This window comes from Siphateles boraxobius, unplaced genomic scaffold (assembly GCF_051911475.1).
Source record: "Siphateles boraxobius isolate OS27281-9 unplaced genomic scaffold, OSU_SipBor_1 30, whole genome shotgun sequence".
NCBI classification, from domain to species: domain Eukaryota; kingdom Metazoa; phylum Chordata; class Actinopteri; order Cypriniformes; family Leuciscidae; genus Siphateles; species Siphateles boraxobius.
Genome location: NW_027508920.1, coordinates 15,522,907 through 15,667,085, shown reverse-complemented (window position 1 = coordinate 15,667,085; position 144,179 = coordinate 15,522,907). Strand labels below are relative to the sequence as shown.

At 41.0% G+C, this 144,179-nt stretch overlaps 1 long non-coding RNA gene across 1 annotated transcript; it reads right to left on the bottom strand.

Moving 5' to 3' along the window:
* Positions 1–35,076: 35,076 nt before the first annotated feature.
* LOC143757309 (uncharacterized) lies at positions 35,077–137,817 on the bottom strand. Its single transcript, XR_013210478.1, has 3 exons — positions 137,485–137,817; positions 136,805–137,065; positions 35,077–35,089 (listed from the first exon to the last, which is right to left on the bottom strand). It is a non-coding gene; the product is annotated as an uncharacterized LOC143757309 (long non-coding RNA).
* Between the last annotated feature and the right edge of the window lie 6,362 nt (positions 137,818–144,179).

Below are 144,179 nucleotides of genomic sequence, written 5' to 3'. Positions count from 1 at the left end.
AACACACAAGTCCAGGGTGCAGTGAGCCAGGTGGAGATAGGTGACGCAGGGACTTCGATGGTCAATACCGGTGACGTGCAGACAAACGGTGAGACGATCCAAATCCACACGGAAGACGACGAACAGGAAACACCAGGCAGGAACACGAACCAGAAGACAGGGGAACATCAAACAACGATCTGACAAAGGTGAGAGAACAGCGGTGAGTTTAAGAAGCGTGGTGAGATGAACTGCAGCTGGTGATTGTAATGATGAACAGCTGGAGTGGATCAGGTAATGACATACAGACACGCCCCTTGCACACGTGCACTCATACAACAACATAAACACAAGACTAGAAGGAACCAGCGAATACATCTACCGTGACAGTACCCCTCCTCCTAAGAACGCCTCCTGGCGTTCTCAGACTCCCTTACCTGCCGATTGTAATCATCGATAAGGGAGTGATCCAGGATGTCCCTAGCAGGAACCCAACTTCTCTCCTCCGGACCGTAACCTTCCCAGTCCACCAAGTACTGAAATCCGCGTCCCCTCCGCCTAGAGTCCAGAATACGGTTGACCGAATATGTGGTCTCCCCATCTACGAGCCGCGGTGGGGGAGGAACCGGGACAGGCGGATTAATGTGAGAATGAAAAACGGGCTTGATTTTAGATACATGGAACACGGAATGAACCCTCCTGTACGCAGGAGGTAGTTTGAGGCGGACTGCCACCGGACTAATAATCTTGGTGACAGGAAACGGGCCAATAAATTTGGGAGCAAGTTTATTAGAAACGGTGCGAAGAGGAATGTTCTTAGTTGAGAGCCACACTTTTTGACCAACGACGTATACGGGAGGCTTTGACCGGTGGCGATCGGCCTTGGCCTTGGTGCGCGCCCCCACCTGGAGTAGAGTCTCCCGGGCTCTAGTCCAGGTGCGGTGACACCTCTGGACAAAGGCGTGAGCGGAGGGAACCGCAACCTCGGATTCCAGACTGGGAAAAATTGGTGGCTGGTAACCTACACTACACTCAAACGGAGATAGGCCCGTCGCTGACACTGGCAACGTGTTGTGTGCGTACTCCACCATAGACAGTTGTTGACTCCAAGACGAAGGATTTCTGGAAACCAAACATCGCAACATTCTCTCCAAATCTTGGTTGGCTCTCTCTGTTTGACCATTGCTCTGGGGATGAAACCCAGATGACAGACTAACCGTCGCCCCCAGTAATCTACAAAATTCTCGCCAAAATTTGGACACGAACTGGGGTCCCCGGTCGGAGACCACGTCTATCGGGAGGCCATGTAACCGAAAGACATGATCTACGACCGTAGCCGCTGTCTCCTTAGCTGAAGGTAATTTGGGTAAGGGAATGAAATGTGCTGCCTTCGAGAATCGGTCCACCACAGTTAAAACTACTGTGTTACCCTGGGAGGGTGGGAGGGCGGTAATAAAATCTAGAGCGATATGGGACCAAGGTCTCGAAGGCACCGGCAGCGGTTGAAGTAGCCCATCTGGAGGTCGATTGGAAGACTTACCCGTGGCACAAACAGAGCAAGCCAAAACAAAATCGCGAATGTCACGAGCCATAAGTGGCCACCAGAATCGTTGCTTGACTAGAAATCCAGTGCGATTAATTCCTGGATGACAAGCTACGTTGGAGCTGTGACCCCACTGGATAACGTCAGACCGTAAGCCCTCCGGCACAAATAATCGGTTCGGTGGACACCCGGGCGGAGGCGTTACCCCTTCCAAGGCCTCTTTGACCTTCGCTTCGACCTCCCATGTGAGTGTTGAAACAAATACGGTTTCGGGTAAAATACACTCGGGAGTGGACGGGCGACCGGAAAAATCAAATATACGAGAAAGTGAGTCGGGTTTGATGTTCTTAGAACCCGGACGATATTGGAGAGAAAAATCAAAACGACCGAAAAAAAGTGCCCACCGAGCCTGCCTGGAGTTCAATCTTTTAGCAGTTCTGATATATTCGAGGTTCTTATGATCAGTCCAGACGATAAAAGGTACCCCCGACCCTTCTAACCAGTGTCGCCACTCCTCCAACGCCAACTTGACTGCCAACAACTCTCTATTACCAATGTCGTAATTACGTTCGGCTGGAGATAAACGATGGGACAAAAACGCGCAAGGATGCATCTTGTCGTCTACAGGTGAACGCTGAGATAACACCGCCCCTACTCCCACCTCTGATGCGTCGACCTCCACCACGAACTGACGTGATGAATCAGGGGTAATTAGAATGGGGGCTGAAACAAAGCGGCCTTTGAGTTTCTTGAACACAGTCTCGGCTGTGTCGGACCACCTGAACGCAGTTCTGGGGGAGGTCAAGGCAGTCAGAGGCGCGACCAGCTGGCTGAAGTTGCGAATGAATCGCCGGTAGAAATTGGCGAACCCCAGAAACCTCTGCAGGGCCTTGCGGGAATCTGGACTTGGCCAATCCACCACAGCCTTAATCTTCTCAGGGTCCATCCGCATCCCCTCAGACGACACGATGTATCCTAAAAAAGGAACAGACTGTGCATGAAAATCGCATTTCTCCGCCTTGACAAAAAGCCCATTCTCTAGCAACCTCTGAAGCACTCGTCGGACGTGCTGCACATGCTCCTGGAGAGATGCAGAAAAAATCAATATGTCATCCAGGTAGACATATATGAATTGATCGATCATATCTCGCAACACGTCATTGACCAGTGCCTGGAAAACTGCTGGGGAGTTGGACAGCCCAAACGGCATGACCAAATATTCAAAGTGCCCCCTAGGGGTGTTAAACGCAGTCTTCCACTCATCACCCTCCCTGATGCGGACCAAATGATAAGCGTTACGTAAGTCCAATTTGGTGAAGATGGATGCTCCCTGCAACCTCTCGAAGGCTGAAGACATCAACGGCAAAGGATAAGTATTCTTTACCGTGATGTTATTCAGCCCTCGGTAATCAATGCAAGGTCGCAGAGAACCATCCTTTTTCCCCACAAAAAAAAACCCCGCCCCCGCTGGAGAAGAGGAAGGGCGAATGAACTTGGTTGCTAGAGAATCAGAAATATATTTCTCCATAGCCTCTCTTTCAGGAATCGAAAGCGAATATAACTTGCCCTTAGGCGGAGACTTACCTGGGAGTAAATCTATTGCACAGTCGTAGGGACGATGCGGAGGGAGAGAAGCAGCACGAGACTTACTGAACACTTCCTTCAGGTCCAGATACTCCGCGGGCACGTTAGACAAATCCCCTGCTTCCTCCTGAAACACAGAAACAGGTACAGACGAACAAGCAGAGACGAGACAAGACCTATGACATTCCTGACTCCACTCCAGCACAGATCTATGTATCCAGTCCACTCGGGGGTTGTGTTGAATGAGCCATGGGTGTCCTAGAACAACGGGTGCCAGGGGTGAATCCAGAATAAAAAATGAAATAGTTTCCGAGTGATTGCCAGAGGTGATGAGAGTGATTTCTTCAGTGGATAATGAGATGGTGGGAAGTTCTTGTCCGTTGAGTGCATGAACTGCAATCTGCTGTGGGAGGGGTTTGATGGGAATCTGAAATTTGCGTGCAAAATTATGGTCCATGAAATTACCTTCGGCCCCCGAATCCAACAGTGCTTGACAATCGTGCTGGTGGACTGACCATCTTAGTCTTACCGAGAGGAGGGTGGAGGTAGATCTTGTCGTGGATGAGGTCTTCCTGGCGGAGATCCCACCCGATAGTAGCCTCATGTTTACTATCGGGCTGGGCCTTTTACCGGACAGTTGTAGGCGTAGTGTCCGGCTCCTCCGCAGTACAGGCAAAGGCCCTGGGACCTCCGCCTCTCCCTCTCCTCCCGGGAAAGCCGAGCTCGACCCACCTGCATGGGCTCGTGATCGTAGACGGGGCTGACCACGTCCCTGCCGCTGGATCGTAGCCCGTTGGCTGCCTCAAGTGTGCGGGTGGGCGTGGCTCGACGCTCGACTCTGGACAGCCGAGCGTCCACCCGCAGGGCCAGATCAATGAGTCCGTTGAGGGTAGTGGGAAGATCCAGGGCGTAGATCTCCTTCTGGACGTGGTCAGCCAGCCCATGCAGGAACATGTCCCACTGCGCCTCCTCGTTCCATCCACACTCTGCCGCCAAGGTCCGGAACTCGATGGAAAACTCGGACACTGATCTTCTTCCCTGCCGTAGCTCGACCAATGTTCTGGCCGCCTCTCTTCCAGTGACCGCACGGTCAAAAACCAGTCTCATCTCGGCGGCGAGGGTCTGGAACGAGGCACAGCATGGATTTTGGTTTTCCCACACCGCCGTTCCCCAGAGTGCCGCTCTCCCAGTCAATAGCGTGAGCACAAACGCCACTTTGGCTTGCTCGGTCTGAAAAGTATGAGGTTGCAGGGCAAAGTGCATAGAACATCGAGTCAAAAAGGCTCTACAAAATGACGGTTCACCTGAGTATGCCTCTGGGGTGGGTAGCCGGGGTTCTGACTGGGAGGGGCTTCCTGATGATGCGGGAGGAACGGCCGGTGTGGGTGGCGCAGTGGGAGGTCGTAGGCGCTGGATCTGCTGGGTGAGCTCGGACACCTGCGTCACCAGGGCTTGAACTGCACGGCCCGTATCTCCAATCTCCTTCTCTTGCGAGTCCATTCTACGGATGCTGTGATGGATGAACTCTTCGAGTGAGGATGACGAGGCGCTCGCTGCTTCCATACCATGGTCAGATCGTTCTGTCATGTTAGGCAGAAACACAGGAAGCAATCGCGAGTATAATACAATATTTATTTAGCACAAAACACACAAGTCCAGGGTGCAGTGAGCCAGGTGGAGATAGGTGACGCAGGGACTTCGATGGTCAATACCGGTGACGTGCAGACAAACGGTGAGACGATCCAAATCCACACGGAAGACGACGAACAGGAAACACCAGGCAGGAACACGAACCAGAAGACAGGGGAACATCAAACAACGATCTGACAAAGGTGAGAGAACAGCGGTGAGTTTAAGAAGCGTGGTGAGATGAACTGCAGCTGGTGATTGTAATGATGAACAGCTGGAGTGGATCAGGTAATGACATACAGACACGCCCCTTGCACACGTGCACTCATACAACAACATAAACACAAGACTAGAAGGAACCAGCGAATACATCTACCGTGACAATAATATTATGTATTCATACTCAAACTCAAATAATTTATTGTTTCTTCCATTTTGCATGACCTCATCATACATATTCAGTGAGGGCCATCCAGCTCTAAAAAAAGAGAATATTTTGCTCTTTTTTTCATATCATTTCATTTTTTCATTACAATTTTGTGTAATATTGTCTTAGCATTTGGCAGTATGAGCAAATACTGATTCAAGGAAGAGACGCTAAATATCACAATTGATATTGCTGATATTCATATTCATCAGAGTGGAAACAGAAGGTCATATCAAGTCTATTCCATACATTGTGCTCTGGTTGTTTACTGTACAGTTACATTTTACCCAATATTATTTTGGTATTTTATGCATGCAGAAAAATTACATACTGTGCACAGTACACAAGAAAAGCATACTATTCTGAACATATCCATAGTCAGTCTAAGGAAATATTGATTATTTGTTTACTTTATCACTTCAGGAACTTATTATTTTTGTGATTGAAACTTAACATTTCCTTCTTGACATATTGGTTTTAAAACACATATGGCTGTCACATACATCACTAGTCCATCACAAATATACCTTTTCTAATTGTTGTAATTCTGTCTTATCTTCCTCCTGCTCTCTGTCTCTTCATGTACACACGCTCTAACACACTCTCAAACTTACTCCTCTGTGCAGGTGGTAGTCTTTACTATTGATTCCTAACATTCAGCTGTGTGGATCTGATTGATTGATTGATTGGTGGGATGCTCAACAGCTGCTGATTTACAGAGTCTGTAAAGGCCTCAGACCACGAGCTGATTCTTAGACAGTCCATCAGTAAACGTTTGAATTTGAGTGAGCTTTGAGTGAGGTTTAAGTAAGGGATAATGTACAGAAGAAGGGTTTTATATCAAAAGGTAATATTCATCAAAAAACAAACCTTTATGTCATAAAGGGTTTGTTTTTTGATGAACATTACCTTATGTTCAGGGAAAATAGAAGTTGCTATAGGAAAAGCCACTGTTGGTCTTTTTTCATATATAATGATTCACTTCGAAACTTGCTTTCGAAAGCAGATTTACAGCTAGCGTTTTTATTTTATTTTATGCAATATCCCAAAATGTGCATAAAAATAGGTGGATGGAAACATAGCTATAGTTCAAAACATAAAACAATTTGCATATTGCCTTTATCAGAGTGTCTATTTGCAGTAAGTGCAAATAGCCAATGTTGTTGGCAGAGACTAGACTAACTCCACAGGGCACTGATCAGGGAGTCTGCAATTATAAGGGCTTACTCAGTCACAAAATCCTTCCAGTGAACTGAAACATTCCCTGAAAAATTGCACAATGCTTCCTATGCTCCCTTATCGGAAATTACGTCACATTTCTTGAGTGCGAAACATAAAATAGACGAGCAAACGCAATAAATATAATGACACACAATAGAAGATTTGAAAAGACAAAACATTTTTTTTTATCGTATGTCAGTATAAACACATATTGCTAGACATGTAGTGAACCAATCTAAACTTTTTAATTAATATTCGGCTGCAATTTGGTAAGGATATGTAACAGAACAATTTGTTTAAACACCTAAAAAATAATATAAGAAAGATATGGGTCCTGCTCTTTGTTGATTAATACCACTGGTGACATTCAACAATGTTGTACATTTACGTTGTACGTATCATGCCGCTGGAAATTGAGTAATCACTTTCCCAATGTGTAGTGAACAATGGTCTTTACCAGTGCCCGGATTCGTGTACTCGATATACTGATTCGTGAGCTCTGGAGCTAGGGAGCTGATTAAAATGCACCCCATGGCTCCCTTCATGAACCTCAAAAAACACCTTTACTGATCAGCAGGTTCAATATGGTGGGATTAGGCGTCGGTGTAGGGGAGGGCTTAGGGATAAGGACAGTAATGTCCCAAAAAGGCAGTATCCATTTATAATTTTAATAATGATATACAATGAATATGTTAATGCATATTCACAGTGTACTACAATAAACAGAGGTGCAAATAGTATCTGCCACTAATTGCATTAAGTATAAATAGCATCTGACACTATCTACACTATAGAAAATATTGCTATTTTCAAAAAAACAGCCTATTATTAATCTGCAATTCAGGCTAACATGTTAGCTAATGTGCTGGAGTGTACATTTTTGGAGGACGTTAATAGCTCAAAATCAAATCTTAGAGTGCTAAGTTGTAACCAATAGCCTAAAATTACACTATGCACCATATTATTTTTTCTTCTTGAATATTAAAGAAGAAATGATCTATCTGTATATCTATGTATTTATGTATGTATGTATGTATGTATGTATCTATCTATCTATCTATCTATCTATCTTTTTTACATAAAAACATGCCACTTGAGGCTGCAACAGTGTTTACTGTAGTGTAATGCTTTATATGCTATATAAAGAATTGCATTCAAATTATATAGCTAAACTCACTCTTAGCATCACGTTGTTTCATGTTTAAGACTAGACAATGTTCACACTTTGACATAAATCAGTTCTATAAGAAATATAACACTCAAGAATAAAAATACGTATTGATACTGCAAGCCACATACATTTCTGAAAAACAGCAGAGAATACATCTAAAATGTTCTTTCAAATGTGCTGCAATTCACATCTCTTCCACAATATAAAGACCTTGGATGTCTGAAACCTCGACTCTTGAATAAGCACAGCCTTATAGTTATGCTTTGGTGGCCAGATACACACTGCAAAAATGTTTTTCTTACTTAGTATTTTTGTCTTGTTTCCAGTCCAAATATCAAAAAAAAAAAAAAAATTAAAAACAAAAATCAAGATGCATTTGCCAGAACAGTAAAATGCCATAAGATATTATGTCTTGTTTTCTGGGGGAATTAATCAAAATTAGGGTGAGTTGTTGCTTAAAAAAGTAAAATTATCTGCCAATGGGGTAAGAAAATGGGTTAATCTTAATTATTTTTCTTACCCCTTTTTTTTTTAAGCAACAACTCAATTTTGATTTATTTCCCCAGAAAACAAGACATTATATCTTGTGCATTTTTACTACTTTAGTAAATGCATCTTAATTTAAGAAATTTTAGACTGGAAGCAAGACAAAAATGGAAACAAGACAAAAATACTGAGTAAAAAAAAGCATTTTTGCAGTGCAATGGCTTAAAATGGTCTTTTTTCTTTTTTGCACTAACTGTTTCTCTTGTGTATATTATTTGTATACATATACATGGCAAAAAAGCTCATGTATCACCCACAAAAGTGGCACATCTTACTAGTACAAATGTAAAAACTAACAATGAATTGCACATACCTTAAATCCCCTATATGGGCTTTGTTATTAAGGTATAATTTTTTAACAGATTTTCACTAGCTTGGTTAATCACAGCACACAGTAAGTTACTGTGCTGTCTGTGTAAAAATAAGATATCTTTGAGGGCATATCATTTCCTGTTCGTCTCCTCTGTGGCCCCAAAAGCCTTTCATATGCATACCTTATCTCTATAAATTATATTTTTATGGATTACTTCAGTATTTCCGATGCACGGCCAATGCGATTCCAGTCCTTTGGGATGGATGAATTATTGCCTGTTTCTAACTCAGGTTTCTTCCCTGTCAGATGAAAAAGAAACAGTGGTTTGAAATGTAATTTGCATGCTGTCATGATAGTCTCTTGTGTTTTGCTGGAGTCTGGTCTCTGTTTCCAATGTGCACAAAATAAATTATTATTCTTTTATGGCTTTGATGTTGCTATTGCCATGTATGTTTAAGTGACATAACATCAAATTTGTGGAAAGTCACTTGTGGGGGTAAATAACAAGTTATTTATTTTTTTACTGCAATAGATGAAAAAGATCTCATTTAAATTCAGTTTAATCTCATTGGTTTTGTAAAACCAATTTTGTAAAGTTTGGATTGCCCTTTAATATTAAACTACTGCTGGATTTTTTGCCTCCTGTGTGTGTTCCGTGACAGAAGGACTCCGTCACACCTAATACAGCGGTATGTTTTGTAACATCTCTTACCCAGCCACCGAGTGGGAGAGAAGGGAGTTTTTTAAGGGGACCCGTCCCGTCTGCCCAGTCAGAGACTGTTCACGTCCCGTCTGCCCAGTTAGAGACTGTTCAGGTTCCGTCTGCCCATTCAGAGACTGTTCACGTCACGTCTGCTCAGCCAGAGACTGTCCACGCCACATCTACCCGGTCAGAGACGGATCAGCAGATGCCCATTCGCGTGGCCGCGAGGGCACGGATGGACTATTTGGAGCATCTGATACGGATCCTAGACATGCCTGTGCTCGCTGTTCAAGAGCCGGAGCCAGTGTCCGTTCCAGAGCCTGAGCCAGTGTCCACTGTTCCAGAGCCGGTGTCCGCTGTTCCTGAGCCGGTGTCTGCTGTTCCTGAGCCGGAACTGGTGTCTGCTGTTCCAGAGCTGGAGCCAGTGTCTGTTCCAGAGCCAGAGACAGATCAGGAGATACCCATTCTCGCAGCCGGGGGAATACCGAGCAATTATCTGGAGCGTCTGGCACGGATCCTGGAAGGACCCTTCAGACCTATTGCGTCCCTGGTTCCAGAGCCGGAACCAGTTTCTGTTCCTGAGCCAGAGCTCGTGTCTGCTGTTCCTGAGCCAGAGGCCGTGTCTGCTGTTCCTGAGACAGAGGCCGTGTCTGCTGTTCCTGAGCCGGAGCCAGAGCCAGTGCCTGTTCCAGAGCCGGAACCAGAGCCAGTGCCTGCTGTTCCAGAGCCGGAGCAAGTGCCTGCTGTTCCACAGGCGGAGCCAGTGCCTGCTGTTCCACAGGCGGAGCCAGTGCCTGCTGTTCCAGAGCCGGAGCCAGTGCCTGCTGTTCCAGAGCCGGAGCCAGTGTCTGCTGTTCCAGAGCCGGAGCCAGTGTCTGCTGTTCCAGAGCCGGAGCCAGTGTCTGCTGTTCAAGAGCCGGAGCCAGTGTCTGCTGTTCCAGAGCCGGAGCCAGTGTCTGCTGTTCCAGAGCCGGAGCCAGTGTCTGCTGTTCCAGAGCCGGAGCCAGTGTCTGCTGTTCCAGAGCCGGAGCCCGTGTCTGTTCCTGAGCCGGAGCCAGTGTCTGTTCCTGAGCCGGAGCCAATGTTTGTTTCTGTGTTTGTGTCTGTCTTTGTGGTTGTTACTGTTCTGGTGTCTGTTCCTGAGCCAGTGTCTGTTCCTGAGCCAGTGTCTGTTCCTGAGCCAGGTTCTGTTCCTGTGCCGTGGCCGCCCGAGGGGTCGTCTCCGCCCTGGCCGCCCGAGTGGTCTGCTTCGCCCTGGTCGTCACCGCCCTGGCCGCCCGAGGGTTCTTCACCGCCCTGGCCGGCCGAGGGTTCTTCACCGCCCTGGCAGCCCGAGGGTTCTTCACGGCCCTGGCCGCCCGAGGGGTCTTCACCGCCCTGGTCACCCGAGGGTTCTTCACCGCCCTGGCTGCCCGAGGGGTCTTCACCGCCCTGGCCAACCGATGGGTCGTCTGCTTCGCCCTGGCCGCCCAATGGGTCGTCTGCTTCGCCCTGGCCGCCCGATGGGTCGTCTGCTTCGCCCTGGCCGCCCGATGGGTCGTCTGCTTCGCCCTGGCCGCCCGATGGGTCGTCTGCTTCGCCCTGGCCGCCCGATGGGTCGTCTGCTTCGCCCTGGCCGCCCGATGGGTCGTCTGCTTCGCCCTGGCCGCCCGATGGGTCGTCTGCTTCGCCCTGGCCGCCCGATGGGTCGTCTGCTTCGCCCTGGCCGCCCGATGGGTCGTCTGCTTCGCCCTGGCCGCCCGATGGGTCGTCTGCTTCGCCCTGGCCGCCCGATGGGTCGTCTGCTTCGCCCTGGCCGCCCGATGGGTCGTCTGCTTCGCCCTGGCCGCCCGATGGGTCGTCTGCTTCGCCCTGGCCGCCCGATGGGTCGTCTGCTTCGCCCTGGCCGCCCGATGGGTCGTCTGCTTCGCCCTGGCCGCCCGATGGGTCGTCTGCTTCGCCCTGGCCGCCCGATGGGTCGTCTGCTTCGCCCTGGCCGCCCAATGGACTCTCTGCTTCGCCCTGGCCGCCCGATGGGTCGGCTGCTCCGCCCTGGCCGCCCGATGGGTCGTCTGCTTCGCCCTGGCCGCCCGATGGGTTGTCTGCTTCGCCCTGGCCGCCCGATGGACTGTCTGCTTCGCCCTGGTCGCCGGCTGAGCCATCACCCCCTGTTCATGTTCCCCTTCATGGTCCTGGCCCTCCCATCCCTCCCTTGGATTTCACACTTTCCACCTTCCTCTTGGACTCTTGTGTTGTCTTGTGTACTGTCACGGAGTGTCTGGTAGCCGCTCCGTAGAGGGGAGGTATTTTTCATTGTAAGTTCATGTTAACTAATGTTAGTTATCTAATGATAACAAATAAAAAAAAAATATATATATATATATATATATATATATATATTTTTTTTTTGATTAATACTTGTTTTAATTAATAGATTGTATGTCTGAATGTAAAAACCTGTACAGTATGTGAACGAATTAGCAGCTACTCTCAGTGGGGGGCTGGGACACGTTGGAAAGAGGCAGGGAACAGGCAAACCACGGTCAGATGGTTGGAGAGTTGAATCGGGTTGGAAGGAGGAGGACACAGACAGAGTTCAGCCAAATTCACCTCAAAGGGTGTATTTATTAAATTATCTTTTATCTTGTCTTCTTGGCTGGTATATGGGCGTATGGGTATGTGGGTGTGTGCTGTAACAAGAACAAAGAAACAATCAGCACACAACCAGCAATAACAGTTTAAATCAAACTCACCAAATCCAACTTTGGTAATTTGGCCCTAAAAGCCATCCACAATTACTGCTCATATTGCCATCAACAGAATATCAATATAAATAATCATAATATATCATATAATAATATATAATATAATTATATAACACAACGGTGTTATAGTAACACATTAAAGATAAAGAACAAACATGTACAAACATGACAAGGCATGGAGAATAATTAATTAGCTACCATAGCAGTGGGTTTACAACATCAGTCAATGTAAGGAATCAGAATAAACTCTACGTCTTCAATTACTTTCTACTTCCGGTTTAGGCTACTTCCGGTGGCATAGTACACGCGACACCGCTGTTTAGTAAACAAACACTCGCAGCCAACTCAATTGCACGCTAACAGCCCACAATGGATAGCAAAGGCAGCTGAGAGCATTAGGGGTTGGTGTGGCAAACGTAATACCACCGCAACCACCACCAAGGCAAACATTTGCAAGTGGAGAAAGGGAAGTAAACTCGCGTTTGGAAGACGCACACAGGAATAATCACGGGCTAGCAGGAGATCAGGAGATGCGAGTTCGGTCAGGGCACACCTGGATGCAAACAGGAGCACTGCTTGACCAGGTAAGTTATATCCCCTGCCTAATAATTAGTGACAGGTGTGTCTTCTGTGCAACACGTGAGGGAGTCGCAGCTGCAGGCAATTCGGGCCAATCATGGGGGATAGAGCGGGCGAGTGAGGCTTTTGTACAGCCGCCCCGGAATTTGTCACAAATTCCATACCGTAGAAAGAATCACGAGCTTCTGCCTCCCTCCTCCTCATCCTCATCTTTCAACTCGGGTAAGGGGATGAGCCTTGCAACAGGTCTGATGTACCTCTTCTCACCGACCCTCACCTCCACTGTCCGGACTCTCCCGTCCACTCCGGAGATGACTTGGGTGATCCGTCCCACTGGCCAGAGACCCCGAGGGAATTGAGGATCGACTATCAGGACGGACTGTCCAACGGTCATGTTGCTGGTATCCCTCCTCCATTTCCCTCGCGGCTGCAAGGTGGGTAAGTAATCTCGGATGAATCTCCACCAGAAGTGGTCAGCAAGAAGTTGACTGTGACGCCACCGGCGTGTCCCGACAAAGCTGGTTGATGCAAAGGTCGCTTGCGGAAGTGAGGAGTCACGACGGCCCATGAGGAGCAGATTGGGGGTGATCGGATCAGGATCTGAAGGGTCGGCTGAGATGTATCCTAGAGGCTTCGCATTCAAGATACCCTCCACCTCTATAAGTACGGTACGGAGAACGGTTTCCAGAATGGGCTGACTGCCAAGGACCACTTGGAGGGAAGTTTTGACCGATTTGATCTCCCTCTCCCATACACCACCAAAATGAGGTGCATGGGGAGGATTGAAGCGGAAGGTGATCTGCTGCTCAGCCAGTTGTTGCCTCAGATTGGGCTCCATAGCTTCAAACGATTTGCGGAGTAACACATCACCTCCCCTGAAGTTGGTTCCTCGGTCAGCCAAGATTTCGAATGGCTTCCCTCTTCGAGATATAAAACGTCGGAGGGCCATAAGGAATGCATCTGTATCCATACTCTCAAGTATATCCAAATGTATACATCGGGTAGTAAGGCACTTGAAGAGTATTCCCCAGCGTTTTTCACACCGGCGGCCCACTTTGACCTGGAATGGTCCAAAGCAGTCGACCCCCGTTGACCAGAAGGGAGGCTTGAACAGGCGAAGACGGGCAGTTGGTAAGTCCGCCATTCTTGGAATGTCTGGCTTGGCTTTCCACCTGCGGCACTCCGGACAGATGTTCTGGTGTCGCTTAATGGCTCTCCGGCCCCTCAACACCCAATACTTCCGCCGTATCTCACCATGAACTCGCTCTGGTCCAGGGTGCAGAAGCTGCTCATCATACCTCTTTATAATGAGTCTGGAAAGGGGATGATCACCGTCAAGGACAATCGGATGTAGGACATCAGGTTCCAACTCCGCCCGGCGCAGTCTTCCGCCTACCCGGATCACGTTCAATGCAGGGTCTAGCTCAGGGGAGAGGGAGATGAGTCGGCTATTCCTCGGTAAATCTCTATCCTTGAGTAGAGCTTGAAGCTCTTCTGGGAAACTCTCCGCCTGAGCTCTCTGGATTAGCAGTGTTTCCGCTGCAAGGTGAGAAGCAGCAGTAGCCGCCCCCATCAGAGGCCATCTTGGATACTGCTGCGATCAGCTCTCCTAACCTGCTGTATTGTGAAACATCAGGCAGCGGAAAGGCAGATGTCTTGTGAGTCAGGTAACAGCCAACAGACTTCCTGAGCTCATCCGTCTCACTCTCGGGCAGTGGAATGGATAACGGAGGGAAGACCGGCCACTGACTTTCAGGTTTCCACAAGAACGATGGTCCCTCATTCCATCTTTGACGTTGTGCTAGCTCTTGCAGTGTCTTTCCTCTGGTAATGTCGTCCGCAGGATTGCTCTGGCTATCCACATACCTCCAGCTGTTTACATCAGTGAGGTCTTGTATCTCAGCAATGCGTGTCCCTACAAAAACCTTATACCTGCAGGACTCTGACCTCAGCCAGGAGAGCACGGTAGTAGAGTCACTCCAGTAAACCACCTTGCGGATGGGCAAGGTAAGTTCAGTCTGCACGGTGGATGAGAGCTGGGCTCCGAGGAGGGCAGCACAGAGCTCAAGGCGGGGCACCGAGATCTGTCTCCTTGGTGCCACTCTCGACTTGGCCAAGACAAAGCAAACCTGAACCTCACCATCTGCAGGCTGTGCTCTGAGGTAAGCTACTGCCCCATAGACCCTCTCAGATGCATCACAACAGACGTGGAGATCCCATTCTGTTGCAGGGGAATCAACTGATGCAGGCACATAACACCGGGGCATCTGCACTCGATGAAGATCCACCAATTCACGCTCCCACTCAAGCCACCGATCCATCTGCTCAGCTGGGCGAATAGGATAATCCCAATCCTGCTTGGTCTTCCATAGGTCCTGAACAATCACCTTGGCCCTCGTCGTGTAAGGCAATATGTAACCTAACGGGTCATACTGACTGGCTAAGGTGCGGTAGACCACCCTCAAGGTGGGCGAAGCCGAGGTCAGTCCTGCCCTGTGTTTGTATCCGAGGGTGTCTGGGATACAAGCCCAACGGAGACCCAGGGCTGGCTCTTGAGGGCCCAAACCCATCTCGGAAAGCCACAGCTCGGTGCTGGTTGACCTTGCTTCTGGAGGGAGATGTTTTACCACCTCTACAGTGTTGCTCGCCCACTGCCTGATCTCAAATCCGCCTTTAGCAAGTTGGATACGCAGTTTCTCGAGCAAGGTCTTCGCTGCTACGGAAGAAGGCAGGCTCTGGAGGCAGTTATCGACGTAGAACGTGTTCTCCACCGAATCCACTACCTCTTGGTCACTATCATCACAACACCTGGTGTGATGCTGCAGCGCATAGATCGCACAGCATGGGCTGCAAGCGGCACCGAAGGGAAGCACTTGCCATTCATAGGTGGTTGGCTCCCTCTCTCTTTCTAGATTCCTCCAAAGAAAGCGAAGGAGAGCCTGGTCCTGTGGCAGCAGACGGACCTGATGGAACATGGCACGGATATCTCCGCTGATGGCTACTGAATGCTGTCTGAATCGGAGCAACACTCCCAAGAGGGATGGACCCAAGGTAGGTCCCGGAAGCAAGTTTTTATTCAGACATTGGCCCCTGAACGTGAATGAACAATTGAAGACTAACCTGTGCTTTCCACTAGCCTGCTTGATAACATGATGAGGTAAGTACCACGACTCAATAGGTTGACTCTCGCCCACATCCTCCACAATGGTCACATAACCAGCATCAAAAAGCTTCTGGATCTCATTGTGGTGTATGTTGGCGAGTTCAGGATCCCTGTCCAGTCGTCTTTCCGTTCCCCGCAACAAGGGCATGACGGAATACTTTGAGATCGAAAGCAAAGGGCAATTCGGGGCACGCAGCAAGGGTGTGGCATATCGTTGAATGCCATCAACGGTCACAACTCTTGGTCCGTAACAGCTCCAATGCATACTCATCATGCTTCGAGCGAGTCACATCCTTGATGCTTCGGTGGGGATAAGCGTCCAGCTTCCACAACAACTCGACATTCCTAAGGAGCTCCGCAGTGGCACAAGGCAACGGATTGGCGGTAGAGGTCATAAAGAGGCAGGACTCGAGGTGTACATTTGGGCGAGAGGTCACACTAACAGGTCCCTGCATGGCCCAGCCTAATGCTGTATGAACTGCCACTGGTCCACCCTTCGGACCCATCCGGACAGGCTCAGTCGGAACGATCAGTTCAGGGTAATCTGAGCCGATAAGCACAAGAGGTGCTATCCGGGAGAAGGACTGAAGTGGCAACTCTCTCAGGTGAGGATACTGCTTCTTAAGGGCCTCTGCAGGGCAGGTGTGTTCAGCCAGGCTGAGGCACAGAGAGGTGAAGGCATTCTGGATGGGATATTTTATCTCCGGTTGCCCTGCCGGGGATATAGAAAAGGACACAGTCATGCCCTCCACCGGGACTACCTGCTGCCGTATAGTCTGCAGATGAAGCACCTCTGGCTCCCCCTGGAGGTGAAGATGTTGACCAGCAGTGGGCAAGATGATTGTTCGACTAGAGGCATCGTCGAGAAGAGCAAATGTCTCCAGGCTATGGCCCCCAGCATGTAAGGTCACTTTTAAGACCTTAAGCAAGACCCTCGGTGAACGACTGGGCAGGTCAAGGTAGACCGCTTCCTCATGGGGAGATTGAACCATCAAGATTTGGGTCGTATTCTGACTGCTGATGTCATGGAGAATGGTCAAATGCAGCTGGTTACACAGGTTACAAGGTTTCCTCAGTGTGCATTTGTCTGGCGAATGACAGCGGGCACATTTGTGGCACCTTTTATTCTTCACAATCCAATCCCTTAGCTGAGCTGGAGTGAACTTCATCACCTCTGGGCATGATCCAAAGTAGTGATCACGGTTGTTGTGATAAGGGCAGTAAGGCTGGAACTTATGCTTATTTTTGAAGGGAGACGTCTTACCCTGTCCCTCTGCAGTAGTGCTGGCCATATGCCTCCGTTCAGGGTTGGAGGTAGTAGTGGCAATGGCATTCGACGAGGTACAGGCAGTGGTGAGATACAAGGTGGTTGGACTCTCTCTGCGCCTCACCTCTTTGCCAACAGGTTCTTTCCTTTCCCACTGGACAGAGGTCAGCTGCTGCACCACACTCTTGACCCTTGCCTTCCCTCGTAGCCAGGCCGACAGATGTTGAAGAGTGTATGTTCTCGTGGTCCCATCCTTCAAGTAGCCTTGAGCATAGCAGTGCTCAACAAACCCATCATGATATGAAGGGGGCAATTTACCCATAAGCTTGTCTACATGTGAGCCACACTTTAGTTCACTGCCATTCTTCCCCTCTACTGACTCTAACAGCCCAATAAGAGAACTAACAGCGAGAGCAAATTCTTGAAAGGCAGCGTTATCACCCATCTTGATAGGTGGGGTGTTCAAAATGCTGCTGATCTCATTTTGGACTAGCTGGCGAGGTTGTCCATATCTAGTTCTCAGAGCAGCCAGGGCGGAGGTATAGGGGTCTCTGGCATACATATGTGACTTAGCCAGTCTATAGGCGCTCGGGAGCTTCAAATGGTCAAGAAGGATTTGGAACTTAAAATGCTCTGAAAGATGGGTATGGATGCCCACCAGATTGCCCAAAGCCATATCCAGCAGAACAAAGTCGCTTTCTCTGCCACTGTCAAAGTAAGGCAACTTTGGTTTGGGAATTCCATATGCCGATGCAACTAACAGCTCCATCAAGTCAGTTCCTTTCTCAGGTAATGGTGATGGCCCGACATTGTTTGGAGCCGCTGGGCATGCGGGAGGTGCTGGAGATGGCTGCCGGGGCCCTGGAGGTGGATCATCCCCTCCAGGAGAGGGCACTGGAGCCTGTGGATCTGTCCCCTCACCATCAGAAGTCGCGGGCCTCCACGAAGATTCAGGACACGGCTCATGACCCCTGGGAGACTTTGGATACATTGGAGTCACAGGAAATGGCCCTTCATCAAGGGATGTTAGACGCCCCTGCGGCTCCATGACTGGTTCCCCACCGCGGGAAGACACCAAAGGCACGGGAGGCACATACGATCCTTCATCCCGTCGTGGGTATCCCGCCCTCGCTCCAGTCTGTGGAAGCTGACGGAAAGGTGATTGAGTAAGCGTTGGGCTCTGATTTTGCTCTGTCGCGCCAAGGGGGATGGTGTGGACATGACGAGATAGAGAAGGGTGGAGATCCTCAGCTGGGGATGAGCTGAGATGTAGGGCAGGGCCTAGTCTCAGTTGCGGCCCGCCCGGCTGCTGAATATCCCAGGAGGGGCAGATGCCCGCCTGCTGCTCTGTCTCACTCTCCTCCTTGATCAGAGCTGCAACCAGCCGAGCTTCTTCCAACTCGCGTCTCGCTTTACGCAGCCTCCTCTCCTCCTGCAGTCTCTTGGTAATCCCCTCTCTTTCTCGTAGGGCCTGGCGTGTTTGTTCATCCAGCTGCTGGTACCTCATATCCACTCCTCGCTCTTCCCTTATTTGCTCCTCCAACTCTTCCAGGGCCAGGAGCCTCTTCCTCTCCTCCAGTGTGGCTACTTGCTTGTCACTGAGAGAGACTCGAGAGACCGAGGTACCAGATTTACCTCCAGTACCATAAGTATAGGTGGAGAATGATTCGCTTTTACGTGCAGAAGGCTTCTTTCGTTCATCAGGGTGTACTGGGGCTGGACCATCTGGCTGGATCCCCACGACCCCAGGCGAAGCCTTCAGCAAGCTAACATGTGGCCTGGTAAGGCCTGCAGCATCAGAGGCGGAAGCTCTAGGAACACTGGATTGAAGAGGGACAGCTCGACCCTCTCCACTCCCTGGGGGCTCATGAAGCTCTGCCAAGGGCTCTGCAGGGACTGGAGGTGGGTCGGGTTTAGCTCCGTCCACTCTCTCTGGTGAAGAGGGGGAAATCAAGTTAATGGCTAAAGTAGCACGGGAGGTGCGGCTGGAGCTCGTTGGAACAGTGTGACGGTCTGGTGGTCTCCTCACTCTGCGAGGGCGTAGATCGGTCCCAGTAGCATCACCTGGCTCAGGTTTATGGCTGATCGCATCTGGTCGCTGGAGACCACGTTCTTCGTCTGGCCTCTCTGCCTCCAACCCATTACCTGACATTGTCTCTCTCCTCCGGCTCGAAGGACCATTGAACGAATTAGCAGCTACTCTCAGTGGGGGGCTGGGACACGTTGGAAAGAGGCAGGGAACAGGCAAACCACGGTCAGATGGTTGGAGAGTTGAATCGGGTTGGAAGGAGGAGGACACAGACAGAGTTCAGCCAAATTCACCTCAAAGGGTGTATTTATTAAATTATCTTTTATCTTGTCTTCTTGGCTGGTATATGTGCGTATGGGTATGTGGGTGTGTGCTGTAACAAGAACAAAGAAACAATCACCACACAACCAGCAATAACAGTTTAAATCAAACTCACCAAATCCAACTTTGGTAATTTGGCCCTAAAAGCCATCCACAATTACTGCTCATATTGCCATCAACAGAATATCAATATAAATAATCATAATATATCATATAATAATATATAATATAATTATATAACACAACTGTGTTATAGTAACACATTAAAGATAAAGAACAAACATGTACAAACATGACAAGGCATGGAGAATAATTAATTAGCTACCATAGCAGTGGGTTTACAACATCAGTCAATGAAAGGAATCAGAATAAACATTTACGTCTTCAATTACTGTCTACTTCCGGTTTAGGCTACTTCCGGTGGCATAGTACACGCGATACCGCTGTTTAGTAAACAAACACTCGCAGCCAACTCAATTGCACGCTAACAGCCCACAATGGATAGCAAAGGCAGCTGAGAGCATTAGGGGTTGGTGTGGCAAACGTAATACCACCGCAACCACCACCAAGTCAAACATTTGCAAGTGGAGAAAGGGAAGTAAACTCACGTTTGGAAGACGCACACAGGAAGATAATCACGGGCTAGCAGGAGATCAGGAGATGCGAGTTCGGTCAGGTCACACCTGGATGCAAACAGGAGCACTGCTTGACCAGGTAAGTTATATCCCCTGCCTAATAATTAGTGACAGGTGTGTCTTCTGTGCAACACGTGAGGGAGTCGCAGCTGCAGGCAATTCGGGCCAATCATGGGGGATAGAGCGGGCGAGTGAGGCTTTTGTACAGTATGTGTACTAGAACACTGTCTAGTGTTGTCGAAACACTGCATTGTTCGATATGCATGCTAATAAGATGCATGTATGAAATATTGAAAGATGTATCTTGAAATTACACTCCACGGACTTTAATAATGGCTAAATATCCTTGCATGAAATGCAAGAATTAGGGCCTTTAGTTAATTATGTATTGAAGTATAGAAATGAAACGGATGATTGCACACAGCATCAGAAATTCAGCTTTAAATTGAAAGGAATAGTGTAAAAAGCTTTTTACTGTAAGTGACCTTTGCTTTTAGAGGTAGAAGGCTGTGGACAAATAATCAGGAAGTGACAAGAAAGGATTATATGTGAAATGCCATCACTATAATGTCTTTATACAGTAGCTTCCTTCAGAGTGCTAATGGCTTCTTATTGACTTCCTGTCCATGAGGAGTATCACACCTCTCCAGCTGCTTTTTCTAATGCTTCTCTAATGAATGGCTGGAGGCAAGCTTGTAAGGACCCAAATGCAAAATTTAATTAAAAAAACACTAATCAAAAACAAAACAAAGGCAAAAACACTAATAAAAAAAAAAAAGGCATGGAACATAAAACTGAAAACAAGAACAAGAACCTTGACAAGTAACATTCACACATAACATACAATCCACGACAAAGACACAGGGCACACATGGGGGCTTAAATACACTGACTAATTACAAGATAAGGAACACCTGTGGACAATGATCAGACAATTAACAATTGACAAGACACATGGCAGGATCACATGACAAACAGGGGATCACGTGACAGACAAGAACAAGGAACAAGACACAAAACCCACACCGTGACATAGCCCCCCCTCTATGGGCGGCTACCAACGCCCATCAAAAAAAAAAAAAACAATAGTTCAGGAGGGTGGTGAAGCGGAGGCGGTCTTGGGAGAGGGAGGGAGGGCCAGGTCCGTGCGAACAAGACACAAAACCCACACCGTGACAGCTTCATCTTAAAGTCCCATAGAAAAGAAATAACCTGTGAGATTATGTACAAAACGGGATTAAACTGACACATTAGCCTTCAATTATAGATGGAAGTATCATTAGATTTAGCTTGCAGAACATACGTACAATAGGGTGTTTCTTTTTGGATATAACATGGAGAATGTGTATAACTAATGGGCTTAGTTTAAATAGAGTTAAATAGAGACTATTTTCCAAGACTTTTTTCAAAGAACACTATCTTGAATTTTGTCAGTGAAGGGACTGGATAAGCACAATTTTCCTCACTGCTTTGATGCATTTCCACTTGACACAAAAAGTCAAGGTTTTTCAATACAGCCCAGCAAAGCTACATTGTGTAAATATGCTTAAAATATTGTCATAAAGAAAATAGTAAATGAGTGAAAAAGTGACAGATTTTATACTTTTTTAAATTTAGAGTAAGGGAGGAGGGAATTCAAATTCTAGAGAGCATTTGATTGGAGAGAAAATCTAATGAGTAGATGAAGTGCAGATTGATTTCATCAAAATGCTTGTTTGGTGGAATGAGACAAAAAGAAATGGAAAAATCTATCTTATAGATTAAAGGCATGTTCACACCAAGAACTATTACTATAAAGATAACTATAACTATAACTATATTAGCGTCCACACCAGCGGAAAATTTTGTTCTCTGCAGTTGTGTTGTTTGCCGCTTTGAATACACAAGCTCTTTAAAACAGGATGAATTCTGATTGGTTGTCAGTGTTTTTTATCGTTCATCAGCTTCAAAAAAAAAAAAAATGTTCTGAAAGTGATTCCAACAAAATTGTTTCTCTGTACTGTTATTGTTATAGTTGTGGTATGGACTCTGCTATTCTTTTAAATTAAGAGCGATTTTTATAACCATATCTTCATTATTATCATTATTGTTATCATCCTTGGTGTAAACAGGTCATAAGGCCAAAATATAAAATCCACAAAACTTTAGAATTGCATGGGGACTTTAAAGCATAAATCGGTAACTTTATTTTGATAGTCCCTTTTGAACATTCAGTTGACTATAAGTAACTTTGCAACTACTTATCAACTAACTGTAGCCAAGCCACTAGGGGGCACTAGTGAGGATATCTATAGAGGGTGTAATTTCCCTTTTAATATGCTACTTCCTGTGAGGGGAATAGTTGCAGTACCTGAAGTGTTTGGCATGGTCGCTGGAAGAACAAGCTCTGGTAGGTTGATTTTAATGAAAAGTGTTTTTAATGCTTACTTATGATGTTTGGGATCTTTTTGGTGTGTTGGACAAGAGCCAGCGATTTTTAGTGAAAATGTTAGTTCAAATGGGCCAGCTGTACTTAATCCGTTCATTGTCTCGATGTAGTTGGTTTGTTTTAGAAGTGAGGCCCAGATGCCCCAATGCTGATAAAGTTTGGCTGGATGAGTGGTGGACACTGAATTGCCATTACAGCACGTGAGTGTTGACACTGTCAAAGCAAGTTATGTTTTTTTAAATGATCATTGACAACCCTGTGTTGTATGTATTGGGGCAAATTACTTCCTTTTGTAGAGAAGTTGCTTTAAAGGCTTTCACGTTGGCCATGTGGAGCTGGATGAGCGATGGATATTAACCGCTGCCGTACTTCCTGTGGCTTCTGAAGTTAGCCAAAAGGCGACTAAGGTATTTAGTTTTATTGATGTAATGTTGGAATAGCTAGCATATTTTAACCATGTTGATTGAAATAAATTTATGGACAGTGGTTTCTAGTTGGAACTAATGTTATGATGTGGTGCTACTATTCAATGTTATGTTTAGATATAATAATTACAGTTTAATGAGAATGTGGTTTTTGTATGGGTTGATTTGTGTATTTTTGTTTTTATTTACTATTGTTTTTCCTTTTGTAGAATTCAATTTGGCCTGTCCAACTGACCACTTTTTTTCCCTACCTTTATTTTTGGTTTTCATGGTTTGTGTGATTCTTTTCATTAATATTGTTTTGTTTGGTTGGCCTATGACTAAACCGTTGTACGTTTTGTATGGTTTATTCTGTGAACTATAACCAGGGCCCGTATCCCTAAAGAATCTTTGTGCAAAAACTGGCTCCTAGCGGCCAAATTCTAAGAAAATTATCAGAGTCATGACGTTTTCTTAGAATTTCCCCTAAAAGTGACACGAAAATCCAAGTTAATATAAAAGCTATTTCTCAAGATTCCAAGCGCTTAAAAGGGCTCCTAAGGCGAGATCTGCTAAGAGATCCTGCAAACACTGGATGACAGGGAATTATTGAGACGCTACAGACATTGATAAAAGCGGAGTCGTGTTACCCTCGTTAAGACCACACTGAGTTGTAACGTTGCAATTTCTACTTCATTAATGACAGCCCCTTGAGATAGGCCATCTTGTTTTCAATGGGGTCCATATGGGAGTGAAAGTACAAAATATGCCAGCTAGGATATTAATATGAGCAAATAAGACACGAATCATTATTTGAACAGGGTGTAATGAGCTTAAGTTTTTACATATTTTACATTCTAATGTTAGGCTATAACACCTACAGCTTGCTATTCATTTTCCAGATATTTTCTTGAATGTGAAATATTATTTACAATTACAGTCTGCATAAGATTAGAGTGTATAATTATGTTTATTGATTTGAGGGTATATCCTTTGCTCATTATCACCAAAAGTTAATTTTCATCAAACTTGTAGGATCAACCAATCACGGCTTTTGAAATGATGACTCATACCTAGCAACGGGGTCAACCACACCTCCTCACTAAGATGGGAGTTTCCATCCATTCCTTGCTCAGAGTTCACTGAAAATGTTCTGGAATCGCTTCTAAGCTAAAACTCCTGGCAAGGAATTTTTAGGTTAAGTTAGGAGCTCTCTGAGAGGATTCTCAGAATCTTTAGGGATACGGGCCCAGGTCATTATCTGTAGCTGTGAGAATAGTAACTAAAGGAGGGAAGATATTCGCTCTTGATTCATAAAAGTGTGGTGTGTAAAGAGTTTTTTTTGTGTATTTAGTGTGGCATGTAGAAACTTTGTGATTTCTTTTGGGGTTTATTGTATTTATTCATTTTGTTGTGTGCATTTTCTTTTGAAGTGTTATGTTACCTCCCATAGTTAACTGTACCACCACCTCTCACGCTTACTTTTGGCCAGCTTTGAGTGAAAGCAGATGAGACCAGAATCATCGTATTTAACTAAAGTGATGCTTTGATTTTTATAGTAATTTTCCCTTTATTCATTTAATTGGATAGCCGAGCGGGAAACCCTCTAGTGACTTGGGATCTCCTACCCAAACAAAATTGGAGTGGCGTAGTCCAGTGCAGTTAAACGCACACCTACAGCCTTAGAACATTTTTTTTTTTGCGTAGTCCAGTGCAGTTAAATGCGCCCCTATTGCCTCATTACATTACTCTCATTTGAGTATTAGTAGACTGTTATTTAATATCTGCTAACTCTTTATTGTGGTGATCCTCCAACCGACATTCTACTGACTAGAAGTGACTTTGCAACTACATGTCAACTTACACTCCAGTAACCTTCTAATGAGTGTTAGTAGATATGTAGGTGCAACGTTACTTAGTCACAGAATGAGTTAAAGTGACCATCAATCACTTTTTCAAGCCAACTTAAAGTTTGTCTATGAACTTTTTTTATGTAGTATATTTTATCTCCCAGCTATGTTAAAATCCATATAACATTTTGGGTTAAAGAAACCAAATGTGTTGGAATGGCTCTTTTTATGGTTGCCTGTGGACAAAAACTTGTTCCCACTGAAAACTACTTTCCAATTTCAAGCTACATTTAACTTAAAAATGGCTTAAAATGACTTAAAAATGGCTGTAGTTTTGTGAACTTGGTCCATATTGTTCTGTGCTTCCAAGATGCAATTTCTTTCATTCTGATTAGGCCATGTAGAGGTGTAAAAAACCTGTGTATACCAGTAGTTAAAGGCAGGAGAGCGAGACCAGAGGTTAGCTTAATTTAAAATGGTCCGAGCCACAGCTTTTGTATTCACCTTTCCCAACGACCTGTTTTTAGAAACCAATGCACTTCCTTATAATCCTGATAAAGGACAATATTTTCATTGGTATCACAATGTGAATGCAGTTGCAGAACTGGGAAATATCACAATTTTCTAAGCAAATTTTCCTGGTTTTATCCAGATTTTCTGGAAACATATATTTTAATTGGGTTGTACTGCAAATGCAAATTCAGTTGTTGATGAAATTCCTCACAGGGTTGGTGTTTTTTCTTTTATATGGCAGCACACAATAAATTAAACTGACATTGTAATTTATTTTTGCTTGTCATAAGCATTTTTCCAGGCAACACAAAAATAGTTTTTTTTTTTTCTCATGCAGCTTCTTCAGGAATATGCTTTTTGATGTGTGAAAACCAATAGATTGTTCCCCTAAAATAATTTTATACAAATAGAAAAAAATGTTTTCTTAATGAGGGGCATACGTTAAATAACAGTCATGCGTGGTGCCAGGTCATCCCACACAGTAGCTCTTAATGGTGTAGTCGCACACCTCCATGCTGTGAGCTGATCATTGCGCAAATCTGAGGTGTTGTTTGGTATTGTATGTCTAAATGTGGAACAATCAAACCTCCTCCACATTTCTTACATCACATCTCAATATCATTCTTACACAACAAAATAGTGTTTGATTTCATGAATATAGTGTAAAGTGGGCTATTTCTTCTGTAATTCTCACTTATCCTTGAAAATCATATTTCTATGCTGAATCAAGAAGGCCTAACACTCCAAAATTGGCTGTGACTCAAAACTTTTTAAGCTACTTTAAGTTTTTTTAGACGGCCGATCTCAAATTATACTACCTCCAGTAAGGTAGAAGTTATTTGGTGAATGTTCTCAAAACGTTAACATAAACACATTATTTATTTATACATTGTTCATGGAATGTGTTTTTCTGAAACGTTTTAGTTGGTCAATTGCCTAATTTTTTTTTTTTTTTTTTGAATGTTCAGAGAACACTCAAAGGTAAAATTTCCTTAATGTTTGCAACATAAAATAGAATGTTCAATCATTGTCTGAATAACCAAGAAAAATGTTTTTTTATGTGGAACTGGATGTTTTGAACGCTCAGAGATCATTCAGAAATTACGTTTTCATAACTTAATGGGAATGTTAACAGAACATTGTTAAAACAAATGTTTGTTAGCTGGGATAATGCATTGCGAGCACATGGCAGATGCAGCAAGAATCCACTGCAAGTAGCAGCATTTAGAAAGTGCAAAATATCTACCTTCACTTGCACCAGTCAGTGGCAACCTGGATTGTAATGATGCATGAGATATCTGGAGTGTCTCATTAATATCCCTCTCAAGAGGCAGAGGATCAACACAGATGGGACATTTAGATATTCACAATCAATACAACAATCAGTTTGCAGAGCAAGAACAGCTAAATTCACTATTGGTGCTGTATGGAAAGTGCTGCAGTATGGATTCAATCATATTAAGGCTGTTAAGGGCTCCTTATCCTCATCGCCTGCAGTATTGATCTTGGACTCACCTCAAGTCGGTCTGGATGTGATGGACAGTGGGGTATCTATAAAATCTATATATGGCTATAACAATAACAGAGATAAAAATGCAGTCAGAGTGATATTATGATTTTAGCAAGTTCAGTCTGAAGCCGAATAACTTCATACTTTTAGAGTTTGTTACAGTTTGATGATGACACACGTTGCTCTTAATTATGATGCAAGTTGCTTTTAATAATTTCAAAGACAATGATTTGCATAAGCCTAAACTGTCCCATTCTGGTTAATTAACCCACATGGTGACCTGATATTGTAGATGGCATGCATATGGGTGATAAAAAACAAACAAATGGAAAATACCATTCCACCTAAATAATGGTTATGATACAAGTAAATTGACATTTGTACCACATTTCAAAACACCATTCATTCTGTGGTAAAAATAAAATGTTAAATATTTTTTGGAATACAATATTTAAAAACAATGTTCTTGGTAACCAAGTACACTTAACAACAAGTAAAACTTTATTAGGAGGAATGTGTTGGTTGTGCTGGAAATGACACCACAATGGAGGGACAGACATAACTATGTATATAAATAATTTTCACACAGTAAATATTAAAATTGCTTGATTATTTAAAATTTTGCTAGAATATCATATTTTTAAACATAATACAAATTTTAAATAATATTTTAATGCATTTTCTTCAAGGATAAAAAACAAAGTATATATAAATAAAATGCATTTTAAAAGTATCACAAATAAATGATGGCAATTTAAAACAAAAAATCCAAGATTTTGAGTTTTAATGTCACCTGTAACAGTAAGCTATAGCCAAAAGACAATGCATGTAGAAGATTGAACAATCAATAATTACCTTAATAAACACAGATCCGAACACAACTACCAAAACTTTAACGTGGACAATGAACAGAAGAAACAGAGGGTTTAAATACACAGGAGAAGATCATTAATGGAACAGAGAACAGGTGCAGAAAAAGATGGATGAGGAACCTGGAAGGAGATTAAGGTGGGATGAGCCAGAACGGAGATGGGAGGTGCAGAAGAAGATGACCATTGGAGTGACCTTGGAGGAGATCAAGGTGGTAGGAGCTAGAGCAGAGATGGGAGGAGCCAGAGGATGACCCAGAGCCAAGACAGGATGAAGTTCCATTGTAGAATTGATGGAGTGAGGAGCCAGACTAAAGCCAGGTGGAGATGTGGGGGACCCAGGTAGAGCAGAGGGGAGACATAGACCCAAGGTGACCCTGAAGGCCTGGAAGGCCAAGGTGGAGACGTGGGCTTGGCAGACCAGGGCGGAGACGGTGGTAGTGAGGACAATGGAGGAATGTGAGAGAAGTAGTAGCCCATCAACGACAGAGGGGTGGATGGTCGAGACGCAGCTGATGAGTCGGAAGTCATCAGGGCCAAGGTGGAGCTGCAGACGCATGTGACCAATGTGGAGACAAAGGCTTGGCAGACCAGAGTTGAGCCAGTGAGATTGAGGATGATGGAGGAATTGGCGGAGCCAGAGCGACAATTGACCAAGGTGAAACCAGAGGGACGAGGGAGCCCTGTGGAGCCTGAGGGAACACAGACTATGGTGAAGCCAAGAGAGCGTTGAGCCAAGGTGGAGCCGATGGATTGGAGCGCCGTAGTGGAGTTTTGGAGGCGTGAGGTGGAGCTGAGGGATCCACAGGCCCAGGTGGAGCTGATGACAAGGAAGCCCCAGGTGGATCAGAGGATCTCGTTGGAACCACAGAAGGAGCGTGGGTGCTGAAGGGAGACTGTGGAGTCGAGGTCAAGTAACTGGCGGGATCATCCGTGACGAAGGAGACTTGGAGCTGTGCAGAGGCAATGTTGATGAAAGAAATTTTGTGCTGGACGAAAAAAGGAGACTTGGTGCTGGACAACAACGGAGACAGATGCTGGACGAAACCAGTGGCAAAGAGAAGACTTGAGGCTGGGCTTAACCAGCAGTGACGAAGATGACTTGGAAATGGGCGTAAACAGCGATGACGGAGACGACTTGGAACTTGGAATAACCAGTGATGACTGGAATGACTTAGAACTGGGCTTAACCATCAATAACTGTGACAACTTAGAAATGGGCTTAGCCAGCGATGACTGAGATGACTTGGGACGGGTCTTAAGTTCAAGTTTATTGTCAATTCTACTACATGTAAAGGACATACCGATGATTTAAATTCCGTTTCTCTCAGACCCATGGTGTAAAACACCAATGTAACACACACAAGTGTTAAAATAAATGTTATATTATCTATAAAATACAATACAAAACGATAAAAAACAATAAAAAACATCAGGATATGATGATTTAAATATGTTCACATCAAAAGTGCAAACAGTATTCAAAAAGAGAGAGCAGCAATTGTAAAAGTGTCTGGTGTGTTGTGTAATTTTGTGTGTGTGTGTGTGTGTGTGTCTGTTTGTTATGGGGGTGAAGAGTCACAGTTCAATGCATCTAAGGGCAGAGGGCTAAGAGCTAAGAAGGAGGAGAGTTCAACTTCCTGACAGCCTGGTGGATTAAGTTGTTCTTCAGTCTGGTAGTTCGGGCCTGCAGGCTCCAAAATCTCTCCCAGATGGCAGAAGACTAAAGAAGCCATGTGAGGGGTGGGTGGGATCACCCATCACCCACTATGCTGAGTGCTTTTCAGGTTAATCGGGTATAGTCATTGAGAGAAGGTAGTGTGGCACAGACGATCTTTCCTGCTGCATTCACTATGCGCTGCGGTACTTTCTGGTGATAAACCAGTGATGACAAAGAGGACTTGGAACTGGACGGAACCAGCAGAGGCTGTAGACCAAAAATATTTCCTCATCCAGCTCATAAAACAATTAACCCAGGAACCCAGCTCATTTAATGCACCTCATCGACGGGAGTGTGCACGGTGCTCAAATCTATTCAGACGTACTCCACTAATATGCCCTAAACGACAGACGCTAATGCAGGCTCACACACCTGGACAGACTCTGCATTGGGCTTGGGCTCTGGGACAAAAGTAGTCTCTAGTGATCGTCTCTTGCTTTGTGGTGGTCTCGGGGTCAGCGTCTGCAATGGGATCTGGCTGTTCTGCTGCGGGGATGGCTGAAGGCTGACCGGGCTCTGGGTCTGAAGTGGGGCTGGCGTTGTCCTCAAAGGTGTGGCAGATGGTAAAGGAGGACTCACATCTTACCAGCACCCACTCCACATATTCGCAAAACCTACCTCAAAGACCATCCATGGAAAGGCGTGCCTTTCGACAATTCACTGAGGCAGGGTAATGAGTTAGCCGCGCCAGATCTAGGAAGTCCCTCAACGATCCTTCAGGAAGCGATCCCCCTGTTCCAGCAGGAGCATACGCACAGTAGTATCCATTATTATAAATCCCTTTGCTGTTATAATCTTATTTAGGTCTCACATTTTGTAAAGGTGAGCTGTAGCTTAATCCGAAAATGAGGTGCGACAGAATTTAATAAACAAAGACGAGTACACAACTACCAAACTTTTAACATGAGAAAATTAACAGAAGGAACAGATGGCAGGGACATATTGTTAACGGGGGACAGGTGAGAACTAATTAGAAACCATGACAACTTATTAAGAACTAGACTCAGGCAAATGGTGACAATGAAATGAAAAGGAACATGGCAATGAAACTAAACAGAACATGACCTTAAAGAAGGTAGTAAAAAAAGACAAAAGTGCCTGTATATTGACCCATAAGTGGAAATGATCTTTATCAGATGTATTTCCCTTATCAAAAACTGTATTTTGATATTAGATATGAATTCTATTTCATTTAATTTTCATTTGTGCTGCATTACTCTTAGAACCCTGAACAAACGGGGGAAAGAGGAGTGTTACATTACATTACGGGCAGAGTCATTGATTTATTTGCTGTTTTCCACCAGACTCCAGCAAGCATGAGCTACCAAACTATGTACATATTTATATTTAACATGGATATTGATTTAGATGTCATATCAATGTATCTCATTAGGGTTTCACTATGGAGAGCACTCCTCCTAGAGTGGCCACAGAAGGTTTTCCGGCCTTTTGTCTGAGTGGTATCTAGAGGGAGGCTGTTATTGATCAAGTCCCATAATTGGTACAGGGCTTAATACAGGAAACGCTGGTTTGTTTGATTTCATTTGGCACAGATACTTAAAAGGGGAAAGGTTGGAGGAGAGACATCAATAAACTGATCATGAAAGGAACCACACTGGCCTATTAGGATGTGAATGTAAATACTGCGATTCTTTTCCGTAAAATGAAATGTCATATACTGATAAGATTCTGAGCGAAAGCTATGCAATTAATCAGTAATTGATCAGAGGTAAAAATAACAAAGAAAATGTCAGCAACACCATTTTTTTCCTGATACTGTTCTGCAACTGAATATTACAGTATTTTTCAGGTAGATAAACACATTTCACAGTTGCATTACCAGTTTCCCCAATTATATATACAAATACAAATGGCATTACCAAATATCACATTCTGAAAAACTTAAACACAGAGGGAAAAACTCCCATGCTCTCATAATTTATTTTTGCTACTTTTCAAATGTCTTTTATGCTTATACTTTGAGTCTTGTCCTTAACATATGAATTAAGTAAAATATTTATTAATACTATAATAATTTAAACTACATGAACATGTTCATGTTCCTCTGTGGAAAAAAATAAAATATTTCACATGGATTATATATATACATATATATATAGAAGGTGTAGTTACATTGTACTTAAATAACTACTGAGTAATATTAATTAACTACATGTACTTACTATAGAGTTACACTTAGGGATAGGGTTTGGTTTTAGGGTTAGTTACTTGTAATTATGCATAATTTACTGTTATCACTAGAGTAAGTACATGTAGTAACATGTAACTACGTCACCTTAAAATAAAGTGTTACCGAAATATTAAACATGCTTTTTCATATACGGATAGATACTCTGTTTATAATAAGAAATATGCAGAGAAATGAGAGTGTGTTGAAAAGTACACCACATCTGCAAATTGTGGGGAAGCAACAATTGTGTCTTACCAGTTTTAGACAAACTATATGGTTGTGGCAAATTAGCATTAGTAGTTGACTTGTGTATGTTATAATGTGTATCCAGTTGAACAAAAATACTTTAATGTTAATTTAGGTCTACTCATATTTACTTTCATATGTTTCTTGATTGTTTATTCCACATCCTAGCCTTGCTTTAATAATTTAATAATTTGAAATAGAATGACAAGACAAAACAAAGGTAATTATGAAATGCAAATTGCATGCTCATGTGCCAGGAAGTAACCCAGTACATATTTAGCAGGCACAGCTCAGCCATGCTAGTGAACAAAGTTAGCACAAAGAACATCTTTAAAACAAATTCAAAATGGACTTAAGTGTACTCAAACATTTTTGTTTTGCAATGTCGTTTTTGTATTGCAATGTTACTTAAATAATTTTGAATTAATTCTGAATGGAAAGAGACTCTTCAGTGCTCTATGTCTTTTGGAGTTGTTGTGATTTCTTGAGTCTGCCGGAACACATTATCATATCCAAATTTAACAGCTTTATTTGTGTCTCTGCCATCACAGTGTTACAGGTTAAAAATTACATTCTTGAGGTTCAGATGTGTTATGTCTAGCTGTTTCTAGAAGGCCAAGTTGTTGAAACTATTCACACTGACATTGATTGAATCTTTGGAGGAAGCTGTAATGTTGATTTCTAGGAGCTTTGGCTACTGAATTAAACTGTAGTTTAACTGTCTACTCTCCCACTGGTATAGTCGCTTGGATCAGTTGGATCACTGTGCAGCCAACATTTCATGGTGGGGTCAATCTGGGCATGATGAATGGGCTCAACATGGATTTTAGGTATGGGCATCTCATCCAAAATTTCATGGTGTGACCAAAGTAGGCACAATATGGGCTTGAGGTATGCATTGTTTCCATGTGGGCCCTATCTGAATTGCCCATTTTTGGCTTTTTCCTAAACCTGAAAAATTACTCCTTCACAATGCATATACAAATGTAGGAATGTACTAAGATGTGGAAAATAGGACGGTGGCGTGATTAATGATGAGCGACACCTGCGTGGCGAGCACACCTGCTCATATCTCTCACGGATGAGCGGAAGCATAAAAGGAGGAGTGACGGCAGTGAAGAGCGAGAGAGGAACAGGTCTGGACTTATGTTGGGTTATGTTTTCTTATGTGACAGCAGTTGTCCATGAGAGATACGAGACTGTGTGCAAAGTTCCTAAGTGCAATTTGTTTAAAAATGAAGGTATCAAATATTTTCTTTGAAACAGCTCTTTTTTTTCTAAAGACAATCACAAATCTGCATCACATTTTTAAAGTACTGTGTATTTCTAAAGAGCTTGTTTTAAGATGAAGTGGTCTGCTTGATTTTCTTTGCACTGTTTAATTTCTTTTCAGAAATTCAAATTCTTTTGAAAATGAGGAGACTGTAAAAACAATTGCAGTTAAGAGCATTTTTACTCTTAACAATGTTTCACAGCACTCACTCAGCACTAACACACCTGATGCAGATCATCGCAAGAAAATAGCACCATGAACTGAACTGAGTGTGTCACAACAAAATGTGCAGTGCTGTGGGGTCCCCATGACCAGGATTGAAAACCACTGGCATGTATCCTTTGCTGCACCAGAGGTGGAGAGACGTAGTGCAGTGGATGGCTTGTTAGTCCGCAGTGCAGGTAGGGTGATGACGGAGGGATGAGGGAGCCTCGTGGAGCTGCAAGGCTGAGGGTCTCTGGTGGAGCCGAGGGTGGTAGGAGCCAAGGCAGAGCAGACAGGTCGACAGGCCGAGGTAGAGCGAAACAATCAGAGGCTGTAGGCTGAGCCAAAGGATCCCCTCACTCAGGCTTCACGTCGCTGCAAAGAGGCACCGGGGAAGGCAAAGGGCTGCAGGCATCCAGTAGAGGCAGGGCTGGAGGACTGGCTGAGCTTTGCGGTGATGGTGACATTCTGATGACAAACCAGACGCTTCTGGGTTCTACGTCAGTATGAGCCAGCATAACACACGACCAGCGTCGACCAATAGTGAGCCGACGTTCTGACGTAAAACCCAGAAGCGCTGCACTGTTTACACTATGTCAACACTGTAAGAGAATGACGTGGAAAGGAAGAGATTGTTGAATAATGTTGTTATTTTGGGGGGTTTTTTGCGCACAAAAAGTATTCTCGTCACTTCATAATATTAAGGTTGAACCACTGTAGTTACATGGACCATTTTAACAATGTTTTTACCACCTTTCTGGGCCTTGAAAGTTGCAATGACGTTGCTGTCAATGGAGGGACAGAAAGCTCTCAGGTTTCAAACAATGAATATGCTAATTATCCTCGCCTCCACTCAGGCCAGCTCACTCACCCAACTTACTGAGGTAAACGCTGCACAATGGTATCGCTCTTAACAACGTCGGACACATAACAGTAATTAATATGATTAGCCTTTTGCTTGACTATGTTATCAAACAGCTAATAACATGTTACACAATGTTAAACAATATCTAATATCATGTTACACAAACCATGTTCCCGTTTGTATCTCAGAGTCAGGCAGCTGCCATCTAACAACCATCAGAAATGCTTTGAACAGAAGGCATATAGTTAATATTAACATTGTAATATATATCATACAACTGCTATTTTGCTAAATCTACCTGATTTTTCATATCAACAGAAAAATATAACGGGATAACCGTCTCTCAAGACTCCCCTGCTAGTTCGCGGTTAATGATATAGCCCGCCGGCAAGTTGACGTGGTTGGTTACAAGGTTGTTTGGGACGCCAGAAACACCAGCGTTTTTGAGACTGTCTTTGGTTCACTGCAGTTTTAAAGACAAAATACAAAAAACAAACAAAAAAAACAACGGTGTTGACTTATGAATATGCAAATGGTTTGTCTAAAAGCATATTAAAAACACCACATAGACATATAAACATGAAAAAATAGCTTTATTGGGCATACATTCTGTAGCAGTGATACTAGTCAGTAGAAAAGTGATTTGTACCACTTGAGTTGCAACACGCATTTGAAAAAGCGAGGCGCTAGAGAGCACTATTAGTTTGAAAGCAAAATACAATTTCACCGCTTGGGAGAAATTCCTACACAGTGTTACTTTAATACAGTCATCATTTAAACTTTAATATCATAATTTGCCCTCTGCAGCATTGTGACTATGTTAAAAAAAAAACTTTTTGACTATGTAAAAAAAAAAAAAAAAACTATATTAAGGCTGCTGTTATTCATGCATAAATCCATATGACTTCAGTTGTAGTTAAGGATGGATCTTCATTGGTTCATGATTACTTCATATCTTCACTAATCACAAGTTCATGTTGAAGTATTAAATCAGGTAGGCCCTTAGTACATGATTATTCATGTTGTAAGTGTTACCAAATGATTCCATACTTTGGATTCCTGGCCAGCTTAATTTCCACATGGACCAGTCATGTTAAAAATCTATCTGTTACGGTCTGTGTGACTTCACCACTTCTTGTGGAGAATTTTTTTTTTTTTTTAACTAATTAAAATTTGGTCTAGCAAGCCTCTTCTCATTGACAATAACCTACATATAGAAATCAATTCTGAAGTGAATGGTATAAAGGTAATAACTTAACTTTCACATTTTGCTGTATGTACTTGTGATTACCATGTAAATAACTGATTAAAATTATTAATTTTCATCATTTGAATTCAGATATAATAATTTGGGTTCATTGTTCACAATAGAATTGTGTTTTGGCTCTGTATTATGAATGTGACATTTTCAGCAATGTGGCAATTTCGAATGGCCGACTCGAAGGCATGAGCTTCCAGGCACTTTTAAGGCACCACTTCAATAGCAGCAACATCTAGCAAATTCTTCATAACAACATATTATAATGTTGTTAGTGGAAATGGAATGTCTTTGCAAATGCAATTTTAGTCTGGACCCTTTTTTTTCACTCCTAAAAGGATTATTTTCTTGCAGTGTCTTTGCAGGTGCACCAGTAAATCAGACTCTGTGATTTGGGTGTAGCTGCAGCAGCAGGTTGACAGGAGGGAGTGCTGCTGTAAATCAGGGATGTGTGAGAATAGCGTAATCATGGAGGGTGAAGAATGAAGGGAAAGAAAAATGCGCCTTGAGGGAGAAGTAGTTATGAAGGAGGTTTTGTTGTCGTCCATAGCATTGCTGAAATCATTGGAATGCTTAAGGGGAGCTTTCAGACTCTTAGTTAAGTGCCTTTGTTTAAACTGTAGGTAAAAAGATGATATTGGGTACAGTTTGCATGAATTTCAATATGGTTCACAATTGGTATAAAAGCAAAACAGATGTGAACTGCTATTGATGGCATGTAATTTGCATTTCAAATCAAACTTGTATATAATCAATCCAACTTTAAAAAACAAGAAAAGACCAATATATATATAGTAACTAAAACGATAATGAACCATTTAGATTTCAGTCATCAGTTAACTGTTATTTTCCACCTATTCTTTAACATTAGATAAGATGTTACTCTTTTTTTTGTAATTGACATTTTAGTAGACCTTTTTTCTCTCTCTCTCGTCAGGAAGTGGCTGATGGATGCTACCATTTAAATAAGTTATGAGGGTGCATGTGCATTTCCATGCATATATTGTTGACAAATGAATTATTCAAAGACGCTTCACTATAAAACTGAGTTTTATGACAGTTCCAAATGGGGCGTTGTATGATACGCTCAACAAGAGATGGACAGGAAGCACTCATCAATGTAATTTACTGTGTTCCACCATCTAAAAAACACCAACGCTTTTAGGACTTTTAAACAACAGCTGAATTTGCATATGCATTGCAACCCAATTAAACACAAATACAGTCTAAGGTGCTGCAAATATTTGCTGCAAGTAAGTGTTATCAGGAAGAAGAAAAAAAATCAGTACAATGTTGTAAAGTAATAGTTAATCTTAATCTTAATAATAATACTGGTGTGTGTATTACAAGTTTAATCATTTAAAGAGTTAAGCATTGTTCAAATGTTTAATTTTGTCAAGTATTTTCGGTTATATTAGGTGTCTTTAAAGGTGCCATGTGTAAGAATTGAGTTAAAAATATCCAAAAAATGAGCTACACGCATCAAAAGAATGAGAAGAAATAAGGGTGATGATGTCATTAAAAAAAATGAAAAGTTATAGTGCTGCAGAGATCTCAACCTGAATTAGCATGCTAAATTACTAGCCACGGCCCGACAGGTGTCATAATACCAGTTTTAGCCATGGGAGGCGGTATGCGGGCAACATAACCACCAGCCAAACTGCAATACACGAATAACTCGCACGGCTTGTGGGCGTACTTGAACCTGATGTGTTTGATAGTTAGCTCTACCCACAGATCCGATCCGGTTTTCACCTGTTATCTACCAGAGCCCGTCTCTACCAAGCTGATGATAAAATGTAACATAATTATGACCCAAATCTCACTCTTCGCGAGCTCAATGCATGATTCGCACAACGGCTTGTTCTGAAAGATGGTGCAGTTCCAACTTTAAAAACAGAAGCTTTTGTTTACGGGCCACAATCTTTAAGTATGATTTATTTTTTGTCGATGTGTTTTCCTGGAATAGTATTGTTAATTGTACGTTGTAGCAAGGAAGTAAACAAATGACAACGCTGTTTGTCTCTGCTGGTTTGTTAAATGCTCATTCATACTTAACGTTATCCGACAAACACCTAACGTTACAAACTTTTTTTTTAATCTCAACAGCAAACTTGGAATTAATGTAAATTATTCTTTGATTAGAGCTTTTGTATTTATCTACATGCTTGTTTATCTACAGGCATGCTAAACATGGTTCTGTGTTTGATTTGGCAGCCGATGTTTAGTGTTCGTTTTGGGTTGATAGTTCTTTCGACAGATATTTTTCTACAATCGTTCTAAAAATACAAAAGTAACGGTGGCGTATAGTCAGAAACGATCACTATAGATCCGCATTCTTTACTCAAAAAAAATCCCTTTGAGGACTGTAGTATAATTTGTTGGAACGATTATATGAAATTCTTGTTTATGAAGCTTATTTTCTTGTAATTCTATAATAATTAGTACAATTAAATAACAGCGTAACTAAAAAATAATGAGAGAACAACAAAAAAACAAACCTTTCTGAAACGTCGTTTAACAGCCGTTCTTGAACAGGTTCTGCTCGATCATCTTCACTAACGTTTCCCCGGGTCCGATTGGTTTTATTGATGCCATTGTTTATAATACACCAAACCACAAAGTACCGGTAAAGGTACGGGGTGTGACGTTTCCGGAAAACGTGCACTAGACGGTTAACGAATCACAACACACTGGGCCAGCTAACCAATCTGAGCCCATTGCGTAGTTTTGAGGGACTGGCTTCATCGAACCAGGAAACCATCAGACCGTTTTTACAAGGAGGGGCAGAGCAGTGTAGAATAAAGGTAAAATATATGAAAAATAGTGAAATTTTTTAAAAGCTAAGTATGAACACATGTTACAGTGCACCCCACAAACACAATCAAGCCTTCGAAAAAATGTGTTTTACCACCCCTTTAAAAGCACTAGAGACCTTACTATCGATCAAAAGTGATAGTGTTCAATTAAAATAATTAGGTTCCAGGTACGCAGTTAGGTTTAGGGAAAGATCTACAACAATACCATTAGTATATTTTTTGGTTACACTTTATTTTAAACCGTCAATGCATACCTCGGGTCTTTAGTGACCTGAGACGTCAAACATTGTATAGGGTCGCTAACGCCCCAAGGTTTGTAACAGTGTAAGTATATATTTTCTGCACAATAATTGAATATTTCATGACTGAATAAGTGCAATTTACCTTTAATCCACAAGGTGGCAATGTCTTATACACAATAATGAAGTGACGTTATACTCATAGTTATGCAGACAGAAAACTAAAGAATAGGAAGTATCATCAGCAAAACTTGAAATGGCTCAGCGATTTACAGCAGAGCAAGTACTGTACGCAATCAAATATTAGTGTCACCGTCACTTGGTGGATCTGGTGAAGAAGCTGTCAGCGATCAAAATATTGATTTTAAAGATGCTGAAAATAACAGTTTGGAGAATATGTTTGAGATTGTGAATATGAGCCAGATGCTGAATGTACAGGGAAATGAGCTCTGTGAGCACAGTGATGATGGGATAAAACATCTGCTCAAACTGAACTCTTCAAAGCTCCAAAAGGTAACACAATATGCTTTATTTTATTCTTCTTGTTACTCTAATATCAGGTGACAAATCGCCTTATTTTGCACATTTTGAAGAAATCAAACAATATTTGATCCAACATATCTGCTATTCTGGGAAGCACTACACAAGTAAAGTTAAGTAAATTATAACACTTTTATTTTTGGGGGTAAGTATTCCTTAAAAATGTTGTTTTTATGGCAAATACATGTCAATATAATTTATATTGCTACTATAAAAAACACCATAAGCAACATAATTTGCATATGCTTTGCAACCTGATTAAACCCAAATGCATTTAAATGTGTTCTGTGATTCTGCTTTGAGTAAGTGCTATCAGGAGGGCAGACTTGGCTTAAGTGTGTCTTCCAGACCGAGATAATTGCTAACATAAACAGTACAAAAAGGTACCTTTGTTGGACAGAGGCATTCAGAGCTGTAAAGTAAAGGTTCATTATGGCTTTGAATTTATTGTTTAATAAAAGACTTCATGATGAGACCGACTGGTGATTTTTCTCTATGGTTAGCAATTTACTGTAGTTTTTAATACTGTGTGTGTTTGTGTGTGTGTGTGTGTGTGTGTGTGTGTGTGTGTGTGTGTGTGTGTGTGTGTGTGTGTGTGTGTGTGTGTGTGTGTGTGTGTGTGTGTGTGTGTGTGTGTGTGTGTGTGTGTGTGTGTGTGTGTGTGTGTGTGTGTGTGTGTGCGTGCGCGCTGGTGTTAAAAGGAATTAATCACCTAAAACGATTCTGTCATTTATTTACTCACTCTAATGTTGTTCCAAACCTGTATGCTATATATATGAATGTTTTTGCCTTTGGATTTTATCCCCTGAAAATCAATATAACCATAAATATAATTTGAGAAAGCTAATAAGTTTGGCTGTAACAAATTAGTGGATATTTTTTTCAATTTTTTGATCTATATCAGAGACACACAACAAGACACACAATGTGTACAGAATTACTAGAGTGAATTAATGTGTATGCTATAAGATTAATATATACAGTCGTATTTGTTTTTTTATTGTCTGTCTAAAGCAGTCTTCGCTATTCTCTGGTATTGATTTCGATGACAAACAGGGAGCAATAAGATTTGAGATTTCCGCAGATCTGAGACAAAGTATGAGGCAACTCAAAAAACTTGCCCTTGTCTCTGCGATATCCCACTGCTCCACTTGCAAGGGCATGTACAGAGATACAAAGAAGTGCACAAACACTTCATCAAATGAAGCAAAGCTCACATACACAGCATCATTTTTGAAGACAAGAGGCAGGGCTGCTGTTTCTCATACGCTCTCCCGGCTTGCAGGGGATTGAACTTCAGCGCTTGCGTTTGCCGGGACAAGGAGCGCCCCACAGAGCATTCCCTTTGATGTCGGCCCGCAATTCAGAGCCACTGATACATGTATCGATCACCGCGGCAACTGAAGCCTCTCTCCCGCTGCTCTCTATTTCATTTGTTCCCTGTGGTTCCTTCCTCATATTGATCCCAGTGAGGGGTGGCGTTTGAGACTTACAGACATGAGAGAGCAGTTTACAACGGCGTACATCATTTTTATCTATCATTTCTAAGACTGTCACGCTTAATGTGTTTACGATTTTTCAGGCCCATGGTTTATTTTCTTTTGTCTGTGGCTCATTTAATACGTGTCAGTATAATTGTATACTTTTAGCACACATATTTTGGAAATTAATTATTCTGGTCTGTAATTCATCAAGGTAGGCTACAGTACATAATGCAATAGGAATGACAGGATCCTTACATCAGCCTTACATAGCTATGTTTAGAATTGCATTCTTACTCTTGCTATGTCTGCAGTGTGAATACTGTGCACCAGAGTCAGAAATGAACAGTTTTTGTATAAAGGAGCAGCAGCTGCCCTCTGGAATTGATTTTCAGGGATATTTTTTAACTTTATGAGGGTATATGTTTGCCACTACTATACTAACAATTACTGCTTTCCTACTAAACCAATAAGACCTATATTATGCAATAAATTGTCGTACAGTCGTAACCCAAACCGTTCCCTTTCGAGGGAACTCGCACTGCGTCGGAACGACACTTTGAGGAACGAATACCCACTATGCCACAACGAACCCTGCCTCTCCTAGTGTGAAGCTTTCACAGACACAACTTTGGGCGAGAGCACACGTGCACCAGGCGTAGAAGGGAGGTCCAGACTATAAAACCCTGTGAATGTGTGCAGTGTTGCTCAGCCAGCCGCATCACATACCTCCTGGATAGGAGCCCATGAAAGGAGAGCACTAGAGGACGCCATGCCTGTGGTTGAGTGAGCCCTCACGGCCAAATGGGAAAGGCAAACTGCGCACCTGATAGGCCAGGGAAATAGTCTGAACTATTTAGAAGCTGGTATATTGCCTGCAGGTCCCTCCTGATGGGTGTTACTCATGGAGGGCCATCCAGGAGCGATATAATGTCTGAGAACCATACTCGGGCCGGCCACAAAGGGGCTACTAGCAGTAGACTGACCTTGTTGCAACGGACCTGTCTTTCACCTTGATGCCCGACAGATTTTACGTGAGGTGCCTCTCAGAGATCACCATAGACAGAATGTTGCTCCTAGTTGGCCCTCCATGAGTAATACCCATCAGGAGGGACCTGCTTTCACATGCAGAGGGCACCATTATGAGGTCCCATCCCCCTCATAAATGTCTTTAAGAAGGTCGGCCTGGTTAGCAGACCAGACCTGCAGCCATATAAGCCCTGCCCACCAATGAAGATGTCGGCAGGGTTTGGTGGGCAGCACTGGGGTCTTTAGGGATGACGCAATGTCGGGGGAAAGATAACTCGCCCTTGGCACTTCCACCCAAGGCATCATGCCATAACCATTTTCTCTCGCCCCCACAATGTTACTGTAGGAAACTGGGGAGTTGGACAACCGAGGTGTGTGGCTTGCAGTGTTGGGAGTAACTCGTTACAAAAGTAATGCATTACAGTAACATATTACTTTTTGCTGTAACGCAGTAGTGCAAGGCATTACTAATCAATTTTCAGTACTACTTTACTATATTACATGTTCAGTTACGCTTGCTTTACAACACACTTTTAGTTTTAATTGTACAAAAAACAAGAACAAAAAAACAGCAAGACCGCGAGACATTAACGAATGAAAAATGCAAGGAGGCTAAGTTACCTGTTCGTGGTCAGTCAATAGCCGCGTGTGGTGTCCAAGTTTGTAAATAAAGACTGAATGGCAGCATCTGATATATTTTTTATAGCGATTTACTTTTTACAGGAGTGCCTTGAGGCATGATTTCGGCCTCTGTGCTCGCGCTGGCCAGTGGAAAAGCGGCTAATGGATGAAGAAGAAGACTGTACATTCGCGAGATGGACGTATGCGCATTAGGCTACTCCATTTGTTCTGTGTTTTCTTTCTAAACAGTTAGGCTATGTTTAGGTGGTATTTTTCTTGTTTTCATCACGCAATCATTTTTGATGCGGTGGTGACGCGTTCACGTAATGATGTAAGGAAAGCAACTAAAAGCTGTCACAAAGAACCGGCAAAAGCAATGATTTGAATATGTCAAATATAGCAAGGAGACATTTTAATTGTTATTAATAAAGATGAAGTTGACGTTGCTGACTCGCGATCTTCGCAGTAGTGAATGCGCCAGAGAGAAACACATTTCATACAGATAAGCAGAGAGCAGTTCGTTTTCTTTCGTTTTGAATTGTTCTGTTTACAAGTAGACATTTCAATATATATATATTTTTCAGGTCTTTGAAGTAGGCTAGGCTTCCTTATAGCCTACGCTGAGATTCGGTTAATTTATGAGACACGCTCCAGTTCATGCGCATGCGCCTCCGAGTCGTGATTATCTATTGTCTGCTATATTTACTTCTTATTTATTAAATCCAGGCAATTGGTTGATGAAACATTGATTAAAATTAAGATACAATTAGTACAAATCGAAATTCATTTTAAAGAAATTTGTGTCTTCTGTTTGAGGTCTCTGTGAAAGTTTCAAAACAGTCTTTTAGTGCTGCTTCAGAGCGGTCGTGTCCGTAACGGAGAACTGTCACGTAGGCCTACATTGTTTTTTCCTCATAAATGCGAACACGAAAAATAAAATAAAATGAAATTATGTTCTGTGGAGAGCCAACCCTTCTTCATCCGGTGGGTAGTATTACTTTTGATTTACACAGTGTAATTCACAGAATTACAAAAAAATATTTTGCCTCCTAAAAGTTAAATATTTTATTTGTCACGCATGAATACGTGTATTTCCCTCATATTAAATATAAAATGCATGTGTAGACTGATATTTTTCTAATGTCTGGACTCTTTTAAGGGGGTATCCTAAGGATAAACCGACGTTTCAATATATTGGTATTAAATGCATTTTCTGAGAATTTATATTTCAAGTTTTGACTGCAAATGTCACTTCCAAAACGCTGGAATTCCCCAATTTTAAATAATCCTCAACTAGTTTTGTGGTGTAGGTCTATGTATTTTATAATGTTAACTTCAAAATTCAAATAATACTAATAGTAATTTAAAGATGTGGTAGCATTGGATCTGGACGGGAAGGATAACTCTTGGAGTTGGAAGGGGTGTGTCGCGATTCTGCAGGTTCGTGGATCTGAGTGTCGCGATTTCGGTTTCATATCGCATATCTTTACAGCCTTAGAATGTTAAGTTCTATTACTGTATAGCTATTTTGGTGAAAGTAACTCAAAAGTAATACAGGAGTAATGTAACGCATTACAATTCTGAGACAGTAATTTTGTAAGGTAATAAATTACTTTTAAATTACAGTAACAAGTAATGTATAATGTATTACACTTTGGAAGTAACTTGCACAACACTGGTGGCTTGTTCCACGATTTACACAACTCGTTGTGTAATTCATGAAAAAACGGTTGATCCTGGCGACGAGGTTGCTTTGTGCTGCAGGAAGCGCAAACAAAAAGCAAGTTGGACGAGCGCAACGAGTTGTGTAAATCGTGGAACAAGCCACACACCTCGTTTGTTCCACCCCCCATTTTTAGACTACAGTAAGATTGTGGGGGCGAGAGAAAATGGTTATGGGATGATGCCTTGGGTGGAAGATGATGCTTATCACATGGCCAACTAATATCAACATGGAGTGGCGAGTCATCTCCAAAATCCCCACCTTCAATGCTGAGAACATCCACTTCCTCAGAAGCAGACAGCTCAAGCATCGGGTTCTCCACGAGGAGGGAGAACATCAGAACTGGCAGAGGAATCCTGAGAAAATGCCTCAGCAGTCTCAGGGTTCCCAGTCAGATCCATTTGCGAACCCCATGATTTGTGTCGACCAGCGCAAGCCTGTGTGAGCCAATCTAAAATTGCATTTTTTGCCTCACATTTTCAAAGTCACCATGAAATCAAACATGACATTATTTTTTGTATTTTTTTTATGGAGTATTGCATAATTTTACTCATAATCTTTAAAATACAACCCCTCCCTTTTGCAGCAACATTTGTCCTCTTCTCTGATGATGTGTTTACTGGCGCGAGGGCGGAATAACCTGTCACTCACATGACATCACATAAATAGCAAACCACAACGATCCAATAAATTTCAAATGGACACAATCAAGTCCCGTCCTACATTTGTTTCTTATTTGAAAAGCTGTATACAATAGGGAATATACTTGTCAATGGGGAAGAAAAGACTATGGCAACTTGTCTACCTAAAATAATAAATAGCTAGATACACAAATAAATAAATAAATAAATCAATAAAACAAATGAAAAATGTATATAAAAGCATGAATAGTAATGTTTATTTATTTAATTATTAATACCTGACAGGCCAGGTACCAAAATTCTTGACCAATAAGGTGACAAAAATACTTCATACTACTGTTTGAAATGTTAATGTATTGCTCAGTTTCACTTATTCATTTTAATAAACTTAATTTACTAAATAATGTATTCATTAATTAGCAAAGTAGCGTTCCATTCCAAACATACTATAATTTTAAAATCTCACATCAGGTGAGATAATTTCTAGCATTTTATTGTTTTATTTCATGTTAATGGTTAAAAAAAAAAAAAAAAAAAAAAACCTTTTGGAATTCTTTCTGAAACATACAGTATGTATTTTTGCAATGCAAATTTTCTTTATGCTTTAAATACCCAGATTAACTTCAAGAGAATATCCCATAATGCGATGTAACTTTTCCTGTATGATCTAGAAGTAAAATCGGCTGATATTTTCAACATTATCTTGATTTGAAAACCTTTTTACACAAAAAAACTTTGAACATCCATTGTTAAATTTAACATACAGTGAGGCCATGATAACAATGGTTAAAACATTTATAAATGCATTATGTGTGCTGCTTTACATATATTTTCAGCATAATGAATGCTGCACAGCTTGCATTAAGATTGTATTTCATCCGAAAAAAAAATAATTATTTAATCAGAATGCTTTGCTTATGAGTTTGTGTGTGCAGGGTATCATCCTTGTTTATTCGTGTGAGTACACTTTGTAGTTTGTTTAGCACTGAAATGCTGTCAGCTCCCCAGGTTTGGTCCGGCAGTGCAGAGTTTTAAAGTCAACCCGTCACTTTTTCTTTGCACAAAGGTGCTTTCAGCTCAAATTGTGAGCAGAGGAATGTTTAGAACTGGCAGGTCTCAGAAAAACATTCTGAAGGTTTCACAGCCCGTCTCTCCATTTTCAGCAGTGCTCTGAAATGTTAATACCTGTTATTCATAGTTTAGACCCTCCTGGAATTCATTACAATAGAGATTTCGCCTGAGCTATTCTGAATTTAGGTGCTTGATGTGTGCAAACCTTTTTTTGTTTTGCCTTCACGACTAGCTACAAGTACCAACATTCTTAAGTCGGCAAGAAACGGTAGTTTTGATAATTGTTTTCTTCGCAATTGTGACATATATTCAAGTGAAACAGCTTCTCGAAGAATAATAATTGTTGGGCAGTACTTTATTTTGAGATTATGAGGGCACATGAGAGAGAGAGAGAGAGAGAGAGAGAGAGAGAGAGAGAGAGAGAGAGAGAGAGAGAGAGAGAGAGAGAGAGAGAGAGAGAGAGAGAGAGAGAGAGAGAGAGAGAGAGAGAGAGAGAGAGAGAGAGAGAGAGAGAGAGAGAGAGAGAGAGAGAGAGAGAGAGAGAGAGAGAGAGAGAGAGAGAGAGAGAGAGAGAGAGAGAGAGAGAGAGAGAGAGAGAGAGAGAGAGAGAGAGAGAGAGAGAGAGAGAGAGAGAGAGAGAGAGAGAGAGAGATTTTTTAATATGCGTTTTATTCCTATAAATCACTCTTCATTAAGCACTTGTTTCAACAAATTACAAAGTTACCTTGTATCAAATAAGTACCAAAGAAAACATTAAAACAATATAAATAAATTACACCAAATATGAAAAAAAAACTTCAACAACAGAGCACAACGCTCCATTAGCACACTATTTCATTTCAAACGTTAATAGATCCTTTGTAGACTTTGTTAAACAAAAATCTATCAATACTCGTGATTTCATTAAATTCCAAAACAGCATTACTACATCTTCAACTGACAATCTTTCAACCATATTTTTTCTGCTCATGTAAATGGCCAGTTTTGCCTGACAAGAAAAAAAAAAAAAAAAATTTCAAAAGCTGACAAGTAAACCTTTTAGTTCGAACAAATTTAAAACCAAAAATAAAAATCCTCATGGAAAACAATTCACTAAAAGAAATAAAAACATTTTCCAAAATTGAAAATGGTCAGTTTTGATTTCATGGTAATTGATTGTTTTCTTTTCGTTTGAGTCTTGAGACAGTACGCAATGTTGAAAATGCTTCTTCTAAAATAGAATTAATTACATGAAGGTGAGTAAATAATGACTGAATTTATATTTATAATCTATTTCTTTAAGATGAATAACACAATATTATGACTACATGAGAGCAAAGTAGGTATTCCAATCAAATGAAAACCTCATGAATCATGTGTACTGTGGTTTTGTTCACTACTGTTAATAAAACATTCCCGTTACACTGGTCCAATCACATGATTCTACATTTGCCAGGGATTCAGTGTGAAACTTAATGATCGCCCCTTTTGCTCAGCTCGATGCTGCCTTAACCAAGGATTCCCTGTCATAAATCTCATTGGCTCAATATAGATTAGGCATGTCAGGGCTTTGCTGCCCGAGAAATCATCACCTTGGCCAAGACACTGCTTGTCAATCTTGATTAATCTTGTGGTCGTCTTGCCGACATCTCCCGTTGTGTGGCAGGAACAGGTGTATCGGGTTACCTCTGGGATTCTAATGAAATCTGCAGTGTACCCTTGTCCCAAAACCTAATTTACCTTCATTTTCATGCTGGGTCTGCCGATGACTTATTTAGTCCTTTGAAAAGGTTAAGAGAGGTAACTCAAGCACCCTTGGGAGTGCATTCTAGCATACATCCTCTCGGATGATTGACTGCAGTCGCTACGGATTAATTGATGAGGGTTCTTATGAATTGACACTCATGTCTGAGTTACATCAAGGAGAATATGGATTTTTGATGTCTGACTTACTGATTTAAGTCGGTTGCTGTCTGTGAGGAAAATTCCTTTTACCGGTTTTCACAGTTCACGTTTGCAATATTAGTGGTGCATCCGATTTTGTTTTAAGCTAATGGTCAGTGACATTATGCTTTTTTCTTTCTAAAGCTTTTATTTTATTTTACTTTATGCTATGTCAAATTTCCCACTGTGCCGGTAAAATACAGGTTTATATGTTCTTTCTGGAAAAAAATATAAACAAATATCATAGTGATTCAATTGTCCTGATATCATTAGCAGTGGTGTTTGAGTAAATGTAATCAGTTACTGTACTTAAGTATCTTTTTTTAGCTACCTTGTAGTTTGACTGAGATTCAAAGATATTAGCAACTTTTACTCTCTTCTTGACTTCATCTTTGAATATGTACTCTTTACTCCATTACATTTGTAATGAGTAATGTTATTACACATTACAAATGGCACCTAAATTGTTCTGCAGCAGTTAATATCTGCTACAAAATAAGTGCTATTGCCTTCTACAGGGCATTGAAGATACTATATCTTGTGCGTTTTGCCCTTTCTCACCTTGTCAACAAGGCTACTTTACACAAATCTGATTGAATTAGCTGATAGTTGCTGAATTACAGGTGCTTTATTTATGAAATGAGGACTGGTGATGAGGCCAAAACCAGCATGTCCAGTGCAAGTATGCTTTGATAATTTCATTTTACTTAACATTATTTTATTTATCAGAGAACTTTTTGAAATATATTGGTTTACTTATGCCCTTTTTAACACTTGAGCTTAACTGAGACTGATTTATTGCAATATTGAGGTTTTATTTCGATTTTAGAAAATAAATGTGTCATTGCTCTCCTCAAAAAAATAACTGTTTCTTGTTTCCAACTCTGTGTCTCTTAAGGCCTCATTATGCTTCTGCGTCAACTCCACGGCGTAGTGGCCGTTTTATGGTTCTGCGTCAGGTTGCGTTGCATTGTGTATAATCTGACCAATCACAGCCCTTGCGGTCTGCATTGCCTCGACGCGTAGTTATAATTTTTTGGAGGTGCACGTCGAGCTACGGAGGAGGGGTCGGAGAGGGGTTCACGGCGACGCAGAGGGGTCTGCGGGGGGTACGCCGTCGATTCGACGCAGAAGCATAAAACAGGCTTTAGCTGGTGAGGACTATGCACTAGTTCTCAACACATAAGAAACAAGAAAGCCTGCATTTAGTCATTTTCACCATGAAGTAAAACCACATTGAGAATGGTATTCTTGAAAATAACTTGATGTAGTTTAGCACAATCATCTTCAACTGATTCACTGCTTCATATTTGAAAACTTTGTGCGTCAAATCAAAGTCATGTGGTGAAACCAACATGTAGAAAACTAACAAAAATAGGATATTATATCATAGTAAGCACTCCTGCAGAGACCCAAAGATTATAATTTTGGTAAATGGAGTTTTCAAAAGCATATGAACCAACTTGATTCCGAAGATTACATTTCTACGAATTTGGCATGTTTTCACTCGTCTTTTTCAGTTCAAACAGTTGCCTTATTGTAGGTTGGAATACCAAGCGCAACGTAGAACCCTAAGGCAAAGAACAAAGAGAAAAAAGATCAGTAGACATCAAAGTGAACGACTTCCCTCGTTTTGAGGTCAGAAGATAGTTCATCATCCTTTGTAGTGGAACGCGATTGGAGGTAGGTCAATATGCACCAAGTCTGCAGCTCGCCCTCGCCAGTTGCCACAGAGCTTTCACATCACGACTGTGATTACATGCCTACTCATACGCCTCTTCCTACTTCAGCTTCGAGGAGAGTGAGCGCTGTAATCCAGGTGTCCACACCACCTGTGCGGTTTTGTTAGCACCTGCAGCATTGAAGATACTCCGCGTTCCTCTGTACCCATTTAATTTTCTCCAGCATCGCTGGCATGGCAGTAAAGTCTGTTGGGAACCTTAAGAAAAAAAGTTTGCAATTTGTTTCTGCCCAGCAGGCATGGTAAATACAGGCCCCCCCAGGGATGTCACACAGATGATTTTCCACACCACATTGTATGGGTCCCACGGGCTGTCATATCACCTTTTTTCCAGAATGCCTAAGGCACTGTGATAAGGCTTCTCCTGATGGGACTAATGCATAGCCGACAAGCCGCCCCTGCTCTGCAGGTGATGAGAAATCAAATTTGAACAGGAAACTGTACTCCTAATAGCTACAATCAGACAAACACGTGACTATGGCTTTGAAAGAAACAATCCTTTCTCTGCAATCTTCATGCTATCTTCTGTTTGCACATGGTAATAACAACAGATAATTAGGCCTTTCGGTTACTAAAATGCACCTGTTTTTGCTTCAATTTATAAAGGCGCTTAACAATCTGCTGTTGCAGTAAAAGTTTTATTTTTTCACAATCTTTTCAGGGCTTCACATACAAACGGGAGACATTCCTTATCCAATAAGCCGTTGTGCCAGAAACTCCACATGGAATCAATGCAGTTTCGCTCCGAGACATATCAGAAGACATAATCACAACTCTGCAGCTCTCCCTGTCCACGTGAGAGTTTATCCATGTAAACAGTTTTTGGTAAATGTCCTCGATTACGCTACCGGGTGACAAGGCGGTGGAAAGTGACCATGTCATCTCCTTCAATTAAAGTTGCTCCTTGGGTTGTGTGGACTTTATCAAAGGTTCAGTCTGAGCTTGTACATGCTGTCATGATAAATTAGAGCCGCTGACCAGAGAAGCATGTGGCAGCACTTAGGACACTTTTCAAGCTGGCTGCAGCCCGGCCGCAGGGGATTTAACCTGCAAATCAGTGGGCAGAGATCAGATCAGACTGAAACAAAGGCGCTGAGAGCCATAGATTTCTGCTCCATAGGGGATCATTCATAAATATGTCATTCCTTGTTATATGGTTCTTTTGAAAGCTAGTGAACATTAAAGGAGCTCAAATGATCATAGTTAGGTTTTCAGAGGTTTTCATATGCAAATGTACAACACACATATAGATTATAATCAATTTATAATACAGATTCATATTTGCGTAAATAAGGGGTCGGCAACCATTTTGTCATTAACATTTTACATATCAACTTTACATATTATATATGCATAAATGCCTACAGATATAATTGTATACATACATGTCATATTTATATTTTTATATATAACCATTTCTAATAGGAGAGAGCAAGGCACAACTTAACACATTTTGGTTTTGGCTCAATTATTAAAACAATAATTAACTTAGATGCATCTTTTTTTTTACACAAGCAACATACACATCTCTGCTACAAATGAACACTTAAAGTTCAGTGGAGTTCAACATGTAATTCAGTACTATTGTATCTGTATACTTTGATATTGTTTGTGCATCTGTAGAAAGATATCCATACATCCATCCCTCATCCAATCATCCTTCTATTATGGATCGATATCATGGATAGGGATATAGGAAAGGGCTGCACAGTTTTGCAATAAATAAATAAATAAAATAAAATATTGAAATTGCAATTGAATTATATTTGTGTGGCAGATGCATGCAAAATAATAATTATTAATAATAATAACAGTAATAATAATAAAAACAAGCTTAAAATCACATTTTAAAGTGTTTATTGCATGAAAAAACAGGTTATATTCTTAATAAATAAATCAATATATAGTGAACAAATGTGGAAAGAAATCATACTTTGACATTTAAATTCCAACATTGTTTGTTAAAGTCCAACAAAGTTAAATGTAGCAAAATAAATATATAAATAAATACTCAAACCTGAAAAGTTGCGTGGCTCCCATTTTTTCATTTCATTATCGTTGTACTCTTGGCGGCTTAGTTGTAACACTGTGCTACTAACTGACCCCGCTGTGTAAAAAAAATATTTTAAGCCTAGCTAACAGTTGCTAGGAGTTGCTGACATGTTTCAAAATGGTGCTATGTTTTAGTTGGTACACATCCAACTCAGAAACCGAAAAAAAAACGTAAGATAAAAAAATTTACTTGCATGGTGTCAAAACACTCTTTGTCCAGTATCTTCACGAAATCTTAGCAAAACTTTCCACAAATCAGCGGGAGACTGTCTTCCGGCAGTGAAAGAAAATAAGCGGAAACACAACTTGACCCTGACTAACTATGTAAAAGGTCTGTGTTACATTTAACCCCGCGTTAGGTTGTGTCCCGCGCTCCCCTAGTTCATACTGAATTAATGAACAAATTATAGTTGATTATTTCATTTGTAAAATAGAGCCGAATATATGTGTCATAAGTCATTTTTATACAATTACAATTTTTAATAGTTTCAATAGTTCAATAGTTTCTTGATTTTCAGGTTTAAATTAGACTTTGAGTAACAGATTTCCTATACCCTATACAGAATCCCGTCGTATTTGTGAGATCCTTTCCCTAATCCGTGTGCCTTGCATATCACAGACACTGTGTTTTATGTGTGTAATCTTAAGTATACAGAGAATACCAAAACATCAAAGTAATATCTTCTCATCTTCTCAACACAACAGACACTTCGATTTTATTTGATATTATTTAGCTTCTGTGCAAAGCTGAAATCTTTCATTTATCATGCAAAGAGGATTCACATGTATACTTGTCAATTAACTGATCTATATCAGTTCAGCGAAACCAGAATTTCTGCTAGTCTCAGTTAATTTGAAATATAATGGTCTTTTTGTAAAGATCAGAATTTTAATTTCACTGTGAGAGTGAATGTGTATTTTTCAGAGGCACTGCAGACACACTGAACAGCTGTGGGAGGCAACAGGTCAAAACTCCCAGATTTGGACTTGAGGTCTTGATGTTAAATGTCAAATTGCAGGATGCTGAGCATCCTGGTCATAATTTCCAAGAATATCTACTGCTCACAGCTGCCGTACACACACCTCCTGTATAATTAGAACATTTAAAATGCCAATATTCTCTCTGAAAATGGAGATCTAGACAAAGTGGGAGCGCTGCTTTCAGCAAGCAGATCAAGAGACAACACAGTGGGAAGAAATGAGGTTCAAACCATTAAATTAATAATTCACCCGGCCTAACTGATGTATTTGGAAGTGGATTAGGTTCATTTGACTGGTTTGTTTTCTTGAAGAACGGAAAATATGCGGATCATGTCTAAAGTCTCTTTTTTACCATCTGAATCCTCCAGATGTGATTGTCGGTATTCACCCCCTGATGGCAGCTGTAATGCACTTTCAATTTTAGTTATAGTCACTGCATGCTAGAGATGTGTCCCTTGAGATGTATTGAGACATCAAAAAATAAAATGTATGTTTTGAGCGATGTCTAGTAGTTGAAGAATTTCAAATTAAAAAAAAGTTACATGAGAGAAGCCAGTGCCTCCATGTCATAGTGTTTGGCTGATTATCTTGTAAAGTTTGCAAATGCTCTGCAAATTAATGGACAAACCGGTGGAAATGTGGGAACTAATTGCAAAGTAAACATCTCACCCACTCAGACATCATCATTTTCGATCATGTCTGAATGGAAATGAACTTGGAAAACAAAATCTGTGATGTGCTGATTTAAAACTGTTGCTGTCTGTGAGGAAAAAACAAACACTCTAATGAACACCGATTGGGTCTTTCAACACTGTGACACGAGCCAATCAGAAGTACTTCCAAATCCACGTACGTGTTTGTGTTTTGTGTTGTCTTAGAAACATATATGTACTGTGTGTGTATATATATATATATATATATATATATATATATATATATATATATATATATATATATATATATATATATATATAGAACCCTAGCCTGTATCGGCACGCTGTGCGATATGAAAGCTTCTGTTAACACTCCTCCCCAGCGCCACCTGTAGAGATCTGCTACAGGGGTTCTGTCATTTCTTGCAGCAGCCTTTCCTCTGTTTGTTATTTTTTACTAAGCTGAACAAATTATTGTATTTCCTCAGCAGCAGCGTAGCAGATCTCGTCCGCCAAAATTAAGCCTATGTATATCCCTTGCTCCTTGCCAACAAATGCTGTTGAAATGTATCCACTCCGAGAGTTGTCATGGCTTTTTAGTGATCACTTTGAGTAGACGTAGCCTACATAATATTTATGTAATTAATATTGATTGTTGAAACCTTGCAAACATCTAATGGCGCGTGGACTTTTATTTTATTTTGCATTAAAAAAAACTAAAGCAGAGCGGTTCACCACATGCCACTGGAAAATAATGGTGCTGTACAGGATAAAAGAGAGTGGAAACAGGAAGTGTAGGTTGTCTTGGGTGATGGTGTCTGTTTAGCCGTGAGATTTTCATCTCACTGCACTCCTCGAACAAGACAGAGAAAGAGAAAGGGAGAGGAGGAGATATTGATTTATAGCCTCCTACAATGCATATCTCTCATTCATCACCGTGTCCATGTGCACTGAGACAATTCACAATGGCTGGAAGTCCACACATAACCACAACAAATAAAACTCTACAAGAACTAACGCATGCACATACCATCAGTGGTCCCAAACGGTATGTAGCCACGTACAGTAGTGCCATTGAATTAATTATTTCTCTTCCATTGATGGAAATTAAATCTCTTTCCTTTATGAGACAACACTTCCCAGCCATTGAAGGAATTTTCTGTCTTTCTGTGTTTTCACTGTTATACAGAAGGGGGTGCTATGACACATCTGAATCTCCAAATTACAGAATCTCCAAATCAAAAAACACAATCGAAAAAGAAGCTGAAACAAGCGATAGCATATGTAAGCAGATGCATATGTAAAATAATGTGATCATCAACATCACAGCATCAAAACTGCCTCATGTTACAGAATGAAATGTCGACCCAGGACGAGCAATAGGTCTGTGAAACTTAGCTGAAAGACTCAATCTACTCCATCGTTTTATGAGTATCATTCTGAATCCAATCTGAACATAGTCTTTGACAAAAACACAATTTTCGCAGCTTTTAATGAAACTTACCAACATTCAAGTGTTGATTAAAAAAAACAACACTGCATTAGACTAGAGTAAAAAGGGTTTTATTTTTTAAGCAGAGGCTCTGTTCTTTCTTTCGATAACAGTGTAAAGCATGTTCAAATATTAATTTTAACTAGCTAGTGATGGCTGACAAAAAAAAAAAAAAGAACAAAAAAAAAAGAAACCGGGGAAACAGTTCAATGCAAAAATAGTAAACCTAGTGGCATTTATGTTAAAGAAAGATGGCACAAGCACACCTTTAAAGCAACTTATTTGTTGATATGCGTGAATGACAAATAAATAAAAATAAAAATAAATAAATAAATGATTTTAGGATTTGGTATTGTCTAAATGCCTTTTGTGGCCAATATGCAACATGTACAACATGTACATGTACATGTGCAAACAATCCCCTCAGAAAAAAAAAAAAAGTTGTCTGAAACAATAAAAGAAGACATTCCAGGGGCCGCAACTACATGTACGATCTGCTCCGAGTCATTACCCAGGCCATGTGTTACGTGGATCTATATATATATTGAACTACTGAGTGTATTAATTTTGTTATTTGAGTTCGTAGGTGGAGTTAGGGGTTTTCCCCTGATTTACGGAATGAGTGACGTCATGGGAATTCCTGCACTTAAGCCGGCCTGGTGTGGAGGGCGCGGTCTCTCTCCGCTTCTCTTGCTCCTCATTCTTCGCCGCCGTTCCTGATTGTTGTCAGCTGGGGTGGTTCGCCTGATGGCGAGAACGCTCATCGTCTCGTGTCGCACCTCCATGCTGAAGTCTTCGATGATAGTGAACTGAGTTTTTTATTATTTAAAGCCAGGTAGAGGTTATTTCCTTAGTTCACTTTTGTTATTTATTTAGATTGTAGCGTAGCGAAGCAGTGGCCCGGAAGACTCACCTGTTTGTTGTTTCTCTCGGGAGTTAGTTAAGATCTTTCCTGCTACGATAGGCTTAGTTAAGGGATTATGTTTTTTTCTGTTGCCCTACCTGTGTTGTTTATTTGTTTGTTGTTTATTATGGGGTGCTCTGTCCTTTGTCTGTTGTGGACTGGATTAAAAATTATGGCGTGATTAACGTCTGAATACCACTCAATCGTCTGTGATTATTAAATATGTTCGGTCCTTGTCTTATATGTGATTTAACGAGCCAAGCTAGATAAAGGGCCGTAACATATTTGGGGGCTCGTCCGGGATTGAATTGTGTGTGGCTTTGTTTGATCTTTCTTTGATCTGCTCACACTTTGTGTTACTTGAGTAACTTGGAGTAACTTTGTTTAATCACGGTCGATTGGTGGGTTTTGCCCGAGTAGTGCTCGTTGTTGTTTTTGTTTCCCCCCCCCTAATAACTAAACGTTGAATCTGATCATGTTTGAATTAGCAAGCTTTATTGAGAAGCCGACGCAAGTTGAGCTATTGAATATCAACAGAGCAGATCTGATGAAAATTGCTGCTTACTTTAAGGTCAGTTTTCGTAAGACTTCAACTAAACGTGAACTTCAGATGTTGCTTGTTGATTCATTGCATGAACAGGGCGTTTTTGGTGAGGAGGAAAAGATGACGGATTATCCTGAATTAGTTGAGGGTAGTTCCGAGGATCTTGCGATGCAGATTAGGAAATTGGAACTGCAAGCTATAGAGCACGAAAGAGTTTCGTTGAAGGAGAGAGAAGAATGGGAGCGTGAGAAAGAGAGACGAAGTGATCGTGAGAGACATGAACTTGAACTGAAAAGGCTTGAAATGGAACAAGCGTGTCGCCTAAAAGAAATGGAGTTGAAATCTCGCGAAAGGGGTGTGTTTGATGCTTCTGATTTCGACGTGAGTCGTAATATTCGCATGGTTCCTCCTTTCCGAGAGCAGGAGGTAGATAAGTTTTTTGCTCTTTTTGAACGCGTTGCTGTCAATATGAAATGGCCGCAAACATTTTGGCCCATGTTGTTGCAGTGTGTTTTTGTGGGTAAAGCCCAGGAAGCTTTTTCCTCTTTATCAATCGAGGAGTCTCTTGATTACGATCGAGTGAAGGCATCTGTTCTCAGAGTGTATGAATTGGTTCCCGAGGCTTATCGTCAAAAATTTCGTAATCTAAGGAAAAGTGATGAGGCTTACGTGGAGTTCGCTCGGGGGAAGGAGTCCCTGTTTGATCGTTGGTGTGCTTCCATGAAAGTGGAAACGTTTGAAGAGCTCCGAGAATTGATTATTTTAGAGGAGTTTAAAAACTGCCTACCAGAACGCGTTGTAACTTATCTAAATGAGCAAAAAGTTTCAAAATGTTCTGCTGCTGCTATATTGGCTGATGAATATGTGCTTACACACAAGAACGTGTTTAGCGTTGTGCCGAAGTTCTCATCCGGTAACAACAGTAATCGGTCTTTTCAGCGTAATTCTGAACGCCCCCTACCCGTTGACAGAGTGGCGGTGAGTTCTGATAAGTCTGTGTTCTCACCCATTTGTTTCTATTGTAAGAAACGTGGACACATTATTTCTGAGTGCAATGTGCTTAAAAAGAAGAACCGTGTTCCTAAACCTGTAGGCTTATTGATGACGTCCTCGCCACAAGTGGAAGGACTGGAGTCGTTGGCTTTGGAAGCTGACATGTGTGAAGATGAGGGGTATGTGCCGTTTATGATGGACGGATTTGTATCTTTGGCAGGTAATGCTTTACGAAAACCAATCAAGATACTTCGTGATACCGGCGCTGCTCAGAGTTTTATTCTGGAAGGAATATTGCCGTTGTCTGATGAGAGCTTTACTGGTTCAAGCGTCTTGGTGCAGGGTTTCGAAATGGGCTTCGTGAAGGTACCTTTACATGAGGTTGAAATTGAGTCTTCCCTTGTTGTTGGCCGCGTTGTGGTTGGAGTGCGACCGTGTCTTCCCGTTCGAGATGTTACATTTATTTTAGGGAATGACTTAGCGGGAGGAAAAGTTTTTGCTAGCCCCGAGGTAACTGATGTTCCTCTTTGTCCTATAGCTGATGTATTAGCTCAGAAATATCCTGAGATTTTTCCCTCATGTGCTGTTACTCGCGCTATGACTCAGAGGACAAAAGATAAAAGCCTTAGTGAATTGGAAAATGAGTTTAAGTTTGATCTGAGTGATACGTTCTTTTCTAATTCTGACCCTTGGGAAGTTAAGTGTTCAGACCTTGTTGACGGTTCAGATCCTGCCGTTAATAAATTTGATGAACATTTCATGCCTAATAAATTGTCCCTGTCTCGCGAGCAGCTTATTGTTGAACAGAGGAAAGATGAGAAATTGTCGTCCCTCTTTAAAGCTGTTGTTCCTGTCGAGCAACTCGAGCATGCATCGCAAGGATACTTTGTGGACGATGGGGTGTTGATGAGGAGGTGGAGACCACCTACTGCATCTGCTGATGATGAGTGGCAAATCGTTAGGCAGATAATAGTTCCCTCCTCGTATCGCTCCGAAATTTTGAGTCTTGCGCATGATAGTTCCTTTGCTGGTCACTTAGGAGTGAACAAAACGTACGATCGCATACTTCGAAATTTTTTTTGGCCAGGCTTGAAAACTGATGTTGCGAATTATTGCCGAAGTTGTCACGTGTGTCAAAGGACGGGAAAACCGAACCAGAACATTTCACCTGCTCCGCTACATCCAATTCCAGCTATTGGTGAACCATTTGAACGTGTGATGATTGATTGTGTCGGTCCCTTGCCTCGCACGAAGTCGGGAAATCAATACTTACTCACCATAATGTGTACGTCAACGCGTTTTCCGGAGGCAATTCCTCTGCGTAAAATTACTGCACCAGTGATTGTGAGATCACTTATCAAATTTTTTTCATTGTTTGGTCTTCCGCGTACTATTCAGTCCGACCAAGGTACGAATTTTATGTCCCGTGTGTTCAAGCAAGCTCTGAATCAATTGCATATCCAACACTGCACGTCCAGCTGTTACCATCCAGAAAGCCAGGGTGCACTCGAAAGGTTCCACCAGACTTTAAAGTCGATGCTGCGTGCGTTTTGTCTTGAGTTTCAAAAGGATTGGGACGAAGGGGTGCCTATGGTCATGTTCGCAGTGCGGGAGGTAGTGCAGGAGTCGTTGGGCTTTAGTCCGGCTGAGTTAGTGTTTGGGCATACTGTACGTGGCCCACTAAAATTGATTAAAGATCATTGGACTAATGATTCGACTTCAAACAACATTCTTGACCATGTCTCAGAGTTTCGTTTCAAGTTGCGCCGCGCATGTGAGTTGGCTAAAGCGAACTTGGAGATGTCACAACAACGAATGAAAAAACGTTTTGATCGTAAGGCTAGACTTCGTAGCTTTGCTCCTGGTGACAAGGTGTTAGTGCTGATGCCAGTGCCTGGGTCTGCATTGCAGGCTCGTTATTATGGTCCCTATCAAGTGAAAGAAAAGGTGAGTGAGCTTGACTATGTTGTTTTGACAACAGACAGAAGAAAAAAAACTCGTCTATGTCACATTAACATGCTTAAGCCGTACTTTGAGAGACCGCCAGATTCGTCTGGAAGGAAGTCGACTGTGTTAACTGTTTCACCCACAGACTTTCCGGTGACAGGAGAACAGGCGCTGTCCAGTGCTGATGTACCTGAAGTTGAAGTGCTGTCTGGACCTGAAGTTATCCGCACATTGAGTTCGGCTGTGTCAGACAGCAGTGATGATTCCACTGTTGAGGAGGATGTAGAGTTTCCTTCGACGGAATTGGTTGCGGGGAGATTGAAAAATTCTGAGATGATCCGAACCATAGACTCGCATCTTTCCCATTTGACCGTTGCTGAACGAGCTGACATAATTAACATTATTCGGACGTACAGTAATTTGTTCTCTGATGTTCCATCTCGTACTTCGTTAATAGAGCATGACATCGATATTGGTGACTCGTTGCCTATTAAGCAGCACGCATATCGGGTAAGTCCTGAAAAAAAATTCTGTTGCAAAATGAGGTGACTTTTATGCTTGAAAATGACATCGCAGAGCAAAGTTTTAGTCCTTGGAGTTCACCTTGTTTATTGGTTAAAAAGACTGACAGTACGTTTCGTTTTTGTACAGATTTTAGACGCGTTAATGCTGTGACCAAACCAGATAGTTATCCATTGCCTCGTATGGAAGATTGCGTGGATCATGTTGGAAATGCTGTGTTTGTTACGAAAATCGATCTGCTTAAGGGATACTGGCAGGTGCCCTTGACCGATCGCGCAAAGGAAATCAGTGCGTTCGTGACACCGGATCATTTCCTCCATTATAACGTAATGGCTTTCGGTTTACGAAACGCCCCGGCAACCTTTCAGAGGTTGGTGAATCGTGTCATCGAAGGCATGCATAACGTTGAAGCGTATTTGGATGATTTGGTCATTTATAGCGCATCTTGGTCAGAACATGTGGAACAACTCGATGCGCTGTTTAGTCGTTTGTCTCGAGCTAACCTTACGGTTAATTTAGCGAAGTGCGAATTCGGTCGAGCTACGGTCACTTATTTGGGAAAGATTGTTGGTGGCGGTCAGGTTAGACCTGTTGAGTCTAAAGTCGAGTCTATCACTTATTTTCCCGTGCCCAAGACACGCCGTGAGCTCCGTCGATTTTTGGGTATGGTAGGGTACTACAGAAATTTCTGTAAGAATTTTTCTGTTGTTGCTTCGCCCTTAACCGATCTTCTTAGTCCTAAGGTTCATTTTAAATGGTCTGAGGTTTGCCAATCGAGTTTCGAGAAAATCAAAGCACTTCTAGTTAATTCTCCTGTTTTATCTGCACCTGATTTTTCTACTCCGTTTTTTCTCGCTGTTGATGCAAGTGACACTGGTGCAGGAGCTGTTCTCCTCCAATTAGACCAGATCGGGGTGGAGCATCCTGTTTGCTATTTTTCACGAAAATTCAATAAACACCAGCGAGGTTACTCCACCATTGAGAAGGAGGCACTCGCCCTTGTCCTTGCTATTCAACATTTTGATGTGTATATTGGGTCTGTTTCACATCCACTGATCATCTATACGGACCACAATCCCTTGATCTTCATTAACCGAATGAAAAATAACAATCAACGCCTGATGCGTTGGAGTTTGTTTTTACAGACTTTTGAGCTTGACATTCGTCATATACGGGGTAAGGATAATGTGGTTGCTGATGCCTTATCCCGTGTCTGAATTAATTGTAGTTTTGAGGTAAGATTTCTCTTTCTTTCTCCCTCCAATTAATCATTTAAGGGTGAGGGTGTTACGTGGATCTATATATATATTGAACTACTGAGTGTATTAATTTTGTTATTTGAGTTCGTAGGTGGAGTTAGGGGTTTTCCCCTGATTTACGGAATGAGTGACGTCATGGGAATTCCTGCACTTAAGCCGGCCTGGTGTGGAGGGCGCGGTCTCTCTCCGCTTCTCTTGCTCCTCATTCTTCGCCGCCGTTCCTGATTGTTGTCAGCTGGGGTGGTTCGCCTGATGGCGAGAACGCTCATCGTCTCGTGTCGCACCTCCATGCTGAAGTCTTCGATGATAGTGAACTGAGTTTTTTATTATTTAAAGCCAGGTAGAGGTTATTTCCTTAGTTCACTTTTGTTATTTATTTAGATTGTAGCGTAGCGAAGCAGTGGCCCGGAAGACTCACCTGTTTGTTGTTTCTCTCGGGAGTTAGTTAAGATCTTTCCTGCTACGATAGGCTTAGTTAAGGGATTATGTTTTTTTCTGTTGCCCTACCTGTGTTGTTTATTTGTTTGTTGTTTATTATGGGGTGCTCTGTCCTTTGTCTGTTGTGGACTGGATTAAAAATTATGGCGTGATTAACGTCTGAATACCACTCAATCGTCTGTGATTATTAAATATGTTCGGTCCTTGTCTTATATGTGATTTAACGAGCCAAGCTAGATAAAGGGCCGTAACACCATGGCTCATAGACTACATTCACTCAAGAGTCCTCTTGTCATTATCGGCCACTAATTTTATTTGCTTGTTAATTTATTTTCATTAGCGTTGTTGCATCTTTCATAATCACGTGTTAATGACTGAGGTATTAAGTCTTGTTAGTAGAACTGATGAAGGCAAGACTGTTGGGGTCACCGTTCACACTTGCAGGTCACATTTTTCCTTTTATGGTTTCATGCTTTGATTTACTTCTAAAGCCCTCAAAATTAAGTAGCCTATCACTTGTCTTGTAAGACAAAAACTAAGTCCTTCTTGCTTAAGGTGATAAGATGATTGATCATGTCTTGGTTAATGACTGTCACACTGATTAGCACCTAGCATCCCTGTAGCAAATGGTTTTAATAATTGAATGGTTGTATTTTACATATGCAGTGCCATTTTTGTGAAGGAATTTATCATTCTGTCAAATTTTAATTGACCACCTTTAAAAGGCTGAATAACTTTATTGCAGTTTTACTGCAGCAGGGATTTTATGAAAAACAATTTGTGTCTTGTTGATGTGCTATCTAATGCTGATTTCCAGGTATGGAGGGTCGCTGGTGCTGATGAATACACATACAGGACAGAGTGAGAATTGCAGGAGGTGGAGCGGGGTGAAATGGTGAGATGGCACAGCAGGTAGGAAGGAAACATAAATTGGCAGGTTATTTTTAAATAGACTGTGGTTTCACAGAAAGCAGGTGTTGTTCCTAGTGTTTTTTTGTCTTTTGACTTGCTTAAAAGTAGTGTTTAAACAGATGGCAGCTTTAACTTGGATGCAACATGTCTGTAACTGTAGAACTTTGAAAGAGTTTTTCTCTGAAATATTTCGGTAACACTTTACAATATGGGTGCACTAATATGCATTAATTCATGTTAAACTAATGCACAGATAATCGTGACTTAATGTATGATTCATGAAGAACTAAACCATTAATTAATTATTACTGCATCAGCAACTAATAAAGAGTCTATATGATTAATAGATTAAGTAATACATGAATTGCTATTAATTCAATGTGTCATTGTGTATTAATTCCTTAATAACATATTGTATTAACTAATAGTGTAAATTAATGAGTTAATTACCACAATTAGTCAAAGCTATGCACTTCAACTACCAGTTGTCTGCTTTAATTAATCTCTAGCTAATGATTTGCAAAGGTATCATTATGTTATGACTTTACTTGTTGAGGCACATCATTATTAACTAGTCATTTAGTAATTGTAGTAATTTACACATGAATTTGCACTAACAATGAAGTAATTAATCATGTATTAATGTGTAGCTGTATTATCTGGAAGTTGAAATACAAGGCTTTGGCTCATTCTGGTAATTAACATATTAATTAACACTATTGGTAAAAAAATGAGTTATTAGGGAATTAATTCACAATTACATATTTAATTAATAACAATTCGTGTATGAACTAATACATTAACCATACAGACTCTTAATTAGTTCCTAATGTGGTGATCATTAATGAATAGCTTAGATAATCATTAGTTACACATTAATTCAGTATTATCTGTGCATTAGCTAAGCATGAATTAATGCTTATTAGTGCACCCATATTGTAAAGTGTTACCAATATTTCTCCCAAATAAACTTAAAGCTCCAGTAGGTAACTTTTGTAAACAAATATTTGTTAAAACTGTCATTATGTCCTGACAGTAGAATATGAGACAGATAATCTGTGAAAAAATCAAGCTCCTCTGGCTCCTCCCTGTGGTCCTATTGCCATTTGCAGAAATACACCGCTCCTGGTCAGAAACAACCAATCAGAGCCAGGAGGAATGTCTTAGCAGTGTCAATCACGCTCGTATACGCGCTGATCACCCCTCTCTTGCACAGCGCGAGCGCGTACCGTCGTTCGTGACTCTCCTGTTCGAACTTGTTCATCCAAATCAGGGGTAGGCAAGTTCGGTCCTAGAGAGCCGCTGTCCTGCAGAGTTTGGCTCCATCACTGAGAAAAACCTCACCTGCCTATAGCCTTAGTAATCCTGAATACACTGATTAGCTTGTTCAGGTGTGTTTGATTAGGGTTGGAAGTAAATTCTGCAGGACAGTGGCTCTCTAGGACCGAACTTGCCTACCCCTGAAATCATTTGAACCTGATCATTCAACGAACAAAATGACGCGAAAAAAGATTTGTTCATTTTGATGAACGCGTTCAAACAGGATCACGAACGTGCCTCACAGAACAGAGCTAGGCGAGCATTTGTGCTTATAAAACTTAAAGTTTTTAATTTATTTTTGAAATGACCAATCGTTTCGCTAGTTAAGACCCTTATTCATCGTCTGGTATCGTTTGAAGCCCTTTGAAGCTGCCCTGAAATTGTCATTTGGTCCTTGAAACGTTTGTGTCCTATTGAAGTCCATTTATATGGAGAAAAAGCCTGGAATGTTTTCATCAAAACCTTAATTTCTTTTCGACTGAAGAAAGAAAGACATGGACATCTTGGATGAAATGGGGGTGAGTAAATTATCAGCAAAAGTTTTTTTTAAAGTGAACTAATCCTTTAACGTTATCTTACTAGCTATTTATAACTTATAGAAAGAGTGCAACGTTATAAAGTTACACGTATTGCAAAGTACATAATGATCTGAGGACCAAGTTTGTAGTCAAAGTATGGGCAGGCCATAGTCAATGTAAAGCATATTGTTGATGTTTAGTCCCTATTAGTGAATGTTCCATAACTGTTTATAATCCGCCGTCATCGGTGGTCCTGCTTACTAGCCTGCGCGTTCACGGCAGGCTCCGCTGTGGGGGATGAGCTGTGGAGGGAGGGCTGTAGCGTAGCAGAGAGCAAGGGGGTTGGACCTGTAAGTTGTGCTTGTTCAAATTTTCAGCCTAGTCAACATTTTCTCAAAACTCCCTACAGCAGCTTTAAAGGTCTCAAAGTAATTGCTACTATTTTTAGCTGTGATGCCAAAAAAGCAAAAAAATAAAATTGAAACAGAAAAAAGTCAGGTAATTAAAAAAGGAACGGTTGTTATTTGTTTAAGTGAACTCTGTACAACATGGTACAATATAAAGCAAAAAATACGCTAAAAAAAATGGTGAAGAATTTATTATGGAACAATCTTCACTCCGAAATTGCTTGTAAATATTACAAATACTTTCTAAGAAATGCAAGTAACACATTTAATTAACAGTGACATTTTGAAGTAGAAATACTAAATTGGTATCTTCTTGTAAAAAAATATACTCCAATAATCTTTGTTTTATTTACAACTCCAAATTGTTTTTTTTTTGTTTTTTTTTTACAGTGTATAGGCCTAATGTATGTCATTGACTACAAGTATAGAATACAACATTAGATGTGAACGTATTTCTTAATATAAAATTAAACTATAAATCCACTTAAATAATTTGTGTAGCTGAAATTTAAGTATGGCCAAATGCACAACATAACGATAATAATAAGTTAACAACACCGTGGACTCAAAAGCCATAACACAATGTAAACAAGTCACAACACAACCTAATCGTCAAAACCAAACGGAAGAGCTACAAAACAACGGAAACAAACCACAACTCAACGGAACTTTAGGACTTTATACTAGAAGTAATGGTCTAATGAAATCCAAATTTGGGATTTTCTTTGGTAATGTAGAACCCATTTTTTTATAGACCCTTCAAATATTGCTTTTGAAATTAGCCAAGTCATTTACAGCTATGCAAATTTAAAGTGTCATTTAAAAAGCCTGGTACAGTAAAAGCTATTAAAAATTTGGATTTTGTTAAACCATTACATCTAGTACGAAGCCCAAATTCTAGCTTTAAGCATCCTTTACATGGCGAGAAACGGCTCTGTGAAATTAATTGAACAGTAATAATGTAGCGTCCAAAAAAAAACAAAAAAACATTGGTATGGTAAAAACTAACATACCTGACCGGGTGCTCCATTCCATCCTGCAACTGGGACAGCACGGCTACAATCCTTACCTCTGAGGTATCTGTTAGTAGAACAAACGGTCTGTGGAAGTTTGGAGCTTGCAGGATGGGTTCACAAAAGACAGAATGCTTCAGGTCAGTGAAGGCCTTCTCCGCTTTCTTGGTCCACCTCTCCTGTTTTGGGATTTACTTATGGGTCAGTTCGGGGGCTGCTTTTGGATTTTGGATTTTGAAATTCACAGTTGTCCATGTATATACCAGAGTATACACTTCCTAACATTTAGGCGCTGTAAAAACACTCCATTCTGCTGATTGATATTGCAAGCTCACAATGTGACATCCTATATTAACATTCATTAATGTTATCATGAACACGGTGGCTCAGAATGCAGAAGGCTTATCATTTACGGCATTAGCGGTAATGGCATGTGACATTGGAGCAGCAATGAATGAATGAAGAGGAGAGCATGACTCTGAACTTACATGCAACTGCCATAGCCTTTGTTTCAACTTTGAATGCACCATCGTGCAACTGTTTCATCTTGACAAACAGACACCTTATCCTCTCATTTCTTTATTTTTTCCCCTTAAATTTCAAACACATTCTTTATCACATAAGATATGTTTTTATTAATTGCATTGCAAATAAGCCTTAACTCCAAAATCATGAACACTTCTCAATAGTGCAGGTCTGCTCATTGCATACGAGAGCTAACTAATTCTTGCTGTGATAGAAGCGTTACACCATAAGATCGGCAGTCTTTCAGCTGCACATCTTATTCTTAATGTATATAGAGCACAAATGTATTCTTTATGTGTATAGAAACTTTACGACATAAGATTTCATTGCTGTCAATTTTTTGCTCTGTTTTGGTTTAGTTCTAATTCTTCTACCGGTTCTTTTTTTTAATTAGCTCACTCTGTGTATTTAACGCGTTAGGTTTTCTCAGTTCTTTGTTTAGTCTTGTTTATGTTACAGTATATAGGTTGTGAGTTTTTTCTTAGATCATCTCCTGCGTGTTTTTTTATTAAAGATAAAGTCACACGCTTCATTACAGCCACTCAGTGTTACAATTGTATTGCATTGCAAGCACAAACATGGTTTGCAAGAAACATTAAAGGCAGGATAAGTGATTTGTTCCTGTTTTGCTGGTTGAAAGTCTCTTCATACATCCTGATACCAAGCACTAGGTTATATATATATATATATATATATATATATATATATATATATATATATCTCGTCACCTACCTAAAATAATTGCCTAAGTCATTTTTGACAAAAAAAAATTTTTTTGCCGTAAGTCAAACTTAAGTCAACTTCTCCTCATGATGCCGGCCACCTCAGGTAAAATCGCTCACATCCTCACATCAACAGATCATGCAAATCTACCCCTGTAGTATGATGGCCTATGTCAAGAGTGTGACCATTTTATTTTGCCTAAGTCAAAATACAATGAGGCAATTTTACAAGCTTTTTAATATGGCAGCTGCATCAAGAAGAACGAAAACTTGAAGTTACTCAGCCTCTGAAGTTATTCCCATGATTCAGGGCTCACCCCCTATTGGTAAGTGGTGAGGTTTGCTATAATATAGGCTAGACTATAAATATCGCATAGTTTTTAGTCTTTTTATTGAGTCTTTTTAGTCAGCATTCTAGTCAGGAAAATAGCTAAGTCCATGAAGCTAGCATTAGGCTTTCTGTTAACTCTTTTCTGTCTTTTTAAACAATAAAAAATTAAAAAATTAAAAGCTTTTTTAAAAAATCTACAGTTTTTGTCAACATTTTCCACATTACATGATCTAATTATGAAAGATTTGATTAGGCTACTGTATTGTAATCAAACAGCTTGAAATGATGTGTATAACTAAAAAATAATGCCTTTTTCCGGGAAAATGGAAACAAAATGAATCCAAGGAGAAATTTCTCAAAGGAATACAAGAGCAAAGGTGGCTTAGAAATAAGTGCAAAGGTCCTCCCTGCAATGCGTAGTTCTGTCAGCAAGTCTCAACTTGAGACTGCCAAATCATTACAGAAGAGCAGCGGCAGTGGATATTTCAGAAGATTTTGGCATTGAACACCTGTGAAGATGACGGTTATACGTCACCACTTTGGTCACAAAGGTTAACATCAAGCAAAATAGTTGCAGAGGGATCCCGACGTAATTCATCATTGTCCTACCAACTGAAGCTATAAGATGGAACGATTCTCAAAGTGTGCAAGGCTCTTTTTCATCTACACTTGGTCTCCCTTAAAGAACCATTACAGACTGGCTGAACAAAGACACCATCGACCATGACGAACAAGCAGCAGGACCTCGGTCTAAATCTGGACCTATGAGTGACAAGCATGCAAAGCTTGAAGCTGATTTCAAGGATTTCCTTAAGGAATGGTTGAGGGACCTGCCCACTGTTGATTCACACTACTGCAGAAGCACAGAGACTTACAAACACAAGAAGTTCCTTCACCCAAGCACAACCTTCTCTCAACTACTGTACATCGGGAATTTCAACAGGCAGCTGACAACTACTGGAGTGAGGGCCGTTGGAATACAATATTTCACAGATGTATTCCATTATGATAACTATTCTGTATTCATTCTGCGAAAAGATCAGTGTGATGTTTGTGTTTCATTCAAGCATGGGAATATCATTAAGGCCGAATATGATGCACGTCACCCAGAAAGATGAAGCAAGGCAAGAGAAATCCTGTGTCAAGGATTCTGAGAATAATGAGAAGTCCATCTTTACAATGGACTTGCAATATTTGCTCCTGTGTCCAAAAACCCTAGCCAGCAGGCTGTACTACAAAACAAAATTGAAGGTCCATAACTTTACCCTCTTCGACTTCATATCAAAGGAAGGGTACTGCTACATGTGGGAAGAATCGGAGGGTGACCATAGTAGTGAGGTATTTGCACATCTTCAATATCGCCATTTTGAAAGTGTGATCAAAGACCATCCATAACTCAAGGAGATCATACTGTGGAGCGATGGTTGAGGTTGGGGTGCTCTGCCAATCAAGGAGAGAAAGTTCCAGGACCCCCAGTCAATGAAACACATCATGCCTGTTGAGTGTCATCACTACTTTGATAATTTGCCACATTAATAGGAATCAGGCAAGAACCCAGCAAAGAAGAGCTGGAGGGAGAAGTGAGGAGATGCACATGCCTCCTCAGAATGATGTTTAGTTTATTTGTTAGTGTTTTATTGTTGACAGAGTTGAACATTTAAAATTGCTTAAGTGACAAAGGCATGTTCAAAAATGTGCCTAAGTAATTTATTCCTGTTATGTTACATAATTTACAAACATTGTTATCAGTATGTCAATAGTCATCTTCTGTCATAACCTTTTCGAGTGACATTATCAATAAATATCATATATTCAATTATTGGTTCAGTTTTTTGTGTTATCTTAGAAACCTATATATACTATATATATATATATATATATATATATATATATATATATATATATATAGGTCCTTCTCAAAAAATTAGCATATTGTGATAAAGTTCATTATTTTCCATAATGTAATGATAAAAATTAATCTTTCATATATTTTAGATTCATTGCACACCAACTGAAATATTTCAGGTCTTTTATTGTTTTAATACTGATGATTTTGGCATACAGCTCATGAAAACCCAAAATTCCTGTCTCAAAAAATTAGCATATCATGAAAAGGGTCTCTAAACGAGCTATTAACCTAATCATCTGAATCAACTAATTAACTCTAAACACCTGCAAAAGATTCCTGAGGCTTTTAAAAACTCCCAGCCTGTTTCATTACTCAAAACCGCAATCATGGGTAAGACTGCCGACCTGACTGCTGTCCAGAAGGCCATCATTGACACCCTCAAGCAAGAGGGTAAGACACAAAGAAATTTCTGAACAAATAGGCTGTTCCCAGAGTCCTGTATCAAGGCACCTCAGTGGGAAGTCTGTGGGAAGGAAAAAGTGTGGCAAAAAACGCTGCACAACGAGAAGTGATAACGGGACCCTGAGGAAGATTGTGGAGAAGGGCCGATTCCAGACCTTGGGGGACCTGCAGAAGCAGTGGACTGAGTCTGGAGTAGAAACATCCAGAGCCACCGTGCACAGGCGTGTTCAGGAAATGGGCTACAGGTGCCGCATTCCCCAGGTCAAGCCACTTTTGAACCAGAAACAGCGGCAGAAGCGCCTGACCTGGGCTACAGAGAAGCAGGACTGGACTGTTGCTCAGTTTTGCATGTCATTCGGAAAATCAAGGTGCCAGAGTCTGGAGGAAGACTGGGGAGAAGGAAATGCCAAAATGCCTGAAGTCCAGTGTCAAGTACCCACAGTCAGTGATGGTCTGGGGTGCCATGTCAGCTGCTGATGTTGGTCCACTGTGTTTTATCAAGGGCAGGGTCAATGCAGCAAGCTATCAGGAGATTTTGGAGCACTTCATGCTTCCATCTGCTGAAAAGCTTTATGGAGATGAAGATTTCATTTTTCAGCATGACCTGGCACCTGCTCACAGTGCCAAAACCACTGGTAAATGGTTTACTGACCATGGTATTACTGTGCTCAATTGGCCTGCCAACTCTCCTGACCGGAACCCCATAGAGAATCTGTGGGATATTGAGAAGAGAAAGTTGAGAGACGCAAGACCCAACACTCTGGATGAGCTTAAGGCCGCTATCGAAGCATTCTGGGCCTCCATAACACCTCAGCAGTGCCACAGGCTGATTGCCTCCATGCCATGCCGCATTGAAGCAGTCATTTCTGCAAAAGGATTCCCGACCAAGTATTGACTATTGAGTGCATAACTGAACATAATTATTTGAAGGTTGACTTTTTTTTTTTGTATTAAAAACACTTATTTTATTGGTCGGATGAAATATGCTAATTTTTTGAGACAGGAATTTTGGGTTTTCATGAGCTGTATGCCAAAATCATCAGTATTAAAACAATAAAAGACCTGAAATATTTCAGTTGGTGTGCAATGAATCTAAAATATATGAAAGTTTAATTTTTATCATTACATTATGGAAAATAATGAACTTTATCACAATATGCTAATTTTTTGAGAAGGGCCTGTATATATATATATATATATATATATATATATATATATATATATATATATATATATATATATACACGTTTATATATGTCCCCAGTGATGGAAAGCTTTTCAAATATTAATGAGGGTTCTAAAGCTTTTGCCTGATCAGAAGGCTGGGGGTGGAGGGGACTGTCACGGATACACCAGCGTCGGCGGCAGACCTCTACACTCCATCCACTTGTTCCGCATCTCCTGAATTCTAGTCACCTGCACCTGTCAACTTCACCTGTCGTTAATCTTCAGTCACTTCACTCACTCAGTGTCAGGTCTCGTCGATTCACCATTTGACTTACTGACTCTCTCATACCAGGCCTAAACACCAACTTCCTTACCTGCTTCGAGTACTTACCTGCATGACCGACCTTCGCACCCTGCCATCCGGATCTCCAGTCTTCAACCTGTCTGCCTTCAACCTGGATCTCATCAAACTTCCTCTAACAGATAATAAACTGTCAAACCCATATCATCCGTTCATTCATACCATTATCCCACCAACTCTTCAACTTACCTGCCGTGTCTGTTCCTGAGTGCAAAATAAATGTCATTTCAAACTTTACCTGTTTGTGTTGTTCTAATTAATTACATTTGCATACCTGAAATACTATATAGAATTATATTATATAGAATATTTTAAAAAAAATATGCATGTGCAAATTAAATATACATTTATTAAAAGTTACAAAAGATATTAAAGCTACAAAAGTGCTTTAGTAAAGAGCAGTGAGAGATTTTTCTCTTTTTTGTTGTTTGATTAATAACTACAGCAGCAGTCACTTTAAGACAGACAGCACGGTTCCATCATCCTCGTGCATTGTTCTGAACTTCTCTCTTAATTTCTCAGTATTCTCAACCGGTAACTTTGACGTAAGACATACGTGACTGTTTACTTTCAAAGACATGTCACTTTGACACATAGGTATCTGCATTTAACAGTTCAAGCCCAATTAGGCGGCAAAAGCACTCAGTTCTGGTCTCATGCACTTTATGAGCAGTGGCTTCATGTTGCATGGCAGTTGAGTTTCCCGCTCAAAGCTCAACTTCTATAGGAATTAACAAAAAAAAAAGACAGAGGCTCCGAAGAAGAACAGATCACCTTTGCCATCGTTGATCCTGTTTAATGCGCGCTCCCTGAGGAATAGGATGGACGAACTTAAACTTTACACCAGAATCTGCCATGAGTATCGCGAGTCATATGTTATGGCTTTTACTGAAACTTGTCTGGATCCGGATATTTCTAGCTCACTAATCGAGTTGGACGGCTTTTCCCTGGTACGTTCTGGCAGGAGCCAGGAGTTGGGTAAGACAAAGGGGGGCGGACTATGTGGTTTTGTTAATGATAAGTGGTGTAGGCAATATACCACCCGGGAGACTATCTGTAACCCGGATGTTGAGCTATTATGCTTGAGTCTCAGGCCATTCTTTCTTCCGAGAGAGTTTGAGAACTTTTGTGTGTTGTCTATATGCCCCCAAGTGGAAACGCAGGGAGAGCGGCTGCCCAAGTGGTGGATTATGTACATAGACAGCTGCAATGTACACCAGATGCCCCCATGCTTATTTTGGGGGATTTCAATCATTGCAAACTTGAAATGTCTTTACCTGGGTTTGAACAGTACATTAAATGTGAAACTAGAAAAAGTAAAATCTTGATAAATTCTATGGAAACATCAAGAATGCATATACAGTCAGAGCCAAACCTCTGCTGTCCAATTCTGATTATAATACTGTTCAGCTCATCCCCATCTATCGCTCAGCCCTTAAGAGAAGCAAACCTCTTGTAAAAAATGTTAAAGTCTGGTCCACTGACAGTATTGAAAATTAGAAGGGGTGTTACTTGAGTAGACTGGGATATCTTCCATGAGTCAGATTTGAACAAATCCACAGAAGTCATTACAGCTTATATTAACTTCTCTAAGGACGCTGTGATACCCCAAAAAGACAATAAAGCTGTATCCCAACAACAAGTCCTACATTACTAAGGATGTAAAGGACTGCATTAAGTGCAAGAGGCTTGCCTTCAGGAATAAGGAACAAGTGCAACTAACATCGGCACAGAGGGAGCTAAAAGAGAAGCTCAACACAGCTACAAATCAATACAGGGAATCCATAGAAAAGGACTTCTGTGCACATAATTCAAAAAAAAAAATGATGGGGTCTCGGCTTTCCTTTTGAAGACATGTGCAGAGGAACTTACACCTGACTGGGTCCCTGTTTTTCAAAGGTATGTTGATTCACATACAGTTCCATCTCTCTGGAAAACAGCAATCAGTACTCATCTCTTCCAAAAAAATCTGTTCCTCAAGAAAATAATGATTATAGACCAGTAACCCTGAGTTCTATTATAATGAAGTGTCTGGAAAAGCTAATGTTGGGGGAAGCTAAAGTCAAACAAAAAGGGACAGCTAGATCCGTATCAGTTTGCCTATAAAGACAACCGGGGCACTGATGATGCTATACTAACTATAGTACACTTTATTTTGCAATATCTTGAAAACCCCAAGGCATACGCCAGACTACTATTTGTAGATTTCAGCTCTGCTTTTAATACTCAGCAGCCATACATCATTCTCAGTAAAGTCAGACAGATGTCTGATAACCCATACATCATCAGATGGTTTCACTCATTTCTGTCCAACAAGACTCAGCAGGTCCGAGTGAACCAGATATTATCTGAGTTGAAAGTCGTCAATACAGGTGTTCCTCAAGTATGTGTAAGTTCACCCATTTTTTTTGCATTATACAAAAACGATTATACAAGCAGTCATCCCAGCACTTTTATTGTTTAGTTTGGATGGCACTGCCATCTTGGGACTAATGGATACAGACACTGACATTTCTGTCTATTGTTTGGAGGTTAAAAAGTTTGTACAATGGTGTGAGGACCATCATCTCATTGTAAATACTAAGAAAACAGAATAAAATTAATTTTGATCCAGGATATCTGGGAGATCATTCTCCATTACTGGTCCACAACATTTGTATTACCCAGGTTTATTCTTACAAATACTTGGGTGTACATATTGACTGTAATATGTCTGGGAATGTGAGTTCTGTATGCACTACGATTCAACAGCAACTTTACTTTCTGCGAAGACTCAGGGTGTTTGGGGTTGGACCTAGGGTAATGATGTTATTTTATCATGCTGTGATAGAGAGTGTATTAGGTTACGGAATTGTAGCCTGGTTTGGTAACATATCAGTTAAGTTAAAATCACAAATACATAGACTGGTTCATACAGAAATTAAAGTGATGGGGGTGGGGAACATCCCTCCCTCCAAATTATTTTTGAGAAGACCATAGTTAAACAGGCTAGGAAATTTTTAGCAGACCCCTCCCCCATGTCCTGCATTCAGAGTATTAACTGCTCCCATCAGGTAGATGCTTTAGGGTTCCAATTAAAAACAGGAAAAGATAGCTGAATAGGTATAAAAATAACTTTATCCCTTTATCACTGAATCTTAAACTCAGGATATAAGGTGGGTGTGAAATGGGGCTGTGTTGAAGGTGCTGAATGCACTTACTGTATGTCCGTACTTGTTCTGTGTTTGTAAATGCTCTATAACTGTATGTATTTTTATGTGACAGCCTGTATGTCCAAGACACATTTCCCTAGGGACAAATAAATGAATCTTGAATCTTGAAATACCTGTAATGCTTGAGTAAAATGAACTTGTTTCATTTAGTACATTTGACGGTTAGGTTTTACAGTGAAGCATATACAATATAACACTTCAACAATCATGGGGCTCTTGTAAGTTATCGCAAAACATCACTTTTTCTATGGAGAGAGCTAATGGGATTTTTAGTGTCAAAACACTGCTGCTGCACTGTATTCCCAGCAGCTTATTACAGGTAGTTCTGCCACCAACTCATGCCATTGGGATAGAAGTTGCTATATTGTGGCGCTTAAACAAAGTAATGTTTTGAAAGCGCCACAGAGAAGTCTTACTTATAGTTGTCTCTGCACATTATCTGGGATAGAATATATAGACATAGATAATTTAATGTCAAATGACATGCATCACCTTTATATGAACTTAGTTATAAAGCATCCATCTGTTCTTTGGTGCTTCCATCAACTGTGAAGGTTCATTTCAGGTTAAAAGGGTATCTTTCCCTATTTCACAACATTACATGATAAACAGGCCTGATTGAAATGGTTTAAAAGCCATCATCTCAGAGGTCACTGGTGGAGAAAAACAGCATAGTAGAGAAATAAATCTGACAATTTCAGTGTTACTGTCGGGTGCTTTGGGTCAAATTTACCACCCCGACTACCAGATCAAGGACATCACAAGAAATTATTTCAACCACAACACCACAAAACACACTAAAATTTGTTATTATCTTTGCCTCCATCTACCCCTTTGGGAACTAAACAAATAATGAGTGGGACACTGTGTAAATGGTGTACCCTGAGAGACAGTGCCAAAATGAGATGCCGCCGCACACATCTTCTGCAGCCGAGGCATCAATGGTCATTCTCTTCTCCAGCACTGTGGATTCATTACATCTCTGCTCTGGGGCCCCTGTGATTGAACCATCCCTCCATTTCTCTTTCTCCCTGTGTGTCCTCCGAAGTACCTCACATAGCTTGTCAGCATTTCAAACGTACATTACTAGTGTGCCACACTCTCCCTGGATATGACCCTGCAGCAATGCAACCGCACTCTCCTGCCTCCATTTTCTCAAACATCGGTGGACATTCTCACACATGTGGAAGCTGACCTCACTGTGGTCTCATCAAAGCATGGAATCAGCCTCCATTTAGCTCCGTGACTAGGCTCATTCTTGCCACCTATTACTGCCTCTGTGTCATCGTGGGTTGGGAGATAACTAGGTCTCTTTCCTCACATGAACAGATTTTTTTCATCTCATTAAATATTCCTCTGTACGTTTTTTAACCTTACTGATATGCCATTAGACCCTTCGGATGCTAACAATTAATTTGGGACATGAGAATGTCAGAGATGTTCACCTAAAAATGAAAATTCTGGTATCATTTACTCACAATCATGTCGTTGCTAAACTGTATGTAAAAAAGGAAGGAAAAATTTGAAGAATATTCACGCAGCTTCATTATTATTACATGTATGCATTTGGCTGATGCTTTTATTCAAAGCGACTTAAGGTACATTGGATTCAAGGTATGTGTCTTTCATGCATTTCCTGGAAATCAAACACATGTCCATACTGTTGCTAGCACCATATAATTTCCATTCTATGGAGTGCATTAATAGCCATCCACTTATCAGCAGTCTTGGTTCCGGAACTATTTTTCCTAGAAATTTTTCCTCCAAGGATTTTAAAGTCTCTGTTAGAAAGTTATAAGCCATGAACTAAACCAACCAGCTATGAGGTTAATCACAACTTTACAAACTTTGATATGAAAAAATAAAATAAAATCTGATAAAAAGACACAATAATGTGTACATAACAGCTTTAATGAGGGAACAAACTACAATCCCATAAAGCACTGCGAATGGCATAACCAAATAAAAACATAATGTATAACTACTGATTTAAAGATGTTGACTATAAAAACAATAACATTTTCATATATTGCAATATATAGTCAGTCACATTTATTTTAAAATGGATGACTTTTGACCAAAGTGCTGTACAATATGTAAAATCACACGTCCAAACAACAGAATACAGATTTGTACCAAATCAAAAGTTAAACAAATAAGTATGTTTAAAATGTGATTTATATACGTAGTTTGAGAGCATAGGAAGCTGACTCGATCACATAATTCACAGGGCATCACACAAAAGATGTGCACGATTCTATGATTGGTGGAGTTTTCTCTGCTGAATCATGGGTCATGTAGTTTTTTTTTCAACAGAATTACTGCAGTTAAGCAATTATTTAAAAAATAAGTTCAAATAAAGTGGATTGGTGGCTTCCTCAAAAGCATAGACCATTGATTAACAACCTCAAAAAATGAATGGGATTTTTACTTCCAGAACTTGACTGTTGCACTCTATTGTATATATATAAAAAAATATTTTTTTGCAAATGATGACTTAAAGTTCAGCTTGTTAATCACGCAAAGCTATACTTTTACTTTAGAAGATTTGGAATGTAGAGTTTTTTTGTTCTTTTGGAGCCTGACAACAGTGTCACTATGAAATGTTGAATGGAAAAGGGCTGCTTAATGATTTCCAGTTTTCTCCATTAGTGCACTAAAATGACAGGATTTAATAATTTGAACTATCCCTTTGATCCATCTCTACCATATGAGTTTCATGACCCTTTGCAATGTCAAGTTGACCTTGACAAAAAATCTTTATCAATTGGACAAGCATTTAAAGCTGGAGAAAAATGTGCAGAAGCAAGTGTTTCAATCAATATCCAATTGTTTTGCTCACATTGATGGTTGTGACATACTACCTGTCATTTCCTTTTTGCTTTGCTGGGCAGCCATTCTTGAAAAAAAACGTCAAGTAGTTCAATCCAGAGTGTTTATTGATTAAAGCTGGAAGAAATCAGTTCATATGGAAACAAATGGCATTTAGTCATTTTCATGTAACTTCTGGGATTTTACTCTTATTTAGTTTGATTGGTAATTCTTTTTAAACCAGGTTGGTATAAAACATTTTATGATATTGATTGTCAGACAAACACAATCCAAATGAGAATTGAACTGAATTTCATTCCAACATTGCAAGCAGATATGATTTACCACTCGGTAGACAGAGAGGCACCAGGAATTGCATCCTCTTCAAAAGGGCAGGTGCAATACCAGTCCCATCACTGTTATTTGCAGAGCTAAATTACATCTGATAGTGTCCTGTGGCAATAACAGTGCCTGAAATAAGCTGAAAACAAATTCACAATCTTTTAATTGCTACATCATATGGAGAGAAAAAAATGACAATAGATATTGTAAATTGTATGCCTTCATGAGTTATGCATTATGTCACTCATACACTCCTGCAAACTATATAAACTGACCAATAATCATTTTAACTGATTTTCATGGTTGGACACAACTCAGCATTTGAATAAGAATGACAGGAATTTGCTACATTGTATTTAAAAGAAATTCAGCAGAATCACATAATAGAAGGGTTGAAGTCAAACACAACTTTAATTTCATCATTGATTAAATCCTACATACGTGTGTGCGTATGTATGCGTGTGTCTCATGTTAATGGACTTTCAGTTGGTTGTCATCTGTTTTCTTTATTCTTAGTTTGTCTGTCTTGACCTAGTTTCTCAGTTTGTTTGATTAGTCATTGCGTTTACTTCTTGTCATTTAATTAGCTAATTTCCCTGGTGTAAAAATACTTCCTGTTTGGTTAAGTTCAATGTCGGTCATTGTCAGTGTTAGTTGTGTTTATGTTACCTGCTACCTTCCTGAGTATTTGAGTTTCTTATTAAAGGACTATTTTGTGAGATTTCCTGTTTCAAGTCTCTTTGGATTCTTAGACTTGTGACAATATGTGTCCTGGGGTCCATTCTTTGTACCTCACTTAATACATCTGGGATAATTTGACAGATGCCAGGTCTTCTAATCGTGATAACTGTTCTATACATGATTTGAATCTTCAACGAATTTGCAGATTTGATTAAAATATCTGGAATAAGTTGTCTGAGGTTACTGCGCATTCCTGCATTCAGTGGAAAAGGCAGATATATTGATACTCGAATCCATGATCAGCAATGAAGCAAATGGCTGGTGGCAAGACAGCAATGCAATGACATTATATTAAAAATGAAGAACTGAGGAAACTAAGGTCCTAAAAAAACAGAAAGTAATGAGGTTACTCATGGAACCACAGGTGAAGGTAATCGTTAACAATAGAAACAAACAAGGATCAAGAACACAGGGAAACGGGCACAGGGAGAAACAAACTAAAACACACTGAAACTAAACAGAACCAAATCATACCCCTGACAATTCATTCATTCAAACCTTTATTTAACCAGGATAAAAAAAATCTCCTTGAGATTAAACATTTATTTTACAAGTGTCCTGGCAAGTGGCAGCAACGCGTGTAAAAATAGTTACAGAAACACTTACAGATAAATGCAAAGACACACTTTCACTCTTCATATTCAAACAACAATATCATCATATAAAAAACGTAAGTCCTCAATCAATTTAATTTAAGTACAGTGACAGACAAACTGCCTTTCTGCAAGATCCTTTAAAAAGCCTTTAAAAGAATATAATGAAATCAACTCCTTCAACTGTAGCTCATTCTGTATCTGATTCCATGCAGATGGTGCTGCAAAATTAAAAGCCTTTTAACCAAAAACAGTATAGGCTTTAGGGACTGTCAATAGGTGATATGTCCCTGTAGACCTTGGGATAATGTAAATATTCAGTTAAGAAGGAAGGAGTTCTAATACTGCCTTATAAATAAAAAGATGCCAATGCATCCAACGCCGGATGGAGAGGGAAAACCATCCTAACCGAGAATACAATAAACAGTGATGAGTGAGAGATTTTAAATTTGTGATGAATCTCAAGGCTCCATGAAACACAGTGTCCAAAGCATGAAGACATTGAGAGGTTGAATTCATGTATAAAATATCTCTATATTCCAAGACAAATAAGAATGTTGCATTTACTAGTTGTTGTTGTTTTTTTTTTTTGCTTCAAAATATAAACAGAACTTAATTCTAAAGAAGAAACCTAACTTCAATTTCATTTTTTTAACCAAATCTTGGACATGCATTGTAAAAGAAAGTGATTGATCAATAGTAATGCCCAACTATCTATGTGACACTTCTTCGATTTATATATACCAGAATGTGTACAAATATTTGGGACGTAGTTTTTAGTTGATTTTCCCAGAGTAAAGGTCAAAACTTTAGTTTTTTTTTGTTTAGTTTAAAACCAGTTTTAAAATAGCCAAATTATTTTGCAAAATGCTAAAAGCAGATTTTAAATTTGTGATTGCTTGACCTAATATGGACCCAGAACAATAAAGAACAGTATCATCAGCATAAAAATTATATTTTGTATTTGTTATATTATTGCAGAGACTATTTGTATAAATAATAAAAAAGAGGCCCAAGGATTGAACCTTGAGGCACCCCTTTAAAAATATTTAGGGAGGCAGAAGTAAGGCCGTCTACTTGCACACATTGTTTTCTCCCTGATAGATAACTATTGAACCATCCGACTGCTTGTTCTGATAGTCCAATTGAAATGAGTCTTTGAAGAAGTATTTTATGGTCCACGGTGTCAAAAGCTTTTGACAAATCAATGAACAGTGCTGCACAGTGCTGTTTATTGTCCAAGATATTAACCAGATCATTGACAACTTCCTAAAACCAGATTGAAATACATTAAGAATATTATTACTAATTAAATAATATTTTAATTGCATACTGATGAGTGATTCCATTAATTTAGCTAATACTGACAATTTAGAAATAGGCCCATAACTATTTATATTTACAGGATCACCACCTTTATGATGGGGGAGCACATTGGCAGATTTCCAAATACCCAGAACTTGCTTCGTAGCTAAGGAAAGGTTAATTAAATATATAACTGTTGGCTATCAAATCTGCAGCTATTTTAAAAGAAATACAACTCCAATTTGTCTGGACCAGATGATTTTTTCGGATCTAGATCTTTCAATGCCTTCCTTACTTCTGATACCGTTATTGTTTTGAAATAAAATGGTTGTGCTGACAGTAACTGATCAACAGGACATGCAATGGGAGAGCTGGAAATTGGATTGTGTAGTGTTTCATAAAGGGAGCTATAGCAGCAATAAAATGATTATTAAAACTATTGAGAAATTCATTTTTGTCAATGATTTTTTTGTCATCAACAACAATACAAGATGGTACTTCTGAATCTGTTTTTGCTTCCGCTAATAATTTAATTGTTTTCCAAAACTTAATAGGGTTTTTTAAATTCTTTGATGTTTCAGAAAGGAAAAAGGTTGATAACTTTAAAAAGAAATAAATGTTACCATCTAAATCTGGGGTAAATTAAAACTCTTAGTCAGTAAGAGTCATAATTATTTATGAGATGATTGACATATATGTATATACAGTATACATATATAAATTTTTACCTGACTTTCATGGCTGGACAAAACTCAGCATTGTACATACATTGTATTTGAAAATCAATCACATAATAGAAGAGTTGAATTAGTCAAACTTTAAACTATTCGAACTTTAATAATAGTACTCTAGAACAAGCTGCATGGGAAACAAACATAAACACGACAGAGTTCAGATGAAGACTGACATAAAGTGTGCATCTTATATAGCAAACAGAAATGAGATAATTAATCATACACAGCTGGGACAAATTAAATCAATGATAGTAACCATAGGAACAAAGGAGCAGCAGGACAAGAACAAAGGAAAACAGGAACCAATAAAAACAAAAAGTGAATGTCCAAATATGCATTGACATGTGACAATTTTCAAGTGATAATTATATTTTATTTAAAAAAAAACAGATCATGAGGAACAAAGCGGGGACGTGGGAAGTGTGTCACCCATTTTCCTTTGGCTATCAAGAAAATCATGTTTCATACAGGAAGTAATGCACTGGTCGAGTGAGTTTACAGATCCCATCCTATGGGCCGTGTCACCCATCTGATATTTCAAGCAGCACAGCAGCAGAATATGGATTCACTTCACTGCTTCTGTGATTTCCTCTGTGGCGGCACCCTGCTCCTCTCCCAGAATTCATTGCACTTGGTTTAGCTTTCCTCCCTCTCGCTGTTTCTTGTCCTTCATGTTCAATTTGCTTTGGCCTGCTAATGAAGTCAAGCTTGCTCCCAGGCAACTGTGCAGCTCAAACGACTCATGCCAAGCTGTTTGCAATTCTGAAGACTTGCACACACTTCAAGCAATAATAAATTGAAGACTTAATGAGGGTTTCTCATTGAGACTGTAAATGTGTAGATGTTCTTCAAAGCACTGAATCAACACTGATTATGCTATGCAAACAATTCTTTCTAATGATATTATTATTATGTTTCTATTCCAAAACGTTTTGGAAGATAGGGGAGCCCGGGGCACAATCTAACGCGGGGTTAAATGTAACGCGGACCTTTTACATAGTTAGTCAGGGTCAAGTTATTCTTTCGCGGAAATTTAGTGGAAAATTTTGATAAGATTTCATGAAGATACTGGACAAAGAGTGTTTTGACACCATGCAAGTACATTTTTTCATCATACGTTTTTTTTTCTTCGGTTTCGGAGGTCGGTGTGTACTTCACCAAATCTAACTTTATATTACATTAATCACTGTCTTGTTGCCTAAAACATAGCACCATTTTGAAACTTGTCAGCAACTCCTAGCAACTGTTAGCTAGGCTTAAAATGTGTTTTAGTTAGTAGCACAGTGTTACAACTAAGCCGCCAAGTGTACAATGATAATGAAATGAAAACAGGGAGCCACACAACTTTTCAGGTTTGAGTATTTATTTATGTTAATTTTGCCACTTATTTAAATGTTGGCTGTCATGAAAACTTGTTTTTGAGACAATATTCACAAAAGATTCAAAACAAGACAGAGATTTATTTAAATACATCACATTATTATTATTATTTTAATATGTTCCTTGAGGTTCACTTATGTTGATAAAATCTTGAAAAAAAAAAGTGCCATTGTTACGAATTTGCGTGGAAGCAAAGGCAGTAGGCGGATCTAAATGCAGCAGTAGACTTTAATTACAGAACAGACAAGATACTCGTGGTACGCACATTAAAACATACATTCAATAACTGACCACGAACAAAAGAGCAGACAGGATTTAAATACACAGACGGGATGAGGGAACAAGACACAGCTGGGGCAAATCAGAACACCGAGCGGGACCATACAACCTAACAAGACAACACACCTGAAACAAGGGACCTAATAATGACATGACTAGAATAACAGACTACAATTAACAAGGCACAAACTGAATAAAAGACCAAAGACAGAGAAACTACAAACCAGAAACATGACAAAATGAATAAACACCGTAACATTATCCCCCCCTTCCATAAGGCGCGACCCCGCGCCGAATGAACATCAAATAGGGGCGGGAGGGTGGGCGCCCTGGAGGCTGACGAGGGCGTGGCTTGCCCGGAACAGGAAGCCTCCAGGGCGGAGCAGGACGTGACGGCGGCCAGGGCGGAGCAGGATGAGGCGAAGGCCAGGGCGGAGCAGGACGAGGCGAAGGCCAGGGCAGAGCAGGACGAGGCGAAGGCCAGGGCGGAGCATGGCGTGGCAAAGGCCAGGGCGGAGCATGGCGTGGCAAAGGCCAGGGCGGAGCATGGCGTGGCAAAGGCCAGGGCGGAGCATGGCGTGGCAAAGGCCAGGGCGGAGCATGGCGTGGCAAAGGCCAGGGTGGAGCATGGCGTGGCAAAGGCCAGGGTGGAGCATGGCGTGGCAAAGGCCAGGGTGGAGCATGGCGTGGCAAAGGCCAGGGTGGAGCATGGCGTGGCAAAGGCCAGGCTGGAGCATGGCGTGGCAAAGGCCAGGCTGGAGCATGGCGTGGCAAAGGCCAGGGCGGAGCACGATGAGATGGTGGCCAGGTCGGAGCAGACTCAGACGAGGATGAGGACCATGTCGACGTCGTCTCCATGGCCCTCACGGAGTACCTTCTGCCCCCCCCCCAAAAAATACTTGGGGAAATCCTCGGGAGGAACCTCCAGGTGGTAGATGGGTTCCGGGCAGGCCTCCCGGAGCTTGAAGGGCGCAGGCAGGACGAGGCGCAGAGGCGGGGCCGGCAGGGCGAGGCGCAGAGGCGGGGCCGGCAGGGCGAGGCGCAGAGGCGGGGCCGGCAGGGCGAGGCGCAGAGGCGGGGCCGGCAGGGCGAGGAGTCTGGGAACGCCCTCCGTAGCCTGGCGAAGCAAACGAGTCCTCCTCCTCCTGCGACGACGCTTCACTGGGCTTGATTCACTACTGGACGTACTTGACTCGGCAGACTCACTTGACTCGGTAGTCGGTTCACTTGACTCGGTAGTCGGTTCACTTGACTCGGTAGTCGGTTCACTTGACTCGGTAGTCGGTTCACTTGACTCGGTAGTCGGTTCACTTGACTCGGTAGTCGGTTCACTTGACTCGGTAGTCGGTTCACTTGACTCGGCAGTCGGTTCACTTGACTCGGCAGTCGGTTCACTTGACTCGGCACTCGGTTCACTTGACTCGGCACTCGGTTCACTTGACTCGGCACTCGGTTTACTTGACTCGGCACTCGATTCACTTGACTCGGCACTTGATTCACTTGACTTGGCACTTGATTCACTTGACTTGGCACTTGATTCACTTGACTTGGCACTTGATTCACTTGACTTGGCACTTGATTCACTTGACTTAGCACTTGATTCACTTGACTTGGCACTTGATTTGGCACTTGATTCACTTGACTTGGCACTTGATTCACTTGACTTGGCACTTGATTCAATTGACTTGGCACTTGACTCACTTGACTCGGAACTTGACTCACTTGACTCGGAACTTGACTCACTTGACTCGGAACTTGACTCACTTGACTCGGAACTTGACTCACTTGACTCGGAACTTGACTCACTTGACTCGGAACTTGACTCACTTGACTCGGAACTTGACTCAGAACTTGATTCACTTGACTCGGAACTTGACTCGGAACTTGATTCACTTGACCCGGCGGCGCTTGACTCACTTGACTCGGCGGCGCTTGACTCACTTGACTCGGCGGCACTTGACTCGGCGGCAATTGACTCGCTTGACTCGGGAAGCGCGGTCTCACTTGACTCGGCGGCACTTGACTCACTTGACTCGAGTTCGTCGAGGCTGAAGCGACGTGCGGGTTCGGAAGACAGAAGCTCAGCCTCAGGCATGTCGATCTCGGCAGGAAGAAGCTCAGGCATGTCGGTCTCGGCAGGAAGAAGCTCAGGCATGTCGTGGAAAGCGGGCTCGACTCGGTTCACGTGAAGCGCAGGCTCGTGGAGCGTGGTCTCGGCTGAGCAGCTGAAGTGAAGCGCGGGCGCGACCGGGCTGACGTTAAGCGCAGGCTCTCGCAGCTTCTCCTCCACCCCCACAGTAAACGGGGAACCGCTCCACAACAGGGCCAGGTCAACGTACCATTCTAAAGATCCGAGAGGACCAGGTTCGGGCATCAGAGACCGGATTGGTTCCGATAATCCTCCGCGGAAGAAGATCTTCAAGCCGTGGGTGTTCATTTGCGCGAGATATGCCAGCTCGAGGAATTCTGCGACATAATCCTCGATGGCGCGATTCTCCTGGCGAAGACGGAGGATCTGGACATCAGGACTCCAGGTAGGCATGGCTGCTAGATCCTAGGGGGTCAGTTATTCTGTTACGAATTTGCGTGGAAGCAAAGGCAGTAGGCGGATCTAAATGCAGCAGTAGACTTTAATTACAGAACAGACAAGATACTCGTGGTACGCACATTAAAACATACATTCAATAACTGACCACGAACAAAAGAGCAGACAGGATTTAAATACACAGACGGGATGAGGGAACAAGACACAGCTGGGGCAAATCAGAACACCGAGCGGGACCATACAACCTAACAAGACAACACACCTGAAACAAGGGACCTAATAATGACATGACTAGAATAACAGACTACAATTAACAAGGCACAAACTGAATAAAAGACCAAAGACAGAGAAACCACAAACCAGAAACATGACAAAATGAATAAACACCGTAACAGCCATATGTTGACAAAAATAATTATTTTTAACTCTTGTAGAGTGCTGCAGGCATGATGTATTTTTGTTGAACGAGCTGGCATTTTAGCCCTTCCGGTTCCATTGTCTCAAAATCAATCGTTTTTTAAATGGATCTTTGGTTAAATGCCTGAAATATGGTCTGCAGTTAACCCAAGCTCAATATATTTGCACAGTTTATCCTGTGATATAAAATACATCAGTATTATACCCTCTTGTGATTTTTTAAAAGCTTTATTTGTCTTGAAAAAGGCAGTTGCTAACAAGTGGCTGAATAGGACTACAGAGGTTGTCGGGGACATCATCACGCTGAACAGGTAAACTCATCTACTCACTAGTTCACTTTCACAGCCTTATTGCATTTATAATCCTGCTCTTGCAAACTCTTCTAGATCTCATGGTCAGGGTAAATGTTTTTAAATAGAGACTTAAAGAGTTGTCGAAAGCTTAATAGTGGAGACGTTGAAATCTTGCAGCCATGGTGCAGTTCATTTACAGCCTGTGTTAAGCTTTTTATTTCTGCCAATTTAATTGATGCTTCAAAATTTCATAAAAATTGACAAATCAACAAAACATGTAAGAATCATAAACGTTTGTTGGTCACAAAGCTTATTTTCTGCAATAATCCAAAAGGAATGGAAATGGAAAGATCCTATTGGGTTTTTGTCGAGGGAACCAGAGAACCTCCGGGTTGGCCTTAAAAAGAAATAATCACTGCAATGCTCTATTCTGAACCTCTGGCTCTTTTAAAGGGTCATTAAACCCTAAATCAAATTTTCTGAGGTTTTGACAGAGAGTTATGTGTGTTGAACACCATTGAAGACAATGTTAGCATCTGTTAGATTTAATAGTATGGTGAAAATGGTTAAAATTTAGTTTTTTTTTTGCTATTTTCGTCTTCCAGGTTTAAAATCTTCACCGTGTCCACAGGCTGTGACGTGGCAGAGCACTGTAAGTGCATTGATGACTCATCAGTGTCTCATAATTTTTAATAAGACTGAGTTTTCATATCCTATGAGAAGACACTGTCTCTTAATTATTCATGACACCACGTGGATCTTTCCAATGACAGACATGTCAAACTGTGATATCGCGTAGTAAATGAGGGAGCCAATCATGTGACGCAAGTGTTTGTTTTTGTGTTGCAGAAGTTCAAGTGCGTTGAATATGTTTCCCCGCGATGTTGCCAAGGCTAGACTCTGGCTCCGGACAGTTGGTTGGCCATCAACCATGGACACATCTAAATTATATGTGTGCATCAAACTTTTTTCGAGAGAGAGCCTCGAGAACTGGAGAATGGTTGACTTTGTTGACCTTGTTGACGACCAATGCAAATTACGTCTTGCGAGTAATGCGGTACCAAGTCCCGAGGACTTTTCTTTCCCTTTAGAGGTGTGTGTGTGTAAAATGTAACCCTGATCGTTTTACTTGCCTTTTGTTAAATAATCACTCGTTATAAAAATTTTAGATATTTCGATAATACCTCAACTGTATGCTTAATTCGTGTAATTAAATATATATATATATGTCATTGGGGTTCAGGGGGCGCGTAGATCTAGGCTATGCAGGGAACGTTTTTTTTGTTTAGCAGAAAATTAATTATTTTCAAATATATGCATTTATAGCCTAGTGTGTATATAAACAACTATATATTTTATAATGACATTATAATTATACATGTACATATGTTTTAAATAGAATTACGATTACTGTACTAGGCTAATATATGTAGCAGGGCATTCAGTTACTTTTGAAAGGACAATAATAAAGTGTCAATGTATTTCATTAGACTTTAACTTTGCCAGCTATAAAAAAATCATTATGATTGTCTAACGTCATTGCATAGAAACAGTATCAACGCCCCTCCCACTCTTGAATATGAGTAATTGTTTGAAAACATTATCCATATAAAACTGTATTTTACAGACAAGACATAATGAAATTGTTTACTTACAGTTTGCGATGTAGCTGCAGTCAGATCCAATACAGTTGGCTGCTTAATTTTTCTACAAAAGTTCATTACACTGAGTATTGTTCACAAAACAATCTGCAGCCAAATGCTCCAAACAAACATATAATCCTCTGACACGATTATGGGCACCATTAAAAATAAGCCATCCACTGCTGTAACGTCTGGGTGAAATCCCAATGACTTATTCATTCTAAGCTTCAGAAAAGCTTTTCACCTGCTGGACTCATTCATGTAAATCACACGCTTAATGCCAAAGAGTCTGGATCAAATCGCCCCATTGACACTTTAGTGAGAGCTTCAAGAACATCTTAATCAACTCAACTCCCCTCCACGGCCGGCAAGAAGGCCAGGTAGCATGGATGGACATCTGAGAGACGCCCCAATACACATACACAAACATAAGAAGATCACACGGTCGGTCCGGTGGAATAACAGATTATTTGATGTGAAATTAATTCTGTTAAAGGTTATTCTGAAAATTGATCTACCCTATCTGTATATTCATAATTGATTATAATTCATTGTAATTAATTATCTATATATAGAGACACACATACATGGGCTATGTATTCCCTTTTAGGGCGATTTAAAATATGTATGCAATTCTTGATCATAACCATGATGAATTATTAATTAGATATTCCCTTTTTTGAGCTAATTCGCTACAACAGACACAAGCATGCTGTTTAAACCCGATACATAAAGTGAATGTTTCTTTACTCTTCCAACTGTCCTGTTGTCGGGAGTAGCTCAAGTGCGTGGAGTATGTCAGAAATTGAACAGGTATCTGCAAACTGTATTCAGTATACACAGTGTCAGTAATTATAATGCTTTCAGAAAAAAAAGTTGTTTAAATTTAAAAACAATCGATAGACTCACTGTTCCAGACTAGAGTATGTGAGTGGTTTGGCGGGGAACAGAGTTGCCTGAAGCTATGGGATTTGTTGAGTATGCTTCTTGCAAAGCTTGATGTTTTTTTGTTTTTTTTTCTCCCTTGGGTACTATATACGGTGGCAGAAACAAATAATCTGGACAGATTTTTTTCCCAGAAATGTAAGCTATTCAATACATACCTGGACATACCTGTGAGCCTGGCCCTGGGTGGTGTCTGGGTCACATAGATAGCATGAGCTTGTCTGTGTCTCTGTCTGTGCATGAGTTCCTGTTCGGCTCAGATGCTGTAGAGTTGACCTTCTCTCTCTTGCTGCTTAACCTAATCAATTATGGTTCAGAACAGAAGCCAGGAGTGTGTGCGCGTGTGGGGGGTGCAGCGAGCGACCTTGTCAAAGCCCTGAGGAGACTGTGAATAATTCCCTTTGAGCCCCATAAAGAAACCCACGCTGTAGTGTGATACAGAGGAAGTGAGCAAGGAAAAGAGGAAAAGTGAAAGATGGAATGAAAACGTAGATTTGAACATTTTTCCAAAGAAAATGTGAGTGGTACTTCACCGTGCAAAACTCACCGCCGGTATAGTAGATGGTTGCCAGGGCATTGCTTGGCGATTGTTTACTGGTCCAAGACTCTATTATATTCCCTATTAGATACCCTTGTGAAAAAGCATACTTTGTATACTTTAGAATACTTTTAAAAAGAGTAGACTTATTACACAAATAATATACTTTAAAATAATACACCTAATTGTGAATTTACTGTTTCATTTACAATTAAATGAAAAAGTATAATTTAAATGTATATTAAATGCATTTAGATTAACTTAAGAGTACTTTTTTGACCCTCTTAGAGGACTGAGTAAATAATTAATATGTAATTTCATAAATATTTCTGTTGTCTTTGAAATACGGTAAAGTGATGTCACAGTTATGTTCAATTAATTTGTGTTCATAAGTCACGTGTGTTCCTTTGTTTGCTTTTCCCGCAGTCATCAGTTGTCATGGACACTCATCTAATCATCACACCTGTTTGTTATCATTTCATTATCTCTGTGTATTTAGTTCCTTTGTTTTCAGTCTTTGGTTGTTGGTCGATGCTTGTGTGTTTTATCCACATGTTTTAAAACATGCACTGTTAAAACTTCTGTCTGTTCCTGTGTTGTTTGTAATATTAAAATCACTTCGTATTGGATCATGTGTATCTTCTTGGTCTGTACTGCCGAATGTACTGACATACATATATGATAAATCAAAATCTAGTTTAATGTAATTTCTATTTAAATGAAAGAGTACACAAGAGTGTATTCTTGTGTCTGTCTGTGATTTTGTTTGTTAGTTGGTTGTTTTATTTTATATAGCATGCTTTTTTTGTATTCTGTGATGCGTGTCCCTTTTTTCTTTCAATGTCTCATGCATTGCGTTAAAACATGTTAAAAGACATTTTTAAAAGCGTATCATGAGGCACCTTCATTTTTCTTGGTGTATTTGAATGCAAAAGCGGTTTGTTTTAATGGCTTCTGTGCACAGTCTATAGAACTTTTTTCATCTGTTTTATCAGACAGTACCTTTCCCCAACAAACCGCACCATTTGAAATATCTTTCATGATTTCACAAGCATTGCATAAATAATTTATTCATATGTTAAGAGTAAGTGTAATTGTACTAAGTGTTTAAATGTTTTCATTTTTAACAAGGTTCTGCTGTGGCCACTAAGTTTATTTAGCTATCATTGAAGTTCTCAATTTAAAATGTTTTATTTAAATGTTATATAGAGAACACCTGGAAGTGGCATGGGGCACTTTCCATAAGATCATCTCTCAATGCAAATCAAACCAGCTATTAGGCTAACTGAAATAAAACCATGGCAATCTCTAGGTAGCGTGAAGGCTATGTGATGATGTGGGGCTTTTTTAATTCCAAAGGCCAAGTGAACTTTATCAGGATGCATATCCTGGATCCATGAAATAACCCGGCCTTTAAAAATAAAAATCTGCCTGCCTTTATGGGAATTTAACATAGGGGTGTCCTGACTTATGCACACTGTATTTTAAGGAAGAACATTTATTTATGTGCGATACATTGTTCATTCTCAAAGAAAATTGGTGTCCTTAAAGTTTGGATTTTTCCTTATTTTGTTTAAATAAGGCGTTAAGATCAATTTCGAAAAGATGATTTTTTTATTCCTCATTTTAGTCAACTTTAGCATGGGTGTGTTCACTTTCGCTAAACACTGTAGTTCATGTCAGGTTTTGACTGTTTATTTTGCATGAGGCCATGCTGTGCTGGGCAATCTTCTCAAAGTCACCATCAGTCATGTCATGGCTTGGCTGAACTGAACCGGACTGACGGCCCCCTCCACGCTACCATGTAATTAAACTGTCTTGTAGCGAGATGACTGCACATTGGTGCGCACACAATGTGATGATTATGGTCTATGAGACTTTCTACACCAGAAGTATGGCTGTAATTTGGTCTATATCACAAACGCTTCCTTCACAGGACATTGAGTGAGATATAGCTGGTTACTGCTGTTCTGTGACATATACTGTCAAGGGGCAGTGAGATATATCATATGCCACATGAATTACTGTTCAGTCTTTATGATTTCGAATCTGTTTTGATGCTATTTATTCCCTTGTGGTGGTGGGGTTGCTATAACAACTGTGGGAAATAATCACCTCTTAATGAGAGTGACATTTCTGAGTATTAACCATGCATGGGTTTGCATTACAGTAAAATGTAACATTTGTGTTATGTTCCTATCTTGTTTCCCCGGATTTGTGTTGTGTGACTGTTCTGCTCTACTTGTTCCACTAGGTGTGTTCGACTTGATGTGGCACCCTACGGAGTGATCGGTGTATGAACTCAAAGAACCGCGAGAGCGAATCGAAAGCATGTGGCTTCATCTGCTCTCTCGTCACTCTCACGGTACTTTGATGTCATTTACCAATCGCTCTATGCAGCGTCACTTCAAGTCGAACACAGCTAGTGTTTCACTTCCTGTGATATGTTCCTGTTTCCCTTGCTTCCATTGCTGCCTGTTTTGTTTCCAGTGACTAGTGTATTGCCATAGTTACCTGTTTTTGTCTATGACTACTAATGACCTTCACCTGTCCCTTGTTAGCCCCTTGTTATATTGTGTATTTAAGGGGCTTTTTACACGAAACCCTTTTCAACTAAAAACTTTTATGTGTTTTGGCCATTCGTTTACCCGACAATGGCGTTTTGGGTGTCTGAAAACGCAAAGTTTTGAAAACGGGTTCAAAGTGCAAGTTTTTGAAAACAGTCTCTGTGTAAACGGGCATATACCATGATGGTAATTGAATATTTTAGGGTTACAGGATTAGTTTCAAGTTAACAAAAGCAAACCAATTTAATCAGGCTTTGTTGGTACCATGATGCTGATGATCTTTCTCTGTCAACTCAGGCTTTGATCCTGAATTCATACACAGGCACATGAAAGTGTGACATCAGTAGTGAACAGCAAAACAGTCTTGTAACATAGAGAAACTGCAATTCACTTCTCACAAGAGAATCAGAAAGATTCCTTTCCCTCTCCTGAGATTGAAGAATATAACCTTAAGTACATAAATTAATTTTCACAGCAAGAAGAAAATATCTTGCTATATCAGTGTAAATAAGTTGTGAATTAGCTTATATTGTAATAACTGTCAGTTATTCAGTAGAATGTGGGACTGACCAGAGCTAATCTACACTACTGCACTTTTACTAAGCTCATAGCTAACAAGATATGAGTACTCAAGTCTAGAGGTGGGCGGATTGATCCTGAAGTCGACACGTCAGTATCGATACTTTCGATACTGACGTGGTATCAGAAAGGATCGATCCTCACATAAAAATATCGATCAAAATGTGTTTTTTTACCAGTAATTTTTATTTTATTTAGAACGCAATTCAGTGCGTAAAAAAAGCTTCTAAGTTTAAAAATAAGCGAATAATTGTGTAGGGTAGAACTATTTCTCCTAGTCATCTGGATACAAGGCGAAACCAATCAATCACAGAGAGCGTTTGCTGCTGGTGCTTCTGTCTCAGTGCGTTTGGGAAACGAAGCCTTGCTTAGATGACATAGAAACAATCGGGAGTTATTTCTCAATAAACAAATTAAAAGTTTACATAACTGTTCAAAATTTTGACGTCAGTATGATTTGTTTAATGAAATTAATATTTTTATTCAACAAGGATCGATGCATTAAATTGATCCAAAGTGACAGTCAAGGGTTTTACACTGTTAAAAAAATATATATATTTTTCATATAAATGCTGTTCTTTCAACTTTGTTCATCATGATACATTTTATGCAAAATGATTTGGTTTCCACAAAAACATGAAACTGTTTTCAACATTGATAATAATAAGAAATGTTTCTTGAGCAGCAAATCAGCATATTAAAATGAATTCTCATCATGAAGGATCATGAAGACTGGAGTAATGATGCTGAAAATTCAGCTTTGATCATGTTGGGGAATCTCTTCTGTCTCATGTACAAGTCTAAGTGCTGTAATGCCAAGCAGAAAAACTAGGTCACAGGGCATGTAAGGACAGGGCATAAGAGGACAGGGATAAGAGAATGGAAAAGTATCCAAAAAACTTGTAGTAGAGATGCAGGTGTTAGGAAGCACTGGAAGAGAAACATATACAATGTAAGATGTTCCACCAATAGGAGAAGGTCTAGGGGGAGATGTTTTTAATGGTGGCGAGATTACGAGGAAGAAAACAGATAATAATACAGATGCCCATTGTGTAATAGGAGACTAATACAGATGCCCATTGTGTAAAAGGATAATAATACAGATGCTCATTGGGTACCAACGATAAGAAAAAGGTATAAGACCTGGATGTCGACCACTGTAAAATCAGAGGCCAGCTGGCATCTCACTTTGTTGAATTGCTCAATAAAGTTACTTCTTCTGATACCTGGAACTTCGACTCTGAAATATTTTCTCTGAAACCTGAATTAGAGAACTCTGAAATCTGCAGACCAGAACCAGAGCCCTTAAATCTGCCACAACAATCACAGGAATAAATGACAGAATAGCCCATGTTAAATTGTAATAATATTACAGTTGTTACTGTATTTTTGATCAAATAAATGGCTAGTGTACAATAGTGCATTTACTATAATTAGGGTACTTTGGTAAAAGTCACTGACTAATTACAGGCGAGTTGAGAGCACAAATCACAAAATATAAAGTCACTGACTAATTACAGGCGAGTTGAGAGCACAAATCACAAAATATTTAGTGGCCATGAAAACGTATTCAGATTTAGCATATTAATGATGCATTCATCTCATAAATCATGACACACTGCTCTAGCACAGGAAAGTGCATGTACGTTAGAGTGCATCCTTTTAAAATTGAAAAGTATTGGTATCGGTATCGATATCGGCGATACTGGCCCTGTATTAACTTGGTATCGGATCGATACCGAATTTTGCAGTATCACCCTCCTCTACCCAAGTCCCATACACCACTCGGCCAAGGGTGTCTCTGCATGTGGAGCGTCGTTAAGGTAAGCCAGCAGGAGGCAGTACTGTAAGGTAAACGCTCCCTTACACATCTCGCTCCATGACGGTGAGAGACACATTTTTTACATAACAAGGCAGTAAATGAACCAAGAACACCCAAACTAACTTGAACATAAATACACATAACTTTACTAACACAAAAACCCAACCATCTTGCTTTAATAACGCATAAATAAACTCCCAACAAACAATTACCCATAATGCACCCAGCTGTTAGCGCTGACTGCCGGGTCATTACAATATTGTTTATCATATACGTAGGTATACAGAAACTCTGTTATGTAAGCTCACCTGTAGTCATTTTTTAAAGCGTTATCTATGATTCCAAATCTTATTTGTATTACATATTATCTGTATATAATTGTTTATTAAACTACATGTTTAATAAAAATTGTTAAACTAAAATTGATCATGTGTAATGAATTAGGGGTAATATTATATAAATCATATATAAATCATATAAAATAATTATAATGAATAATCATAGCTAAAAGCCAAACAATTTTGTATTTAAAAATATTTGACCTTTAGTTTGGAGCAAGAGAAACTGAGAGAGTGACTTTATTGTGTCAGAAATAGGTCACTTTGCTGATTGGTCCAGTTTTGGTTTGAAATCTCCTACTGGGCCAGAGCAGGTTAGCCATAGAGCGTAAGTTACTTTGGCAATGAACACCACTAAAAGCTAAGCCACTGTGAAACATACCTGGCCATCCACGTAAACTGGCTTCGTGGTATAGGCCCCTGATCCTGTCCTACATGGCTGTTTTGTTGGTGTCCTTTATTCTTGTTTTCTCTGTTTCTACATGTTCTACTCCTTGTGTTTTTTGGTTATTTTGTTAATAAATATTATTATTGCAAATGGAAGCTCACCTTCATTACAAACCATTGCAAACCTTTCCGATTTATTAGTGCAGACATCACCCAACAAAAGTCTAATTGTGTTCATGTGTTCATGCAGTCTTTTTTGAATACTTTGAATATAAGCTAATGACTTGCACTTTGACTGTAGCCTTCAATTCATGTAAATGTGAAGAGAATGGTTAGCGCTGTATTTCATATTTCAATAACATTCTATGTTTTAGTGCTGTAGTGACGGCTTTTATTATATGAAACTGCATTTTTCTGTGCAATTGCATCTTTCTGGCCAGTAGTTATGAGAGCAGAGACTGTGTGGATCTGTTTTACAATTATACCACTCTTCTGGATAGATTGTGTCTCATTGTTACTTGTAACTAATACAAGATCGAAAGTTGTATCGGTTAATATTAACAACGGTTAATAAATGATGTAAAAATATATTGTTAGGTCATGTTAGTTAATGCATTAACTACTTTCAACAAATTAGACCGTATTGTAAATAGTTACATAAGACAAATAATTACTTTATTTTAGTTAGAATCAAATACTTTATTGATTTTTTTTGGAACTAAATCAATTACATTTTTAATCAACATTTCTGTTGCTTCATCTGTATGCCAGTGTAATAATAATTTTCAAAATTCTGTGCTGGAATGAAACTCACTATAGGTTTTTGAACAGAGGTTTCTTTCTTTCACCTTTTAACTCATTGTAGTTAAATGAATGAATAATCCTTACAAAGATTGTGACCTGAATTTAGCATGGTAGGACGTGTTCCTGAAATAAGATCTTTTGTTAGTCCTGGAACAACAATGCCATCAAACATACTTAATCCTAACCTCAACCCAAATATCTGATTGGTCGGAAAGAAGGTTGTTCCAGAACCTACAAGCTTGTTGATCCAGGGACATGCCTTTACTTGGTTGAACTCACTGTGACATCGCCAATATGTTATTATCCACAATGTGTTCTACTTTTACACTGTGCTCACAGTTTTTGTACATTTAAAACAAACGTATTTATTACTTACAGCAGACTTTATTGTTGTTGGCTCATTAGATGATGGCATCTGTATGTTCCCACTGTACAATTAATGGATAGCTGGCAAGGCTGTGTTTACTGCAAATGCTGTGAAAAATTACTTGACACACAGGAAAGATGTGAGAGCTGATTCAAGATCTAGAAATACAGATGAAAAGCCAAAAAATATGAAATTTGATTCCTACTCAGAGCATTATTCAAAAAAAGCAATGCACTTTTAGAATTGCTACTGAAGATAGACAAGGAAACAGTGCAAGTGATTGATGCTGCCATAGTGCTATGTTAATTTAATTTACATCGAATCATGTATGACTGTCATATGTGGGATGAGAAAGGGAAAAATGGAATCCACGTATTTACAACAAATTGCTTTAAAGCTTAAAAAGATGCAAAACACCATAAAAGGCAGCTTCTTGCTATATTCCATGTCTTCTGAAGTCATATGATAGAAAATGTTATCCGCCTACAGTGTTAAATGAATCATTATGATTCATAAAAAAAACATGAATTTAACTTAATCAAAATCCAACTCAAAATAATGATTCATTCTCAAATGAAAGTTTGAAACCACTAAACAGTTTGACAGCTTCAGTCGTGTTCATTTTAATTACATGGAAAAGCATTCCTGTATTCAAACATTAGAGCATGGCACTAACAATGCCCATGTCACGGGTTTGATTCCCAGGGAATCCTTGAACTGATAAAATATATACCTTGAATTCAAATTACATTGCTTTGGATAAAAGTGTCTGCCAAATGCATGAATGCAAAAGTGAAAAAAAAAAAAAAAATTCTAGGGAAGTTTCCGGAAATAAATAAAGTCATACACATTTAGAACAATATAAATATTAACAATGTGTTCATGGGTTTAACTATTCTTTTGATTGCTATTTTGAATTGAGCTTTTTTAAATGACCAGGACCCAATTTGTTGAGTGAGTGAGTGGAGTAGGTATTATTTCTGTAGAGCAGAAACATACACTCTGGTCCATTTAGCTCTAACCAGGTCAGTAGTGGTATTGTCCAAACCTGCTTTTTGGACTCTTCATATCTTTATGAACATTAAGAATTTCAAGAGAAACTGGAGGATGATCAAACATTTCGCTTTCCTCTTAATGGCTTTCAGAGTCAATAGAGTATAAAACCTAAAGTGTATATCTAGCTAAAAGCACAGCTAAGCAAATGTAAATGATGTTTAATGAGAGGGTAACACCACATGCCCATATCTTACGTTGTCTTGCTCCCAGAAGCTCAATTAAACATCTAAATAGGAGCAAGTTGTACCAAGAAAGCACTGTCGTATTGGCTCCATTCCAAAATCTAATGAGCTGCCTATATAGACAGCATTTTAAGGCATCACAGGGACTCCCCTGTGCCAAACAGCTGTCCTTACAAGATACTTAATTCTGGCAAAATTTTACGGCAGCACCAAATGTATCCTTCAATGAGAGAACAATCCCAGAAGGCACTGCAAAAAGGTCAATGTGAAAAATCTGTCCAAGATTGTGGATGAAGCGAACAAAACAGCCAATTGTTTATGCTACCATAAGAAACCATACACAGTATGTGACCCTGGACCACAAAACCAGTCACAAGTCGCACTGTATATTTGTGGCAATAGCCAACAATACATTGTCCAAAATCATTAGGATATTAAATAAATCATGTGCCATGAAGATATTTGTAAATTTCCTACCGTGAATATATAAAAAATATATATTTTTGTGAGTGGATGCAGCAAAATCAAGAACAAAAATGGACAACTTTAAAGGCGATTTTCTCAATGTTTAGATTTTTTTGCACCCTCAGATTCCAGATCTTCAAATAGTTGTATCTCGTCCAAATATTGTCCTATCCTAAGAAACAATACATCAATGGAAAGCTTATTTATTCGGATTATATTTATTCTTATTTATACAGATGATGTATACATCTCAATTTAAAAAAAAAATACCCTTGTGACTGGTTTTGTGGTCCAGGGTCACATATTGTATTGAATGTATATGATGCCATAAACGCAGCGGCTATTTGCACTAAGTGTAAATAGTGATATATGCTATTTACACTTAGTGAAAATAGCAGTATTTTCTTTGCACTAAGTGTAAATAGTTGTTTATACTTAGTGCATATAGTGGCAGATATTATTTGCACATCAGTGTTTTGTAGTTACAAAACAGTATGAAATAATAACAACATATTCAGTGTATGTGATTATATTCATATTCAGCAGCTATCACCCTGTAGCCCAAGACTGGTTACTCACTGAAGCTAAGCAGGGTTGAGCCTGGTTAGTACTTGGATGGGAAACGTCCTGGGAAAATGCCTCGGGATATGACTGTGACCCTTGTTCCCTGAAAAGGGAACGAGACGTTGCATCGTATGACGACACATTTAGGAACGCCCTCACTGTGTAAGCATCTGAAGCATGTGTAACACTAGTCACATCTTGATTGGCACTGCGTCATGATATAGCACGTGCCGGCGGAATGCGGAAGTTATAAAAGGACGGCGACACACAAAGAGAGTAGCTTCTAAAAGATTGTAGCAAGTCGCACTAAGGCATGCGGAGACGTGGCAAGGAGACGCAGCATCTTGTTACCTTCTCAGGGCACAAGGATTACAGTTGTAACCCAAGACTCGCACTGCATCTTGTGACGACACTTTGTAGAATGAATACCCGCTAAGCCACAATGATAAATGCCTGCCCTAGTGTCTAGGCTCAGCTAGGACGAGAGCAGCTGCACACCCGGCTCAGAAGGAAGGTGCAGAATATAAAATCTCATAAACGTATATGCGGGTAAGCCAAGCCCGCAGCATTACATATTTCTTGCAGGGAAACCCCGGAGAGAAGGGCCTTAGAAGACGCCTTTCTTCTAGTGAAGCGAGCCCTTATGGCCAGAGGTGAAGGCATATTGCGCACCTGGTAGGCCAGAGAGATATCGAGGATGGGGATCCCTTCCTGCGCAACACAAAGCACACTAACAGTTGGTCTGACTTCCTCCAATGAGAAGACTTTTCAACATAAATCTCTAACGCCCAAATGGGGCAGAGCAAATGAAGCTTCTCCTGTTCTACCAATACGTGCGGTGGAGGATGAAAGGCCTGGAGGATGGTAGACTGCGCCACATTAGAAGGTACAGTACTTTAGGCACGCAGCCCGGTCTAGGATGAAGGACAGCTTGCATACTCCCTGGAGCAAACTCTAAGCAGGGAGGAGAAATAGAAAGAGTTTGGAGGTTCCTGACTCTCTTGTGGGACGTAATTGCTAAAAGGTAGAAATCCTGGTAGGAGAGCGTTCACTCAGCCATGTCTGTACCATGGCATCAAGCCCCAGAGGAGCTGGGTGCATGAGGGAGAACCACAGCGGACAGTGGGTGGTCTGATGAGATGTGAATAGATCCACTTCCGCTGGGCCGAATTTCTCCCATATCGACTTCACCATCTCGAAGTAGAGTCTCCATTCCCTGGGCCTCAGCCCATGCCTCTACAGGACATCTGTTCCTAAATTCTGCCCAGAGTTCCAACCAGGGATCTGGAAGTGGTTCTTGATGCATTGTCTCTGAGGCTGCACACACCGTTTAAACTGCTTGTCTACCAAATAGATAGACAGTTTATATGGAGCGCTTGCTAAAGAACAGAATCTACTATCTTTGTGTGTACTTATATAACTTCTGTATTCCACTGGAGTCTGCTACGTCATGACACACCGCCAATCAAGACTGGACTAGTGTTACACGTGCCTCAGACGCTTACATGCTGAGGGTGTTCCCCAAAGTGTCGTCATTCGACGCAGCGCTAGTTGCCTCGAAATGGAACTAGGTTGGTGCTGGAGAAGGTGTTAGTGTGGCCAGCAGGGGGTGCCCCCCCTTTGGTCTGTGTGGGTCCTAATGCCCTAGTATAGTTATGGTATAGTGATCAAACAAAGCACAGTATTTCGGATGAGATGTTGAACCGAGGTCCTGACTCTCTGTGGTCATTAAAATGTCCTTCGAAAAAGAGTAGGGGTGTAACCTGTATCCTGGCCAACACATTGGCCTCTTTTCATCATCGTGGCCTCCTAATAATAAGCTGGTGTATAGTGGGTGTTCTAGATGCTGCACATTATTGGTGATTGAGGAGATTTCCCCCCTTCCATATGTAAAGCTTTTTTAGTGTTGAGAAAAGCGCTATGCTATAAATGTAACCAATTATTATTATAATTAATTAAAATTATGAATGGATGCCACCTTATTACTTATTACTCCCTTCTTGTCCTTTGGATGAGACATTAAACCGAGGTCCTGACTCTCTGTGGTCATTAAAAATCCCAGGATGTCCTTCGAAAAATAAGTAGGGGTGTAACCCCGGCATCCTGGCCAAATTTGCCCCTTGGCCTCCGTCCATCATGGCCTCCTAATCATCCCCATATACTGATTGGCTTCATCACTGTCTCCTCTCCACCAGTAAGCCGGTTTGTGGTGGGCGTTCTGGCGCAATATGGCTGCCGTCACATCATCCAGGGGGATGCTGCACATTGGTGCGTGTTGAGGAGATTCCCCCTTCCATGTAAAGCGCTTTGAGTACCCAGAAAAGCGCTATATAAATGTAAAATGTAAATGTAACAAAAAACTACTCCCTTACATCTACCTCTGACCCTACCTGTTAAACACGTATTTTGAGTGATTTTCTAACATTTAAATAAGGATATAATTGTAAAGTGACGTGATTGGCGGATGTTTTGCACAGACACGATTAATCGATAATCAAAGTAGTCGTTGATTATTTTTATTTGTTCATTGTTCAAGTCCTTATATTCAGTTCAGTTCAAGTTAGCTTAGCAGCATGTTAACATCAAGCTACTCTGTGTATGAATGTGTAGGAGACATGGAATTGCTGCCCATAAAGTTTTGAATCATTCACTTATGAGGTTTCATTTCAGGTAGAATCCTGATGTGGCAGAGCACAGAGGACTTAAAGATTGAATAGCAACTACACCACCCTGGAATTCAGCCTAGGGGCTTTTTACTAAATAGATCTTAGGCAACAAAGGTTTAATCACTGGGAATAGGCAGGGGACGTAGATAAAATATGCATATATTTTTTTAAAGATAAAAGTGCTACAAAAGCACCAAAAACAATTATTAAACACGACAAATTTGAAATACAAAAAGAGCAACTGGAATAGACAGGGACATCTCATTGGGTCTCATGATGGAGGAGCTGATGCTTAACAGCGGGGTATCAAGCCAAGTTTGGCACAATAAGGCATCCACAGCAACAATGCACCCACACAACACAAAAGCAAAATATGAAACACAGCACTCGTGAAGGAAGACCACCAACCGAAGTCCATCCCTGCCTTGCGCACTCAGCTCCTGCAACAAAACAGATTTAGGTCATACACTGCACACAGAGCTGTCACAATAACACTTAATTAACTCCAACACCAAAATCACAAAAAATAAATGAATATGAAGCAAATAATTAACAAAATTCTACGAAGCAAGATTTTTTTTTAACAGAATTTTTTTTTTTTTTTTACTCATGTGAACAAATATTCAATACCAAAAATAAACAAATATGAAGAAAATGAAGAAATCAACATTAACAAATATCCAATAATTCCCGAAATAACAAAAATAAAGCCAATGAGGAATGAAAAGAATGAAAATTTCTACAAAAAAATAATAAATTAACAAAAAAATTAACAAATATTCAATTATACAAATAAATAAATAAAAATTAAAAGCAAAATGAATGACAAAATTAGTCCAATAAAGAAAATGAATTTCATGAAAAAGGAACTCACATGAAAGGTGCTCTAAGCGATGTCACGCATTTATTTATTTTTTTGGCCAAAACATTTTTTGTCACATACAACAAACAAATAGACGTAACACTGCAAAATTTGAAATAAGCAACAAATACCAAATTTACCAGCAAAAATGTACAAAAAATAGAAAGCACAGATATTAACTAAATGAAGCACGAAGCGCAAATTAACTAAAGCAAGCACAGAATAAACAACTGTTAGTCAAACAAAGCAGTAGCCTATAATTCCCAAGCAGGCCCAGGACAAATCTCACATGTAACATTTCCAGGCTGTCTACTACAGATAAAGATTACACTTTCAACATGTAACGGTGGAATAGAAACGCAGTCAAATTACGATAATAATAAAAAATAAAAAATAAACATACTGTTAGGGCAAAAGAGGACCACACGTGCTGGTAGGCTGAAGGCTTGTTCAGTCTGCCTTGATCTGAGGAACATAATCATACTCTCATATTTCATACTAGAGGTCTACACAGGTCCAAAAATTCCTAACCGAACCCTAAGAGACCCGTAATGTCCTACACGGAACCGACCCGGACCCGTCTATTATTTCAAAAGCAGGACCCGGACCGTGCAGATCCGAGAAATGCCATTAATGTACTACCCAGAACCGACCTGGACCCGTCTAATATTTGAAAGCTGGACCCGAACACGGCGGGAAGACACAGACCCGACTGGACCCGATTGTCACATATTCCACACTTAATTGCTATTAACAAGTCAATAAACCAGTTGCAAAAAATATAACTTTTTGTCTTACCTAATTTTAGTAGCCATCATCTCCCTCCCCTAACTGACTGATTGTGATTCATTACAATCCTCAGACAAGAAAGTTCTATCCATGTTATTCCTCTCGTTATTCCAAGCTTAATCCACTCATTATTTCAGCTTCAAAAGTCCACTTGATGTCACGGTGACGGATGACAAAAACCAACCTTGCAACATGGGGACTAACGTCCCATTAAGTTGGAAATGGAAGTCTTGTGAGAAGCGAGAACGAGCAAGAAACACAAATTGCTTCACGGCAATTCTACATAAACACATGCCCCCCTGAATACTTTCCACATCGGTTAGCTATAAGAACGATAAAGTTGGCCGGCTCCGATAATAACAAATGCACATGAGCAGCGGTAGAAAGGAGGAGGAGAGTGCCGCAAGTGAGTTTTTCTTATGACAGTGTTGTGAAATATATGCCCCACAGCTGTAGGGGAAGCTCGTTGAGAAAACATGCGACAACAAAAGTGAAAATCAGAGAAGAAATGTCTAGAGTTGCCAAGTTCCCCTTTAAACAGACTCGGGACCCGAAGTCATAGATTGGGGCCTGACCCGGACCCGGCTGACCATTTAAAATATAGACCCGAACCCGTACGGGTCCCGGGTCTTCTGGTCTCGGGTGCTCCATGTAGACCTTTATGTCTTACTCTCTGCGCATGACAAAGAGACAGAGAAGCGTCCAATCTGTCAGTCAAACACCTATGCCAGCCGTGCACTAATTCATCAGACCCGAATCTCTGACTATAAAAATACAAAGAAACCTCCACAATATGGGCAAGTACTTGAGTGACAAACGCATAGCGAATGACATACACTCGCAGAAGTCAGACTCAACCAGGTACAGGTCATGGAGATTCGTTCAATGTGCCACTCTAAAAATAAACTGAAATTAGTACCATCGTGCCACCAACAACTAACCGACAACACCCAACATACCTGGCTCGTGAAAAAATGTAATGCAGGAGAAAAAAAGGGTGGTGCTCATGACGCCATTCTGTATGACCAACCAGTTTATATACTCCCCCGCCAACCTCTGTTATGGCAATCAATGAGAACTCAAATGCAGGAAGAACCCATTACTGCATCTGTCACACTGACTTGGAAGGCAGCTTCCAAAGAAGATGCCAAGGCAGCTCACTAGGTTTTGGAACAGAGCTGCTGTGGGAAACGTGGTGTGTACAGTACAGGCTTAACATTCAGACACAGGTAGTCTCACAGTTTCTGAGCAGGGTTTTGTGTTATTAAAGGATATTTTCCCCAATGCTTGGCAATCATTGCATTTTTACAGAAGATTTATTTGTACCGAAAAAAAATGATATAGTCTAAGAATGTTTGAGTTACTAGAACTAATCCGATGTGTTCAAAGAGAATTACAAATGTTTGCAGTTTGATTAATCTCCCATCCTGGCTGATGACACCAGCCGTGTCAGAACATCAACAGACTTCTCTTCAGAGTCATGGGGGAAAATCAGCAACCAAAACTAATAAAGACTGATGACAAAGTCACAGTCGTCTAGATTTCTAATGGAAACCATCAGTAGTCAGAGAACGAGTTAATCTGGTCGCTGCTTGAACAGCTGTTGCTCACTGAGATTCACAAATACTCAACCTTCATTAGGAGACATGAATCTCTTCAGAGAGATTAAACAGCCATGTTCTCAGGTCTGTTTACAACATAAATTACAACATACATTCACATGGTGTGTGTGACTTTGTTTTATATATATATATATATATATATATATATATATATATATATATATATATATATATATATATATTATCCAGTCTAATCAGGTCTGGACTGAAAGCTCTCTCATCGTTTACCCACTCTTATGTCGCTCCACACTTATTTTCTTTCCTATTTTTTGTGAAACACAAAATAAGTTATGTAAGGAACAAAGAATGACAGGCTGTTGAATTACACCATGGGTGTGAATTAATTTTCAATAATTCAATGGTTCTCACATGGGTTGACTATGTGTGTGTGTGTGTGTGTGTGTGTGTGTGTGTGTGTGTGTGTGTGTGTGTGTGTGTGTGTGTGTGTGTGTGTGTGTGTGCATGTGTCTGTGTGTGTGTCTGTGTGTGTGTATGTTTTTGTGATTTGTGAGGAAACAAATGTGTATAATGACATGGGTATTACACTGGTATTACAACTTGAACGTGATTTATGAGGACATTTCCTGAGTCCTCATATTTCAAATGGCTTTAAAAACATACTAAGCAGTGTTTTATTAAAAATGTAAAAATGCAGAATGTCTCCTGTGATAGGTAGGTTTAGGGATAGGGGCAGTGTAAGGGGATAGAATATACAGTTTGTCCAGTATAAAAACCATTACGCCTCTGGAATGTCCTCACAAATCACAAAAACATAGATGTGTGTGTGTGTGTGTGTGTGTGTGTGTGTGTGTGTGTGTGTGTGTGTGTGTGTGTGTGTGTGTGTGTGTGTGTGTGTGTGTGTGTGTGTGTTCGGGTGTAATAGCTTGTCTTTCATTTAGTGCTGAATTCAAAACAAACTCTTGTTATGCATGTTTTAATATGTCACATTCACTTAAAAAGCCTGATGGAAATTTCCTAATTAGCATATTGACTCAGCCAAGTTTCTGAGATGGTGAGGACCAGGACAGACTCAACAGAGCAAACTAAAAGCAGCACACCCTAGTGTGCCTGTTTCACTCGCATCAATCACAGACGCTTCCTAACGACATATTCATTAACTTTTCCCAAACACGCGTCTTGATGATGAGTGCGGAAGGCACGTGTTTCTGTGGCATCTGCAGTCAGCACTTTGTGGATTTATGAGCAGTATTAATCAATCTCTCCTGAGCTGGAACAGATCTTAGACAGGATTGCAGGAGTCAGTCCAACATATGGCCGTGCATACATGTGTTTGTTTGAGTGTGTATGTACCCTTATCAAGACCTCAGGCACAAGTGGAAATTAATTTATACTTAGTATCAACAAAGTATCATGACGAAACAAGAGTTACAGGAAAATTTCATCCAAAAATAAACATGTTTTGTTTCTTCTGTGAAACGCAAAAGGAGATGTTGGAAAGAATGTTTAAGCTGCTTTTTTTCATACAACAAAAGGGGACGGTGTTATGTCAAGATACAGAAAAGTATCATGACTTTTCCAATATATTCAATGTTTTCTGAAGCATTTCAATGGCTTTGTGTGAGAAACAGCACAAAATTGAATTGAATATTCATTGAAAATTAACTATTTCTATTAAAAACAATAGTTGCATTAAACTGGTTGTTTAAAGTACTCATTTTGAAATATTTGCAAATAATATTGTATTAATTTGCATAAAAATGTGCACACATGTACTTTTATTTGTATGCCTAATATAATAAAAACGTAAAACGTTTATTGTCTTGTCACACTCAGTTAGGGATTACATGAATCATGTAAATGCATATTTTCAATTCAAAATTCCCATATTTGAGAAAAAAGTCTACTGTCGGTCTACTGTTTTCGAGGAGACGGCCGTTTGCGAGCCATTTGTTTGCCACACTGATTGCGCTCACTCAGCACAATGACACCGCATGCTCACTTTTGCTCGTATTCAAGGTGCATCATCAACACTGTCATGCGTTTTGTTTATCGGCTAAATCACCTGAACAAATGATTACACGTTGAGTCCGAGTTGCTTTTACATTCATGAAAATCATGTCAAAGTTCCAGTACAACTGAATTCAGACCACCTTCTACAGGTAGTATTGGGTTTGGCACACCGTTGCGCTCGCAGGGCTGCATGACCGCATCACTGTCCCTAAATGTGCAAATATATCCAGTGTCAACCCAACTTTATGCTAGTATTTCACTGGGAATCGCTTAGTGTGAAACTTTGCGTGTTTTGTTCATATTCTGAGTCCGCTTGCCTGTTCCTATATCTAGTATAGCCCAATGATGAGCAAGTTTGATCTTTTACTTTGATTCCTGTCCGCAGGAGATTCCTGGAGAATGACATATGAGGAAAACACTAGTAGTGCAGCATAAATTTAAGGAAACTAAAAAACCGAGAGAAATACATGTCTACTACCTTAGATTTAACGTTTGATCTTTACATCAGCATCGGGGAATAACATTATTATCTCGTTCATGGAAGAGAAAGCTGCGAGACATGTACAAAACTAACTGTGAAGCCTGGGAAAATTTAAACACAGCTTTTGTGACAGAATTAAGTTTTTAATTTTAAATAGGTACAGGGTTTTTTCTTCTTCATTTTACCCCAATAAATGTAGCACTACTAGAATGAGTGCTTGTTCTATTTTCACCGCTTGAAGGTCAGAGAAATTCACAGCTGTTGTATATGCATATGCATAATCTTATATAGCCCATACCATAAAAAAATATACTTTATTGTGTGTGTATTTATTTGAACATGGACACCAGTGGTGGTCACAGAATTGGCGCAATGGGGGGCCTCACAATTCTTCCTAGTTTAACAGACTAAATTTTAACAGAGGATTCAGGCAGCCCACTAGGATGCTGCTCAAAGCACAATTAATTAATTTAATGGAGTCACATCACTGACACATGAGAAAAGTCTGTTAAACTAGGAACAACTACGAGGACCCCCGTTGCGTTAATTCTGCGACCACCACAGGTGTCCGTGTTCAAATAAATACACACAAACCCACACAGTCCTGGGCTCGCGGTTATCACTAAGTAGTTAGGAATAAAGAAAGGTGTTCTAATAAATGAGCCCCTAAAGGAAGGCTAGTCTTTGCATAGTATGGCTAAATTTTATAATCGTTAAAGTATGAAATAGTGGAAAGCAGCAAAAATCTTTGTAAAACTGAATATTCATTACTTTTCCTTAATTACTTTTCCTTATATTGAAGGGCATTGAAACTTATATTGAACTTATATGTCTTACTTACTTATATTGAAACTGGCATATAGTGCAATGAAACTGATTAAAAAAATCATAAAGTAATAATATACAGCAGAGATGGACAATTCCAGTCCTGGAGGTTCACTGTTCTGCTGAGTTTTGCTCCATCCCTATTCAAATATCTGAAAAATCGAACCAGTCTTCAGAATTACATTATAATTTAAGGCAGTTGTGATTTTATCAGTGTTTTGTTGTTAGTGGTGAAGCTAAACTCTGCAGGACTGTGACCATCCTGGACCTGATCTTTCCATCCATGTGTTAAAAATTATTGTTTTAAAAAAGATTAGATAATATTGACTGAGGCTCATTTTATGTTGCTCCTTAAAATTATGTGTCTTCAAAAATGTGTTTTTGTCTCCACGTTTGCTGCCATCTTGCTCCATTAATTGACCTGCCAGTTGAAGTGTTAGGACATCCACCAGTATAGCTACACCCAGGGCATGAGACGTATTAAAGTTTGACAGCCTCTGATTCGGGTCATAGGTGTTTAGCTGACAAAAAGGTTGAAATGATTGCTGTTTTGATATAATCTTCTATTTTCCTTTGCCATACATTTCAGTTTGCATTAAATATTCATTAGGTGTAGTTGCATGATCAGTGAGGGAGTGTTCTAGCAGTGTTGCCACTTTTTCATCAAAGGACTCAAACTCTTGACATGTTCATAAATGATTAAGCAAAAAATTCATGAGTATAGTTTCCACTTATTCTCAATGCAATCAGAAAAGACAGGCGAGCCATTTAGGAACACTTGTTTATGTTTGCATTTCAGAGATTCAGAGCGTCTGGTAATGGGGATTGTGCTGTCTAATTGTTGCATTGCACAACATCAGACTAAGTGCATATCATTTTTTATTATTGATCAACATTACGACAGCGCTGGGTACAGTGAAAGAGCACTCTAAGACACCAGCTACTGTTGATCCCTGGATGAAGTCATCTGCGGAAATCGATACAGCAGTCTGATGGAGCCGAGACAAAACTCTGGGCACTTTGCCATTAACTGGGCACAGTTTGAAACTGCTTCCTATGAACCAAACATGCATTTGTTTGTTTAATTCGTCTGTAGGAAAATGGAATTCAAAAAGACAGGTCAGTACGGGTCACAGTTTTGCTCTCCGCAGGGAAGACTCCTTGCTCTCTCAATTCACAGCTCGCCAGCACCAGGTAAGAAACCAATTTCTGTGTTGCCTTGAGCTCTCACAAACACTACCTGGAGTGACTGACCGACCCATTCATTCCAGCACCGCTAGACAAGAGGGAAAACACACATTGAAAAGAAATTAGGTTTCTTTCTTGCACTTCCATCCCAACTCAGATCCTTTCAACAATACTTGTCGCACGTCCCATGGCATGCGTCTCGTTTATCACTTGTGATTGAGTTGCAGCTGTGGAGGGATGTACGCGTCTCATTTTAGGGCTTTTCATATGTGCCCTGACACAAGAATAATCCAGTATCAATCAATCATGGTACATTTAGTGAAGTATTAGGAAGGTAAATGTGTGACCCTGGATCAAAAAAACAGTCATAAGTAGCACGGACAATAGCCAACAATACATTCTATGGGTCAAAATGATCGATATTTATTTTATGCCAAAACTCATTATATTAAAGATCATGTTCCATGAAGATATTTTGTAAATTTCCTACAGTAAATATATAAAACATTAATTTTTGTGAGTGAATGCAGCACAATGACGAACATAAATGGACAACATTAAATGCGATTTTCTCAATGTTTCGATTTTTTTGCACCCTCCGATTCCAGATTTTCAAATAGTTGTATCTCGACCAAATATTGTCCTATCCTAACAAGCCATATATCAATGGACATCTTATTTATTCAGATGATGTATAAATCTAAATCTCAAAAAATTGACCCATGGTTTTGTGGTCCAGGGTCACATATGTTTTAAAGTGACTGTCCTGAGTCTTTTAGCCGAGTTGGAAGGGCCCCACGGATCTGGACAGGCAGATGGAGCTCAGGTATTGTCAGCACTGTCTGAACAGTAATGGATTATACCAAGACAAATGGGTTGGATCGCAAGGGAATGGGTGGATTGACGTGTCAACATTACAAGTTGAAGAAGAAGCTCGGTTCAGCCACCACACCCAGCTGTAGTTGTTGGAGACTCTAATCTACGGTATAGCTCCAGAAGAGTGCCTTTACCTTCACTCCCGAGACACTATTGATTAAAGTCACTCATCAAGGAATGCACGGTGTCTCCAAGTAAATTCTTTATCCTCAAATGTTCAGATGTGTAAAATCACACGGGAAAAAGGAATCAACTCTAAACTCAGTTCTTTGAAGACTAATACCCAGTCTACCCTGTAAGCTAGATATAATCAAAGCAGTGGTTATATGTTTGAGAGTGTCTTTCCGAAACATTTCCAGACACATTTCGGATCTGATCCGATCTTCAGTCTTCAATTCCCGCGCTATGTGCAGATTTATTGGAGTTCACATCACCAAAAGCAAAAGATATGAGCTGCATTTTATTGATGATAAGCTCATTTCAAAATCAAAGACCGCAATAGGATAGAGCCGGGCAACATCACTGCTAAGATCATTTAGTTTCTTTACTTTCAATTATGGTGATTGTGTGTTGAGCGTCTGCGACTTACTTCCCTTTCAAGGGAACTCGAGCTACGTCAAACGCTGTGGGAACGCCCCTGTGTTGTGCGTCATGAAGCACGTATGGAATGGAGAGATGGAACGTCATAGGCGGGTGACGTCATCGACCAGGAAACTATAAAGCACCCCATAAACACAAGCGCAACAGCTTTTTGTACCTTCAGTCGCGCTATATGTGAATCTGTCCCTGTGTGAATATTGTCTGTCTTTACATACTCTGTACCACACAAACAATTTATATATATATATATATATACATATATATATTAAGAGAGATATGGCGAACGGACAGCAGTTTAGGAAGTGTGTCCCTCCCTGCTCGCGTTATTTTACGAGTGGGGATACACACGTTCTTTGTTGCTTGTTTGGGAGTGCAGCATGCCCAGTCAGGTCTCGAGGGAGCTGATTGTGAGCATTGCGAGCGTCTGCCGGTTCGGGTCCCGCTCTTGTCGAGGCAGAGCGACAACGCGTATCGTGGGGATCGCAGATGGATCTCTCAGCGGGGCTAGAGACGGGCTCTGCCTTATCTCTCCCTTCACCTGTGAGATCAAGTGCCTCAGTCCCGTGTTCGGAAGCACGCTAAGGTTTATTCCGCTCGGGCTGAGGCACCAGTTATAAATGAGGGAGATGTGGAGGATTCGCCACCTTACACTCCCGAAAGTGATGAGCTAGTGGAGGTATTAACAAGAGCTGTAGAAAAACTCAGCATTGTATGGCCAGTGACTAGACAAGAGTCTGTTTCTAAATCAAAATTAGATGAGAGATTTTTGCCGTCACGAGTGCAACCTCCACGCCGGTGCTTGCCGTTTTTTCCCGATCCCCACACTGAGGTGTCGAAATCGTGGAAAAAAAACGGTGTCATATAGAGTGTTTAGTCCCCAGACTTTAACATATTCTAATATTGTGGGGGCAAAATCATATGGTTATTCGGCTATGCCTCGCGTGGAAGAGACGCTTGCGAGTTTTCTCTCCCTCGAGGCTGCGTCATCTGTTTAGGCACCGGCATTACCCACCAAGCCTCTTAGAAATATTTCGGTTTTTGTGGGTAAAGCGTATTCGGCGGCAGGTCAGGCTGCGTCATGTCTGCATACTATGTCTATTATGCAGGCATACCAGGCTGACCTGCTGAGGGACGTGAGTGAGAGTGAGGAGGTCAGTGCTGACGTGGTTCGCGAACTGCGTCAGGCTGCTGATTTATCCCTGCGCGCAACCAAGCTCTGGTGGCCGCAGAAAGACATCTGTGGTTAAATCAGACAAATATAAAAGAAAAAGAAAAAGCTTTCCTTTTAGACACTCCTCTCTCCCCCCTGGGTTTATTTGGCAATGCTGTAAATTCTGTCATCGATAAATTCCATGAAAAGGAAAAGCAAACAACAACTTTTAAGAAATTTCTCCCTTTAAAAATTCATGTCCCTGGGGCTGCTGGGCGGGAGCAGCCCCGGCCGTCTGCGAGCTCATCATATAGGGCGCTGAAGCAGAGTGTCGCGTCTCGTGCTCCCCCTTCTGGACAGTGGGCTCAGCCGCGGCACTCTCAGCCGAAATCTCCCAGTAATATAACTGATCTGAGGACAGTTATATTAGCTAAGAAGGCTTCGGCTAAGAAGAAGTCCTGGCGCCACGGCTCGCAGGACACTGAGGGTGGTCCCCACCGAGGCGGAAAGGTGTTGACCTCTTTCTACGCTGCCCATTCTTCCTCGGTGCCCTTAGGGGCCCGTTCTGCCAACCCCGCCTTCATGCCGGGGCGCAGACGCTCCCCGAGGGACGCTCGCTCCCTCTGAGGAGGGTTTCAGAGCGGTTAGACCAGTTGTTCCCTGCCGGTGTGCCGTTACAGGGCGCTGTGTTTGCTGCTCAAGTTACACCAGAGGCCAGTCTCGAGAGACTGGTACCCTTAGTAGAATTTCTGGCAGAGTGGAAAAGCCTTCCAAAAATATCACATTGGGTCCTGCAGACAATAGAAAGGGATTATGCTATCCAATTCAGGTGTCGTCCACCAAGATTCAGAGGGGTTCTGCCTACAGTGGTGGGCCCCGAGCAGGCTCTGGTTATGGAACAAGAGGTGAAAGCACTCCTTCAAAAGGAGGCTATAGAACGGGTTCCTCCTCCCAGTGTGGAGTCAGGCTATTACAGACGATATTTCATCGTTCCAAAATAGGATGGGGGGTTGCGTCCAATTTTAGACCTGCGCCTATTGAATCGCTCGGTAGGGAAGCCAAAATTCAAGATGCTCACTATCAAGCAGATCGTGTCACAAATCAGATCCGAGGACTGGTCTGTCACGATAGATCTAAGGGACGCGTACTTCCACATTTCCATCCTTCCACAACACAGGAAGTTCCTGAGGTTCGCCTCCGGGGGCGAGGTTTACCAGCACAGGGTTCTTCCGTTTGGCCTAGCTTTATCTCCCCACACTTTCACGAAATGCGTGGACAACTTCCATTTTCAGCGAATTTAGTAAAACTTTGTAAACTTTAACAGTAATTTAAATACCTTTACTCAATTATCTGGACTACGAAACTTTGGGAGATTATTTTTGAATGTCTGTTCTTTGAAATTAGCACAAAAAAATAAAAATTATATATATATATATATATACCTTAGTTGTTACAATCAAATATTACTTACAATTGAGCAGCAAACCAAAGTTTCTCAACAAAGATGGTCTCTCAGGGCAGAGTTGGAACAAAAAAGCACACTTTCTTACTCTACTAACTGCCTCATCTTTTATCACACCGAGGAAGCACAGGACTTACCTTGGACCTACCCCTAAACCTAACCTTAACCCATGTAGTTATTTTATATTACCCAGTACTTTCTTAGATAAGTACACTGTAAGTACATGCAACTGCACGTACTGTAAGTGCAACCAAAACTTTTTTGCACATTCTTCTGAATTCCTGAATGACCATTTGTAGTTGGCTAGTAAAAAAAAAAAACAGTAGTCATGAAAACCTGACCCCCTACACTTACTTTTGAGTTGAGACATAGTTTAAGTTCAGCTCGCCAATTAGACTGTGCAGAAGAATGTTTAATTGCAGTTCTCACTTCTTGAGTCTGCCCTTACAGTGTGGTCTCTCCACCTAGAGAAGTAGGGATCTGATCCGCGATAGGAGGTATTTCCAATTACAGTCGATGACCTTTCGTATTTATATCCTGTTCCCTGGTGTTGAAAGAAGATGATTTGTTGTGACATGATACTAATGATATTCGTCTGCTGACATTCCATGCTGGGTGGATGTGATTATGCACCAGCGATTACAATTGTTATTCTCAATTTCAGTCTGACAGTATCAGCACCACGGACAGCAGCTGATCGCAGCATTTGGACTCAGAAAGCTCAGGCGACAAATGGAGGGGTCTGCTCGTGGTAGAGTGGCAGCTGAGTGTGGAATGGGGTGGGAGAGAACTGATGGGGTCACAGTGGGTGTCATCTGGTCACGACATCCATCAGTGGGTGGAGACACACGAGTCCCTCAGCACTTGAGGATTCTTCACTTATATTGCTGTGTCAGTTGTCCCACTCTGCAGGATATTGCTTTATCCAGCACGTCAGCAGTGATTTCCCAAAAGTCCAGTTTCACATCAAATATGTGGCTGAAGTTTTGTGCAAATAATTGTACACCTAATGTGCTGTGGACAATCTTGTACGTATATTTAATAGTTTATATTTAATATTGTGTTTTTTTTTTGTTAGACACTAAAATACACAATTGTAATTTCAATTCTGATAAAAGTCTACTTGCAGTTAGTTCACATTTGTCATTATGCGTTTTGTTTTTGTTGACAATTATATTCAATAAATATTCAACTTCATACTTTACAGTACCTGTGCCTTTGCCTTTTTTTTTTTTTTTTTTTGCTTGTACAGATGATCAGTAATCAAAGCACATCAGAATGTGGCTCAAAAACGATTTTGCATATTCTAGTGTATTAGTCTTTTTGTGCCAGAGCTGACTAACTAAATGATAAAATGCAATCTCACTCCAAATAATAGACTGCAATCATTGAATGTGAATGGACTAATGTTCCCCTAGATAAACTCAAAATGCAGCAGAGCCATCTGTTAACAGCACTGATTGCTCAATGGAGAGCGAGACAAGAGGGTGATGGGATCTCATAATGTAACAGTCCATGTCTCTCTTTCTCTCTTCATCCCTACATCTCTGTCCCTGCAGCCCTGAATCAAATTTTGCAAAGCATCACCAAATCAGTGAAATGCCTATTATTAGTTGCATAAGAAAAAATGGCCACACTTTGATTAGCTTGTTTCCTGCATCTTAAGTACATTTAATGGAAAGTGCATGAGCTTAGAGAATGCAATTACTTTTGAAACAGAACGTGATGAATATTAGGAAACAAGACGGAAAAAAAATGCATTTAAGCAAGGTTAACAAAATGTTAAATAACAGCTGAAACCCAGTTCTTGTTGTTTTTTAAATAGTGGAATCAAGTTATTTTCTTATATGGTGGCCAGTGGCCAGCAACATTCAACAACAAACATACAGCACATCCAGTGTATGAATGACTCTTATTCTTTAACAAAATTGCATGATTTTCATTTGTATTGATCTAACAAATCACAGACTCAGTTAAGCAGGCAGAGTGCTTCTTGACTTGACTCACTGAAACACAAGTAATTACTTTGGTCAGGTCAGACTGTCTACTGACTGATTGTTCATTTGACAATGTGTAATGTGGTAGGAACAAATGATGACTGTTTACATACAGGTTTCTAACACATCTGCCATTGTTTGGACAAACACATAGTCCTAGCCCAAACTATCACCATTGCCTTGTGAAAACAAGTGTGCTTAATATGTATTGCATGAACACTTGTAATGTAATTCAAATATATTATTATATTTATTATTGTTTTTATTTGTGATAATATTAATGATAATGAAAGGCAAATTAAGTGTACTTAAAGGGAATTTCATAACTGTTATGAACACATTTAAAAATTGCACTTTGTAATGCCAAATGAGAAAGTTTTAAATCATTCTGTTTTAATAATATTCTGTTGGACAAATTGAGGACACTCATTTTAATGTGTTGGCTAACATACTAAAGCACATGTAAAGGACGTAATTCTAATTTTAACTGCAGTGTATTATTCAATGTTACATTTAAAGTTAATTTATTTTAAATGTACTAAATTGCAACTTCAGAATTACAAATAAGTAATTATAAAATGAAAATAAGCAAAACATCAAAATAAATCAACCTACTGCATGATGGCTTACTTTTTTAATTTTGACTCCACATTAACCTAATGTAACAGAAGGCATATAGATTTTTTTTAATAATTTTGGAACTTTATGACCCCAGTGCACATGCACTTTTAAATAGATTGCAAGGATGATAAAGAATGCTTTAAAAACTCTACTTTCCCTTTCGTGGGAACTCCTACGTCTCGTCGGAGGAGTTTACAACGAATTGGGATCACGCTCGGGAGACCAACTGCCTTTGAGTGAACTAAAACGAGCCAATAAACATTGGCATGCAAGATTTGCATTCCGCGCGCCGCCTACCAGTGCGGGTATAAAGCGGAAGCAAAGCGCACACACATTTGCTTTTTGCTTCGGAGCCGACCGGTTGTGTCCTCTGAGTGAATGAGTTTCATGAAAGTGTTTTCTTTGTGCTCAACGAGTCTGCTCTTTTCCTGGATCTCTCTGTGTTGGTGTGAAAGCGCTTCAGTGATCCTCGCGAGCTCCCGGCTGCCGGTTGTGATTAGACGCTATCTACATCTTTCAAAAGAGCTATTTTCACAGCTGGTTTTCGGTTGAGTGCACACAGCGGGCTTGTAGTTTCCCCGCTGTGTTGCCGCGTTGATCCCTGTGTGCTTCAGCACAATAAGAGAGCATTCTCTAAAAGAGTAACATGGGTGAAGGTTGCGTCCTTTTCAGGATGACGTTTCATCGGTGTGTTTCTGGATGCGGTCAATATCTGCCGCCGGTTGATGGTCACGATCGCTGTCTCTCATGCTTGGGCCTCGCGCACGCTGAGGCAGCGTTCGTGAAGGAGTCATGTTCTCATTGCGGGAACATGACCACCGCGATGCTTAGATCGAGACTAAGATCCCTCAAACGAGGGGGAGTCCCTTTGGAGATTCCCCGATCTAGTTATTCTTCTGGTTCACTTCAGAAGAAGGCTACTTCGGCTAATCACATTGGTGGTCTGAGGGTTACAGTGAGGAATGTCCAGCCGGGTGAAAGACCCCCACAGGCTCCTCACTCCTCCGCTTCGCTGCCATTGGAGCCTCCGGAGGACTGTTGCCGGCTGTTTTATTCCCTGACCGATGGATCCCTCGGCACGGATGCACTGGCACACAGCTGGCCCCGGGGCCTATGCAAATATGCGTTTCCCCCAGTGAGCCTTCTCACACAGACTTTGTGCAAGGTCAGGGAGGACAAGGAGTAGGTCCTGCTTGTTGCGCCGTATTGGCCCAACCGGACTTGGTTCGTGGAACCCATGCTCTTCGCCACAGCCCCTCCTTGGCCCATTCCTCTGAGGAAGGATCTACTTTCTCAGAGACCCGGCATCCTATGGCACCCACGTCCAGACCTCTGGAATCTTCATGTCTGGTCCCTGGACGGGACGCGGAGGTTCTAGGTGGCCTACCACAGGCTGTGTTAGACACCATCACTTCCGCTAGAGCCCCCTCTACGAGGCGCCTCTATGTGTTGAAGTGGAACCTGATCGTTGATTGGTGTTCTTCCCACCGGGAAGACCCACGAACTTGCCCGATCAGAGTCGTGCTTTCCTTCCTGCAGGATGGGTTGGAGAGAAGACTGTCTCCCTCCACCCTCAAAGTGTATGTTGCCCTAATAGCCGCTCATCACGATACAGTAGAAGGTAAGTCATTGGGGAAGCACGACCTGGTCATCAGATTCCTTAGTGGTCCCAGGAGGCTAAATCCGCCTCGTAATCCGCACCCCGTACCCTCTTGGGACTTAACTCTAGTGCTCAGAGCACTTCAGAGGCCCCCTTTTGAGCCATTGCAAACGGTTGAGATTAATATCCTGTCTATAAAGACAGCTCTCCTGTTGGCTTTGGCCTCCTTTAAGAGGGCAGAGGATCTGCAGGCTTTTTCGATCGACGAATCGTGCCTTGAGTTCGTACCGGGCCTTTCTCACATTGTTCTGAGACCCCGGCTCGGATATGTGCCCAAGGTTCCTACCACTCCTTTTGTAGATCAGGTAGTGAACCTGCAAGTGCTGCCCCCGGAAGAGGCAGAGCCAGCCCTTGCTTTTCTCTGTCCCGTCCGTGCCCTGCGTTGTTACGTGGACAGAACGCAAAGCTTCACGACCTCAGATCAGCTCTTCGTCTGTTACGAAGGCCAGCAGAAGGGGAAGGCTGTCTCCAAGCTGCGGTTAGCCCACTGGCTAATGGATGCTATCGTCCAGGCTTATGCTTCCCAGGACGTGCCTCGCCCACCTAGGTTGAGGGCACACTCTACTAGGAGTGTTGCCTCCTCCTGGGCTTTGGTGCGAGGAGCCTCGCTGACAGACATCTGTAGAGCTGCGGGCTGGGCGACACCTAACACGTTCGCTAGATTCTATAGCCTCCGTGTTGAACCTGTTTCCTCCCTTGTACTCGCTACGGCCAGTAACGCGAGGAATTAGGTTATGTCGGCTTGCTACGCCATTCCCGCCTCTCGGCTGGATACGTGTGTCTTCTTACTCCGTTTGTTCCCCAACATACAGCTAACCTCGTGAGCTCCTCCATCACCCCTTCGGCACCAGGCGAGGCGGATCGCCCGGCGCCAGCTCTATTACCTCTCGTAGGAGTTGTGTCTAGACTGGGTGGCCTACAGTGGTCCCTTCGGCGACCCATTTTCTCCATGATTCAGCTACCCTCCGGGCTAGCATTATGTCTTCCCCTTGACAGACCATTCTGTCGTCCTTGCTGAGTATGCTCCCACCCCTCGGGCTGGGACTACCTCAAGGACTGCCATGTGTTCACTACCCCACGGGTTAGTACACATGTGTATTCCAGTGCCTACCTTCGGGTGGGCAGGGGCTTCCGCAGTGTTCCCTCCCACAGTTTTGGCACGCTTTCCCAGTGTTATCCATATCCACTGAGAGGGTCTTGCAGAACAGCAGTGTGATTTTCTTAGCTAGCTCCCGCCAAAGACGATAAGAAACTGCTCCGGCGGGTAGCTAAGCTGAGTGCTTGAAGGGGCCAGCACCATGGTGTTTTGTTAGGGATCCCAATTCGTTGGAAACTCCTCCGACGAGTCGTAGGAGTTTCCACGAAAGGGAACGTCTCGGTTACGTATGTAACCCTCGTTCCTGGCGTAGGGAACGGTCACGTCTCGTCCCGTCGCCATGCTGCTGTACCTTCGCGGAGGACTGGACACTGTCCGGCTCCTCAGCGAAAAGCAAATGTGTGCGCGCTTTACTTCCGCTTTATACCCGCACTGGTAGGCGGCGCGCGGAATGCAAATCTTGCATGCCCATGTTTATTGTCTTAGTTCACTCAAAGGCAGTTGGTCTCCCTAACGTGATCCCAATTCGTTGGAAACTCCTCCGACGAGACGTCTCCGTTCCCTACTCAGGGAACGAGGGTTACATACGTAACCGACACGTTTGTATTCCACAGAAGACTGAAATGCATACGGGTTGAAGGTGACAAAATGACAACAATTTTTTTTCATTTTTGGGTGAGCAATACCTTCAAAAACGGTATCCTTTTTACAGCCAGACTCATTGATTGAGGGGAGTCACTACATGTGTCTCTCAGATCAATAGGTCAAAAGCCGCTATTAAAAGATAAACACAGCCGGAGTTATGGATGAACGACAGAGGTGACATCTGCTTTGATGCAGAGCCTTGCTGATCACGTCACTTCGCCTTTGGTTTCCCTTTAAAAGTCCCTTCAAATTAGTGGATTTACACTCGTCCTTTTGAAATCTCAGATTAATCCAAACTGTAATTAGACTTTGTTGTCGTCTGTTCAATAGGCTCTTAATCTCTTATCTCTGGCAGATTGATTTTATATCACGTCTCGCCTGCATAAATACCCGTCCGGCAGATGTTTCTACTATCATCAATGAAAAGAGGCAATCTACCATTCCGTTAGCAATATACCACTTCCATGCAGTCAGCATCTGCTCTGCAATGAAGAGCAATTGCTCGCATTTCCCTGGCATGGTAATGCACCTCACCATCTGCAATAAAACCTTGTTGTGAGTCTGCAAAAGTCTGCGTACCGTAAAGAGGCTGGGTAAGAAATCAGTTAGATATACGTTTGTAAATGCACAAGTGGCCTTTTATACGTCCAACCACACAAGCCTGCCGAACAAAGCAATGGAAATGGCACGATCAAACGCGAATGCGCTGGAATGTAGATGTTCTCTGACATACATTTGCAAAGGCCTGTGTTCCTTTTATTATTGTCCTTTTTGAATATTCCCATTGCAGTTCATTCATGTGTCATAGTGTCTTCCAGAAAATCTTCGGTAACACTTTATTTTACAGTGTCTTTGTTATATATGTTACATGTACTTACCATATGTGACCAGTCACGGAAACTAGGGACACAAGTCGGTTCTGGGGCATTTTGAGTTATTCATAGATTCTGAGAGTGTAATATCCAAGCTTTCCAACGATGTGTAACATGTGGAAATCTGATAATATTTGGAGAAGTTGTGGCCATTTTAAAGTAGGCACTTAAAAAAGCTCAAAGAGGAGAAAACGAGCTAAAGATTGTGCAGTTCTCACCTGTCTCTGCTGCTGGGGGTGACAATAGGGCTCATTTACATCTCATTTAGATAAGCCATACCCCCTGTAAAGCTCCTCCATGTGCTTTACAGCTTTTTTTACACTTCGAATGAGTGCACTTCTGCCGCACTAGGCGAAAAACAATTGTGCTGCCCCTCTATTTGCAACGTACCAGCAACAACACACAAAGACCAATAATGCCATATAGCCTGCATATAACGCGAAACCAGCAACAACACATAAAGACCAATATGCCATATACATATAACGCAAAACCAGCAACAACACACAAAGACCAATATGCCATATAGCCTGCATATAACGCAAAACCAGCAACAACACACAAAGGCCAATATGCCATATACATACAGTATAACGCAAAACCAGCAACAACACACAAAGACCAATATGCCATATACATATAACGCAAAACCAACAACAACAAACAAAGACCAATAAGCCATAGGCCTACATATCTATAGCGCAAATAGTACGCAACGCTCGTGTGCCCAAAATGTCAACAATATTAAAGTTTATGTAGGAGGCAAATGCCTGCTGGCATTTTTCTTTAAGCAGTCATTTCTGCAATTTTCCAAATAATCACATTTCACCTCCTCAAATTACTGTTGCAAATCTCTTTACACCACTTTCTTATGTGCGTATACACACACAAATGAAATGTCCGCAAGCACATTATATCATCAGCAGGTTCAGCATCTTAAATAACGACTAAAGAGCAAATGAAGCTTAACTTACATTTCAGAAACACGCACGGCAGGCCTTCATCGCAGCAGCAAAGGTCTTAACTGCATCCTCTATTTCGATTCTCCGTCACATATGAAACAGCCAGCCACCGCTGTCAGCGAGCCGAGCCGCCGTATTGAAGCACTGAGGGCGAGCGCGCTGCGCCCATACCTCCGGTTCAGTTTCCCGAGCCCACGAAGTGCGGCGAAAACATTTTCGGTGTAACTGCCAGACGGTTCATCTCGTCTGCGACAATCTTTGCGGCATCCATCTTCATTGAATTTTGATATCAGAGAGAGCTGGCCAGAGCACAGCATAATAAGTAGCCATGTGGTTGACTTGGAGGGCGGGGGCAAAAGCGCCGGGTTATTCAGTATGGAAATACACACAGACAATGACACGCCACGCCCCTACTGCATGGTAGAATCTCCGAAAACAAGCCGATTTCAACCTCAAAATGTAAGCTTTTAAATATACCAATACTGCTATCTCAAACATGGAGAGGCTTCTTCGTGATTTCAATTAACAGATTCTCCAAAAAATTGAAAATCACCAATTTTGAAAAAAAACTCTTCTTTCTCATTTTGCTCGAAAGTTGTGCTGCCGACTTGTGTCCCTGGTTTCTGTGACGGGTCACATATATTAACAGTAAATTATGCATAATTACATGCTACTAAGCTTTAACCAAACCCTAATCCTACCCTAAGCCGATAGTAAGGTCATGTTGTTAATTAATATTACTCAGTACTTAAATACACAACCAGTCAAAAGTTTTGGATCAGTACGATTTTAAATGTTTTTAAAAGAAGTCTCTTATGCTCATCAAGGCTGCATTTATTTGATAAAAAAAAAAAAAAAAAAAAATACAACCCCCCCCAGGTAATATAGTGAAATATTATTACAATTTAAAACAGCTGTTTTATATGTGAATATATAGTAAAGTGTAATGTATTCCTGTAATCAAAGCTGAATTTTCAGCATCATCACTCCAGTCTTCAGTGTCAAATGATTCACCATTCTAATATGATGATTTGATGCTCAAGAAACTTTTCTCATTATTATCAATGTTGAAAACAGTTATTTACATTTGTATTTCAAAAGTTCAAAAGAACATAATTTATCTGGAATAGAAAGTGTTTGTAACATTAAACACTGCCGTTCAAAAGTTTGGGGTAAGTAAGATTTTATTTTTTATTTTTTAGGGGACATAAATAAAATATATCAATACTTTTACTCGTTAAGGAATAATTAAATTGATGAAAAGTTACAGTAAAGACATTTATAATGTTAGAAAAGACTCTATATTCTATGCTATTCTTTTGAACTGTATATTCATCAAAGAATCCTGAAAAAATATTGTACACAACTGTTTTCAACATTGACAATTATAATGAATGTTTTTTGAGCATCAAATCCGCATATTAGAATGATTTCTGAAGGATCATGTGACACTGAAGACTGTAGTAATGATGCTGAAATTTCAGCTTTGATCACAGAAATAAATTACATTTTAAAATATATTAAAATAGGAAACAGTTATTTTAAATTGTCATAATATTTAACAATATTACTGTTGTTGGGTTTTTTGTATTGTATTTTTAATTAAATAAAGGCAGCTTTGGTGAGGAGAAGAGACTTTTTTTTAAAACATAAAAAATCTTACAGATCAAACATTTTTACACGGCAGTGTATATAAATGCACTGTAACAATGACACCTTAAAATAAAGTGTAACCCAACTTTCCATGCAAGCGATCACAGATCCATAATGTGGAAGAGTGGGGTCAGACGGCCACATCCTCGCTCATTCAACAGTCAACATATAAACACTTAGCGGGCATACAAGAACCCTGGAAGCTTCTGGCAGATCAAGCCATTCCTTCTGCTGACACAATCTGTGGTCTAGAGGAAAAATATCTTCTGGGCTCCACCATAGGCTACAGCCTCTACCGCATTCAAACACACACTACACAATCCCTCACCTCTCCCTCCCGCATACATACAGCCTCACTTATCAAGTGCAACATTGTCAGGTGATGGGAAATGATTGGTCCCACGTCTCTGTTGAGCCTGTGGGGAATGTGATAACATGCCGTCAGACATTTTTCCTCGGAAGGCCTCTCACTCCATCTCTCTCTCTGACTTACACTAACGCTCACTTTCTGAATGTCAATGCAATTCATATGGGCTTGAAAGTCAATGAGGATAATCATCTTTACAGTAATTGCACATAGATTTGCAGCTCTGAAAATTTTTCTTGAGTGTATTTACTTATTTGCTATTAATTATATGTAAAGGTTATATTATATTATGTTATATTATATTATATTATATTAATTATATTATTCAACCAAGGCTCATTGGAAAAACATACATGTGGTGATGTATATATGTATATATTTTTATTATTCTTCATTTAACCAGATAAAACTTTCTGAGATTAAGAATCTCCTGACACCAGGGTCTGTAATTTCAGGTCATTTTGAAAAAATATTACATTGCTTCTAGTAAAATTTGCAACACTTTCGAAGTGAAATGTCCATTGAACAGCTCTAAAATCATGTTCAGTTTTATCCCAAACACATGAACGTGAATCTGGCAACTTTTCATCATGTTGGTTGTTGCACATGTTGCATCTGTTTGGAAATTAAATGTCTGGTGAGTGTCATTAAAACGTTAAGGCTCAATTGAGTTTGAAGATAACATACAACCTACACTAAACCCTATCCTGAACCTAACCGATAGTGTGAGCAAAAGCAAACGTTAGATAAAAAACACATTTGCAAAAGCAACCTTGCTATTTTAGCTTGAGTCTTTGAGCTCTTTTATAGTGATTCGTGTTTCAGGGCACCCATGCGTCCCGCATCGCAAGTGCTATTCTCTTCCAGGTGAGTAACTGAGCAAGTTCCCCAAACACCAATATTGTGTCGGCCCAGATCTGGCTCACATCTGGTACATGTGGATTCCACCCGTACCAGACGTGGGCCGGATCTGGGCCGACGTTATGTTGCTGTATGGGTCATAATGTTAGAAAAGCCATACTAGGTCTATAAATGGAGCTGGTTATGTGAAGAAAATATTAAAATGTATTAGTTTACAAATAATGAACTGTTTTCACACACACACACACACACACACACACACACACACACACACACACACACACACACACACACACACACACACACACACACACACACACACACACACACACACACACACACACACACACACACACACACACACAGGTTTAGAGGTCATGATATATTATTGTGGAAGAAACCATCCAAAAATAAGTCTTTATTAATCAATGATCTGCCCCTGTAATACTAATTTGAGTTTTATACTACATTTGCAATAATATCAAACTGCACAAAAGTTTTATTGTTATGTTTAAGGTGTTTACTTTTCTTAATGTCTTTCCTCTATTCATTTTATATGATACTGTATTTGGTACAATAGCTGTAATGTGGAGCGTTATTGTCTAATGCTATTGCTGCCAAAAAGTTACATTTTATCTTTATATTTTGTATTCATTATTAAGGCTCTGGCTAAATTCAATGAAGAATAATAGACAGTAGCATAAATAGTGATTAGCAGTGCTTGCTACTGTTAAAAGTGCAATTATTTCAGATTCTGAAATTCGGCTGTGTGATCTGTGTGGAGCCGATAATTGCATCCTGAACTTTAAAATGCAACCATGTTTTGAACTTTGTGGCAAACAATTGGACAAACCTGGAATTAAAGTTTTAGGATTTTGAAAAATGTTAAACAAAGAAGCATCATACATAAATGTGAAAATATTTAAGCTTCTGTACAATGTCTAGGATATTAAATATACAGAATCTCAAGATGCTCTATGGATCATTCTCAAATCATGTCGGAGGACAGGGTCGTGCAGCTTAAGTGCTGCTGTCATTAAAGCAAAATGGGACATGCCTGAGATATTCTGAAATCCATTACATTCTGACTTTTTTTTTTTCAATTCTGAAAATGAGACTGTCATACGTGCAAACAATTACCTCTGCAATCATCTGATCAAAGTGACCTCAGAATTGGTGGCAAATACATATGAATGAATAAAACGTATAAAACTTGTTCGTATATTTTCGTATGATCTGCTTACGCCACAGTGATGAGTATGTTTAGTGGTGGGATTAAAGGTAAACCTTCTTTTCTAATAATCATACGTTTTTGAATGATTTGCATCATACAAATTCAAACGAAATTGGCACCTCATTACATAGTTACATTTTCCTGTGAGATCAGGATGGGAAGTGATGTGGTTGAAAGGCTCTGTCAGATAGTCCTCAGTGCCTGTAGACCGATACATGCAGCAGCGACACAGTCAATTGCAGAGCAGTGTACCTCAGATGGCTTGCCCTGAGTGGGTAATGGAGATAAATTAACATCTGTCTCTCCCTGGAAGGACCTCTGCTCATTCAGACAGAAATTCTCCTTTCGGTTCCCTTTCATAGTAGAGCAGTGAGTCAGTAATCCGCAACATCATCACAATCCAAGCCACAGATGTCAGTGCTTTTTGTGACAATTTAGAGGTGAGGATCCACATGGTTTTCATATCACAGGACGAAAAGGAGGGGTCTGCTTCTCACACCACCACCAGACTGTATCCAAACATACCTTGTGGTGGAACGTGATCATAATATGAAGCATGGGTTTCAGTAGAATGAAGAAAATACTACATTTTTATGAAACTTGCCATCAAGATGTCACGTTTTGTTAATGTAAATTGACCCTATTTCCTTTTTAATGCCAGTGAAAGAAATATTAGTGCACATTATATTAAGGATAATGTACGGTACGCTGGTTGTTATCACTAAATCACCCTTGTATCACTCTGAATGGATTTATTTCGTGATAATGACAGGCTGATATATACTCGGATATACTGTACGTCACAATAGTGGGGAAAAAAAGACGATTGCAACTTAAGTTTAATGCACATTTTGAGACGACTTAAAGGAAGAGTCAAAAATGATTTTGTGTTTTTCAAAGAAAGGATTTGAAACGACACGAGGATGAGCGAATTACCATTTTTCCCTTTTTTGGGTGAACTATTCTATTAAGTGATGTGTCAAATTGAGTGCCTTTTGGCCCACCTACTTACGTACCAGCTTGAAGTCCAACAGCCTATTCTCACAAGGCCTGTTAACACTCGTTCTTGGAGAAGTCATTTTGTGATGTTAAAATCAGGTAGCAGTGGTGGATGAGAGCCTTGATTACATCTCGTCTCGAATGTCTGAAAGAGCTGATGAGGAAGTAAGTGGAGCTCAGCGCATGGGAAAACCTTAAGAGATTGTGATTTGTTGCTAATTACATGATACCGAGGTAAAGGATCGCTCTGTCTAAACAGGAGAGATGCATTACCCCCTTGAGTGAGTATTTAATTGCCTCCTGCTATTTTACCGCACTAGACAAAGATGACCATGGAAATTTATTTCAGCAATTTTCCGAGAAGCAATTGATGAGGTTCATAGTGCTGTGAATAGTGAGTTTATAGAGCGAGTCATAGTGAATGATTTTCATAAAACAGATGATTGGATTAAAAGATGGATCTCTGATAGAGGAATTCATAATCCTATGCATGCTTTTTTGTTCGAATGCTTAATTAAACAGAATCTCCAGGGTTCTAAATACTTTACCTGTGATTTGATGCAAATTGAAGGTATACATAAGTAAGTAAGTTGTCATTTAGCAAACACTTGTATCCAAAGTGATACATCTTTCACATTACACTGTGTCATTATTTATTTAAAAAAAAAAAAACTAGGCAAAAATGGAAAAGCCATGGGTGACAAACAAAGTACTATGATTTCAAAAAAGAAGAAATTGGCAGGTGAAAAACTTTTGGCAGGTGCTCGATCAAATGAAGGATCAAATTCAAAATAAACAAGAAACGGCACACTGCCACATCTCCTCCCAAGGATTTATTAAAATTAACAACATTTTGACTCAAAGGGTCTTCGTCAGGCAAGTAACAATCAAAGAAAGGTACAATTTATATCAGTGTGAACTATCACATTTAAATGAACAGCAATGGGGTTCTTTTGGACATTCGAACATATTACTTCTATGTTCTGCAATGTGCGATTTCAAACAACGCTGCGTTTTACCTATGTATGCTAAACCACATATTTAAATTACTTTTTTGGTGTTACACGAAATTAATCCCTTAATTTTCAACTGTTTCCCAGAATGTGGATGGCTAAAAGTGTGACATTTATTTGTGAAATTACGTTGTGCACATTGTCCACACCTATATTACCATCAGGGACTGAAAAGGGATTGCTTGGACGATCACACCCTTGGTCGGCTCTCACCACCACATGCCGTATATTAGGAGCTCGTTTATGTACAAATTGTGGAGGATCTTTACATAAATGACTAATGACAAACAAAGTACAACCTTACTGCTTCCATAGGAATGAAGAGGGTAAGTAGCAGTCAGGCGATTCTAATCAAATGCCTTTGATTAATTGATCATCGGCAAGCGCGACCACCTCTACAAAGCAGAAGTTTTGGCAGTTTGCTGGTCTGGGGCTTTTAGTGTTTGTTAACACAATACCAAGGAGGAAAGACATCAGGAATGATCTTAGAGAAGCAATTGTTGCTGCCATCAATCTAAAAAGGGTTATACGGCCATTTCCAAACAATTTGAAGTCCATCATTCGAAGGAAGATTATTCACAAGCGGAAAAAATTCAGGACGGTTGCCAATCTTCCCAGGAGCGGACTTGCCAGAAAATTCACCCCAGGATTAGTGCAAGGCTTAGTGAAATTGCAAAACACCCAATAACTACACCTAAGACAATACAGGACTCAGTTAACAGGATACATATTAAAGTATATGGCAGTACAATTACAAAAAGATGGGACATGTATGGCTAGTTTGGAAGGGTTCCCATGAGAAAGCCTTTTCTCTCTTAAAAGAACACAGCAGCATGGCTTGAGTTTGCAAAGTTGCATCTGAATAAACCATAAGACTTCTGGAACAATCTCCTTCGGACAGACGTGACCAAAGTGGAGATGTTTGGCCATAATGCACAAGGCCATGTTTGCCGAAAACCAAACACAGCATATCAGCACAAACACCTCTTACCAACTGTCCATCACTCTGGTAGAGGCTTGGTGATTTTTGGCTTGTTTTGCAGCCACTGGACCTCTTGCAGTCATTGAGTTGATCGTAAACTCCTCTCTATAACAAAGTTTTCTAGAGTCAAATGTGAGGCCATCGGTCCAACAGCTAAAGCTTCGCCGATATTAGGTCATGCAACAGGACAATGATCCCAGGAACACCAGCACATATACAACATAATGGATGAAAAGGGTGTTGCACTGGCCCAGTCAAAGTCTAGACCTGAACCTGACTGAAATGTTGCGGTGGGATCTTAAGAGAGCTGTGCATAAACAGAACTGAAGCAATGTTATAAAGAAGAGTGGGCCAAAATCCCTCCAGAACAATGCGAGAGACTGATACTGTCATACAGAAAACAATATTGGTGCTAAAAGTGGCTCTATAAACAATTGAATCATAGGGTGTACTTAGTTTGTCACCCATGGCTTTTCCATTTTGGCGTTATTTTTCTTAAACAAATAATTACACAGTGTAATATGTCATTTTTTATCGTTCATCTGAGGTTGTATTTCTCTTTATTTTAAGACCTGCTAGCAACCAGTTGATTTTTATTATGTTCTGATAAACCATAAAATTCTAAAGGGTTTCCTTCCTTATTCACATGACAGTATATCATTTCTGAAACATGTCTTACAACACTTATCCAGGCACAGGGCTTACATACTTAGGGAACGTAATCTAAGGCTACATTCAGATTGTATGCAAATGTGGCCAAATATATATATATATATATATATATATATTATTTATTTATTTATTTATTTTTGCTCACATGTGACTAAGATCTGTTTTTCTCATGACAGTGTGAACTGCACAAACCATATGGAATCTGGGTCCTCATTTATAACCATTGCGTACGCACAAAACAGGCCCTGAAAGAGGCGTACGCCACTTACGACGCACAAGTTGTGATTTAAAAAAAAAAAATTGACGGGAAATTTTGCGCACCTGCACGCAAGCTCTGACCCATGCGTACGAACATTTTGGAGATGGAGCAGTTTGGCGACACCGATGGTGAGCTGGAGTTACATGTCTTTTTGGTCACTTTTAGACAGAAAATCTAATGAAAATTATACATATACAGAAAGATAATACAACTACAATTTCACTCACTAAGCCTATCACATGAAGCAAACATCCATCCCTTCTTAAATGTCCGCGTCAGCGAGCGCATTGGGCCGTTTAGTGAAACTGACGCATATATAGCCTATCTAAAACCGTAAATCTTCATTTTAAGTCCTAATCATAAATGCAGTCCATGTTCACAATAACAGTTTAAATAAATAAAATAATGATTTAAACTTTGTTTTACTTCTGATGTAAACATTTAGATTAAATAATTAGTACATGAAATCATTACTGAGAAGTTACAACATTTTTTTTATATTCAATAAATAGAAATATTTGTTGTGATGCAATGCTTCGAACACTTTTCCTCTGGCATGCTGTGTTTTAATGTTTAACTACAGAGATAATTGCTTAAATCATGATAATAGCAGATTGTCTGAGAAAATAGTTTTGTGCAAATAATACACAACAAGGTCTATCTGTTTCCATTAAAAAACATAAATCAATTAAAAATACTCCTTGGCCAGTGGAAAAGATTGAGAAAACTTTCTCCGAAATGTATTTTACACTATTTGATTTATTTATTCAAAAACGAGGCAAGGATAGGCTACTAAATTATTGTTAGTAATGTAACTAATGTGACAGCACATGCGCATTTCATATTTTCCTAATGTCTTGTATACTGTTAAACATGTTAGCACGTGGATGAATAATCATATGCAAATGATATGCAGATGAGGATATGCATAGTAAAACTAGGCGTTGTAGGCTCCATATATGGTTGTTTCGGGGAGGTGTTTGGCATGTCCGCACAATCTTCCGCTGACGGATTTATAAAGTGAATTCTGCGCAGGTTCTGGCGTACGCACGGTTTTATAAGTCTAAATATTTTTTTGCGTATGCCATTTTTGGTCTTCTGCCACACGTACACTTTTAATAAGGATCCTACGTACAGTTTTATAAATGAGGCCCCTGATCTTTTCAATTCTGATTTGTGCCACCTCCATATGTGGTCCTAAATCCTATTTGATGTTTTGCAGGTCGGATGTTTTGCAATGTGACCACAGTCTGAACAGTCAAATTGGAATTTATGTGAATTCTACGTCATTCTAAAGCAACATTTGTCACAATTCTGCACTCATGGGATTCACTTCAAATATTTTACATAAGTTATCAAGACAGTTGTGAAAGGTAGTCAGTGAAGGACTGTCACGATTTTTGTCTTGTCTCTGTCACGTTTTGGTTTGTTCATGTCATGTTCCATGTCTGTCATGTGATTCCCTGTTTGTCATGTGATCCTGCCATGTGTCTTGTCATTGCTTAATCGTCTATTCATTGTTCACAGGTGTCCCTTGTCTTGTCATTAGTCTGTATATTTTAGCCCTCATGTTTGCAATGTGACCAGGGGCCTGTTTCAGAAAGGAGGTTAAGTGAAAACTCTGAGTATGTTAAACCTGAGATGAGGGAAACTCTGGGTTTTCTGTTTCAGAATGGGAGGTAAGTCAAACCTGAGAAAGCAGGGTAAGTCAAGCCCGTTTCTGAAAGAGAGGTAACTTATACTCCGAGTCAGTTACCATGGTAACTTAGGCTGCGTTCCAAACCGCATACTCAATGAGTAGGTACTTAATTTCAATGAGTACTTACTTAACGAGCGCTAAAAGAGTAGGTACTTTATAGCCAAATCTCGTTGAGTATGAATGCGATCCGGACATCATCCGCCATGTTGACGTTATCATGTGACCTACGACGCGTTATCACAAGCGCAACAACTTAAAAGATGAAAGACACGTTTAATTCATCTATCTGTAAATATCTTGATATTGATGAAACTTGCTCATTTTGTGGTATTGTTTAAGAAACAGCTGCCAATTTATTTTGTGAATACATTTAGGGTTGATTTAAGTTGTTATATTTTAAACCCTACTAATGTGACCCACAGTTCCTTATAACGATTGTTTTTAAGAAACCCCAAAATCGTCATCTCTTGAATATGTTGTTAATTTCTTTATTTTATACCCAAAAAGTTTCTCCTTTAAGTTTTCCTCTTTTCATGATAAATTTACCTCTCGTTTTATCCCTCAGACTTATAACAACAAAACAATTTTTTAATGTAGGGCCTATTATGAAGAACTATTTAAAGATATTTAGCCTTGTTATTGTTCTTTTTTCCTGTGTATATATCATATTATGATGTACACAAACCAATAATCCTTATTTTTTCTATTTTGTCATTATGATTGTTCATTGTTAGAAACAACTATGGTATCTTTCTATGATCTTTATGTAATAAGTTTAAATTATATGAGCGACAGGTGCACCAACACTTCATAACATCAGTAACTCGACAGCACAACCTAGAACAGTTTTCCTCGGCATTTGTAATGTCTGCATAAGGAGACGGGCGGCTGCTCGAAGATCTCCTGTGGAGAAAACGTCCTGGTTGCGTATGCAACCCACCGTTCCCTGAAGGAGGGAACGGAGGACGTAGTCGACGCGACTGAAATGGGATCACGCTAGGGAGCCTATCATCTTCGAGTACTATTGAACGAGCCAATGTAATTGGCGTGCGTGATTCGCATCACACACTCCGCCCCCGCGGCGCGGGTATAAATACGGAAGTGGATGCACGCACTAGTTGCTTTTCGCTGAGGAGCCGAGAGTAACCCGGGGTCAGCGGTGGTCCAGCGGTAGTGGCAAGGGGACTACGTCCTCCGTTCCCTCCTTCAGGGAACGGTGGGTTGCATACGCAACCAGGACGTTCCCTTTCAGTCGATAACGTCGGACGTAGTCGACGCGACTGAAATGGGATCAACCATTGAACACGCCACTAACGCTGCCACCTTCCAGTGCCTAAACCAAAGCCTCCTGATGCCCCCGCAAACTTAAGGCGGGGAAGGACAGGGCTTAGGCCAGGGAAGTCACTGCTGTTCCTACAGGACCACTGGGAAAGCGTTCCCCGTACGTTGGAAGGAAGGGACGCTGCGGAAGCCACATCCAACCCGAGGGAGGAAATGTGGAGAATACACATATGAACTGGGCGGAAACCGGGCAGTCTAACATATGGAATGTCACTGGGGTGGCTCCAGCCTAAGACGGGGGGAGACACACCGGACAGTGACGGCAGAGAGACTCTGCCGAGGGAAGACACGGGCTCACCGCAGGGAGCCGTATCGTGGAAGAATACACATATGGGGTCACCGAAGGGACCGCCACATATGGACCCAGCCTAACACAGGTTCCACACTGCTTACGAGTGGTAGGCCTAACACCAGACGTTCCGCACGTCCGACGTCGGAGGGGTGTGGAGGAACTCAACAGGGTTCAATTTTAAGGGAACTCAACTGGAGTAGAAAGGCGCACGTATCCAGTCCATAGGAGGGGAATGGCGCAGCAAGCCGACACTTGAACCGGGCTCACGGTGAAACTGGCTTCATGAGAAGGGAGCCCACGGGAAGCAGCGGTTCAACTAGGTGTCGTCCAGCCCCCAACTCTAGAATCTGTTTAGCAAAGTATATCGTCAACGCCCAGGCGGAGCACTTTACACTCATCATAGAGGAGCTCAACACCTAAGTGGACATGTTGCATCTCGGATCTCTGCCGAAATGAAGGCAAGCACTAAGTGCAACTTTGCATGGAAACAGCCTTCCCTCTCTGCTGAATTCCAACAGATATTTGAAGAGCTGGTCTGAGGTCTATGACTTGCATTCTGTACACGTCCAAGCGAATCGGACAGAGAAGCCAGGGCTGGATCTGCCTCCTCCAGGGCAGCGCTTGCAGGCTCACCACCTGCTCCTATTACGGGAGAGGTAGGAACCTTGGGCACCATCCGAGCCGGGGTCTCAGCTTGTGAGAGTTAGCCGGCCCAGACTCCAGGCACAATACGTTGACCGAAAGCGAGCAAGTCCCTACCCTCTAGTAGAGACCACGCGAGCAGGAGAACTGATATAACAGAATTTTTAACTCACTACCCGCAGTGGCTCAGGGGCGGTCTCTGCAGTGCAGTCGCACCAGGGACAAGGCCCAAGAGGATAAAGAGGGACACAAGGATTTACAAGACCTTGCTCCTCAGGAACCTGACGATCAGACCGTGCTTCTGCATACTTCTGCAACACGATGAGCGTCGTTTAAACACCGAGGCAACATCATTTTGAGGGTGATTTAGGAAAACAGCCTACTGCAACCCATTTTGCAGGAAAGAGAGCACTGAAGTGATCGAAAGCTTTCAGGATCTCCTCAGGGGAGAAGACGCACTCAACGACTAGGTTCCACTTCTAAAGGCGTAAGCACGCTACCCAATTCTAGGGGGTGCTCGCAGAAGTGATGGTAACTAACACATGTTCTTGTGATAGCCACCTGAACCTCCGCGTTCGGATAAGACCGCCCGGAATCTCCGGGGGAAGAACGCGTGTGCCATCGTGCCCCGTCCCCGAATCCAGGGGAAGTCAGGAAGGCTGTTGAAGGGAACCAGGTCTAGTTGGGCCAATGAGGGGCAACTATGAAGACCTGTTCCTCTCCTGACATGGCACGTAGGTGCAAGTGACGGGCGCAAAAGACAGGAGCATTGCTCAACACAACATGTGAAGATCACTGGGCTTCAGGAGCATTTTCTGCTCAGCACTTGGGTGTGACAAGTTCACTGAGCTTCAGGAGCATTCCTGCTCAACACCTGAGTGTGATAAACTCACCGAGCTTCAGGAGCATTTCTGCTCAACACTTGAGTACGAAGAACCTCACTGAGCGACAGGAGCATTTCTGCTCAGCACTTGAGTGTGACAAGTTCACTGAGCTTCAGGAGCATTACTGCTCAACACCTGAGTGTGATAAACTCACTGAGCTTCAGGAGCATTTCTGCTCAACACTTGAGTGCGAGGAACTTCACTGAGCACCAGGAGCATTTCTGCTCAGCACTGCGTGTGATGAATTCACTGAGCTACCTGTGATGGACTCACTGAGCTACAGGAGCATTGCTGCTCAACACCAGAGTGCGATGAACTTCACTGAGTTTCAGGAGCAAATCTGCTCAACATGAAGAGTGATGATTTCACTGACTTGCAGGCGCAAGGCGACCATGAGTCGCAGTCACTTTTAGAAGGCTCACTGGGGTTAAACGCATTTCTGCGGGCCCCTGGGGCCGCTGAGTCCCAGTGTTTGTCCAAGGGTAGTCCGCTCGGTTTACCCAAACACTGGCGGAAAAATAAAACCGGGGGGGCAACTGAGCGGCCCCGGAATGGTCATGACCCAGCCGGACCCAGGGGATGGAGTCTCCACTTGCCCTGGCTATAACTGTCGTGAGGCTCGATGGCGGCACGATTGAGTAAGCGGGAGGAGTGGAATAAGGCGCCCTCAGAAGCGTCTGACTCCAAGGAGGAGGTGACGGGTGAGTTTGTGACATGCAGGGGAAGCTTGCGCAACGGTCGCAATGTCTAACAACTCGAGGCACGAATGCCCGTGTAGTCGGGGGTCGCCCAGGCCCCCGTTAAAACACGCCCTTTGTACATGGCCGCTCTGTTGAAGAGGGTTTGGCAGCAGACCGGGATGAACTATAGTCACACAGGGTGAGCTGCTCTGCCACGGTCACCTCGGGACTCGATCGTGAAGCTAGCGCTGAAGCGGTCACATATGGAGGGAGCCAAAGGCTGCGACTACCATATACCCCAGGAGCCTCTGAAAGTTCTTTCAGTGGGACCCTTTCTCACTTCAACACCAGCTGAACACATTCTCATTGGAGAGACATGTTGGACCGAGTACCTCTCCAAAACTAGAAAAGAGATACTCAGCCCGTGGGCGAGATTACTCTCTTCCAGTTGACCTGAAGACCCAACGGGCTCTGGAGCACTCGAGGGGAAGGACACTGTACTGATACTCCACCCTTAGACGCAACACACAGGATGGCCTGCGGTGCGGGAGGTAGAGATCTGAAGCACATGTCTTTCAGGTCAAAGCTGCAGACCAATCTTGGGCCAAGATGGTCACGACCCACCACCTAGTAGCACGAAGAACGAGTTTACAACTGGCCTTCGTACCGGCTGGAGGAGCGGCTATATCAAATCCTTCGCCAGCAGGATAAGATAAGCACGCACAAGTCAGGAGCACTGCTCAACACTCGGTGTGATGAATATCACTGAATTTTCAGGAGCACGTCTGCTCAACACCTAATGTGATGACTATCACTGACTTGAGCGGGGTAGCCGAGCCTGAGGTGGGGCAGCAAAGTAGAGAGAGTGGTGTTAGTGTGCTGTGCAACACTTACCTGTCTCCACAAGCGGCAGGGGGCGCGTGAGAAGGCGGATGACCGGGTCCTCGAACGCACCAAGCTGCCTGCTGGCGACCAAGGGGGAGCTGAGGGGTGTAAGGCTATACAGGGTCACACCCGCCAGACTGGCCCTCTTGGGACCCAGGAACAGATGAAATTGCTCTCTCTTTGAAGTGTGGGTACCGCTTGCTCCGCTTTTTTTTTTTTTTTTTTTTTTAGGGAGCCAGCGGCGGAACAGACACACACACAAACAAAGGCTCCACCCGGCCCTCACCCGGGGGGAGGGAGTGATCGTGCCACTCCAAGAGCATCTCATCCATTCCTGGGCGGCCCGCTCCGGAATGCTTTCGCTGTCGCTTGCCACCTGGCTTGGCAGCGCCTGGAGCGGGCTGGGCGTCTCTACTGCGGCCGGCTCCCTGCTGAGGCCTGGGTGGAGGCTGCTGCGGAGGGCCAGCAGGAGCGGCGGCCGGAGAACGCCCACGGCGACGAGCAGGCGGAGGAGCTGCCACCGGCGGCGGGTGGAGGCAGCAGCTGGCCACCGGGGCAGGATGTGCCGGATGACCTCCGTCTGCGCTTGAGCGGCAGAGAACTGTTTGATGCAGTTCTCCACCGCGTCGCCGACCAGCCCAACCTGGGAAATTGGGGAGACCAGGAACCGAACCTTGTCCGCATCCGCCATACCAACCAGGCTGAGCCAACGAAGGCGCTACTGGACCACCAAGGTGGACATCGCCAGACCGATCACGCACGCTACGACACCCGTACCCCGGAGGGTGAGGTCGGATGCAGTGCGGTGCTCACCTATGAGCGCACGGTCTGGATTACCCTCGTGCATGCCATGGGTGCCCTAGCCTGCAGCAACGCCATGGCACGCAAGAGGAAGGGGCTTGCCCACAGGCTTTGTAAGCTCTGCCCGTCGGAACGGACGAAACTCACAGGCCTTAGGGGGGAGACGAGGATCCCCCCAAAAGGCAGCGGCCGCCGGACACAGGTGCACCTGTGTCGACAGACCGCTCCAATGGAGGGACACCTCGCAACCCTTCACCGTTCCTCCATCAAGGGTAATGAGGGGGAAAAGCTATTCAGGCAGTTTCTGGCAGAGAAAGATGCTGTTCACCACCTGATAAGCTCTCCATGCATTTCGGGAAAGAAAGGCACTGGGGCGGCGAGCTGAGAACCAGCGCGGCCCGCCCCAAGATACCAAACTCCAGATTCCAACCGAGACTGAACGGGACACGGTGGAGGTTCCACTCGAGCCCGGCAGCCTCGGCGGCCCGTTTCAGCATAGCTGATAATTCTGGATCCGGCTCGGGCAACATTGAACTCCCGGAGGGAGACAATGCAGCCGAGTCATCATCTCCAGAAGTCAGCTCACCCTCTGATGCTGCAATCGGCGTCCTGTCCTCCAGGGGAGCCCCGAGTGAAACCGCTGGCCCACCCATTACAGATGGACCAGCAGACAACACAGGAGGCTCCAGTGGTTGCAGTGGAAGGGAGGAGTGAGGAGCCCACAGGGAATGGTTACCGGGCGGGACATCCAACACTATCCTCCGGTCACCCATCCCACACAGCACCCGAGGGTGGGGCATGGTAATGGGGACTCGCTCTCCGCGAACGAAGGCGAGTCTCGCCCTCAACACTGCGACAGTCATGTTCCCACAGTGAAAACATGAGCTGTCCACAAAAGCTGTCTCAGCGTGCTGTAAGCCAAACACGTGACACAACAGTTGTGACCATCAGAGAGAGACAGGGAACGACCGCACCCAGAAACGCACGGGCGGAATGACATCTTGAAAAAGACGCAAACGCACCCGTGTTGCTCTTTCAGAAAATAGGACCGTCACCAGTGCCGGAGCACACAGGGAAATGACCGCGGCAACACTGAACAGAGAACTGAAACAGTGAAGCACTCACTTTTCCGCCCTCTAACCAGCCATCAACACACACAAACATTTAGAAATTTGTTGCTGTTAAAACAGCAATTGAGAGCTCAAAGCTCGCGATCACCGCTGCACTCGCGCTGTAGAACACCAGCACTGGGAGAGTCTTCCTGAAGAACACCGACACACTCGCTCGTTGTAGACAACAGCACTCTCAGAGACATCAAACGATCGGCTCCGAAGCGAAAGGCAACTAGTGCGTGCATCCACTTCCGTATTTATACCCGCGCCGCGGGGGCGGAGTGTGTGATGCGAATCACGCACGCCAATTACATTGGCTCGTTCAATAGTACTCGAAGATGATAGGCTCCCTAGCGTGATCCCATTTCAGTCGCGTCGACTACGTCCGACGTTATCGACTGAAAGGGAACTGTTGATTTTATACTCGAAAAATGTAAGTATCGCTCCTTAAAAATTAATATATTACCTCAGAATGAATTGCATTGTTAGCCCACCCCAAAACTTAAACAAAATAATATTAAATGCTAACCAATACTTAATTATATTACTTTTTTATATACTAAAAATGATATAATTTAATAAAACAAGCAAAATGTAATTTGTTTTGTCATATGAGTTATGCATGAATACACACGAACATCTCAATTGTCAGTCAAGCAATGAATTAATGCATACATTAAATAATTATATTTTATATACTGACAACAATAAGAAACATGAATAAATGAGTAAAAGAACAAATAAAAGTAACCATCACACAATAAACAAATGCATATACAATTCAACAACACATGAAACAAATCTTTATTCAAACTACAAGCATGTATTTACAGGCGCTGAACCCCACATACTGCCATCTCAACACAGCGGTTCCCATTCTGCGGCTTTACTCTGATGAATTCACCAGAGGTGACCGTGCCTTCGTGCCGGTTCTGCGCTGCGCTTCACAATCTGAGGCGATAAAGGCAGATGGAGAGATGGAGCGTCTCATCCATGGCACCGTTTCCAGGATTCAGCTCTGGGCTCCTCATCCTCAGTGCTCACACCAGTCTGAATAAAAACACGATTAGTTACTTTATAGATTTGTTTATTTACCTTATTTACAGCACATGTGTCTAATGTCAACACTGTTGACAACAGTGAATTAACGTTATCCTATAATAATGCCACACATACATCACTCAGATGTCTTTTTCATGTTGTGATGTGCTCATCTGCAATATGTCAATACTTACAATATTTTCCTTTCAGATGTAAATAGACATTTTAAATAAGCGTGTTTAAGATGTTATGTAAATCCACTTTAGAGAGGTTACGTGTGCTTAGAGCTCCCCTGTTAGCTAGCTATACAAAACATGTTTTTACAGCAAAATCACAACTATACTATACTGTCTAACTACTTTACACCATCAACAGTTAAAACATCTACTCTATAGTAGTTTAACACATAAGGAACCGTGTTTACTCACATTTGAAAACCCCCGGCGTCGCAATCTCCGTGATGTTTGATAATGACGTATGCTCTCGCGTGGCCTCCTGGGATAGAAGAGTACGCATCGGACAGCACTCAAAAATCGGGCCGGAAGCAGTAAGCCATCCGGGAACTTCTCGCCTACTCTTTTATGAATACTGATGTTTCGAACGTACTGCTTCCTTCACGTACTGTTTTCGCCTACTATATAGTAGGTAAGTAGGCATATTCGAACGCACTTAAGTCCGAATCTCGCGATAATTAGTACGTCACCCAGGTAATTCTCGCCTACTCTTTTGGATTCATACATACTTTTTTGCTCGCCTACTCTTTTTCCAATACTATATAGTAGGGAAGTATGCGGTTTGGAACGCAGCCTGACTCTGTGAACCTAACCTGGTCGGGAGCAGGTTTTCTTCAGTAAACCCAGAGTTTATTTCGGTCTCCTCCCCTTTTTTAAAGAGGAAGCGGTGTTTAAACACCTCATTCATTCTTTCGGTACATTTATTCATTGCTGTTTTTTCCCCCAATTTTTTTAATAAGATGAAGTCTTTATAACTTCTTAACTGGCAACTGAAAATACAGTAGATTACATTTACATCATGTAGTTCTAAACAAATTCTACAGAATTAAACTGTGGCATTCACTGAACTATGTTCATCTGTGCACCAGAAGTTGATGGACCTTCCTCCTGCTGTTCTTCCACACTCTGGGGGACGGGGGAGAGATAAGAATATCCGTTTATACTTAGATATAAACTTAGATTCTATAGGCTACTCCACATAAATAATGTGAAGAAATGTGAATGTGTAGATTGTTTGATCTGTAAACACATAATATTAATATTTCCTCTGTAGGCCTCTCTGTGGCGTCAGAAACTGTTTCTTCATCCCCATCGTCCTGTGAAGATGAGCATTTGGTTGAGCACACTTTATAATACTATTTGTCATAATTTCTGGTGTATTGAGTAGGCTACTTACAACTGTCTGGGGTTCTGTTGGGACAGGAGGCTCCAAAAGACGGATATTACCATCAGAATCTGTTGGGAGCAACACAAAACCCAACCCAAAGTAAAATATATGGAAATATCAAAAACAGCCTATATAAAAAATAACACATATGTAGACCTCTTACATTTTATGAAGGCACTTGAATCTTCGGGAGTGACTGGCTCTGATGAAGTCCCTCCAGGAATTCCCTCAGCCATGGGCCTTCCAGCATTCAGGCTCAGGGCCATCTCCATCTCCTCTGCATCTCCATCTTTGCGAGCCTCTTCCTTCTTTTCTGTTGGCTGAGTAGAAGTCAAATGAGAATGAACATTTAATTGTGTTAATTAGAGCTATGTCAAAAATGCTGCTGCACTGATAGACACTGGATGCTATTTAGTTATTTAATATGTCAAATGTTTGTAAAGTCAGGTAGCCTACATCCATGATATGCTCAAGCCTTACCTGATTGAATTATGTTTTTATATTTCATTTTCAGCTGCTGCCATGTTCTTTTAATGCCTGCAGGATTGCACCTACATGAACATTAAAATTAGGTTGAATAACATACTGTTCTTCCAGTTTCACCTCTGATATTATAACAGTTGGGTAAGTTACTCTAAAATAGTTATTAATTACTAACTACAAATGACATCTTCAACAGTGTAATTAGATTAATGTAATAATTACTATCTCTAGAAATGATTGGTCTACTTATAACTAATTACTTTATAAATCCCATATCAACCACAACCACTTGAACAATACAAAAAGAGACAATGAACTACACTTTTAATGCTTTCAAATTAACTATATACAATTGCATGAATTATTCTTGAATTGACCAAAGTGTAGAGAGAGATGGTTACATTTAAAAATATACATTTTAAAAATGTTATGTTGAATCCACTATTGCTTTATACAGAATTGTTCTAGTCTATGCAGTATTTAATGCAAGGACATCGTATTTTACTTTATATTACAGAATAATTAAGAGTAATCCCTTTAATTAAATTACAGTATTTAGATTACTTGGTAATTACACCCAACACTATATAACAGTAAATAAAATGTAAACTTATGCATTGATTCGAGCAACTATTTTCTCCCAAACTAACTCTCTCGATCGCCGCTGCTGCCCTGTTGCTTAAAAAAAATGTTTGCGTACTGCTGGTGAGAAATATGCAGACCTCTTTTTGTCTGGCGCTGTTACCATGGTGACTCATAATATCTGCGCTCCATTGATAATGGCTTTACTTAAGAGATTGTCATCAAATTAGAGTTGATTGAACTTACTCATTTCAGCTGTTCTGAAACCGAAAACTCAGAGTTCAAGTTTTAACTTAGTTTTGGTTGAACCTCCTTATTGAAACGGGCCCCTGGTCAAGTTCTGTTACCTGTAACCACTGTTTGGAAGTTTATGTTAATGTTCATGTTTAAGTTCACGTTTAAATCTTGAGTTTCATGCCACGCCATGTTTTTGTTTGATCTTGTTTGTTTATAATTAAACTGTACTTGTGTTCTATCTACAACTTGTCTTCAATGGATCCTTACAAGGACAGTGATGTATCAAGAGCTCACAAGTATTACAGTGACAGCTCTATATATTAGCAAAACATGAGGGCTCGGATCTGAGCAATACATTGGAATTGAGCACTAAGGCTCCCAGTGTGAACGTAGCCAAAGATAAACTGAACAGGTGCGTGGAACTAGGATACTAAATAACAAACAGGTAAACTAACTAGGAAATCAGGCAAACGGGAACAGAGTGAAAATGTAACAAAAACTTAACATAGCAGAATATACACTTTACAGGTCCCTGTTGCATTCATATTACAGTTGACTGTACCAGAGTTCGTTTGGAAGTGGACCTTTTCAGGCGTCTCTGTCCGCTTATTTGGGGCATGCAAAGTGTGAACACACCCTAAAATTTACTCGAGTTTACTAACATTTCATCATTCCGAAACTAGATGATTTAATGAAAGAACTTCTAATGTTACGATAATATTAAACTTGCAAAAACATTTAAAGGTGCAATGTGTAATATTTCTGAGGATCTATTGACAGAAATGCAATATAAGAACCATAACTATGTTTCATTGGTGTAAAAAGACCTTGCATAATGAACCGTTATGTTTTTATTACCTTAGAATGAGACATTAGACATATTGTGTCGTCATTTTTCTACCGTAGCCGACAGCGAACAAACAGCGCTACAGAGCGTGTTTCCTCACTACCTTGAAAAGAAGTTTTCAGTGGTGTATAAAGACCTTACTTAATGAACCGTTATATTTGTATTACCTTAGAATGAGCAGTTTCTGTCTACATACACCACGGATCCCCTTACATTGAAATGCGCCGACATGTTTCTGCAGTAGCCCTAAATGGAAAAACGCGTTTCGTTACTATGTTGCTCTTCGTGCAAGGAAGCAAGCTTAGTTCAGTGAATAAAACACTGACACAATGATGAATAAGTAAAAATAATATTCGCAATAAAATCTAGTATTACTGAATAATTAAGTAAACATAATTTCTTAATTTATCCTTGAAAAATTAAGGAAACCTAATGATTATTAATTAATGAGAAACCTCATTGTTGAACTGGATACTCTCTGCTGTCTCAGACGATGACATATTTTCCTGTCGGCCACCGTAACTTTTGTTGGCTGCAATTCGTAACCTCACCACTAGATGCCGCTAAAAATCACACACTGCACCTTTAAAGTGGATTTATCATGCAACTTTCAAAAGACAAAAGAAAATTCAATTTCAGTGTCTTGTGCCCCTGCCACTTTAATTGTGAAAGTGTAAGTGGGGATTTTAAAGGATTGTGGGATATGAAAGGCAGTTTTTTTATTTTTTTTTATCAGGGTTGGAGCTAAATTCTGCAGGACAGCGGCACTACAGGACTGACGTTGCCCATTCCTGGAATATATTATATTCCAGTTTGATCAGTCCAGTGAAATTGTAATTGCTATCCTAATTCTAACTCTTGTGTTGCTCTACTAATTTGACTTTTTCAACACAAAAGGAGATATTATCAAAATGTCAAAGCTCTCTCTTCTCTTTTTATTGCAATGAAATCGCATGGTGATCATTGGCTTTCAAGTCCATGTCTGTTACAAAATAAATAAATAAATAAATATTGTGTAATAGATCGTGTTTTGAACCTGGGTCTCTTATATACTGAATAAAAACACTAGACTAACATATTTTAAAAATTACTTTTCTTTCCTTTGGTCACGGTGGATCGACACTAATACCCCCTCCAAATGTGTATATATATATATATATATATATATATATATATAAATCACCTCATGTTGTTAATTTTGAGGAAAAATGCTAACAAAATATAAACACATAAAAATTCCGTGAAACCTCTAATTACAAAATTGAATGATCTGAGCTCAGTTATCATATTAAGAAGATTCACAAAGCAGCAAATAAGCACAAAAAACATTCTCTTTTTAACTTAAATTCATGAATTTCTAATGTCAGGTAAAACAAAGGGAGGATTTGAAATGACTGTCTACTGGTGAGCCATAGAAACCTTTGGGGGAGAAAAAAAGAGAGCACATTTTACACTGTTTGAACGCAGAGAGAGTAGAAAGAAACCTGTCAAACGAAAGGGTGCATCTTCAAAGAGAGAGTAAGCTGGAACTGTTATTTAGAGGAATGAACTTTGGTGAAGAAGTGTGAACAAATGCAGCCACTGTGAAATGGAGCTAATGCACACAGGGCCGAGAGCAGAGCAGAGGCTTCTGTTTAATTAATGATGGAAACAGAGACTCCAACTTCTCAGACCGAGCCTACGAGGATGACAGATGTTATTTTTAAGCAAGCATTTTCTTCTTCAGCTTGAGGCCTCTAAATATGCATCACCTCAAAAGAGTGATGAACAAACAGCTCTGTCCCTTGAAACATTAGTATTTTGGAGTTTGTTCCCTTTCAATGCATCAGTTTGTTCATTAGTGTTATAAAACACTGTACACAAGTATCCAATATATTCAAATTAGTCGTGTGAGTTGCAGGGAGCTGAAACGTGCAGCCCAACCTCAGAATCACTTGTATCAATAAAAGGATAACAGCTCCCCCAGAGGCCAAACATTGATCCTGCCGCTCAGAAGAGCTGAGCATTTTGCACATCCTTCTCATACAGAACAAGTCATGATAAACAGCCAGTGATGTGTAGCATCCTACAAAAGCAATAATGCATGCAGTCAAATGTTTGCCACAGAAACAACAGACGTTTGACTTAATCTGATACCCAGAGTTTTAGACTGGTGCTTTTGAGAACATACAATCATATTCAATATTTCAAACTGATTTCAAAGACGAGACGTTTTGACAACAGAGATCAATGTACTTAATAAATGAATAAGCCTACAAACTACAACAGAAATGAGATTATGGAAATGAGATTATGGATCTGCTTTTAAGCTTTCGGATCTGTAGTTGCAAGACGTGACATTTTTATTGGTGATGTGGCCTTTCTTAATGAGGGGTCTGTGTAAACGTCAGCCTTTGCTGATGCTTGTTTAATAATTCTGGGATATGTTAGAGGATTGTGCTCAAAGCTTTATGATCCCGTCTTACAGAAAATCTACACTGACGCTGTCAACAGGGAGCCGGTGGCAAACAGCGCCACTCTTTCGCTCTGCGTCTGTCTGAGTTGGGTTTAATTTGGCATGAAGATCATACCAGTCCCTCTCTTAAAAAGATGAAAGTGTCTGATTGTGCAATTTGATTTAGGTGGATTAATGCGGCGGTGTTACTGCTAAACACGAGGAGTGAAGGTTACTCCGGAGAGCTGGATCTCAGAGTGCGTGTTTACATTTTTGTTGCTCTATTAATGGTGTTTTAATTAGAGCATGATTGCGTTTCTCGAGCGGAGGGAAAAACATCCTGATGCACAGATAAAACCCTCAAGGCCCGCGTCTGTGACTTATTCAGTGTCATTGCGGAGGGGTAGACTGTGCCTGACAAGAGAAAAAAGATAGACTTGACAGAGATGAATAAACATAACATGCTGATTTAATGCAAAATGAGAGGTCTTGAAACAACAGTCAGGGTTGTCAGTAAGATGACACTATTTTTTTTTTCTATTATTTTAGCCGGATAGAGAAGGTGTCAAGTAAGTTTCTTTTATTTTTAAAGACTGACATACTTTCACAACACTGATAGTAAATAAAACCAGCATAACATCAACATCTTACTATTCAGGCCTCATTTGTGTAAAATATTGAGTTTCATACGAGGAGGCATTCAAGTTTTAAATAGGAATTAGGACATCTATATCAGCAAAGATTTGCAAAACGTCTTGTTGATAGTAGATTTGCTTTGTGATTTTTGAGCCACAAGGAATGAGATACATTTTGTATAAAAACTCTGTAAAACTCTGACTGTAAATTGAAGAATACTTAGGCGAAATATTTACACAATCAACTGTTCATGCAGGTAGTAAGTGAATAGTATTTAATGTCATATTTCAAATGAAGTTTAAAAAAAGTTTAAATCATTCTGAACTGGTATATATCTATATATAACTGGAAAAAAGTATTAAACATTTGTATACAATCAACTTTGTATTTAGGTATACTATTCAATACTATTTCTAATGGAAATTGATATCAAGTATGGAATATTCAAATACACAGTGTCCAATAATAACATGTAGGCTATTTATACTCAGGCTATACAGTAT